The sequence below is a fragment of the Nipponia nippon genome, unplaced genomic scaffold, assembly GCF_047370975.1.
Source record: "Nipponia nippon isolate SJK-2023a ecotype South Korea unplaced genomic scaffold, ASM4737097v1 scaffold_7, whole genome shotgun sequence".
Taxonomy (NCBI): domain Eukaryota; kingdom Metazoa; phylum Chordata; class Aves; order Pelecaniformes; family Threskiornithidae; genus Nipponia; species Nipponia nippon.
The window spans coordinates 51,209,604-51,331,499 of record NW_028262391.1 but is presented as its reverse complement, the minus strand read 5'-3'; the positions used below and the strand labels follow the sequence as shown (position 1 = coordinate 51,331,499).

General features: G+C 52.0%; 4 protein-coding genes and 2 long non-coding RNA genes across 8 annotated transcripts; 3 read left to right on the top strand and 3 right to left on the bottom strand.

Moving 5' to 3' along the window:
* Window positions 1-526: 526 nt before the first annotated feature.
* On the bottom strand, window positions 527-10,747 carry LOC148051072 (uncharacterized). 2 transcript variants are annotated; one of them, XR_015700529.1, is made up of 3 exons: window positions 10,366-10,747; window positions 2,920-3,008; window positions 527-1,488 (listed from the first exon to the last, which is right to left on the bottom strand). It is a non-coding gene; the product is annotated as an uncharacterized LOC148051072 (long non-coding RNA). The 2 variants fall into 2 exon arrangements; XR_015700528.1 differs by lacking the exon at window positions 10,366-10,747 and adding an exon at window positions 3,090-6,115.
* A 1,882-nt stretch (window positions 10,748-12,629) lies between these two features.
* On the bottom strand, window positions 12,630-20,441 carry EMC8 (ER membrane protein complex subunit 8). Its single transcript, XM_009477425.2, has 5 exons — window positions 20,079-20,441; window positions 15,353-15,429; window positions 13,880-13,949; window positions 13,255-13,349; window positions 12,630-12,960 (listed from the first exon to the last, which is right to left on the bottom strand). Exons 1-5 carry the CDS (start codon window positions 20,286-20,288, stop codon window positions 12,801-12,803), a joined length of 612 nt encoding a protein of 203 aa, XP_009475700.2. The 5' UTR covers window positions 20,289-20,441; the 3' UTR covers window positions 12,630-12,800.
* A 57-nt stretch (window positions 20,442-20,498) lies between these two features.
* On the top strand, window positions 20,499-24,585 carry COX4I1 (cytochrome c oxidase subunit 4I1). 2 transcript variants are annotated; one of them, XM_087740104.1, is made up of 5 exons: window positions 20,499-20,558; window positions 21,437-21,516; window positions 22,121-22,288; window positions 23,416-23,547; window positions 24,319-24,585. In XM_087740104.1, exons 2-5 carry the CDS (start codon window positions 21,438-21,440, stop codon window positions 24,453-24,455), a joined length of 516 nt encoding a protein of 171 aa, XP_087596230.1. In that variant the 5' UTR covers window positions 20,499-20,558; window position 21,437; the 3' UTR covers window positions 24,456-24,585. The 2 variants fall into 2 exon arrangements, with proteins under 2 accessions (XP_087596230.1, XP_087596231.1); XM_087740105.1 differs by lacking the exon at window positions 20,499-20,558 and adding an exon at window positions 20,728-20,866.
* A 1,524-nt stretch (window positions 24,586-26,109) lies between these two features.
* On the top strand, window positions 26,110-41,246 carry LOC104023583 (dual specificity protein phosphatase 22-A). Its single transcript, XM_009477427.2, has 8 exons — window positions 26,110-26,238; window positions 26,369-26,444; window positions 28,076-28,109; window positions 28,736-28,818; window positions 31,444-31,493; window positions 34,675-34,749; window positions 35,204-35,375; window positions 39,994-41,246. The coding sequence occupies exons 2-8, from the start codon at window positions 26,424-26,426 to the stop codon at window positions 40,198-40,200; spliced, it is 642 nt and encodes a 213-aa protein (XP_009475702.1). The 5' UTR covers window positions 26,110-26,238; window positions 26,369-26,423; the 3' UTR covers window positions 40,201-41,246.
* A 4,521-nt stretch (window positions 41,247-45,767) lies between these two features.
* On the top strand, window positions 45,768-53,626 carry IRF8 (interferon regulatory factor 8). Its single transcript, XM_009477428.2, has 8 exons — window positions 45,768-46,447; window positions 47,626-47,809; window positions 48,871-48,959; window positions 49,451-49,562; window positions 49,909-49,956; window positions 50,477-50,863; window positions 51,186-51,301; window positions 52,421-53,626. The coding sequence occupies exons 1-8, from the start codon at window positions 46,079-46,081 to the stop codon at window positions 52,595-52,597; spliced, it is 1,482 nt and encodes a 493-aa protein (XP_009475703.2). The 5' UTR covers window positions 45,768-46,078; the 3' UTR covers window positions 52,598-53,626.
* A 29,008-nt stretch (window positions 53,627-82,634) lies between these two features.
* On the bottom strand, window positions 82,635-84,000 carry LOC148051071 (uncharacterized). Its single transcript, XR_015700790.1, has 2 exons — window positions 83,957-84,000; window positions 82,635-83,346 (listed from the first exon to the last, which is right to left on the bottom strand). It is a non-coding gene; the product is annotated as an uncharacterized LOC148051071 (long non-coding RNA).
* Between the last annotated feature and the right edge of the window lie 37,896 nt (window positions 84,001-121,896).

The following is a 121,896-nucleotide window of genomic DNA, read 5'->3' as shown; positions in this document are numbered from 1 at the left end:
CCATGACTCCATCCATCCATTTATCCACCCACCCACCCACCCATCCATGACTCCATCCATCCATTTATCCACCCACCCACCCACCCATCCATTCACCCGTCCATGCCTTCAGCCACCCATCTATCCACTCACCCACCCACCTATCCATCCATTGCTCCGTCTATCCACCCACCCATCCATCCATCCGTCCATCCATCCAGGCGTCCATCCATCCTCTATCCACTCGTCCATGCCTCAGAGCAGCAGTCTGCCCTCCTCTTGCTGTCTGTCCATGCACCACATCATCCCTCCCTCCCTCCCTCCCTCCTTCCCCTCACGCCCAGCCCTGCCGAGCGGCCAAAGCCGCCGCTCTGGGTGATTTGGGGGGCTGCAGCCTGGTTTGTGGGTCACCGTGGACCCAGAAAGCCCCCAAACGATGCCAGTTCTCCCCAATCCCCCTCCCCAACTGCCCCGTGGCACCCATGGGAGCGACCCCGACCCTTGGGGTGAGGATTGCCCCAGGGGCACCCCTGGGCCAGGGTGGGGGGCCAAGCCCTGGGAACGTCCGCCTCCACCCGGCACCGGGGGCTGCAGGAGGGGGGTCCCACCGCCCCCCTCCATCCCTTAACCGAGCAGCCCCCGCGGTGCCGCCGGCACACGCCGCGGTTCCACCGGTCGCTCTATAAACAGCTCCGCCACGCTGCGACTCCACTTGCGTGTCTTTTGCCATCTGCTGCTGTCATTAAAAAATTAAATTTCCATCTGCTTTCACACTCCCGCCTCTCCCACCGGCTCCTGGTGCTGCCGCTCCCCGGGAAGCATCGCCCCCAGCTCCCTCCCCGGGATGCGGCCGAGCCGGCAGGGCCGCGAGGGTGGGTTGCGGGCGATGCCGAGTTCATTTTGCCGGTGCTATTTGCAAACGGCATCTTCAATCCTGGCGGAGAGGTGGGAGCTGGTGGGGTGTACCCCGCTTTTGGCCCCCCCATTGGGCACAGGGTCAGCTTTGGGGTGTTTTTGGGGGGACAGCCCACCCACTGCTCCGCCGACACAGCCCGAGGGAGGCGGTGGGTGCCAAACCGGGGGGTGCGGAGCGCCGGGGGCTTTATTCACCGGGAAGCAGCTGTGCTGTGCCCCCCCTTCCCCGGCATTTTTAGGAAAAGAGAGAAAAACCAGTCACTGGTGTCCAAACCCACCCATGTGGTGGGTGCCCCGCGTGTCCCTGGGGAGCTCCTGGGATGCTGGATCCGGCCAATTCGCATCCCGGCGGCTGTAGCTCCATCGTGGCGGAACGGGGACAGATCCTGCCGGGCCGGCGTCCCCCCCGTCCCCGTGCTCAGCACTGGCTGCAGGGCGGCGGCCCCCCCACCCGCCGGGCCTCGCGGGACAGCGTGGTCCCCGTGGGCGTGGGCGGCGTGACGATGATGGAGGGCACGTGCAGGTGCTTCTCGCCCGGGGATGCCGCCGGGGTCCTGTCGCTGCCGTTCCCGCTGCTCACGCACGTCTTCAAGCCTGCAGAAATGGGAGAGAGAAGATCAGGCGTGGGGCTGCAGCATCCCCCACCTCCCTGCCTTCCTCCATGCCCAGCTCAACCCCTTACGAACCACTAGAGAATCCACAGCCGCCCCCAGCAGCCAGGCGCAGCCTCGCACCTCCTCCCCACCTTGGATTTTGGGGTGTTCGATAGAGGCGGAGACCGCAGCCTGTCTCCCGGGGAGCAGATTGCTTTAATCTGCTTTTTTAATCAGGAGAAAAGCCCTGCGCGGTGCAGGCAGCAGCCAGGGAGGTTTCAGCTCTTCCCAAGCAGGAAAATGCCCGGAGGGGACAGACACTGATATTTTTAATCTCTTTTTAATTAAGGATAAAGCCCTGCCTTACATAAGGGAGCTGGAAAAGGAAGGAGGGTCTTTTATTTTATTGCAGACTCCAAGCTCGTCGGAGGGGCCTGGAGGCGCAGGGGGATATTTTGGGGCTCTGCCCTGGATTTGGGGATTTGGGGAAGGACGGAGACTCCCTGGCTGCCTCAGTTTCCCCTCTTCAGTCACCACATGGGATGGGGGAGTCTGTGGGACCCCCAGAGCCTGCAGACCCCACATCACCAGCCCCACCCGAAGCATCCCCGGACACGGGGAGGGGGCACATGGGCGCAGAGCTCATTTTTGGGTGACGCATTCAAAGCCATGCTCATCACAGCCAGCATCTTGCGTAGGATTTGTGCTTGGGAAAAGCCAGGGAAGAAGCAGCTCTGCATCTTAGAGAGGGATGCTCGTTAGCTCCCATCCCTAACGACCCCAAGGATGATTAATACGAGCTGCTCCGGGGTCAGTGCTGGGATGCAGAGCTAATGGGAGATGCGATATCCAGTCTTTGCCCTGCTCACCCAATGCAGCGAGGCCAGAAGCATTAAAGGCTCCTGCTTTCCTCTCTCTGCAGACATCACTGCCGCCATCCCCACCCTAACTCCATTAAGAAAATTAAAGTTTGGGAGAAAGCAGCAGGATAGAAAGCTCCTGGGTTGGAATATCCCTAGGGGGGGAGCAGAGCAATGAAGGATGAAGGATGCTCGGGGTCAGCCCGGAGGCCGGGACCCGGGTACCCGGGTCCCGGCCTCCGGGCTGACCCCGAGGATCCCATCTGTACCCAGAGCATCCCATCCATGCTGGCTCTTTCCCACCCGATTTCTTGAGGGATACCATCAGCCCCAGGGTGCTCAGAGCAAAGGATGCAGGAGTGAGTGCAGGATCAGACCCTTATATTTTTACAGGGGTGGGGAAAGCAACTCTGGGGTGATGCATGAGCACCGGGTCACCCGTGGGACTCGCTTAAATGCCACCAGGATGCCAAACCACACCACGGCAGAAATACCTAAAGTTCCTCCACATACAACCATCCCCCAGATGCCTTCACGGAGCAGGAGAAACCCCAACACCCACCCAAACTTACCTTTCAGGCAGGATAACTTGAGCCCCATGTTTTCATCCTCTTAGCGGCACCCAGCTCTCCAGCCCCGCCGCCGGTCCTCGCCGCTGGCGCTGCAAAAGAGAGACGAGGGTTGCGGGAAGCGATGCTGGGAGAAAGGAGAGTGAACTTGATTGCTCGCTAAAAGCGCGCACCTATGCGTGCGTGTAGATGTATATATCTCTATAGGCGCCCAGGCATAACAGGAAGCACAGCTGCTCGGTAGCAAAAACCGCTAGTGATGTCACGGCGTTTCAGTGACTCAATCTCAGCCGCCGAGTTTCAGGAGGAACTTTTTGGGAGGGCGGAGAAGGAGCCCGTGGCTGGGTGGGGGGTCCCATCCCAGCTTCTCCACTCCTGGGGCCAGTGCTGCAAATGTTTCTGGGTGACGATGTTGTGAGCAGGAGGGATCAGGTTGTTATTTATGAAGGCAACCGGTGCTTTCAGAGCAAACCCCGAGCCCACGCGCAGGAAATAGAGGGATGCTCGGCTGCAGCATCGCACCCTGGGCTGAGCCGGAGCAGCCGGTAGCAGCTGGGGATGTGCTGCCGGGGAGCGCGCAGGCCTGCTCCGTTTTTGGGCACCCCTGAAGCCCCGAGAGCTTTCAGGTGGATGATTCCCATTGTGGGATGTGACTTTTTTTAAGATGCTGAAAATTATTCAGGGCCAAAATCCCTTTACTGGGAAATCTGCATCCCTCCTGCCCACAGCTGCCGGGAAAATTTATTGGGATGAGGGTCAGTGACTCATTACGGCTCTTCCAAGCTCCGAGGCCCGCAGAGAGCCAAGCAAACCCTCCGCTCCCCCTGCCTGGCCTCCGCCACAGCTTTACTTCGCCTTTCCAAGCAGCCCTGAGGTGGGCCGGCAGCAGCCAGCAAGGCGAAGTGGGAACTTGCCATCGCTGGTTTTAATTCTGCATTTTTTAGCAGCTCCCCACAGCCACCTTGAGCCATGACACCCCCGCAGCCGGGGAGCTGTGGAGGGGACCCCCCCTCCCCGGGACTCCCACTTTGCAGCTATCGTGGCAGCCGCCCAAATATCAAGAAACCTGTTTTGAGGCGAGTTCTCTGTTTTTTGGCACCTGCTGGTGGCTCACACCACCGGCCGGTGGCTCACAGCACCAGCCACCCCAGCCGCTCGGGGATGGAGCAGGGTTGTGTGGGGGAGACCCAGCCCCACGGCGCAGGGGGTCTCCTCTGGGACCAGACCCCCGTGGCCAAGCCCTTGCAGGACACGGCAGCCCCCTCCCTACCACCGCTGGCTCTTAGCCCCGTGTCCCCGCCGCGGCCAAACACGAGCACCGCTTGCTCGCGGTGCCGGGAGAGATCCTTGGGCAGAGAAATCCCCCCGCCACCAGCGTTTCAACAGGATTTCTGCTGGTTGGTGCTGGGGCTTCAACTTTGCTCCCGTGCCGGCACCAGGCCAAGAAGCATTTGCATTCCCGACGAGTTCACGCTCCAAAAACCCCCAGATGCTCATCGCAAGCGTCACTAGAGCGGCGGCCGTGCCGCCCAGGCGGCAGAGCTGCGGCGGAGGGGGGATGCTCAGCCGGCGTGCGGGGCTGGGGATGCGGCGGGGAGGGGGAGAGGGGCCGAAGCCGGCTGCGGTGCTCCGAGAGGGTGACACTTACCCGATCCCAGGAGCCGGAGGCACGATGCCCGCCGTCGCATCCCACCTCCCCGCCGCGCCCGGCTGCTCTCGGATGCAGGAGGGGAGTAGGGGTGCGAGGCTGGGTGGGGGGGTTCCCACTCAGGACCAGCCGTGCCCTGGGTGGGCGGGAGGAGGTTGCAGCGAGACGGCTGGATTTTTGCAAGGTTGGTTTCTAACCTGGTTAATCAGGTTAGCGGAGTCCCAGCTCCTCCCATCCATCCCCCCCTCCAGCCCCATCCAAGCCCAGCAAAGCCCTTGGGTGATGAGGAAATGCTGCTTTACTCTCACCCCGCTGCACAATCCAGACCGGTGCCGAGAGAGAGACGAGCAGGAGTGCCCCTCGCCTGCAGCCGAAGCCGCTGGACCACGGAGCATCCCTACGAGCAGTCGGATGGGCTACCAAGTGCCTAGAAAGGCAAGTACTGGTTTGGTATGTAGGTACCACACCCAGCTCTGGCAGGACCTATCAGCATCCCTGAGGTCCTAATGTCTAGACAGCAGCGATGCTCCCAGCCTCTGGGAGCATCTTCACCTCCAGCTTCCAGAAAGGGTCTTTCCCCACTCCCGTCTGACCTGCCAGCCCGAAAACCAGCCCAGCAGCAGGAACAGCACCAGGCAGAGGGTTTCTCACCACCCCCAGGATGAGAGCTCCGGGTTGGGTACCACCCTGCTGCGAGGATGCTTGGGCGAAGGCTCTGCCTCCAGAGCAGCCGCCTTTGCCTGCATTAAAAGCAGCCAGAGGCTTTTTCATGTTCACCTCCTCCACAATTAGGAGGCGAGGCCCCGAGACGGCTCCTTTTCAGACAGAGCTGAAAAGCAGCGGTTCACATCCAGGGCGCCAGCGTGCGGGGAATGCCAGCCGCACATTAAACACCCCGCGGCTGCAGGCAGCAACGAAGGGAAAGCTTTGAACTTCACCTGGAGATGGGAGCAAGCTGATCCCAGGAGCCTGGGAGGTCTCCAGCAAGATCAGAGCCCCTCGCACAAGACCAAGCCCTGCTGGGGTGGGCATAAAGGGGAGCAGGGAGAGGAAACGGGTGGTTTTGCTCCAGTTTCTGCTGGCCTGGTCCTGCCGTGCTTGGTGAAAATCACAAATACGGAAAGGGCTGATCTCCTCCCCCATCTGGCTCCTCCAATTTCTTGAATAAGCGAGTTATTGCAAAGTTTCAAACTCGAGAGCCTGGCAGGCAGCACGGGGGAAAGGCTACTGCCCCGGCTGCAGGCACCGGTCCTGGACGCAGGGGCCAGGGCAGAGGTGTTTCCAACCCGTGGCTCCAGTTCTGCCCCAGAAAAACAGACGAATAAACTGGTGCATGTAGGGTTTTTTTGCCTGTCCAGCTGCAGACTTTAAGAGCTGGAGGACAAGCTCTGAACCAGAGCCTGGCAAGCCTGGTCTTCCCAGATCCCATCCCAACCTCAGTGCACGCAGCATTCCCCGGGGCCAGGGACCCCTCGCCGGCAGCCCTGACACTGCAGCACAAATCCAGCCTAGGCTGCAGAAATCTCCCCTCCACATCTGATGCCTCTCTCCAAAACTACCTGTTTGCTGCTGTTGGGTGAGAACAAACAGCCCCAAACCCAAGAGGGCTGGAATTAGCCTGGCCTGGACCAGCAGTTGTTGCTAAAAGCGTGAGCGACCGAGAGCAATGGCTTGCTGCTGCAGGGAGGTAAACATAAACATCAGCCTGCTAAAATAACTGTGGTTAGCTCTGCGGGCTGCAGCACGGCTCCAGCTGGCGTGGTGACACCCGAGAGGCACAAACACAGCATCGCACACCCCTTCCTCTCCTCCCCACGGGCTGGGAAGCAAAGACACCCTTGGGCACGTCCATAGGGTGGGGGTTGGCCACCTCCAGGTGGCTGGGTACGGCCCGGAGACCCTCCGGTGCGGAGCTCTGTTCCCTACCGGAGCCAGCCCCTGGATGACCAGTGTTAGGCAGATCTGAGTCCCGAGCACAGGAGCAGCCCCATGGGCCAGACATCCCCTTTCCATGAGCCCCCCATGCAGCCTGCCTCTGCTCCAGGTCCCTGCCAGGAGCTGCCCATGGCAGGGCCGGGGCTGCGGCATGCTGAGCATCACATCAGGGCAACTGGCCAAACCCCACCAAGAGCCAGCAGGGCAGGGGGAAGGAGAGGGTGGGCTCACAAAGCTTCCTTGGTGGGTCGGTATGGAGCTGGCTGACGTCTCTGGGTGAAGACTTGTCTCTCCAGCCCAGGCAACCGCCCTGGGTGGTCCTCTGATGTGGCTGATGACTGGTTTCCAGTTCTGACCGTGGCCCTTCAGCAGCTGGGCTGCTCCTCATCCCATCGGCCCCATCCTGCCTGGGTGCAGAGGAGGGTGGAGGGGGCTGAAGCACAGACGAGGGAAGTGAGGATGGAGGGCAACCTCATAAATTCGCTGGAAGAGGAAGGGCTGGGTGAGCTCACAGCTTCCCGGACGCCAGAAGAACCGCAGGGAGAGGGATGTGTTTTGCAAACACCGGCCACAAGAAAAGCTTCAGCTGGAGAGCCCAGTGGAGCAGAGCCCGGAGAGCCCACCGCGGAGCTGCTCTGCTGGCTCCCTTGGAAGGAGCTGCTCCTGCAAACACCAGCTGGGCTTGTTTTCAAAAAGAGGGATGAGAAGCAGCTTTCTGGGTCACGGAGTCCCAGGGTCTGCTAACACAGGCGAAACGTCACCCTGGCTCCACGCTAATGGAGCAATGAGACCGCCTGCTCCCCCCTTCTGCCCCAGGTCTCTTCTGGCCCAAGCAGGGGAAAGGGCTGGTGCCAGCCTGGCTCAGAAATTGCCCTGGCAGGGGGCTGCAGGGCCATTGCATGGGACTTGCTGAAGCTGGAGGTGGCAACAAGGCAGGAGGTGCTGGGAGAGGAAAAGAAACCCCCTCCCGGAGCTCCACGCCAGGGGAGGCTCGCAGCCATCCAGGGCAGGCAAGCGGTGCCCGGGGGGGATGCCAGGTGCGGGAAGGGAGGAGGGTGTCACGAGGAAGCAGCTGAAGATGCAGGCTCTGGGGAAGCTGGAGCAGCTCCAGCATTCCCCGAGCACAGGCTCTTGGCAGGACCGGCAGACCGAACAACCAGCAGGAACCGTGCAGGCAGAAAACACCCCCAAAGAAAATCCATCGGGTCGTGGCAGCAGTCCTCACGAGCAAGCCAGGAGCTGCTGCGGCAGGGGGTAGGAAGCAAAGCGGAAAGCGAGCACGTACCTGAAGCACAAAACCAGAGCGTGCCGGGCTCTCCTGCTAAACCTGCATCCAGAGCAAACCGCCTCCCTGCCGGGCATGGATTCAGCGGGTGGCTGGGAGGCCACGGCTGGGAATTGGCTTAGGGACCTGGTCACGGCTGCCGCGCTTCTCGGCTCGCTGAGCTCCAGGTTAATCTCGGCCCAGCTTTCCCTTTTATCCCCTGGTACAACCTCGATATATTTTTTCAATTACGTTCATCTTTTAAGCTCCGGAGCGCATTTCTAGGAAGGGCTGCGTTGTTTCTCGTGGCCCTCGTGGGCTGATGCTGCGCAGACCGGGACATCCCTGGCTCCGGTCCTGCCCGCATCCAGCTAAAGTGCTGCCTCGCTGCAGCCGGTGCGGCGCTGCCTGGAAGCACTCAAGGAGTTACCCGTTACCCCCAGCCCACCTACCGGGTATTTTTAAGAGCAGCGTTCCCTGTCTGCCTCATCACAGCTCCGGCAGATTGCAAAGTGCCGAGCTCACCGCACAGCCACGCGGGAGCAGGGACCGCTTTCACCTTTTGCACGGTCCCGTTACCAGAAAACCCAGCCAGCAACCTGCCTCCGTCCCCTCCGAATCCACCTCTGCCGCCTTTCACAGGGCGATGGCTGAAAACCAAAGGAAAATATGCAGCTAGGGCGTACTTTTGGATGAGAAGGCTGGGTGAAAATGTGGTCTAAAAGCGACAATAAAAAGAAAATAAATCGATAGAAGTCCTCAGCGGATACTTCGGCACAGTGAAATTGCTGCCTGCTGTGGGAGGGCTGGTTGCAGGGCGATGGGTAAAGCAAGCGAGGAGTTTGCAGCGCAGGAGTACGATGCCTTGAGATGTTTAACTCCGGTTGGGAGTAACGGAGCCCAGGTGGGACGGGAAGGAAGCAGCTTGCCCAGCGTGGTCTGCCGGCTCCCAACCAGCTCACTACAGCTCCCACAGGCAAGGGTGGGCGACCCAGCTCCACTCCAGGAGCGGAATTAAAACACAAACTAGAAGCGCAGCTCACAAATGCACGCTGAGCGCATTTCCCCTCGAGGCCATTTTCCAAGCTGCAGTCAACCACAAGTCCACCCCGCTAACAGCCTCCTCCATTAGCATCCGTGTGCTCTTTCCGTATCGGTAATGCCCTCCGCCCGAGCATCTCGAGACGTTTTACAAATAGCAGCAGAGTGCAGCGATTAGGCCTCCGGCCAGGGAGCAGAGAGACCCGGCTTTGCTTCCTGCGTCTGTCACCATCACCTCTCCTTGGCGTGCATTTCTGCCACTTGGATGAGAAATTCTTGGGGGCAGGGGGCCATCTCTCGGGGTGCCTCTCCGCAGCGGCGTGCAGAGCGGGGCTGGGCTCTGCACATCTGTCTGGCCCCAGCTCCAGTTGTGCCAGTGAAGAGGTTGTGGCTCCTCCGTCCCGCCAACTGAACTGCTCGGCTGCTTCCCGCGCCCGCGGCAGCTCTAATGAGCCGAAACGGGTAACGCGGTAGGTCTGTGCTCGTTTTCACGCTGACATAGGCTAGGGAGCATCCCGTGAGCAGCTCAGCCAGCAGATGGGAAGCGGGAAGGGGGAAAAACTCCAGCCGCAGACTGCTTCACTTGCTGAATGAAATAAAAACAACCCCAAAGCCCTCATATACACACAGAGCGATGAGCTCGGGGAGAATATGGCATCAGCACGTTCCCCAGGAACAGGTATCACACTTGTGTGCATGAGCAGCTGATCAAAGGCACCCCATGGCTCTGGCCACCCATCTGCTCTTCCCACCCGTGACACTGCACAAGCCAGGAGGAGCAGGGACCACTCCTGACGTGCACCTAGCCCCAACCAGCCACCGATTCTCCGAGCAATTTTAAGGCGGTCTCATTTCTCGGTGAAAATCGCGCCTACGGGCCCCCCAAGCGCTCTGCTCCCCTCTGGGTTTCTCATGCTGGATCTGTACGTGGAGTTTTTGGGCACAGCTGGAAGCGCCCTGGGCCATCAGCTGGTGGCACACGGGGAGGGGGGACACGCCTTGAGGCCGGCTGGGTCTCAGGCCACTCCGATCTTTAATTTCAAACCAAACGGGCGCTTGAAGCAACGCATGCTCAAGGCTCTTCCTTCTCCCCCTTGTGACTAAAGGATTCAAGGCGAGCACTCGCGTGGATCCAGCAAAGAGCGGTGTGCGTCCTCCCATTCAGAAACCCAAGCACTTTGTACTGGCATTTTCAGATACTGGGGGGGTCTGTTTATTGCTGTTTTGAAATATCAGGGTTGAGAGTGGAAAAAAGAATCCCACGTGGGAATAATTTTGCGTTTCCAAGTGCCTGAGGTCCTATGGATGAGGTAAAGAGCTGGGAGTTAAACGTCTGGGCAGGCAAATGCCAAATCTCCAAATCCTGCTGAATACGGGGGGGGGGGGGGGGGGGTGTCGGGGAGAATAAATAACGCTGCAGGTAATTAATTGCTAACAAAGCAAAGAAAGAGTAAGACGCCCATGCCCAGTGCCGTCTTCCCAGCTATCAAGAGGGCTCCAGCACCAGGGATGCAGACACCTTCCCCAAGATTTCCTCCCCAGAAGTTTTAAAAGGAGTTACCTTGAATTCCTCTGATGAATCCAGCTGATCCACCCGCCAGGAAAGCAGCATTTGCTCCTGCAGGCAGGTTTGGGACATCAGCAGGGAAGGGGAACGCAGCCTTCCCGGAGCCTGGCAGCTTCCTCATTCTTTCCGAAGAGCCAGGGTGGCTGCGGGCTGCCTTGCCTTTATGAAATTGCTGCCTTTTGTCCAGCCTTCAATGCAAATAGGACAGGTGAGATAAGATCTGAGCACCGCAGTGCTTGTCCTTTTTGCTTAAAGCCAGCCTGGGCTTCTACTGATGGCAAAACACTCAAAGGACCTCATTTAAAAGCAAAACAGAAGATTAAAAAAAAAGGGAAACACAAAGCATTAAAAGCTGCTTCCCTCAAGGGTTAGTCACAGGGAGGTTTCCATCAGGTTACAGACTGATGATATACATTTTGCTTTGTCTTAGAGGGCGAGGGGGGAGTACGTGCAAGGAGAGATTAGACTGTATTAGCATACATACGATCAAAGCTTGATTATGACATCTAGTTACAAAGAATAAGAAATACATTTCCTGTGGCTCAGGAGACGTACCAGCTCCTACAGCAGCCTCGGCTGACAATCTCACATAGCTAAGGTAACATGCCTTGCTAAGATAACATCTGCCTCTGGAAGGATAGGTTAGATTTCATGAGGTGTTTGTACAAAGTAAGACAACAGCCCTCTTCCTGCAGCCTGGGCGATTTGCGGAGTCTACTCCCAGCATACGCTGCCAGGGCATTGCCGTTTCCAGGATATCTTTTCATACAGCCGTGGATGTGTAGTAAAACAGCCACTGGAACGTGTTTATCTTGCTGCTTGTGAGCTGGATGGATGTTTTCATTGAACAAGTGAAAACATTTTCCTTTCCTGCAAGTTATCTGACTCACACTTAGGAAAGGCTATATTGGCTGCGTGCCAGTCCCTTTTGTAATGCCCATCACACCTTTCCACTGCATAGCAGGGGGACAGACCGAAGCCTTCAAATCTTCGTCTCCTCCTGGGACAGGGAGCTGAACCTCAGACCTGGCCTCCTGGCTTTGCGGAACCTGAACTGCAGGGAACGCCACGGCAGGACCCGACTGCAGGCATCCTGCTTCTATTCACCTCTTCAGAACGGGATTTTAGCCTTATCCCATCACTCACCGAGACCAAGAGGAAAACTTGCGCTTATTTAAATAGAAGCAGAGGTAGACCAAAAGGTTTTGACTATCCCACCCCTCATGTTTTCAAATAAGAGCGCTAAGGAAAAAGCAGGAACTTGGAGAGAGGCCGATCACTTGGTGGACATTTGGATCCTCCCTGTAAAAGGGTTTTTTGGGTAGGAAGAGAAGGAAATCTAGAGAAACCATTTCAGGTTGAGGCTATGTTTAACTACAGTTTGACAAACAACCATGAAGAGTAAGGCAACAAGACTTAGGGAGAACTGTACTAGTCTGAGATAAAGCTTCATTGTCCAGTAAACTTATTGCTAGAAACAAACATTAATTAGAAAGACAGAGAGAAGCTGAACTAGACCGTATCTAGGCTCCTTGAGTCAATGTATTCAGATCGCTTGCTTTCAACTTGGAGTGATAACATTTTAGACCGACTTAAACGGACACCACATGAGCCAGTTGAAAACGAGGTCTGTTTATAAAACCCAAAAAGACTGCATAAAATTAATAAGGTATTTCACTCTCCTCTTCTTCTGTAGACTCAAACTGTTTTAGAACTGTCACTCAAACTCATTAGCGCGCTTCCAGTCCCTTTTACAAATCATTACACGAATATTTGTACCTCGGCTTTAACATTTTCAAGCACTAACTGTGGTTGTACGCCCACGGAGAGCAGGAATCACCGCAGCACTTGGGAACGCTGCTTTAACACGTTCTCTGTGCCTGCGTCATGCTAAACCACTGCAAAACCAGTGACACACGAGCATGGTACATCGTCCTCAGCAGTTCGCATTTTACTGTGCCGACGGAATAACATTTCCAAACCAGGCCAAAAGAAACCGTTAACCTTACATTTTATGTACTCGACCTTAAAATTTCCCATCTGAGGACAAGACTGATTTTTTTGAAAGGTATTTCCATAAATCATTAAAAAGTAATCTCTCTAAAGATTAGAAAAGCTTAGTCAAAACTCTGTAATATGAACAGTAGGGAGAAGCAGAAGCAGTCCTGGTTTCGAAGGAATAGCAACATTCACTACAACAGGGAAGGCGTGCTGTAACTGACAGCTTGCAGTTCTTCCACGGAATCTCACAAAAATGATTCAGCGGCTTACGGACACATCACTCTTTGCAACGTGACATGCCACTCCTTTTTAATCAGTGGGGTTTCCACACAAGGTACTGAATATTATTCTATTTACATTCAAAAATAGCATTTTTCTCTCTTCAGTACATAGTGGGAATGTCTGTAAATTAGTCAGTAGAAACCCCTCTAACACAGGTGGAGGACAGCTTTGTTGATCTCTGGGTTTGTCCAGTCGTTCCGGATATCATCCAGGTGATTATCAAAATCTACAAGCGTCTCGTAGGACTTGCTGTCCAAGAGAGATGCAGCGATTCTCTGGGCTTCGGTCCAATCTTCACAAAAATCACTAGGACGTAAAATAACCAGGAATTAAAAGTAATCACAAAGAAAATCTCCATCACCTCCTCTGCTCTGGAGATTTAGCCACCTTCTCTGCAACGTGGTCACGGTGGTGAGACCACTGCCTGGCTGCAGAAGCCGGCTGTTCTCTCTCACTACAGCAAAAAACAACTTTAAAAGCACTGTCAGCTACACCCACCGCCCTTACAGTATCACTCATCACAATCAAAGTTTTGCCCTTAGCCAGGCAATCCCGTTTTCCTTGCTACCCGAACACAAATAAACTCTGAAGTTTACTCACACGTGTGGGTCCTTGCACCTCCACTTGTTCTCATGAAGCTCATACACGTGAATGGCAGGCTCTACGCACTCCATCGTAAACTTGGTGTTATCAACCTGTTGTGCAACAGAAAAACACCACCTTAGTCTGCTCCTCAAGATCCCAAGGAAAGAGATGAAATAGTAAAAAAAAAAAGTCAGTTTTTACAAACAGGGCACCTTACGCTAACTTGTCCACTGTTCTACCTTCAAATGAGCCAAATTTTACATGTTTAAACTGCCAACGTCCTTTGTCACTGTGGCAAGGAGGCAAAGCATCGTTTGCTTCATGTAAGACATGCTTTTAAGTCACGGAAGGGGGTCTGAAGTCATGAATACACTGCCTTCACTCCAGCCTTGCAAGCAGAGAAGGCCTCTGCTTCCTTTGAGACGGCAGAGAGCTAACTGCAGTCTCTCTGTAGACTTACTAAGAACTTCACTGGCTACAGGTCACTGCATCTCTTCCCCAGAGCATTTGGAGGTTAAAGAGAAAATTAGTTACTTCACTATTAAAGGACCCAGAGAATGGCATTTAAATGGCTAGTCCAACACCACCATCATAGCATTAACAATACAGAAAGGGGGGCGGGAAAAACGGAGTAATTTACCATGATGAGTGCTGTATCGTTAAAGCCCTCTGCAATTCGGGAGGCCACCTTTTCCGCAACCTGGTTTGGACTGCAGCAGAAGGTAAAAGTAACTGTGTTATTTGAACCGTGACGTTTCAGCTGAAACCAGCAGGAAACATGCTTAAAGAGATGTGAAAATTACATTGCGTGCTTACAAACAGGAACAAGATACCAAGCCGATGCTACACTTGACTGAAGTCAGAAGGCCAAGAAAACCCCGGCTCTTCTCTGCAGCACATGATCTGGATCTTAGCTATGCTTAGGCAATGGGTTTTTGCAGGGCAAAATGCTCACTGCAGACTTTAAGTGGAATCAACATTTTGCGGCCTCCTACCTTCTTCCACCAGACCAAAGACCGCAGCCTCCTTTGCCCGGGAAGGCATTTAAAAAAGAAACCGAGTTTGCTCCCCAGTCTGCATTTGAACCCACTCACTGCCCAGCTTCTCTACCAACATCAGATAATCTTTTAGAGGAAAGCCTTTACCATGTTTCAAAGATGACAATCTCTACATGGTGCCAGTTATCTTCAGAAAAGAAACCGGAGTTTAAAAAAAAAAAAAAAGCCTGTAATATTCTTTCAAACCTCAAACAGAACAGACAAACTGTATCTTCTCCTTAAAAACGTCTCCAGCAGATTATCTCCCTTGTAAGGAAAGGACAAATAATGCCCTTGTTCCTGCTAGACACCTTAGCAGTCACAAGTATTACTTAAAAAACATACTTAAGGATATACGTTAACAAAATAACTGGGACATAGTGTAGTACTTTAAACAAGCTGTTCGTGTTTATTTTAAATGCAAGTATGATGCACTCTCATTAGTCCTGATACTGGATTTGTCTAATAGATACGGGGAAAATATTTGATACGCGTATCAAAAAATATGTTGTGGCTTCACAAGAAGGTGCCCTTATGGCTTATTGAGTAATTGGAGTTAGCTAGCAGGGGAAAAAAATGACTAATTCTGGGGAAAATGAGTGAAAAAAGATATCTCTGCTTGACTGACATCTTCCATTTCAAGACCGTCCCTTTACCACGTAAGAAAATGCTTCAATAAAACTCAGAGACAATTAAGTCGTTTAGCGAGAATTAGGTCGCTTCTGAAAGATTTTCCAAAAGATACTCGGAGTCATTTGAGTTTACAAGATATGTACTGCACAAGCAAACGCGCCTGCAAATTTTGGCTATTTCCCTGACAACTGTAATTAAACTGGTTGGCAGGCTTTCAAATACTGGCCTTTTATAGTATCCACGAAGGAGGAGTGATTCTGGAAAGACTGGGGTTTCTGCACCTGAACAAAGGCCATATCCACCAGCACCACGAAGACAATGTGAAACCAGATGACAGTTGTCAAAGTTAATCAACACGCACGATTTATGTCGATGATTTTTGTTGGCAGAGGACAAAGTACAACAGAAAAGAGCAAACAGAAGGAAATATTGCACCAACACACCTGGCATCTTTCACGCGTTCATTTGCCTGGTAATATCCAGCTATCACGTAGCTATTCTCTTTGCACCAAGAGTCAATCTGAAAAAGTAATTGGAACAATTAAGCCCAGGGAAAAAAAAGAAAAAACCCTACAGAACTAAGGAAATTTCATGTCTGTCCTGCAAATAAAACGGCAATTGAATCATTACAATATCTTTGCCAATTCCTTCTTTAAATATATACATATTTATATATATTTATGTGCGCACTCACACACAGAGTGTGGCTAATTTAACTAGAACAGAGAAACCAAACTGAATGTTTGGAGAACGATGGAAAATGTTGACCAAATGGAGCAAAAGAGCAAGTTATCTCGGTCAAAGCCTGGCCTAAATTCGAATGACAGGACTTGTAATGTAAAGAGCTTCAGCAACGCTGCCTGGGAGAGGAGTCTGGGTCTTACCTATTGCCATTTGTGGGTATTTTCTGTTAGTGTTGTTTTGCCAGAGAGATGTTAGAAAACGCTTGCCACGTGGATGTGTGACTGTGCTGCCATTTCAAAAAGAGCTTGTTGATTTTATTCCTAATGTAACATTTCTAGGCTAAGTGGAAGCATTTTTTACCTTAGGTAGCAAATAAAACTTGATGTGAAAGGTAAATGGGAGGCAGAAAGTTTGTCCCATTTACAATGTTTTCAACCAACTCCGTTAGAAAAAGGCTTTTGCAATAAAATTGTTTTTCTTCGAGAGTTCACCTGCAAGGGTAACTAACCAGTGGAGCCACCTATCAAACAACCTGGGTGGATTCTCCACTCTTTAAAATCTTTCCATCAGAACTGAACACTTTACTAAAAATACTCTCCAGCTCAGCCACAAGGTAAGGGCTCGATGGAAGAACTGTTGGCATAAATTCTCTCATCTGTTATAGACACGGTCAGACCCGGCAGCTCCTCCTTATTTAACACCTGTATGTAAATACTTAAACATATGCATTTATTTGCATACAATTTACACAACTTTTGAGTTACACGAGTACAAAAGTTTATGTAGTTTTGGTTTTTTTTATAAGTGCAGTTGCAGCATGCGCACACTGCTGTTCTTTCTGTTTTACGCTGGAGCTGAATTCCTCCTGCTGAGCCTGCCTTGCTTTGAAAACACATATATATGATGTTTCTCCTTATAATTGAGGATATCAAGTCAGCATAATACAGAGCCCTGAAAGACAGAAGTGGAGTAAGCAGCTAGAATTTTCCTTTGCAGTCCCTAGAGAGCATGCATCAAAAAAACCTCAACAGCTATATTAAAATGGAGTCCAAAAATATATCTGATGCTGACCTGTTGCATCCTGTAAGTCAAATCAATCTTATTTTTAGCAATAATTATAGCATTAGACTGCATAAACAAACAAACAAAAAGAGCCATGTGAATAATCCCTCCTCTACAACGGATGACATGGATTTACGTGATTAAAAAAAAAAAAACCAAGCTGTGTAGCCCTGCTATAGCTGAGGGCCAACTGCTGTTTCAATTACAAACCCATTTTGAGGGCTTAGGACTCAGGTTTTAATTGTTAGTGGCTTGAAAGCTTGGCATTAAAGCCAGAAGCTCAGATACTGAAATTAATAATAATAATTTAAAAAGTCCATCAATTTAAAAATTAAAAACCTTTGTTCTAAAGCAATTTTTGTTGCATACTGAAAAGGTCTTAAAGAAAAAAAAAAAAGTATGATTTTTAAGTTCTCAGTTCCCTAAGTAGTAATTAAAAACTGCTTCCATAAAAAAAAAAAAAAAAGGAAAAAAAATCTTTTTGGAATTAAAGCTGTTTCCACCTGCAATTTCCAAACACTCTCTAGCCGCGGCACTGCCACCACAGGCAGCCTTAGCATCAATTAGCCCCTGATATTTTTAGTCACGTCCAGCCCTGATGAGGGCAAGCCAACGGGGGACAAACTGTGCCTTGCTTCCACAGGGCGCGTGTCACCCCTGAAAAATCAAAAGCGGCCTGCCCTCCGATCTGCTCCCACAAGAGGAGCTGCAGCCACCAAAGGCGGGGGGCAGAGGGGTTTAGAAGAGCCCTGGGAGGAGAAAGGCTGTAACCTGCCGCCAGCTGACCGCTGTTCCCGGCGGTGGGGAGCCGGCCGTGCGAACGGAGGGGGAAGCGCTGCTTGGGTTTTGTTTTTTTTTGAGAAGATGCGGTTGCAAAACCACATCAATTAGCTGAGAAATTCAAAGGCACCAAAAAAAAAAAAAAACCAAACCATGTGAAACTTAATTCACTTTTTCTTTAATGACTCCCTTTTTGAAAGGGATTTCAAACCGACAAGCCAAAGTGCAAATTAAATGCATGCGCTTCTGCTCCCTCCTCCAGAGCTACAAACCTCCAAGCACTGCTGTGTGTTTAATAAAAATCTAATTTTGTTGATTCCTTGTACCTAGGCTGCTGCTAAAGCACCGCTCGCAGTTTTTACAAGTTGCCACATGGACAAGTCCGTTCGAAAGCGTTCCCTCTATTTTCAGATTAAATCTGGAGACTACAGCTCCCATGTGAGGTTCCGGGATAACTCCGGTCAGAGAAGAGGAGGTGAAACTCGCAGGGCTGGTTCTAGAAAACCCTGACATGTCTGACGGGGTCACAGGCGTGACGAAGAATCAGCAATAATTGAACTGGAAGAGAAACAGATCCCATCAAAACCTGACAAAGCTTCAAAATCCTTTAGAAACAGAGGCGCTTTGCCACAAACATCGAGTTTCAACCACGCTAATCTTGCTGATTTATTCAGTAACCACGCGTTATACTGCACAGAACAGGCGAGAGCGCCCTCCTTTTAAACATTACAACAATAAAATCCGATTTTCATAGCTGCCGCGCCGGTGTTTATTGACACCTTTGCCTTTGTTCAAACAAAAAAAAAACGAGAGCAAAAGGCCTTGGGCTCGTCTCAAACGCTGTGTTTTAGAGCTGCCAAGTATCACAGGAGTCATCAAATGTGACTGCAAACCTCAATACGCCTTAGCAAGTCCTAATTAATGTGGGAAATGCCAGGGGTTTCCATTCTTTAACTTTTTGTATCAAAACCCAAGAGCAAATATGTAAGCCAGTGCCATTTCTTTGGTTCCGTAATGATTTGCTTACTGTAGATGTGGTAAGATACTTCAGATGTCGCAAGAAACAGGATTTATTTCCTAATAATCTGATCCTGGAGCAAGATCTACACCAGAAAACTACACTGAAGGCCTAAAGTCCATGAAAATTCACTGCCACCGACCCTGCAGAAAGACATCTAATCCTGATTTAAAGACAAACCCTACACATACTTTAAATATATTATATGCGTTATTCTACACTTCACTAGCAACTCCCACTTACTCACTCCCAGAGGAAAAACAAATTAGCATCATTCAAACAGGTAAAGTCAAGCCCTGCCTACACTAAAGCAATTATAAACAGTATTATGCCATTTTCCCAAGCAGTAACATGAGGAAAACCGTAAGCAGAAAACGATTATGCGAGCAGCATACATTTCTGTGTTACTCCTACCCTGTTACACTGGTGTAAATATATTTAAGACTGACAAATTTTGCGTGCTCCACAGCAATATGGCAAACCTAGATGGCCAGGGCTTAGGCTCAGCCCCCATTCCTGTCCCTCTGGCTGCATTTAATCATCTCCAGGCTTCAGAAAGATCTCAGCATTCCCATGGCATCAACTCAGCTGGAGAAAACTGGAATTTATTTACAAATAATTATTTTTTGATGAAGCAATCTATTAAACTGAAGGAAACATTCAGGGCAAGAAGTCTACAAGAATCAGAAACGAATTGTTTTTTACAGGTATCAAAAAGGGATGGATTTTCTCCTGTAAATAATGACAAGTCTTTAAATGGACAGAAAAGTCCTCAAATCACACCCAGATCTCACTTTAGCGGCAGCTGCGTCTACCGTGAAGGTGCCAAAGCACTTCTTTGCCTCCAGATTTGCGCCAGCCCGCCCCGACTCCCCATTACGATAAAATCCAAGCATGCTTCGCTCCCTCCGTCCGCTGGTTTTGACAAAGGGACTCTCCCCAGATGCCAGGCAGAACGCAGCCGCGGCCCAGTGCGGGACGGCTCCCGGTTTTCATGAGCGGGGGTGGGGGGGGTGGGGGTTGAAAGCGCCGGCCCTACGGCCCTGACGCCCTTCTCATCCTGCCTATGTGACGACAGGGGGGAAAAGGGATTATCCCACCATGCCTTACTGCTCTTCCACAGCGGGGGGTGAGGGAGGGGATGTCGGAACAGGGAATGCTTGGCTGCCCCCGTCCATCCCAGGGTTCACCAACCGACACCGAGGGAGATTTCAAACCCAAGCCAGGCCTGCAGGATGAAGAAAGAAACTTCTTTTTTTTTTTCTTTTTTTTTTCTCCTATTTAAGCTAATGGCTTCCATAAACGGGGAAAGTACACCAAAATGAATCACGAAATATATACTTATGCACATCTACACGCTCTTACTTGGAGACAAGCGTGCCCTTTCCCAGTTAGCTGACACTGCTCTGAAGTGCCTTAAAGGTAAGCTGGGCAAAGCTCTTTCTGCTGTGGAATAAGGACGTTCCCTCTGGGAGTTACTCGGGGAAAATGACACCTACATAAACAGCATTTTCTCTGCACCGAAAAAGAAATTAGACAAAACTACGAGGCTCTGTAGTCTCCTGCCGCTCCCCCCGCACGCCAGCCCCTCGCTCCCAGGCCTAGGGAAAGGCCTAGCGCCTTACCAGGGTGAGGGCCACCTCCAGCATGGGCGCCAGGGCCAGGGTGCCGTGGAAGAGCGGGATGCAGTCGACGAAGAGCGAGGGGGGCCCGGCCTGGTCGCGACGCGGGGCACCGGACGGCCGTTCGGCCACCAGCAGCCCGTTGACGGCGCAGTGCGGGTACTTGGCGCCGTGCAGCACCATCTTACAGTAGGCCTGCGTGGTCAGCTTCATCCCGCCACGGCAGACGGCCCCGCCGGTGACAGCTCCCGCTACCGGTACCGGCCCCGCCGCCTCCCCTCAGGCCACCCGCCGCCAAGTGTCGCCAAACGCCGCCAAGCGCTGTCGTAAAAAGCGGCCGACGGTCCGCCCGCATCCCATCGTGCACCCGGGGCGGGGGGCGCTCCTTTGCGGCTTCTCGCTCGCCCGCGGCTCCCGGCGTGCACCGCGCTTCCGCTCGGCGGCTCCTTCCGGTGGCAGCCCGGCGTAGAGGACGGTCGCCAGGTCGTCGGGCCGCGGCGGGCGGCGGGGCTGGGAGGGGGGTACGGGGCCGCCCGCATCCCGCCGCTGGCAGGGCGGACCCTCCCCGCCTCATCCACCCCCCGGGGGGCGGCGGCGGGGGCAGCCCGTGTTGGGGTGGGAGGGGATGGGGGGGGGGGGGGGCGCTGCGGCCTCCCCCTCCCGTTGAAGGGGCCTCAGCGCTGCCCCGTGTCGTTGCGGCGTCATATCGGCGCTGTCACGTCACGTCGGGCGGGTGTGAGGCGTCACCGCCGCGGGTGACACCTCCCTGCGCCGTGAAACCCCGCGCCAAGGTCAGGCGTGGGCCGCGGGCTCCGCGCTCACCTGGCGGGGGGGGGGGATCGCGGGGTTTTTAGGTGAGATCGGGGGGCTTCAGGTGAGATCAGGGGCCCCTGAGAAGCCTTGTGCAGGCAGACGGGTCCATGGGAGAAACCGTTAGCTGGGTGTCTGCCCTTCCCCCGGGCGGGCCGGCGTGGCTCGCTGCTGGAGCGTTTCTTCCTTGGATGCGAGATGCGTTTAGACTCGGCTCGCTTGGAGCTCCTGGCTCACGCCCAGTAACGATTTGTTACCAAGTGAAAAGCAGCACGGAAAGGCTGACTTGAACAAGGGAACGCCTTTGAGTTCAAATACAGGAGGCTGCGGGGATGAAAGGGGAAGAGGAGGACTCATCCAAGGGGAGGGGGAATGTCCCTGAAAAGCCTGGAGCGGTTCGGTGCGATGTGCTGCTCTTCGGAGAAGGGGCAGGAAACCTCTCGACCGGCTTTTCTTTTTTATAGACCGATAGAAAATGGGGTTATTTCGCCTTTGTACATTCGATGTCTTCACCCGACGCTGACTTCCCTGCTGTTGTTTTGTCCCAGCAGGATGTTGGCTTCAAGGGCATTCAGCCTCATTGGGAAGAGAGCCATTTCCACCTCCATCTGCCTGAGAGCCCACGGACACGGTAGGCAGCAACTGCTTTGGTTTTTTAGTACAAGCGATAAAACAAGCACTTCAGAGGAAGAACACAAAAAGCTGATGCTGGGGTTTGGGTGAGAAAAGAATTAGGGTAGAGGGGGTTTGGCGAGGCTGGTGCCTTGCCTGCTGGCAGGAGAGCTGTCTGAGCAGCCTGCGCCAGCCGATGGCATTGCGGAGGTGCGGCAGGGCTGGCTGCCGCTGGGGAGGCGGCAGGAGCCGAGGGCCAGGCAGAAACCGGGATGGAAAAAGCGTAGAGGGCTTCTGGGTATCTGGTAGGGGAGGCGATCAGTGCGACAGCTGGAGACAGAGGTGGCTGAGACGTTAAGAAAGTAATTCTGGATATTACCTTTTATGTGGATTCCCCTTCTGCTTTGTTCTTACACTCTTAAAATAGCACCCACTTTAAGTACTCTCTCTTCTCCCTCTTTCTCCCTGATGAATGCCTCATCTGGAAGTCTTTTCCCTCCAGGATTTCTTAACTGCCATCACCTTTTCGACTGAGCTGTTGGTTTTTTGTGTTGTAACCAGTAAGAGATGTTTGTGCAGGAGTCGGAAGCTTGAACGGGTCTCCCTTCTGTTCCCGTGTGCAGCTGGTGTTGTCAAAGCAGAGGATTTCAGCCTCCCGGCCTATGTCGACCGTCGTGACGTTCCCCTGCCTGAAGTGGCCTTCGTAAGGGATCTCTCTGCTCAGCAGAAGGCGCTGAAAGAGAAGGAAAAGGCGTCTTGGACTGCCCTGTCCGTTGATGAGAAAGTTGAATGTAGGTAGCGGGGGCTTCGGGTAACCTTCCAGCTCGATCCGATGCGGTCTGACCTGTTGCACGTTCATTATTGACAGCTTCTAGGAAGACAGCCGCAGGCGGTGCCTGTTCAGGCGGCTGTTAAACCCTGCTCTTTCCAAATTCTGCTCCGCAAAGGAGCTTTTTTAATTATGCTGGAGCTCCTTGTGTGTACGCGAGTGGAGATCAGTGCTTCGTGTTCCTGGGTGCTGTTTCAAAATGTCAGAAGCGCGTGCCATGGTGTCTGTTATGTACCTGAGGTCAAGTTCAGCAATTTCTTCCTCTTCCAGAAAACGAATAATAATTATATTTGTTTCTTGATTCCCATCTGCTTTCGACAAGGCAGAAAAAAATCTCTTCGTTGCAACAATATGCAATTGTTAGGCCAGCTGAGTCAAATGAACCCTGTGCATTTGAATGTCAATGACCGCTGACCTCGGCGTCACCAAGTTTCAGCTAATTAAAGCGCTGGGCGGGTGTTTTGACTTGCAAATAAAACTGCATCGTCTTTTCTAACCGCTGTCACGGTATGCAAGGGAGAACCTGATCATCAACAGTGCTGCGTCCACTCGTGTCTAAGCGAGAAGGTTTAAAACCCTTTTGGGAGCTGCTCAAATGTTCGTAAGCGCTCTCCAAATCTAACGCGGTTTTGAACTTCAAAGTCCCGTGAGCCTTGGTGGCAAAGCTGCGAGAAGCCTTTTGGGATACAGGCGTTCCCACTGGAATTATTTGTGCTAGGACGCGTTACGGTCAGTAACCGTAGTGGGAGTTGGAGAGAAGGAAGGAGAGCTCCGTTTCGCCTTCTGTCAGCCCTATAATGTAACTTTTGCACAAGTTTACAATAATCTATAAAATGGAGATGAACGGTGACCTGATGGGGGTGCAACGCATGCGGGGATGGAGAAACAACTCGTTTACTTTGGCACAAGTGCCTCGCTCTTGGCACGGGAGAGGCCAGCTGATTCAGAACCTCTTTTAACATCCTTTCCCTCTCGGTCAGCTTTAGGCTTGGGTCACCTCCCTCTGCGGAGCGGCATGTCACCTGCAAGTCGCAGGAAAAGTAGAAATAATGATTTGATGCTTTTGACTTTTTTTTTTTCCCCCCCCAGTGTATCGTATCAAATTTAACGAGACCTACGCAGAAATGAACAGAGGATCAAACGAATGGAAGACCGTCCTCGGTGGAGTACTGTTCTTTCTTGGTGTAACCGGTCTCATCCTCATTTGGCAGAAACATTATAGTAAGTAAACGCCGTACAGTGTTTAACTCTTAAAGGAGGAGCAAGATCAATTGATACCTGATGGGAAATTAGAGAATTCTCCGTAAAGCGCTCCGGGGGGTCGGAATGGTGTAGCCAGCAGCCGTTGCGGTGGCCTGCTGGCAGCTGCTGTTTGTTAGTCTCTGAAAACTCACTTCTGGAGTTGTAACTTCATGGAGATCAGCGGGGAGGTAGCGTAAATATTGAGGAAGCTCGTAGGAAGGTGAGGGTGGTGGAGGGAGCTTTGGTGGGAGGAGAGGAAAGGGAGAGGAAAGGGATACAGGAATGATCCCAGAGCTTCCCCTCCCCGTGAACCCTGCTGTCGCAAAAGCTTATTGCCGCCTCGGTAGTCAACGTTTGGGTTTCTGCCACGTTTGGCTTCCTTCCCAGCTAACGATCCTACCTCGAGGGAGCCCTCCAGCTGCCGTGAGGCAGAGCGCGCAGTTAAATGAGCTGCGCTCCATCTTGAGGCTTCATCCACTCGCGGGGAAAGCAGGAGAGGGCTGTTGTCTCGGTACGAGCCTTTCCCGATGAACGAAACGGTTAGGGAATCGATGCGGGGATGCGGTCTGAGCTGAATGCTTCAGAAACCGGGTGTAGGGAACGTGGGTTTGAAGAGATGGTGGCGTGCGTGAGATCAGCCCTCATGGCTTCGGGGGGGGAAAAAAGCTTTTCGTTACTGAAACTCGTACCTCGGTTCCCAACTCGCTCATTTTGTATCGCGATGTAATTGCGCCTGCTGTTGAATTGCAGTGTACGGCCCTATTCCGCACACCTTCTCTGACGAGTGGCTGTCGATGCAGACGAAGAGAATGTTGGACATGCGGATGAATCCCGTGGAGGGCATCTCTTCCCAGTGGGATTTTGAGAAGAACGAATGGAAGAAATGAAGCAACTCAGTGGAACCTGCTCTGCTTGAATATGAAATGATTCCATCACCTGTGTGTGACCTCGTTGCTTATGTACTGGAACAACCTCTCCACCTACATAGATGCTAATAAATGTCTGGTTAACTTGAAAGTTTCCTTTTATTCGTCTTCAAACGCGTTTGTTGTGGTGGTAATCTGTAGCGCAGGTTGAGGGGCAAAGCTTTCCCAGATGGGCTTGTCGGGGGTGGCGTATCGACAGCGTTAAACGGTTAAAGGGAATGTTTTTGGGGCGCAGCCAGCAGTCCCGCTGCGCGGAGGTCTGAGCTACGTGTGAGGTAAGCAGATCCCGGCTCCCGCAGAGGCTCAGCGTCCCGTAACCGCTCCAAAACCAGCTCCGAAAGGTGGCGGCGCAGTCAAGCGGCGCAGGTTGCGTGGCGGGGATCGGCGCTGCTCCGTCTCTTCGTCCTCCTCCTGTCGGGAACCTGTTCTCAGCAGCACGGACGGGCTGCAGAGCTCGCGCCAGTACCCCGTGCAGACTCGAGCGAGGAAGCGGGAGAACTTAGATGGAGTTCAGCCAAGAACAGGTTCGGGTGAAACCCTGGAGCGTGTTTCACGCCTTGCTTCTTGCCTGAGGGGACCGCAGAGGGGATCGCTGCAGCTGGAGGAGGGACAGAAATGCTGCCTTTAGTGGCAGCATCTCGGAGCTTTTATTAAATGCAGCGGCCTGAACAAGTTCTGGTTCACGGCTTAACGTTTTCAGGGTCTGAGCTAAAAAAGCTGGCGCCTTTGCTTTGCTCTACCGCTAGCTGCTGAATTTCTCCCTCCGGTGTGTCCCCTAGGCTTTCTGCAAACTTCTTCTGCCTTCGGTTTAAAAACACCCCCTGAAGACCAAAACTACTAAACCAAGTTTCAACCTTGGTTTGCTCTTTTCCTGACGACAGGACTGTCGTGGTTTTAAATCTGTGTCTGTATTTAGCGGCCGTGGTGGAAAGCCTGGGGAGTCGGGACTGCTTGTGTTGGCCCGGTGCTGGGGCCGGCCAGCCTTTCCCTTCCTTCAGAGAAATTCGGGGGAAGGTTTTTGAGGTGAGGTGATCTGGTGGGAGTTAAGCGGTGAACTCCCCTTCCTGCATCTGAAAGATCCTTTAGGTGAAATGTTGGTCTCCGAGGTGCTGAGAAGGATGTTCCAAGGATGACAGAATCGCAGACTGGCGATGGCTGCGGGGTTTTCGCTACGCTCGCCGTTTGCTTTTCTCTGCTCTTCGTATAGCTTGTGCCTCTGGCAGGCTGATAGCGCTGATCTGGGAGGGGGCTGGTGAGCTGTGAGGTGTATCTCCTTTGAAAATCGGTGTTTCGAAGCATGTGCTGGAATTGCAGCGCTGCTTTACAGCTCCTCTCACCTCCCTTCCTGGAGGGAGGGGGAGACAGGCTTATCCTTGTGCTCTGTTCGCTGCACATCGCTCGTGCCACGCTCTGGTTCTCGAGGCAAGCGCCTTATTCTGAATTCTCCTCTCATTCCTGTGACTGGGAGGAACTAATGTGACCGGGAGAAAAATCCTGCTGAGCGCAGGGCTTGGACCAGCCCGTAACATCCCAGAACGAAGCTCGGCGAGCACCGCTGGGACGAGGGAGTCGTTCCTCCCAAGGGCCCTCCTCTCCACCCTCCCCAAAAGGCTGTGAAAACCCCAGGGAGCCTGGGAGAGAAACCTGAGCCTCACCACGGCCCCGGATCCTTATTTCATCCTCTCCTGCCCAGCACCAGCCACTCTCCTCGGTCCCCTTCACCTGCTGGAGCAGCCCGCCGCTGGTAAGCGAGCTGAATTTGCTGGGGCTCTGCACGCTCCCCGCCTGCCGCGTGTTCCCCTTCCTCCTGCTCGCATGCACTGTTGGAGGGGGGCAGATCTCTCCATCTGGGATTTTCGGGTGCTTATTTGCAGGTAGCCTTGGAGAACAAGAAGCCACCTGAATCCTGACCCTGGGAAGAGAAAAAACATGGGGAGTGGAATGAGCAAGGTACTGGGGGGCCAGCGGGATGGCGGCCAGCGTGTCCTCCTTGGGCAGGACCTTTCTCCTGCAGCCCAGGGGGATGCTTCTTCCCAGACCGCCACGATGCCCTAAATACAACCGTTTGCATCTTCCTTTTTTCATTCCCCTTCGAAACTTCAAGCACTTAAGAAGGGGAATTAAGAAAGCAAACAGTGATCCCCGGGTTTATATCCGAGGTGATGAGCTAAGTGCCTGCGGGTGGCAGAGAAATGACAGCTGGCTTTAGATGCTCGTCCCTTGGGCGCTAAGGCCATGGCATTAAAATCCTCAGGGCCAAGAGGGGTCCCTGCAGGGAAATTTCCCCCCCTTGCCACCCCCGGGATGTGTCCGTGCCTGGGAGCCATGCGCTGCGAAGGGGGAAGTGGGGTTTTATTGCTGCTTGTTGCTCAGCTGAACTCCAGGGCTAGCAGAGGGGATTGATTTCTGTTGGTATCCTTAAATAACCGCTTGGTATGTGCATTATCCAGTTTAAAATTAGACTCTGGGACAACAACGGAGAGACCAGATCAGGGCAAACTCTCTCTGCACGGCTCTGGTGTGATTTAACAGCGGGGTTTCACCCCCTGCAGATGCAGCCCGACCTGAAAAGTGGCTTTCACAGCCTCTCTGGTGCCACCAAACCCTCTTGGGGAGCCCGGGCTGCCTTTGCCGAGGGCTGGGTTGGTGCAGAGACGTTTGTGTTACAGGATCCAGCTTTGACTTGATGAGATGCAGGGATCAGCATCCCCCTTCTAGTGGGAACAGCTTGTGCTGTGCTGGGCGCAGACGTTTGCTGAATCCAGGTGTTTGCACCCCAGAAGCGGGCTGGGGTTCTGCTGAACAGTAGAGGTGGGCTGGATGTGACCCAGAGCTGTTGAAAACCCTTCCTACAGCCTCTCAAACCAGCTGTCTTCTGCCAGATGGGTCCAACTGGAAACCAGCTCTTCCTTTCTGTGCCCCTGGAAACTGCTCTGGCAGGCTCTTACACCCCGTAAATACCCTGAGCTGCCCCTTTTTCTCCTTCGTAACTCTGCAGCAGTGAGTTAGAGACCAAATTTGCATACTTGACAGCACTTACTGCAACATCCTGGCCAGAAAAGTATTATAAATAGCCTGTGCCTTTGCCCGTCTATCCCCAGCTGGCAGAGGCAACCTTTAAAACTATTTGCAAGAGGTGGTTGCTATAGAATAGCAAAACAAAGCCCAGCCTCAGCAAGCTGGCCTGCCTGCGGGAGCCAGGGCGATGGGGGTTCCCCGCTGGAGCCCCACCTTGAAGGAGGAGGCTGGGGTGGGCTGAGCTGGCTGGGGACTCCAGCCCCCAGCCCTGCCCTTCCAACAGCAACAGGACCAAACGCAAGCCCCCCTTCATTTATGTGCTGAGTTTTCCTGAGCTCTGCAGTCCTGGAGGGGTTTGCGCTGGTGGTTTGAGCGGGACCAACCTTTGATGTTCATTAATGACGATGGTTCACTGATGAGGTGCTTGGTTTATCATTGCCTGGGCAGTTTGCTGCCAGATGCCCTGGTCCTGCTGGTACCACGCGTGCAGCTTCTTGTTCCCGCCGCGTTGGATGCACGTTGTGCCCGGCGCCATCTGAAATCTCCTTTTTGTCACCTCCCAGGTTGTCAAAGGCCTTTACCTCGGGAACATCCGTGGTGAGTGCCTTTCCCTGCTCCACCTCTGCCTTGCTGTGGGATCCCTGGGCAGCTGGCAGGGCTGGAGGAGCCCCTCTCCCTGGGGACCTCAGCATCTTCCAGAGATCCAAAGCCCCAAAAAAGCCCCATCCCAACTGCAAGCGGCCCCGGGCAGCTCTAGTCCAGGAAAGGGACATCCGCAGGGAGCTGTGGCCACCAGCCACGCTGGAGCACCGGGGAACCCCTGGCATGGCTGGAAACCTTCCCATATTTGCTGAGACAGTATTTATAGCGGGCCAACGCCTGGCTTTCTTGCTGGGACCTCTGGCCCCATGGGGAGCAGGGCAAAGCTTGGGTTTCACCCAACAGTGAAGAGACAACAACATTTTCCAAATTAGCAGTAGAATTTCTGATTCTGGGGGTGGTTTTAGGAACCTGCTGGATACCCAGTGCATCCAAGGGGGATTTTGCTTTGAACGAGGTGCATCGTGATGCCCGGTCTCCTTTCCTGCATCGTGCGGGGTGGGAGGCAGCGGGAAGGGGCTGGCCCGGGGGGTCGAGGGTGATGGATAAGGGTTGCTGGTGGGTGCTTGATCCAGCAGATCTCCCAGGAGGGCAGGCAACTCACGTGCCGCTCCTGCTTCCAGACTCTGAAGATCGGGAAAACCTGCTGAGGAACGGGGTGACGCACATCCTCTCCGTCCACAATCGTGCCGAACCGGTGCTGGGGGTGAGTGCCCGGGTGGGGGACTTGGGGGACCACCCCGGGGGAGCAGGGGCTGGGGAGGTGCAGATGGGACGCAGGCTCTTCTCCTGGCGTAGGGCAGAGAGGGGAGAAGCAAGGCTGAATTTGCACCCATTTTACAGCAATTTGCACCGCGCAAGGCTGAATCGCACCCGAAGGGGCTCAGCGCTGGCTTTCGCGGGGTGGGGGGGAGCGGGGTGTTTTGGGGGGCACGGCCAGACGGTGGGGTTTAGGGGGAAAGCGTGCGGCGGCAGCGCTGGCGGGGCCGGGACCCGGCGGGGAGCCCGGTGCTGCCGCGGGGAGAACCGCGAGAGGGCGGCGGCGGCCCGCGGATGGCAGCGCCGGGGCCGCATCCAGCCCGGCCGGGACGGGGGCACAGCGGGACCCGCAGCATCCCCCCGCCAAAACCTCCAGGAGAGGGGTCCCGGGCCTCCCTGGCTTTGCCTGCCTGCTCCCGTCCCCTCCCCGCCGTGGACCCTGGAGCGCTACGGACCCCTCGGGCTGTGGGTGGGGGAAACTGAGGCAGGAGGGAGCTGGCCGGTGGGTTGATGCCAGAGGTGCTGGTCAGGTCTTTTGTGCACCAATCCTGCCTGCACGGACGAATGGAGCCTGCAGCAGGAGGAGCAGCCCCCCGCGGGGTCCGCGTGCGGGGATGCTTGGGCCCATGCCACTCATAGAATAGTTTAGGTTGGAAAAGACCTTTAATATCATCAAGTCCAACCGTTAACCCAGCGCTGCCATGTCGCGACGGATGGATGCATGCAACTTGCGCTTCATCCCGGTGTCAGACCCGCTGCCAGCTCCCAAATCCCAGGATGCTGCAGAAGGCAAAGGGGACTGCCGGGGCCCCTCGTCCTTTGGGGCCACGCTGGGCAGGGAGCCCCAGCAAAACACCAGCTTGAGCCTTTTCCCTGCTAAGGCATTGAGTAACGTGGAGGGGGGAGAGAGAGAAGGAAGGAGGCTGAATAAAATCGGTGCAGAGAAACGGCTCGTGGCTGGAGAAGGGGCAGCAGCTGGGGCTGGCAGAGCTCAGGCCACTGCCAGACGGGTAGCAAACCGCACGGCAAGCTTACAACACGGAGCAAGCCGCCGGGCTGGCGAAAAGGGGAACCGGAAAGGCATGGTGGGTTGAGCAATGTGTCAATCACGGCCCCGGGTCGGGAACCGCAAACCCCAGCACCGTTCCCATGCGTGGCCCAGCTCCCTGAGGCGGGATGGGGGCACCCGGCCCCGCAGGGAAGGGGAAGCCGCTGGGAGCCCGGCAGTTAATCTGGGATTGGGGTGCAGGTTGGGGTTTGGGGAGGAGCTGGGTCATTTCGGCTGCTCTGCTGGTTGGCATGGTGGTTTTGCTGGCACGGTGGCTCTCCTTGCCGCGGGGAGGTCGGGCTGGTGCCAGGCATGGCAGGGCACAGCCAGGTTTTGGGAAGCCACAGCCCATCATGGCTCATCCTGCAAAACCTGCCGGCGTTTGCTTGCTGGTCCCCGTGCCCCTGCCTGATGCAGGTCCCCTTCCACCCGCTGAGCTCCTGCCTGCAGCCGCCATCCCCTGCATCCCGGGGAGCTGTGGTTTGGCCGGGGGTGCGGATGAGGAACCCCACGGCTCTGTTTTTCCCCCCGCTGCCCTGGCCTCTCCGGCAGCTTCTCTGGGTGGGGAGCAGCCGGCTGGCACGCCACGGGGAGCCGGCAAGCGGCACATCGCTGCGGCACCGCATCCCCGTCCTGCGAGAGGCTGCGGGATGGCGGGGGCGAGCGTGGGACGGGGCTGGGGAGGATGGATGGGACGGAGAGGAGATGCATGGGAAAGCCCGCCCGCGCTCGTCCTCGCAACGTGGGTCTTTCCAGCACAGAAATATCCCCGTGCCTGTCCCACTCTGCCCCTTCCCTCCTTAAATGATCAGCTTTGTCCAGCCTCCCGATTTGCCCTGGGCTGGAGGGAAGCAAGGGCGGCCCGTGGGTTTGGGCTGCATCAGCCCAGGGGGGACCTTTCGGCAGTGATGCCACAGGGAGCTGATGGAGATGGGGCAATCCCTGGTGCTCGGCCGTTTTAGCTCTGGCTGGCAGGATTTCCACCCATTTCACTAAGAAAGTTTAGAAAAAAAAAAAAACCAACAAACCTCAGATGAAAAGGATCTAATTTTAGCTCAGAACAGGGAGGATCGAGGAAGCGATGTTTTAAAGAAAGGAAAGTAATCTGACCTACGCCAACATGCGGCAGGATGATTTATTGTGTATTAAAAGGACCGGGAGGAAATAACTCATTGATGAGAGTGACTTCATCAGTGCGTGTTCGCACACGTCTTCCTGACGGGGCTCGCCGGTCAGGGCCCCGGTGAAGGGGTGGCTCAGTTTTGGGGGGCTCCTGAGCATCGTAGCAGTTCCCCACAGCCTGGCCTCTCCTCTGGGCTGAAATGGGGTGGAAATAGCCTGGGGTGGGCTGGATGCGACCCTTCACGGTTCTCCCTACCCGTGGGGAGCAGGGTGATGGCACCCGAAAGCAGATTTCAGCTTTCCTGTCACCAAAGGTTCAGCTGGGGAGAGGGAAAAGAGAGCAACGGGAGATTTCGTGTTTCTTGAAAGTATCTTACTACCACAACCATCTTTGTATTGCAGGACATGACCTACCTCTGTATCTCAGCCTCAGATTCATCCAGTCAAAACCTGTAAGTCGTTTGCCATCCTTTTGCCTCCCAGGGCTGCGTTTTGGTAGTTATCAGTCAATAAGTGATCGAATTCTGCAGGGCGAAGGTTCAGTTCATTCATGCCGCAAAAACTTGGTATCATTGCTGAGCTTGACAAAAGCTGCGGTTAATTTTCAGGCAGTAAATGGCATTTGTAGGGCTTAAAATCTGTTTCTGTGTTTGTTTGCAGTCGGCACATGTAATTTTCCATCAGATTTCAGGATTATTCTACTGGGCAGGGTTGAAAATTGGAGCAGTTTTTATTGCTTTAGAAAGACAATGATTTGTGTCAGTCTTCCAGACATTCTCCTTGGAAAGAGAAATAAAATATTTATTAAAATGAGTATTCCCCCCCCCCCCCCCCCAAAGCATAGATACTCCTAAGTCCTTTAATGATGCTCTCGAGATGAAGCTGGTGAGAGGTGCTTTCATGGGACGCGGTGCTGGGGTGCGATGGGCGCAGGCGCTGCTGGCACCGGGGGCATCCATAAACCATCCTTTGCAACCAGAAAATGGATGACTCCGAGGGATTTTTCTCACCAGTCAAACCCTAAAAAGGATCAAAACTTCATGCAGAGTGACCAGAGCGAAGGCCGTTGGTGGAGGTGCTGGTTTTCCAGCATCCTTGGGAGCAGCCGTGCCTGGGGGTGTGATTCTGCTTGCTCATGCTCCCGCTGAGCGGAAAGAGAAGCTTTACAAGAAAGCCCTGCCTCAGCAAGAACAGGGTTTTTTGGTTGTTATTTTTTGTCTTCTCTCATTTCTTTGCATTTGTGGCATGTCTACCAAAAGGGGGAAAAAAAAAAGATAAGACTGGCTGCCGGAAGGAAGACTTATTCAAGGAACTATTTTCTGCTTGTCAGTTTATGCCTTGGATTTCATAATCCTCGTGAACTTCATGTCCTGCAGAGGAGATGCTTGTGACTCAGGACCTCAGTATCTCTCAGCATTACCAGGCTCCACGCCCCAATCCCACGATTCGAGGCTGGAAAAGCATGGGGAGAGCTTTCCTCTGCCTGGCCATGGGGAAAAAAAACCCCCGTGGAATGGGTGAGGATGGATGGGGTGGCTGAAGAGCTCACCTGCCTCCCTCCGGGATGGTTTGGGAGAGCGATGCTGTGTGCGTGGAGCGGGCTGGAGGCTGGTAGCAAGCGTGCCGAGGGAGCTGGAAGCAAAAGCATCGTGTCCTTGCAAGCAAGGTGCATCCTTGCTGGTCCCAGTCAAGGGGCTGAAGGGGAGGACTGGGATCTGGAGAGCTTGGACCTGCGTAGGCAACACGTGCAGGCCCTGGGGGATGCTGTCTGCTCTGCCAAGATAAGTAGGATGAGGAGAAATCCCCCCAGACAAGCTTTAGGCAGGGAAAGGCCCCCCCAGAGGGTGATGCTCTGTTTGCTACAGTGGCCAAGGAGGCGGCACATCTGTAGCCCACGAGGAGCAATGGACTTACATTTCCTTCCAGGGCCAAAAGGCTCAATATTTTTCGTATGACCACACCTTCAGAGACTCCCCCATTTCTCCTTCTCTTCTTGGGCAGCAGAACCCCCTTGAGATTTTTGAATATGTCCTTGGCTGTTTTTTTAGAAGGCGCCTGAGCCCAGCCCTTCCAGGAAAGGGTAAAGAGCAGCCTCCCCTTCAATCCCCCTTCCAGGGCAGGGAGAAGAGCATCCCCTTCAATGGGCCAACAGGGATGGGGGAGGTTTTGGAGGGTTCTGCTTTGTCCCTGCAGGGAAGCCAGCTCTGAGCCCTGGAGGGCTCCCAGGGGAGGCTGTGCGTGGAGCGAGCCCTCGGCGAGGGGCAGGGGGGGAAAAACTCTGCGGTAGCTCGTGCCTTGGCTTCTGAGAAATCAGGGAGGCTGTGCAGGCGTACGCCCACCCCATCACGCGGAGGCAGAGGAAGTCCAGCACCGGCGCTGGGGCAGAGGCGCTGCCGGCTCCCGCGCTCGCTGCCGGACAGCTCTGGCTTGGCTGTGCCAAAGGGACCCTCATCTTCTCCCGGAAAAGCCAGGGTTGTGTGGTCACCAGCAGCTTAAGTTACCCAGAATGAGGTTTTTCTGCCTCAAAACTCCCCCAGGGCTTGGTGGGACCATGAGGGTGAGCAGGGATGGGCAGCATTTATTGCAAACACATGCCGAGGAGACGAATACCTGGCTCGGCGTGGGCTCTCGGAGATGCCCACTGTCTTCGAGAGGGATCAGCAGTGGCTTCCAGCATCCCATGCCATGATGAGCAGGAGAGATGTGTCTCACCAGAGCCTGCATAACCCTCCCACAAACACCCACCTGTATCTCATCGGTACATATGGAGTTATTTATCCCATTTTCTAGGTCTCCATGCCTTCAAAAAGACAGGTGCTGCTCATATTGCTGAGTATCCAGGTCAGAAGGAGAGAAGCACCATAGCACATTGCAGCGGAGCTGCCAGAAAGCCCTGGCTCCCTGACCTGCCCCGTTTTGCTGTGAAACTCGCTGGTTAGGGTTAATGTGCTCCCTCTTTCTTGCTGGCAGTTACTGGTTATGCTTTCAGGAATTCAGGCAGTTATCCGGGAACAAGCCCGTGTTGTTGCTGGCAGCCCTGCCTCCTGGCACGGGCACCTCTCCGTGCCCTCCCTTGGGTTGGAAGGGGCTGAAGGGGCTGCTTGGGGTGAGGAGGGGAAGGGAGTGGCACCATTTTGGGACCTGCAGGCAAAACATCTTGGGAGCCACCTTCTCCCTGCCTTCTTCCCTGCTGACATCTTTTCCTTGGAGGGAACTGGGTGGTTTTGGCATCGTTTGGGAACTAGGGGCGAGCCGATGGCTCAGGACAACCTCTGGCATGGGGATGTGCATGTCCCTTGGGCACAAGATAACACCTTGCCCTTGGAGGCTGTCTCCCTGGGGTCCTCCCTGAGCTGGTTTGGCTGATGGCATCACCCTGCTCCCATCCCGATGCCTTGGGAAGCAGGAAATCCCCCGGAAAATATCCTAGGTCATTTCCTTCCTAGCAGATGAAGATCAGCCCCTCTGCCTTCGCTTGGCAAGGGAAGGATCTCCGCTCCCACCCCACGCCGGTGGCCCCAGGGTGGTGGGAAGTCCTGGGTGGGGGACACAACTGCTGTTGCTGGCGTGGCCAGGCACCTTGCAGGGGTGGGCAGCCCTCCCACCCTCACCTCCCTGCCTCTCTCTTTGCAGGCTGCAACATTTTAAGGAGTGCATCAAGTTCATCCATGAATGCCGGCTCGGTGGGGGAGGCTGCCTCGTCCATTGGTGAGAGCTGCTGTCACCGCCTCGTGTCCCTGCTTCACATCGGTCCTGTGGGAGGTGGGGATGGGCTCCCAAAAAGTGTCCTTGACGTTGAACGTCACTTGTGGTGGGGAGGAAGAAGAGAAGAATAGCGGGAGGGTGACAGGGGAAGGCCTCCGCTCCTGAGATCCATGGGGATGGGTGGTCTGTGCACCGAAAACCTGAGCATCCAAAGAGCTGGGACAGGCTAAAGGAGGGGACAGGGGGAAGCCACCTGCCCAGAGCCACCAGCAGTGGCTCCCTGTCCACACGGCTCCTTACCCCCACCCAACCCGTGGCTGGGGAACCCTGCTAGCACCCCAGCAAGAGGGATTGCTCATGGGAAGATGCATCCCATGGGCATCCCTTGCTGCGGGGCCGCACCAGCCTCCGTGGTGGGAATACCTCTCCCTGACACTGCTCCCTCGCGCCATGCCAGCCTGGCTGGGGTCTCCCGCAGCACCACCATCCTGGTGGCTTACCTCATGACGGTGACCGAGCTCGGCTGGGAGGGCTGCCTGGCTGCCACCAAGGCCGTGCGGTCCTACGTCAGCCCCAACTTTGGCTTCCAGCAGCAGCTGCAGGAGTACGAGGAGACCTTGCTGCAGGAGGTACCTCCCGCGCCGACGTCACCTTATATATGTGTCTGCGGCGTTTGCAAGCAGGCACGGCTCTTTTGCATGCAGCTCACTGCAGGGGCCAGCTGTTTGCCTGAGCTGGCCTTTGTGCATGCTATTTATTACCTGGGGAATTTGGGTTTTGCATGCAAAAAAAAAAAAAAAAAAAAAAAAAGAAAAGATAAAATTAAAAAAAAAAGAAGTGCCTAGACATTATGCGAGTGCACTTAAAAAAGCTCTTTAAAACCCCAGTGCTTTTCTCGAGAGTTCAGTTAGGACACAGCGGGAGGGACAGGCGAGCATCAGGTCCCTGGGGAGTGCCGGGAAGGGTGCTGGACCAGTTCCCAGGAATGCAGTGCAGCGGGAGCCGGAGGCGGAAGAGGGCAGAGGAGAGGGAGGAAGGCTTTTGCGAGCGGCTTCGGGATGCCTGGGCGTGCTTGGATCTGGCAGGGCTTCCTCTGACAGCAAGCCCTTTGCTTTTAGAGGCAGGCGACGGAGAGAAGCAAGTGCTGATGGAGAAATTCTCCTCTCCCCTCCCCAAAATGATGCAGAGCAGCAGGTTTTAGGGGGGCAGAAGCCCTAGCTGGGTGGGTTCCCGTCCCGTGCAAGGGAGGGATGTTGTCGTAGCTGAACCAAGCTGGATGCTGGCAGATGGGAGCGACAGTGGCATGTTTACTCAGGAGAGCACTAGTTGCAGAGATCAGAGCTGCACTTTTGACCTGGAAAGCCTTCAAAAGCAAAGGGAAAGGCCTTTAAAAGTACAGCTCCTGCCTGGCTTACTGGCTGCCCTCCAGCCTCCCACATTGGTTCCTGCTCCTCCGCCCAGTCCCGAGCTCCACAGAGATTGACTGTGGTGCAAAACTGCCCCGGGAGGGCCCAGGGGCCACAGCTGGACCTCTGCAAGGAAAGAGTAACCCACAACTTGGCGTATACAAGGCACCTCGCAGCCCCCATCACCCCTGAACTTGGTCCCATCCCTGGAGGTGAAGCCCTCCCACCCGTTGTAGCCACGAACATCATGCAATGGCCCCATGGCAAACGGCGGTGGAGACCCATCGGTCCCTCCGGCCACACCGAGTGGTTCAAGGGGATTTCTCTCCTCCCAGGAGAGAGGCAGGGACAGCATGTGACATTGGCCCAAATGTCAGCCCCTTCCCCGCTGCCAAGTTCCCTTCCTCGGGTGCCAGAGGGAGCGGGCAGGCGCTGTCACAAGGGACGCAGCCCTGCCCCGTTATCACTGGCTTGCAAAAACACCCGCGGAGGAGGGTGGAAAATGGTCCAAGGGATTACAAAACACCCACAGTGCTGGAGATTCCCTTCAGGGCTTTCCCCAGCCGGGCCAGCTCTCCCTAACCCTTCTCATGCTCTGGCCACGTCCCAGCACAGACAGTGATGTGGGGCTTGCTGTGCCCCCCGCTCTATCTGAACTATTCCTCCTGCCTCCCAAAATCCAGGCTGGGCTCAGCAGACACTGGACTTTCTTCCCTTTCCCTTAGATGCTGCTTTTTCATCACTTCAAAGTTTTGCCGGGGGCTTTGCAAGCATTTCCCAAAGGCAAAGCTGGCGTGGCAGCACTTGGATGTGTTTTTCTGAGCTGTGGGGTTTAGCAAGAGCTGCCTTTTACTTGAAACACCCCACATTCCCCACAATCACAGCATCGGGGAGGGAAGCTGTGGACGGCCCTCGTGGGCGGACTGCTGCTAGCACGGCCCCGGAGGCAAAGGCTGGGTGCTGGAGCGGGGAGTGCTCTGGTGTTACTCACCCGCAGCTGCATTTGAAGAAGGGGCAGAGCCAGGATGGATGCTCCAACCCTTGCCCCTGCACCCTCCACCTTTGCAAGAGGAAGGGACTTGCGGGCAGCGCGGGCAGGTCAGCCGAGGTGGATGGCTGGGTGTCTCGTGGGGTGGTGGGTGCCGTAGGCATTCACCTGCGTGGCCAGGAGCCCGTGGGACCCAATGCCGCATGGGTCCTGTGCCTTGCTTCATGCCAAGCAGCAGTTGGCTCGCTTACCTTGGCTGTGGGAGGTCACACCTTGCTCCCGTTTGTGGCTTTGGGGTGGTTTTCCATGTGTGTAGGTAGGATGCAGGAGCAAGGGTACTGTGACCTGAGCTTCAGCTCTTGCTGAGGACAGAAAAGAGGTCAAATTTCCCCATTTAGCCCAGCTGTCATCATGGCAGGCAGCAATTTGGAAATGCAGTGCTTGGCAGCAGACATAGATAAGGGCTGGGCAGGCTGCTCAGGAGGAAAAGCCTCATTTCTTGTTGGTTAAAACCTGCGAGGAACAGGTCAGTCCTCTTGGGGACCTCCTGGGGACTGTGGGCAGGCATCCCTCAGTGCCTCGGTTTCCTCGATCTGCAGCAGGGACCTCAGATGGGACCCCGGGAGGGAGAAATGAGGAAGATGCTCTCTGGGACTGGCCAGCTGGCCCCTCGCCGCAAGAAGTGCGCCTTGAGCGTGCAGCCGTGTTTTTGAGCTGGCAAATGGTGTTTATCGGGGCTAGATGGATAAAGAAGGAAGGAAGGGACCAAGAGCAGCAGCAGAATGATGGGTGAGGTTAGAAAAGGAAGTATGCGAGTGCAGAGAAGACAGTGTGGATGTGAGAGAGGGCACAGATGGGCATTTGGGTGATGGACCCGTCTCCCCCTGCCCCAAGGTCCCCCCATGGTGCTGGCACACTGTGGTCAGGCTGCCTTTCCCCACCCAGTGCCATCCCAGATGGGACGGGTGCTCTGGGCCCTGGGAGAGAGGAGGAGCGCAACGGGTTAGTGGTCAGCGCTGGAGGAAACGGGCTGTAACCACTTCTTGCTCTGGCTTTACAAGGAAATGCCTGGCAGCAGCAGCAGGGTGCTTCCCCCAGCCTCCCGCCGGCTCCTTCCCTCCTTCACTAGATGGTGGGAACCAGCTCCAAGGCTGGCCAGTGGGTGCCGAGCCTCGGTGGGTGCCAAGCCTTGGTGGGTGCCGAGCCTTGGTGGCCAGGCTGGTCTCCCCATGGAGCTTCATCCCTCTGAGCGGTTTGCACAGGAGGGATGTTTCCCCCCATGAGTAGGTGGCGTGGACGCTTGACCCAAATCCTGTCCCAAATCCTTGGGGACTCACTTCCCAGGGGTTGTTTTCTAGCAAGGAAATCAGGCCTGGCTCTCGGGGGTCGACCCCAAACAATGGGTCTTCCTGCTTGCAGGAGGCGAGCGCGCCACAGCCGTGGTGAGTCCTGCTGTCTGAGGGAGTGGATTTGGGAAATCCAGACATTCCCAGTGGAAATCCCCTCTGCCCAAGCTGACTTTCCCCAGCTGCAGGAGGAGGGAATGCTGCCAGGGTCAGTCTCAGACTTTATCCTCTTGTGGCTCGTGGTCCCTGTGCCTGCAGCAGCCCTGGCAGGACAGGGCTGAGCCACCCATCCCGCTGTCCTGCATCCCGCACCTTTGCTGTGATCTCAGTGGCTCCTGGCCGTGGGGTGCTGCCGTGGCGCCCCGGGAAGCTGGAGCTGTTGTGGAGGCATCTTGCCCTGGGGGTGCCGAGGCTGGGCAGCTCCTGGGGGCTGCCTGCCCTCTCCCTCTGTTTCCCCCAGCTGCACCCCATGCCTGTCCCAGTGCTGCCCCGTGTCAGGGCTCCGATGTTCAGTCCCTCTCTGGACCCTTTGCACCTGCAGGCTTCGCATTCCCGACTCTCTGCCCTCCATCCTTTTGGTAAGGTGTTTAGTGTTGCTGGGCATGCTCTTACCACCCGTCCCAGTAAGTCCTGCTTGCTGGACCAGCTGGTTCCCAGTTGCTTAGGAAGGCGGCAGAGCCCTGCCCGCTCCCCGTGAGCACCGTGCAGCTGGCACAGCAGGTCCTGGCAGGGCTGCCCATTCCTGCCCACACTCTCAGGTGCTGCAGTCAGGCCTCGTCTGGCCATTTCTCATCCCAGCAGTAGCGGGAAACATTTCTACAGACCGTCTTTCGCTTCCCAGCCACCTCCGGACCTCAGCCTGCTGCCAGCTGGCGCCCAGCCACCGGCATGCTCCTGCCGCCGGAGCAGACTTTGCAGCTGGCTGCAGCGATGGGGGGGACGAGAGGCACCCTCCAACAGCCCGGCGGTGAGCAAGACGCTCTGCAAACAAACCTGCCTCAGCATGCAAGAGCCGACTTGGCCGTGCAGCTTGTGGCAGCGAGCGCAGCTTGTCCCCACACTGCCACAGCAGGGAGAAAGCGTGGGGAAGCTTTTCTTACAGGAATTTGGGCACACAAGGAACAGCAGCAGCTTCTTGGCAATGAAAAGTAAATAAAGCTGCTGTCCCGGCTGCAGCCTGCATGAGAAGCTGAGGATGCTGCCAGCTCTCCGTCTGTGCTGGGCTGGGGATGCAGGGAACGCTCGGTCGGGGGGAACCATCGCATCTCTCGTACGACACGGTTGTGTCGCATGGCATGTGAGCTCCTGCAAAACTGGGACCTTTCTGCTTGCTGGCTGTGGCTGGGGATCCCCTGGCCTCGTCCAAGGCTGCGGCTGGGATGCAGCAGGCATTGCCCCGGCTTGGCTTGCTGCTTTCCACCGGGGCTGTTGCAAGCCCCGGCTCTCGAGCTGGGGGTGTCTCAGCCCCCAGTGACCCTGACAACCTCTTTTGGCTTTGTCCTGGCAGTACCGCGCCTGGATCCGCCGCGACTATGGCAGGAATCCGTTCAAGGACCAGGAGGAGCTGCAGCATTTGCTGGCCCAGCAGGAGCAGAGGCAGAAGGAACAGCAGCTGGGGAGCAGGGAGAGCTCCTGGCTTTACTCTCCAGCTCCCACCAACCCGCTCCCCTACCACGCAGGTGGCACCGGCAGAAGCAGATGGATGAACAGATAAGCAGCCGGCTGCTTAAAGGCAGACGTTGGCCCTGGGGCTTGGAAAACTCCGTATTCCCTTTGCCAAGTGCCCACGGGGGGTTCATGTCTCGGGCAGCAAACAGCCAGTGCTGGCCTCGGCCGCGGGCTCAAGGATCGGGGCGGGGCGTCAGGACTCACAGACCCTCTCCGCGGCTGCCGGCTCCGTGTATACCTCTGGGCAAGTCAGTTAATTGATGACAGTGTCTTGCTCTGTCCCGTTCCCCCATTCCCCAGTGGATTGCGGCCACTTTTCCATTACCCATAGCAGCAGCAAGCCCCGTCTCTCCCTCCAGTGGCGTGGTACCCAGGTGCTTCTCCAGCAGGGCACGAGGGTGCCAACGCAGACCTTGGGAAGCCAAAGCAGGATGAGATGGAGAGAGGACACCTTGTCTCCTCTTTGCAGTGAAGCTGGGGGCCAATGCAGCCTGCGAGGTTGCCCTGAGGAGGGAGGGACGTGTCCTGGGGTGTGGGGTCCTGACAAGCCCGGCTGTCACCCCAAGGGATGGGGAAAGAGGCCGCAGGCTGAGCTGCTGCTGGGGCTACAGATGCTCCTTGCCGTGTTTGGACTTTCCTGGTCAGCCTGGTCCTGGCCGATGTCTGTCTGGCATTTTTCTTAACCCACCCCGCCAGGGAGGGGGGAAATCCAGTGGTGCTGGAGGCTGCCCGTCCCCACCGCCTCCATCCCCGGAGCCGGAGCAGGTTTGGGTTTCCCCTGCCGCCCGACCTGAATGTCCCCGCTTGCAAAAGAAACCAATTGCTCGATTGGACTCAGTCGACCCACAGACCAATTTAACGTTGTCCCTCTCCAACAGCCTTTTTAATGTTGAAAGACCATGACCGTGTCCCTTTTTTCATCCCAGACTCATACACCATGTTTCCAAAGCACAGCCTCGCTGCCTTCCTTTGCCAGGACTCCCCACATCTGTCTACAAGGGAGGTCCCAACCCATCAACACAGCCCTTCGACACTGAACCCTTCAAATCTTCCATGCCAGCTTGGCATTTTCCTATAAATACCTTGCCTGGCTTCTCAAAAATATCTGTTCTGCAATCCATTCTGAGAAAAAAAAAAAAAAAAGGTCCTTAAAATATTTCTAGGAATTCCCTTAATGAAAATTTCTGGGTACTTCGAGTGTGACAGTGCCAGGGGTGACTTGCCCAACCCCTAATAAAAAGGAGAGTGATTAAAACCATGAGAATGGCTGGTCTTGATTTGTGGTGTTCCTGGTGGGAATGGAGGGATGGACTGATATGACCGCTCTGCCGCCGTGTCCTGTTTCCTATTTTCTTGATGAGAACCATCAGCCAAATTAAAAGTTTTAAAGACTCGATGTTTAGCTGTAGCGTATAGGATTCTGGGAGAAAAATTACGGGGGCTTTTTCCTGTCTTTTTACATTGAAAAAAGAATGTGTCTGCTGTCTGTTATTCTCCATGGAGGTACACCATGGTTCGTACCTGCAGCCCACGCTGTGTGGGAAAAAGCCCTGAGCAATTAATGAGATCAAGGACCATAAATGCTGTTGATGGAGCGGACTGAAGGGAAGGTGAGCAAACCAGGTCAATATTGTGTTTAATGCCTCCATTATCATTTTAGGAAGCAGAAAAATGGAACTTGTGCACAGGAAAAAAAAGAGAAGAAAGTTGGTTTCTGGTGTTAATAGGAAGTCATTGGAGATATGTGATAAGCAGAGATTAGGTTTGCAGAAGGTGTGATAACCTCCGCGGAGTGCTGCCATTCCGTCACCTGCACCAGCCTGGATGGCCGTGCTTCTTCCCGTCCCACGACCGAGCATCCCGGGACTCAAACATTCCCCAGCGGCACCAAAGCAGCTGTTACCCCTGGAAAAATCCCCCTGATTTTGGGAATCACAAGGGGTGCTTCCCATAAGCTGCAGCATCACCCATGCCTGGGGTCATGGCAACAACCGTTGCCCAAACAGCATCTCCTAAGCCCAATTTCCCTCAAATTTGAGGGGTGTCCCAGGAGAATATATATATATTTTTCCACTCTGGCCTACATCAGTGGGACCTGTGGTGGCTTTAGGACTTCTGGGCACTGGAAGGCAAGCCCTGAAGCAGGTAAAACCGGGCTGATTTCCACTTCTTTCTACATTTCTAAGAGCTCTGCACGCTTTACTGCTCAGCTCTCCCGCACCGCATCAGCCCTCCCGAAAGCCTGGTGCCTCTGCTGCGGGGAAAATCGCCCTGCTGAAGCGTGAATGAGCTTCCCAGGGTGTTGTTCGCACACAGGGAAACAGTTTGCAAAAAATTCCCGGCTCTGCTGCCTGCCCCAGGGTGTGTTTCGCATTTTCCCTTGCCAGCTGCTGGCAGGGCTGCGGGGCATCTCGCTCCCTTCCAGCCCGCTGCTGCCAGCACCGCGAGCGGCTGAAAACCCCATTTTAAGTTTTTTTTTTTTTATTTGATCCTCCTCCTGCTGGGATCCCCCTTGCCCCAGGGAATTTAGATTTTTGCCTTGCCAGGCTGCCCATGAAGTTGCGGAGCCAAAACGAAGCCAGAGGTGATGGAATCACCCCCCTGGCAGCAGGGTCACAATTAGTCTCCAGCTCGTTGGGTTCCAGAGGGGACGAGGGGATGGAGAGGCTTGATTATACAAAGCCCCTTTAAAATCTCCCGAATTTGCCAGAAATTTTACAAAAGAAACAATTTTTTCTTGGGGGGGCGTCTCTGGCCGGTGCGAGGAGGCAGGACCGGTGCCGTGGGGGTCGGCGATGCAAGCCCTCCCTCCAAAGCTTAACTTGTTTCTCGGTAAAAAAAAAAGAAATAACCCTCCTAACCGCATCTGATTGCAAAAGATGTTTTTGGCTCTCCCCAAATCTCACAGGGGGGATCTGATTAGGATCAGTCGGGTGTTTAAAAACAAGGGCTATTACAGCCGTTATTTATTATAAATGACAGTACAGGTTGTGTACCTTAGATCATTATTTTTATTATACCATCTGTGCAGCTCCATACATTTCCTATTTCTCTGTATTACCCACATGGGAGTAATTGTGGTTTTCTTCCAAGAAATGTGTGTGTAATCTGGTAATCCCAAAAAAACCCCTCTGAAGTCAGGCTGCAGATGGTCCTTTACGCTCTGCTACGGCCAGCGGCCCCAGCTGGGTACGTTGGGGCCAGGCTGGGGCTGCTGGGCGCTGCCGGGGCACCGATCCTGGCTGGGGGCAGCGAGGGAGGGATGGATCCAGCACCAGGGGTTGAGCCAGGAGGGAACTGGAAACTGCCCAGGGATGGACTGGTCTGGGATCGAGGATGGACCAGTCCAGGGCTGGGGATGGACCGATCTGGGACTGGGAACATTGGTCTGGGGCTGGGAAGACTGGTCTGGGAGTGGAGAGGGACTAATCTGGGACTGGAAAGACTGGTCTGGGACTGGGAGTGGACTGGTCTGGGGTTGGGGACACTGGTCTAGGATTGGGAAGACTGGTCTGGGACTAGGAGTGGACTGGTCTGGGACTGGGGATAGACTGGTCTGGGACTGGTGGCAGGCCAATCTTGGACTGGGGATGGACTAATCTGAGACTGGAAAGACTGGTCTGGGATTGGAGAGAGTGGTCTGGGACTGGGCATGGACTGATCTGGGACTGGGGTGGGCCGATCTGGGACTGGGGGCACTGGTCTGGAACTGAGGAGAGACTGATCTGGGGCTGGGGATGGACTGATCTAGGACTGAGAATGGACTGGTCTGGGACTGGGGGCACTGGTCTGGAACTTGGGACACTGGTCAGGACTGAGGATGGACAGGTCTGGGACTGGGAAGAGTGGTCTGGGACTGGGGACACTGGTGTGGGACCGGGGAGATTGGTCTGGGACTGGGGATGGACCGATCTTGGAGGCTGAGCTCAGCCCGGGGCTGGACGGAGCCGGCACCAGGGCCGGGCCCTCCGGGGGCTGCAGACGGGTGGGAGACGGGGCAAGAGCGCCCGGGACCCTCCGGCTGGGGAGGGACCCCCCTGGGCGGTTCCCGCCGGCCCCGCCCATGCCCCGCCCACTGACCCGCCCGTGCCCCGCCCACTGCTCCGGCCCCGCCCCGCCGGCTGATTTCTCGGAAAGGCGCGCGAGCTTCACAGAAAGCAGCGCCGGCCGCGCGCGCCCCACTGGGCGGCTCCCCATTGGGCGGCCCGGAGACGGAGACTCCTCCCCCTTGGGCGGGGCGGGCACGGAGCTCGCTTGCCTATTGGCGGGGCGTCTCGGGGGCGTGGCCGCTAGCACGCCCGCCCCTCCCGTGCCGCTATAAAAGCCGGGCGCGGTGGGCGGTGCGGGCAGCGGCGAGGAGCGAAGGTACCGGTAACTGCAGCCTCACCGCGCTCCTTGCGGGGTCCTGGGGCGCGGGGGAAGGGGTTGCGGGGCGCTGGGGATGCGGGACCCTCGGGATGAACCCAGCCCGGTACCCACGGCCCCGTGCGTGCGCGGGGCACAAGGGCTGAGCGGCGCTGGGGCTGCCCGCGTTGCTTGAAGGCAAAAGCCGGCCGGGATGGATGGATGGAGCGGGGAGAGCTGGGAGGTGGGCGGCGGGTTGCAGGGCGATGGTGCGAGGCTGCTGCCGCCAGTCACGTTTTTTGGGTGCTCGTCCCTCCTGGCGCGGGGCTGGTGCAGGGCTCCTCGGCCGCGTCCTGTGTGTGCTGGCCCGTGTTGCTGAAGAGCTTGCTCAGCCTTTTGTGGAGGGGAAACGGAGCCCTGGGCTCTGCCAGCGATGGGAACAAGCTTTCTAGAAAACGGGCTGATTTAGAGAAGAGTCCTGTTTCAGCATGCAGCTCTGAGGCTCCTCGTTTTGGCTTAACTCAGGCGCGAGGTGTTTGGTGTGGGAGCAGCAGAGAGGCTGTGTGTGCCCCCATCCCTCCGGGGGTGAGCTGTGGGGCATCCAGCTGCCATCCAGAGCTGTGCCCTCGGCGTTGTGTTGGCTGGTGGTGTTAGCTGTCGCCGTCCCTAAAAGCAGAGGCTGTGCTGCAGGTGGCCAGGGAGGTCCGTGTGTCCTGCTGTGAAGCAGTGGAGAAGGGACAGAAGTTGGTGTGAGCTCAGGGCAAAGCAGGGACCACCAGGTCTGGGAGCTGTGAGCATCCTTGTCTTCTCCCCAAAACTTTCCCATGGGGCAGTAAATAAAAATAATAAAGGAGAGGCAGTTCTGTAAAATTTAGAGGAGGGCTGTGAGCCCAAAAGGCCTGGAGGGCTGATGCTGGAGCTGCTGGTCACATCTGCCAGGCCACCAACTCCTGAGGTCCCTGAAGGCCTCGCCATGGAGGTGACGGGATGCCAGGAAGGTTGAGCCTCGCACTTTGCTTCCAGCTGGATTGGAGAAGCTTTTTGCTGGGTTCTTCATGAAATCACCCAGTGGTTTTGGCTAAAAATGACTCGAGATCCCCCAGCAATGGTGGTGTGACTTCAACCCGCTCCTTCCAGGCGTTGGTCCTCGGTTCGAGAGGACTGGTTGTGCAGCCCTGATCCCTGCGGTGGCTCTGGGTGCTGCCTGGAACCAGTGCCTGCTCCCCAAATAGGCGGTGCCGGGTGAGAGGGGCTGCTGTCTCCTCTGGGGCAGACCCCTCTGCCGAGACCAGCCGGGGACAGCACTTGGCTCCCGTCTCCTGCAGCCGCTAAAGGGTGGCTGCCCTGGGATGGCCTGTCCCAGTGTCACTGGCTGAGGTGACAGCACAACTGGGTGCTTTAAACCCCGTATTTCTGCTTCCTATGTGACTTATCCCACAGCAAAAAAAGGAGTAAGCAGAGCACCAAGTCAGCCTGTTTCTGTGAGCAGAGCTTTGACAGAGCTGGAGGAAGAATTTGTAGTGATTCAGAGGAAATTGCCTTGATTTTTTTCATTCTAAAAGAAGCAGAGGGGCATTTTAATGTACAGATGTTGGCATGTGGGACTTGCAGAGCCGCCGAAAGCTGCTTGTCTCTGCGGGCAGTGCTGCTGCCAGCCGTGCATATGGCAAAGCACATCAGTACTTTGTGCCGATACGGCACAATCCCTTGTACCCCGATTGTGGTGGGATGGTGCTGGGGAGCTAACGGGGCTTGGACCTCTCGCTCCATCCAGGATGTGCGACCGCAACGGAGGACGGCGGCTCCGGCAGTGGCTGATCGAGCAGATCGACAGCGAGCTGTACCCTGGGCTCATTTGGGAGAATGAGGAGAAAACCATGTTCCGCATCCCGTGGAAACACGCCGGGAAGCAGGACTACAACCAGGAGGTGGACGCCTCTATTTTCAAGGTAGGGACAGATGGTTAATGCCTTTTCTCCACAGTTTCTGGGCTTGGCAATGCTGTTTTTTCCCTTGGTGACAGTCCCACTGGTGGGAGATGTCCACGCTGTCTGTGGGTTTTGCATCTCTAACCCCTGCAGGAGATGATTCACCCCACAATTGGTCTCCCAGGCTCTTTTGGGGGTATTTGTTCCTCTTTGCTAAATGCTGTTGCCAGGTTTAGGCTTGTTTTCAGCATGTTTGAATCCTGGTCTGATGCAAGAAGGAGCCTGATGTGCTGCTTTTGACTGGCTCTAAACTTCTTTTCAGGCTAGTCTTGGTAAAGGCCTGGATTTACAAAAAAAAGACTCTGCAGGAAGGAAGTTTTGGATTTCACTGAAAGGGAGGATTTCCAGTTTTGGGGAAAAACTGGAAAATTCCACCCTGAACCAAAAAGGTCAGGCTCTTCCCCAGGAATTCCCTTCTCTCTGCCCCTACTTCCAAATATCTGTACTGGTGAGCGAGTTCGCTTTCGGGGCAGTGACAGCTGGTTAGTGGCTGGTTCAGGAGCACAGAGTTATGAGGATGGCATTGAATTCAGCCATCTGAAAATATTTAAATATCTAAAATGAGTATTTAAAAAATAATACATATTTTGTAGTCTTCATTATACATATTTTGCAATCTTCCTTCAGCGGTAAAATGTATTCTCCCACCAAAAGCACAAATGATGTTCTGATCTTGAAAAGAAACCAGCTTTCACTTATTAGTCAGGAGCTGGAAAGTGAGGCTTAATTTGATTTTTTTTTAATGGAGGTGTTACCAGGTCATTAGGAACACCACTGCTTCAGCAGTGATTCCTCGCATCCCCAGCAGCTCCTGACCTGTCAGTGCAGAAATGAAGCCACATCTTATCGTCTTGATCTCTGCTTTTTAAAACCCGGGTGCTGCAGCCCTTCCTGCGCCCGGGTGTGTTGCTGGGGCAGGTGGTGCTGCTCTGCACCCAGATACCCGTGTCCCCATGTGTGGCAGCTGTGCACGTGGCTGCAGTCTAGGAGCGAAACGGTGAATACACATGGGATGGTTGAGAGGGTGCAAGGGGAGAGCAAAATGCAAAATGCTCTCTGCAGCCCCAGCTCCTTTGCTCTGGGGGTTGAGGGGATTTGCAGAGGTCACGTGGAAGATTTTTTTTGTTGCTTTGTTTTAGGCCTGGGCTGTTTTCAAAGGCAAGTTCAAAGAAGGTGACAAAGCGGAGCCAGCCACGTGGAAGACACGACTGCGCTGTGCCTTGAACAAGAGCCCCGACTTTGAGGAGGTGACAGACAGGTCCCAGCTGGACATCTCGGAGCCCTACAAGGTCTACAGGATCGTGCCGGAGGAGGAACAGAAATGTGAGTGCCCTGATAAAGGACTGACCCCCAGGCGCAGGTCAGCCCTGTGGGTAACCACGAGCTTGCGCTGCTGACCTACATCTGAGCGGAGCTTCCTGGCCAGACGCTGCTCTTGTGCCGTGATGCTTTGCTTGTCCTGTTTTGCAGAAGATGTCCCCTGTGTCACTGTGGTGGCAGGGAGGGAAGGAGGAAGGACAGGCTTTTTTCTTTTCTACCCCCCAAAACAGCTGCATAGGAAACGGGGGATAAGTGCAGCTGCTTAGGAAATGGGGGATAACTGCAGCATTGCGTGACCTTCCATCCCATAAGAATGTTGTAGGGGCCAATCCAAAATCCTTTCCCCCCTTGAGCCCTCAACCCCTTGTCCTCCCAATGCCCGCCCTGGGTGGATGGCAGGGAGCTGCAATAAATCCCTTCTCTTGCCAGCAGTGATTAGAGTAGCAGTAATTTCACAGAGAGCAGTTGCTGCTGCAATGTCTGGTGCAGTGCAGGTCGTGCTAAGTATATCTCTGTTTGTGGTTAGGTGTGTGTGTGCTCTTTCTTTTTTTCTTTTTTAAGTAAAAACTTGCAAAAAGAAAAATCTCACTGTCAGGAAATCTGCCTTTAGCATCTTGGTCTCCTCCAGCCCTGTTCACACGGGGGGCATGCCACTGCTATGCAAATGGCACTGCAGGTTCCCACCAGCAGCGTGACTGCGCTTGGGGTGGCTGGTGGAAAAAGGAGAAGCAGCGGCAGCAGCAGCCCCGGTCTCTGGGGTGCTCAGGAAAAAAAAAACCCAACCCTCTGCTCTAGCTCTGTCTCAGCTACCAGCTGGATTTTTGATTTGCCTTGTTGCTGGTCACCGTACACTGGGGCAATGGGTTGCAAACTGGTTTTTTGGTCCTGAAAAGCAGCTCTGGAGGGGGCTGCGAGCCGCCCCGAGGTGCCGTTACATGGCTCCGCTGTGCTGTGGTTCTCAGTTTCATAACTTTCACAGGGTGAAGGGTTTCTAAAACCCAGCGGTGAGATGAGCCACGGCAGGGGGGTGGGTGTGCTCACTGCATCCCGGCCTCTCCTTCCAGGCAAAGCGGGCATTGCCAACGGGAGCAGCCTGAATGACGTCACGGAGATGGACTGCAGTTCCTCTGCAATCGATGACCTCATTAAAGAGGTAAGCCTTCACTGTGGCTGCAGGTTGCCTTGGCCAGAGGTGGATGGATGGCAGGGAGTTGCCTGATGAAGTGCTGCCTTCCTAAAATTCAGTCTGCAAAGCTTTGGGAATTGGCCTGGCAAGCGATGCTGGGTTTTGCAGCTCATTCATGCGAGCCAGTGCTGGGACACGGTTGCTGATGAATGGCTTATGCTTTCGATTTGCATCTGGGCAGGCGAGACCTTTGCTGGGGCACTGAGGCTGTTTCACAGCTCTGTTCCCCTTCTCGGCCATGTCACCTTGGGCTGCTTCTGCTCAGTGGCTCTTGAGGGTGTTATTTGAGTGTACAGCCTGGGGAATGCCAAACTTGCTCTTTCTAAACGAAAAAATTTCACTGGCATCCTGTTGGCTTTGCCATTTGGACCCTCTCTGAGCACTGCGAGTGTCTCGGTGCCTTGGGCAGCCCCTGCCCTGCACAAAACCTGCTCTGATCTCTGTCTGGTCTTGCACAGCCCCCCTGTGTTGATGAATACCTGGGGATCATCAAGAGAAGCCCCTCACCCCCCCAGGAGACCTGCAGAAACCCCCTGATACCCGACTGGTGGGTGCAGCAGCCCAGCCCCGGTAAGTAGCCGACAGCGTGTGCAGTGTTTAATGGGACCGAGCTTTTTGTCTGGAGCAGAAAAAACTTACTGTACAGCAATGGATAATGGACAGCAGTTGTATTATCTGTCTTATTAAGAATGCTTAAAATACTAATTATGAACACTGTGGTTGGTAGCAGGCACCCAAGAGTGTGCATTGCACAAGATTAAATCCACCTGGGAGTATTTGCTGGCATCTCCTGTGTGGGAGCTGGGAAGCCTGATGTGCCTGGCAGAGAAAACCAGGGGACTGGTGGAGGGGAGAGGCAGGGACTGGGGTTTGGGAGCTGGGTACACAGGCACAACTCTGGTTTCTTTGCCCACAGCATTGCCCCTGATGAACGGATACTCCGGCTACGAGCAGCATCATTCAGGTAAGGCAGTTTCCCTGCTTGGTTGTGGACTGTGGCCATCAAAAGCCTCTCTGGGGCTTGGCCTCATGTGTGTGGTGGCAGAAGGTGGCTCTGACTCTGCTGCCTGCCTTGGAGGAGGCTTTGCTCTGGGTTTGGGCGGTTCTCTGCCCTCCTGGGCATCCACGGGGTTTGAACGCATCCTGCCTGTTGTCCTGTGGCCACAGCCCTGGCACAGCGGGCTGCCCTGGGATGTTGGGATCAGCCATGCCTTTAGCATGGGGAGATCTGCCCACAGCAAGGGAAGTGTGGAGCAAAGGCAGGGGGAAGGGGTTCAGTACTGGGAGCTCTAGCTTGCTGATCAGCACTGTTACCAGGCTGAGTGCTGCAGGAGATGTCCTCTAGCAAGTAGAAGGTCTCCTCCATCCAGTGAGACTTGTTCCCAGGAAATTTTGCTGCTTTCATGGAGTTTAGGTATTGCAGTAAAGAGCAGGCAGGGTTTGTCTTCTCCTGATGGGTTGTGTATGTGCCCATCCCCTCCCAGGTTACTCCCAGATGGTGATCAGCTTCTTCTACGGCGGGAGGCTGGTGGGCCACATCACCACCTCGTGCACCGAGGGCTGCCGGATCTCGCTCAGCCAGCCCTCCAGCCACGGCGAGAAGCTATACGCCCCAGATGCCCTGGAGCACGTGCAGTTCCCCTCGGCCGATGCCATCCAGAATGACCGCCAGAAGCAGATCACCAGGAAGCTCTTTGGGCACTTGGAGAGGGGTGTCCTGCTGCACAGCAACAAGCAGGGCATCTTCATCAAGAGGCTGTGCCAGGGCAGGGTCTTCTGGAGCGGGAACACCATGGTCTACAAGGACAGGCCCAACAAACTGGACCGGGATGAGGTGGTGAAGATATTTGACACCAACTTGTTCTTCAGAGGTTTGTAGGAGCATTCCCCTCTTTCTTTTCATGCACTTGGTGGGGTTGAAAGGGTGGAGCCCTTGGCCTTGGAGCACTTTGGAGTCATCACTCTCCATCACCAATGGGTTACCCAAGTGCTCTGGGTGAGTAGCTGATGCTAGCAGATCTAGGAAAGAACCATCTGGTGCTTTGTGTCACTAGCAGACTCCTCCTGGTTGGAGGCTTTGCACAGGAGAGCTGGCTTTTCTTGAGCCCACAGCTTTCCTCCACGGCAGGGTGCTTGGTCCTGAAGCTGGCAGCTTGTGGCAGGCAGCTTCCAACTGTTCCCCTCTCCTTGCAGAGCTGCAGCATTTTTACAACAACCAGGGCCGCTTCCCGGACAGCAGAGTCATACTGTGCTTTGGAGAGGAGTTCCCGGATGCCGTGCCTCTGCGGTGTAAGCTCATCCTTGTCCAGGTACGGAGGGCTGCCCTTTGGAGCTCTGCTGCTGAATTTCCCCCCCTTGTCTGGACCATATTGTCGTCTTCCCCCCCACAAGCAGGGGTCTAGCATCAACCCCTGGAGCCACAGACCATTGGGGTGCCTGAATTGGTTGGGTGGCTGATGTGGCATGAATATCAGCTTATCCACAGCCTCCTGAGAGGTGCTTGGGCTGTTGCTTGTCAGAGACTCCTTGATCTGGTTAGATCGTGTTTGCAAACAAAGCTCCCAAATGGTAAAAGCTTTTCTAAACCACTAGGAAATCTGTTCTCTTCCTCCTGTTCCTGCCTCTTGGCACTGGGACCTCTGCCCGCTCCTGTGGGGAAATGGGGGAATAAATCCCTGGAATGCTTGAGTTAAGGGACAGCCTCAAGCTGAGCAGTCAACAGATGCAGTGAACAACCACGGTGGACAGCAGCGGGGCTGGGAAACCTGTGGGAGGGTGAAGGAGGGGATGGGATGAGAGGGGAGGTCCTCATGGCTCTGGCCAGAACCTTCTCCCTGGAGAAGCTGAAGAAATTCTGGCATCTCAAAGCCTTGGGGCAATGTATAGGGTGTTTCTGGAGCCTGTACCCAGTGTGGGACCCCCTTGGGCCAACAAGGCTGTGGCAGCAGGGACGTGGCATGGAGGGCACAGGGAGGGTGTTGCATCCACCCTTGAGCAAGCAGAGACCCACCACGTCTGTGAGGTCCTGGAGGGGATTTTACAAGTTCAGAGACTGGTCCTTTGCCTCCCTGCACAACTTTCTGACCTGGTCACCTCTTCTTGCTTTGGGTGTCTGCACCAGAGGATCACTCTGCATGCGCTGGGACATCCCCCAGCCTGTCCTCACCTCCCTATAGCTCTGCTGGGAGAGGAGTTTTTGTGACTGCTCCTTTTTCCCTAGAGGTGCTTTGCCAAGGTGGCTTGTGGAGTTGGACCTGCTGGCCTGGCTGGCACTGGCCACCTGGGTCTGTTGGGCACAGCAGCTCTGCTGGGTCTCTCCCACCCCATACCCTCCTGCCTGGGCTGGTGGGGGGTGGATGGCAGTGGTGGGAGATGCCCAAAGAGGTTCCTCTTTGTTTAGTGTCTTCATGACTTCTCTTTTTGTGTAGGTGGAGCAGCTGTGTGTCAGGCAGGTGGTGGAAGAGGCTGGGAAGACCTGCAGCAGCAGCCCCATGCTCCCCATAGCTGATGAGACGCAGCACGACCAGGTGTACAGGATCTTCCAGGACATCTGTGCAACGCACCAGCGGCCACTCTTCAGAGAAAACCAACAGATTGCTGTCTGAGCCTCCTTCTCTGCAGACATAAAGCATGGTGGTTTGGGTTCATCTAGACCCAGTTTGGTCCCATAAGTGCTTAAATTCTTATTCTAGAAAGTTGGGTTTTGTTCTTTGCTGTTTCCAGTCCAGAGTCTGTATAAATACAGCAGTGAAAATTGCCATGAGAAGGTAGGTCAGATGCTTAGCATCTGTCCCACAGACACTTTACTGATTAAAAGTGACTTTTGTACCAAGCAGGGTAGTCCCAGTACCGTTGTCTATAGCTAATGGCAGGGGGAGGAGGTAGCATCTGAGCTGTGTGGGAAGGTCAGGGCTGGGAGTGCTTTGTGTTGTTGCCTTTGTTAATGGCCAGTCAAGCAGAACCAAAAATCAACAGCTATAACGACCTGCCCCAGCGGTCTGCAACTTGGACCTTGCTGAGAACAGCGGTTTGGTAGGAGGTGACTCTTGGAAAAGCCTTAAAATGCTCAAATGTAGGAAATTCTTTCCAGAAATCAGGGTGGCTTTCTTTTTCGCCCCAAAGAGTCCTGCTGATGGAGGATAGGGTATGCCTTCCAAAGAGAACCTTCTCAAATTCCTCTTTATTTTTGCTATAAGGTTTATATGTCTGTCTACCAAAGTATTTTGAAACTTGGAAACCAATGCAGAGATTATATATGTAAATGTTGAATATAAGAATTTAGGAATCTTAATTTTTCCTAACTAGAGACAGAGTTTATATAAATATAGAATATCTTTAATTTTAAAGATTGCAGCATAGTGTGAATAGGTTGGCTTCACCCTCCCAAATGCATGTGTTGGTCTCTCCCAAGCGTGACCAGGCAGCTGCATCCATGTGTAAATCCTCATTAACACGCTTTGTGTGTGCACCCAGCACCGGGGAGCTGCTTGGGCACGAGGCTTGTGCCTTGCAGCTGACACGAACCAGGACTGCACGTGTGTGCGTGCTACTAAGCTGCCTATTTATTTTATGCCTGAGGTTTATTAATTTTTTAATTTTTTTATCTTCCTCCAATTAAAGTGCTATATTTTGTATTTCTCTTGCAATGTGGTTTTTGGTTGGAATGGGTGGGGTGTCATATCTCTGGTGGGGAGAGCCTGGTATCTCTGTCTTGCTCCTGGTCTTGCCTGCGGTGGGGTGTGTTATGCCTCTGCTGTTGCCTCCCTCCTGCCCTGTAACTGCCTGGTTTCATCTTGGGGTGGGTGAGGAATGAGCTGAAATGCTGTAATGCGACGGGGGGAGAAGGATATCGCTCACAGGGCCTTCATGCCAGGGAGCGTGGAGATGGCTCCCTGCCCATCTGCCACTGCACTGCCCTGGGTGCCCTTAGCTCTCTGACCTGGGCTGTGATGCTCTGAGGTCATGGGCTGGGGGACAGTTATTTATGGTCCTGGTCAAAGGCATGCTCTTGTCCTTCCCCTGTTATTGCCTGGTAGGAGCCTTTCCCTGCTGCTGTCTCCATCCACCTTTCTCACAGGGCCTGGACCAGTGGAGGTGGGTGGTGTTTGGGGAGAGCCAAGGGGAAAAAGGGAGCATCTGCCTTGGTCAAATGAAGTCAGTGTTGCAGCAGGGGAGGCTGAGCATCTGCACCCTTACCTGCCTTCAGTTCAAGCCTGTGTTTGGGGCAGCACCTCAAGAGGTTCTGGGAGGGTGTGAAGACCATGTTTGATCTGTCACCTTGCCCCCTGTGAAGGACAAACACCACTAGCTCCTTCCCCATAGCAGGCTTTGCCGTGTGCTCTGGGTTCCCCCCTGCCAAGGGGTGCAGGCAGGGAAGCACCAGTGTTCATGGGGCGACCCTGGTACCCAAGGTACTGGGGGATGTAGGCCCTTGTGAAGGGGATGCCTGGAGATCCCGGCAGCTGGAGCCTGAGTCTCCTCATGAGATGCTGCGGAGATGGGTGCAAAGCTGTCCTCCCTGTTTGGGTACCAAAGCAGATCAGCCCTTTTTTGCTGCTCTGCCTTTTTCTATTAGTGATAGAGACTTTCCCAAGCACAAGTGTGTGGTCAGGGCACAGTTAAGCTGTGAAGACCCTGACCTGGGGTGAGATGACCACAGCTCACCTCTGCCAGGAGGTTGTTCTGTCTGCAGAATTGCTAGCTGTTTTGGGGTGAGCAGCTCAGCCTTCCCAGTGAAGCCTCCCTAAAATAATTAAAGTGTTCAGCTCTCATGGGACTTGAAGCTGATCCCCCTGCATCCCTCCAGGGTAAGCAGTTACAGCCTCTGTCCCAAAGAGCAGTGGGTGCACAGTGGACAACATGCAACTTATAGCACCCAAAAAGTGCTCTGAGATGGGAGACCCAGCTGAAACCTTGTGGTTATACATTAGGATTAAGGGAGGCCCTGCATCCCGAGCTATTTATGCTAAAAGCACACCACTCTATGGCTAAGTTGTTCTCCATGCCCCGGCCGTGTTGGTGGGACACTTGTAGTCCTGCCAGCACCCCTGTGTATGTCCCTTGCATGAGTTACAGCCTGTGGCTTTGGTGCTTGTGAGAAGAGATGGCTGCAGACCAAGATTTTTGAGGATGCACCAGGATCCTAAGTGCAATGAAGTCCCCAATTCCTGTAAGCTCTTACGGGATGCTTGGTCACAGAGGTGGGGATTGGGTCTTGTGGGTGCACCATCAGCATTCATCCCCAGCTTTTCCCTGCTCCTCCTGAGGGCCATCACAGTGTCCCCCATGGGGTTTAATCCTGTCTTTTGTGCTCCCTCAAAGCGTGAGGAAGACTCACCTCCCCATGGGTGAGGTGCCTGGGTGGGGAAGCAAGGCACCCGCTGCGGTCTGCGCTGGAACAACACATGCCCACTTGTGAAACACATGATGGGCTGCAGGCTGGGATGCCATAAACACCACTTGCGGTTTCCCCAGATGTCCTGGTGCAAGTCCTTCCTCAGAAACCACCATCTTGTGCTCGCCTGGAGCCACCTGCTACGTATTCAGGGCTCTTTCAATTTCCACCCCAAGACCGCGGAAGAGCGGTGGGGAGCAGAGGTACCTTTCGTTGGACCTGGCTGCACTATTTATTTTTAGTTTTACCATCATGCCTCAGAGCCAGAGCTTGGTTTGGGACTGTGCTGCGCCTAGCTCTGTAAAACCACAGCTCCTGTCCTGAACGGCTTCCAAGCCATGTCCCAGAGGGGACAACTGCTGGGTGTGGAGGGACTGGGAAGGAAACCATGGGACAGGGTCTTGCGGCAGAGGTGGGATGCAAGAAGGATAATGCAGTGGGGTGCATAACTGAGGGCAGGGGTCCCCTTTTTGCTCAGGGCTCAGGTAGGACTCGCAGTTGGGTTTGTGCCTAATGCCTGGCCCAAGCTGAACTTCCCCAGCTCTGTCCCACCTCCAAATCCAACGTGAGAGCAGCCTCCAAGGCTGACGCTCACACACAGACAAAAGACCAGATGCTCTGGCAGACGGGAGCAGCTTTCGAGATGACTGTGCCACAATGCAGTAAGGGATGCTCTGGCCCAAACTCATGGTGGCCTTTCTAAAAGCCAGGAGGAATTTCTGCACATCTTATATTTTTCCCGCAAACCTCTTGGCCAGGCAGGCAGGGCGCTGCCGTCTCCACTGCCCCGGCTGGGGACCTGATGCTGATGGTGTCCAGGAGTGCCCCGACCCAGAGGCAGTGCCTGCATCCTGGCCACCCGTCCCTGCACCTCGCCTGGCCCCCGGCAGCTCCGGTGAGCTGCTTGGTGCAGCTGTGCCGAATCTTAGTGGTTTTGGGCAACCGGCGACTCAGATACTTTCGTTGGTTTCTGTTCACTTGGGCTCTTCTCTATGGCCTCACTGAAGTGAAACCTCGGCGCCTGGTGTTGGCTCTTCTTTGTCAATGGCTCATCTGTTGGCAAATCCCAACAGCGGCCCATGTCTTCAGCTGAGGGTCTCGTCCCCAAATCCTGGGGATGCAGTACCTACTGCATATAGCATCCGTGGCACAGGCTGCATCCACTCCAATGAATGATCCTCACCGGTGTAACAGGATTGTGGGTAGCATGAATGAGAAGCTCAAAGGCTGTCCTCCCCAGAATGCTTGCTGCATGTCCAAATGTGGTTTCCTACACCCTGAGCATGTGTTTGAGTTGGAGCAGTAATGCCATCAAACTCCCACCTGATGTGGAAATATTTCCTTGCTTCCCAGGAAGGCCAACTCAGGTACCGGGTCCTGCTGCTCCTCCAGAGAGGGCTGCAATCCCTGTGGACATGGGAAGGTACCTTCTGGGAGATCCTGATGCTAAACTCCTGCCTTCAGGAGCAGAAGGGCAGAGCGAAAGCTTCACATCGGAAAGGGAGAGTAGCTTCGTTTCCATGGAAGAAGATGAACCTTTCCTTGCAGGAGATACATGGTTCTCCTCAAGCGTGTTTAGGAAGCAGCAGTGTGCTTGCCCAATCCTCATATCGGCCATGGCAGACAATGAGGGGGAATTTTCTAGCGACCCCTTCTCTAAGGTTTTCCAACATAAAGACATCTACTCTGTGGCGTACACTGGAGCACTTTGATTTCTGGGTGCTGCAAAGGACCTGATAAACACTGCAGCCCCCACCTGATGCTTTTGCTCACTGACTTGGGGTGTTATTTCAGTTGAAAGCCAACCTTACTCCTAAGATTTGTCATGGCTGGAAGGCAGGTGTGCCACTGGGAAGCATTTTGCTTGGGAGAAAATGAGCCTGGTTATATCCTGGGGAGTTATCAGTCTTGTTCCTTAATGTGCTTTGGCAGTTTCCCATGCCATGCCCTTCAACAAATGCAAAAAAGACCACTGCATGTGGCTTCAAGAGCAGAATTCAGTGTCTATGAGGACAACCTGCTTCTACCCATCCCTCCTGCAGGCTTGAAATACAGTGTGAGGAGTTATCTGGTGACGATTCTCCTGAATGGAGAACAGGCTTGCTGGACCGGGGAGAAGGCAGGTGACGTTTGGATCCAGAGCTCCAGTCCAGCTAAAGCTCCTGAGATTTTGCCCATCTCAGCCTCGAGAAACAGGAAAAGCTCTGCAGCCATCTCCATCCAGCTCTGGAGGCCAAGAGCTCTGTGCAGAGACGAGCACAATTCAATCGCAGGTCCCAGCTCACAGTTGAACTGCTCAGGAATACAACATAAACCAGCTACAGCTGCTTCCTCCAACCTGCTGCTGCTTGCCGTGGGCCCCCACCGGCCCCTATAGGCGTTAGAAAACAAACAGTCACTTTTTATTTCTAGACACCAGGGTTTCCAACTGGTTTGATTGCTCAATGCCCCATTTCAGCACAGCAGCCTGTCCATGGTGAGCATCTCTGGGCTCTTCCTGCGAGCGTGTTGTAATATGGGAAGCGCCCTCCTTCGCATGGTCACCAGCGGCAGGACATCTCCTCCCTGCCCTTGGGAAGGCAGGAGAGCTGCATGGGGGCTCACACCTCCCTCTCCAAGGCGTTTGTACCCCCTTGGCTGGTCTTAACACCAAGGACACCTCAGTGATGCCTTGTGAAGGAAGCCTGGCAGAACAACTCCCCTAGAGTTGTCTTTGGTGGAGCTCAAAGGACTTTCTTACACCATTGAGGTGTGACTGCTCAGCACTCAAACTGGCGTTATATGGCACGTCCAACTCACGCTTGCTTTGGATGGTCACCCTACGCAGCTGGTGGGACTTGGTTCATGCATCAAACCATGCTTCTCGTAAAGTCAGACCTGAGCAGGCAATGGGAGGGGAGGGACGGTCCGAAGGCATCTTAGCAGCTCTGGGCATCTCAGCTCCATCAGGGCTGGCCGAGAAGAAGGGAGAGGAGGCAGTGGGAAGAACCGAGGGTGAGGAGGCTGAGGGTGCAGGATCTGCGCCTGGGGAGGCAGCCAGCCTGCCAATTTCCTCAAGCTGGACTTGGCTGCAGAAAGGTTTCGTGCAGACGAAAGTAGATCCCAAACTCCAGCAAGGATGACAGCCACTTATTTTTCTGAATCCATTTTTGACAGATGACCTCTTCCTCCTGCGTGTCTTTGCCGTAACATCAGATACAAGGTCATGAAAACAGGCTCCACCCAAGCCACAGCTGCAAAAATACACAGGGACGAGAAGAAATACGGCGATACTTGTTTTGTTTTGGGTTTATTATGAGACCAAGCCTGTGAAACCAAGGTCCAGGCTGAAATCCCCTCCCTTCCCCGCCAAGTTTGCATGTGCCTAAATGTTGTGTCCTGCTCTGAGCCTATTTTTGGTGTATGCAATTTGCTTGCAATAACACGAACACCCTGATGCGTCAAAGTGACTGGAACCATAAAACCAGTCAGATAGCTTTTTGTGTGTGTCACAAGCCATCCAGATACCAGGTAACCTGGGCCTCTGTTGCTCTTCGGAAGAGTAACATGGAAGAACTTCAACGCAGCCCTAAAACGCTCATGAAAATGGGAAGAAGCAAAGGGGCATTTCAGGCTGTTGCACAAAGAGATCTTCGTAATGTGGCAATTAAAAAAAAGACTCCAAGTTGGAGAAACATTCCTTTTCCTTCTTTTTTCCCCCCAGTGTGTGAGAGCAGCTGGGTGTTCAGAAGAGTTGCTCCAGTTCTTGCTGAGAGTATAATTCACGTGGCTTATGTAAAGCTTCCTTATTCGCGCTGGATGTTTTACAGGGAACCGCAAATAATAACAAGATTTCAAATTTTGGAGCAAGTAGGCTGTGGATTTCAATAATATCGATCACCAGCATGCTACGGTTCCTGGTTCTTCTTCTGATGGGTTGCCCCAATTCATCTCCTGCATCTCCGCTGCAATGTGCCAAGAAGAGGTGCTGGAGGATGGTGCATGGGTGTGGGAGCTGCTGCCATGAATCCTGCACTGTTCTTATCTATCTGCTGTTTTCTGCTGCAAGACTGGGTGTTGCTGAGCCAAACTGTGAGCTCAGCTGCCTTAACAAAAAAAAATACAGCCTGCATCTTGTAACTCAAGGCTGAGGGCGAGCAGATGGCAGTGACAGTCTCCATTGCATCGGAGAGCAAAGCGTGTGGACGGGAATTCTCCTGTTTGCCCTCACCCGCAAGCCAAGTGCCATGCAGATGCTTGCAGGGCTGTTGTATCTGGATAGGGAGAGGTGTGCAGAGCAATTTCTATCACCCAGATGAAGGGTGAGGTCAGTGATGTCTCTTAAACATCAGTCATGGGGCAGCCTCCAGCTGATCTGAACGTGGTGCTTGGATCTGGCTGTGATCAGGGATTGCGTCTACCTCTTACCTTGGTGCTGAGCTCCAGCTCAGAAACTGGAGTTGTAATTCAGTAATAACCTGTTTGCTCACCGAGGCCATAAAGGAAACACACATTTCCATGCCATCAGATGCCTCAGTGCACCGCAGCCAGGTCTCCATCCATGCCACGCTGCAGCGGCCGTGTCCAGAGGCCACCAAATGTCACCTTGGTCTCTCCACGCCACCAAAGTCACCTCCACTGGTTAATCCAAGGATTCCCTTCTCCTTGTTCAACCCTGGTCTCCTCCCACACCAAACAGCCCCATTCCCCGCCTAACCTTGCATCTTAGGACAACGCTGTGCAAATTCACCCTGGGACCGAAACTTCTTGAGGCTCCCGGCGAGGTTCCTACCAAAATCAGCGTTTCCCCATTTTTTGCACAGCGATGGCAGAGCGGGTCCCCATCGGCTGGGTGCTGCAGCCCCCGGGGGAGGCGTGGGGTGGGGGGACCGAGGTATGTGGAAGCAGCACAGTGGTTCGAAACAAGTGATTGCCTCGCCTGGATCTTTCTGTTCTGTATTTCTCTTGAGAAGTAACCACTTCTCTCCGAGATAAATCTGGCTCATGGACATGTCCGCAGGGCACAAAAGGCAGCACATCTGCAGGTTGATCTTCCCAGCGAGCACGGCTAGAAAATATAGAGAGGGATCAGTCTAGGGAATGTTTTTACACCTCTGCCCCAGAAAAAATAGTCTGTTTTTATTTTGGAGGAGAGTCTGAACACCTCTTTTGTAAAAATCCCAAATATTTAGAATTTGCTGGTTTTCTTTGCTGCTTCTACCCAGATTCCTGCTCTGGGTTTTTCTCTTTTTGCTCCTAAATGCTCACCACTGCTGCGACCTCCCATCCTTCCCTGGGGTGCCGCTGAGGTCTGGAGGAGACCCGCTCCATGAAGGGATGGGCAAAGCTTCGCAGCTCTGTCTCCTGGGGCAGTGAGTTTTCAGGTGGAGAAGGGAAGGGATGACTTGATTGCATTTCATGCAAGGAAGAAAAAGGCAATGGAAAATGTTTCCTCGTGGTATCACCAGCAAGGGCAAGGAGAGCCTGGAGAAAGGAGTCTCATGGAGGGGAAGCTGGGGAAGGTGGGCTGTGGTGTTCAACCACCAAGCAGGAGGTCAAAAAGGTGGGAGAAAGTGAGGGATGGGGATGGATGGAGGGAAAGATCCATTACTGATGCAGCAGAGGAGGAACTGGTGGAAGAAAGTCAACAGAGAAGGGTGGACGTCTGCCGTACCAAGGCCCACCAAATGTCCACCCAGCCCAGGTCCTACACCCAACCTCAGTCAATTGATCTCTGGGAGAGGAAGGAGCAAGCCTGGCAGACGAATCTTGCTGTGCTGAACCCAAAAAACAGTGGCTGAGGGACAGCCTGGACCACAGGTTGTGCCTGCAACGTGGTGGGTCATAGCCCGCAGCACAGCTCTTCTCCATGGATGTCTTTAATGCCCTTATCCCGCTCATGGCTGTGGTGGCCAGCCCCTACAAAGTGATGGCCAAGAGGTGGACTTCATGGAGAGAGGAGGGAGAGGAGAGAGGGATTTATCCCCATGGGGCAGGATACGGCACCAGTTGCTCCTGGAAAAGGGGGAATGTCTTGGGTTCCTCCTGATGAGCCCCAGAGCATCTCTGGCACACGGTGCTGCCTCGGTTCCTCTTTCCTGGCCGCAGCAAGCGACAGTGCCGAGTCTCCTTTCATGGGGCTGAGGCGAGGCAAGAGGCCAGCGTCAGGCAAGAATGGGGGGGAAAATGAACCTGGTGTGCCCAGCCTGTATGGCTCTGCCCTCGGGGTGGATGTGGGAAACTCTCGGTCTTTACAAGAGACTGGAAATTCTGGTATAATTATAGCCTCGCCGTGGGTTGTGAGAAACCAAGGGGCTTTACAGGTTGCCGTGCCGGGCAGTCAAAGTCACGGTATGCAACTCCCCCAGGAGAAACATCGGGCCCCAGCTGAGCCGTGGCGTGGAGCGGGGCAGGATCGGTGCGAGCCCTCCGGGACAGCTTGCAGCCACCCCCTAGAAACCCCTTTCTCTGGCTGTGCAGCCTTTCTGCCTGGGGACTGTCCCCTCTGATGAAATACATAGTAGTGATGGCTCAGGGGAAACTGGTTTTCAAGGAGGGCAATGGTTTGGGGTGTTTAGAAAAAGGACTGGAAGATGTGCTCCAGGGTGGTTTTGAATGGAGGAGCCCATCTTCTCCATTTTCCCCCTTTCAGCCTTTCTGGGTGAAGCTGCTTCTCACTCCGAGGATGAGCCACAAAGCCAAGAGATGTCATTGCAGGAGGGTTTTGAGTAGCAGGCAGGCAGGCGTCCATCTGGGCTGCTTTGCTAGTGCCCATCCTAGCCTGGAGCTCTTTCTGCCGTGAGCCTGAAACTGCATTTCAATGCAGGGGTCTAAGGCTGCAGGTTTGCAGCCCTCGGTGTGAAAGCAGGAGCGTGAAAGCAAAACCTGGCCTCGGTTTTGCCTTGTTCAGAAATTATTTCATATTTCTAGTAGAGTGACAACATCAGTTAGAGCTGCTGGAGGCAAAAGGGTTGCTGTGTTTGTCGCTGCATGGGCTGCCGTGTCTTTTCTGGTCCTCCCTCCTAACTTTGGCTCTCGAGTGGTTTAAACACTTAAGCACGATAGTGGAAAACTGAGGATTTCACCTTAATTTTTATGAAACTGATATAGTTTATAGCAGCCTATTTCTAAGGTGAGAAGTGATAGAAATGATAGCAACGATGACTGCAGCCTAGGGAGCATTTTTTGCACAGCAGCATCAGCCCCAAGTGCAGGACCAACGAAAACCTTGCCTGCGCGTGAAGGTTTATTTGCCGAAGGCTAAATCATCTGGGGCCGTTCGGCCGGTTCTCGCCTTGCACCACCGTGACTTCATTCCTCTCCAAACAACCAGGAGTCATTCAGCACAAGTAGATGCATCAGGACCCAGTCCTCGAGATATTGTGTGCCTTATCATCCCCGGAGGACGATCGGTGGAGGTAAGTCTGGAAATGAGCCCGGTGAATTTAATAATTCACTCTCGATTTGTGTGACTGTCCCTGATGGATGCCGAGGTCTTGCCAGAGAGATGATCTGATGTTCGGGGCAGGTCCAAATCTTAAAAAAGAAGGACGGGAATGAATCGTTATGTTTGTTTTCTCTTTTATTGGTATGCTGTAAATGTTCACATCCAGCCTGAGCCATCAGCTGAGCACGACGTGATAATCCTGCCTTTCCGGGAATCGTGCCCGTGGTGGCCCGTGGACCCATCGCTTTGCCCGTGACCCCAGTCTGAGCTGACTTTAGCACACTTTTATAGTTTTTCTTAAGATAAGAAATATTTGTGAGTTGATCATATCTCTCCTATTCCTTACTTTTCTGCAATTTTAGCCATTTTTTAATTTTTTTTGGCCAGAAGAGGAGGCTGGCGAGGTCAGAGCTGCTTTCGGCCAGACCCGCTGCCCTGTATATTCAAGCGGCTTTTCTCAGGGTGGATTTGGGACAGACCCAATTCTCCCCAAAAGAAGCATCTTTCCATTACAGGCAGGGGAGCCTGATTCATCTTCCGAGGCTGCAGGTGCAGCTATTTCAGCTGGCTCCGAAATAGCCCTGTTGCCTACGAAAAATGAGTGCTTAGGCTTTGAAAATCCACAAAGCTGCAAAAAAAAATCCCCAGTCCCTTCCCCCCCAACGCCGAGAGCTGCTCTCAGTTTTATACACTGGCAAAACCTGGAGTTTCACTGAAACAAGCTGCAAAAATGCCTCGTAGTCCTGTAACCCCTGCCCTTTTTGCAGCTATTTATTGTGTGCTTTTGTTACAGCCTCCTCCTGTATCTTGACTTAAAGAGGAATTCTCGCTTAAGACCAAATTTTGAAAAGCAAATAGATAAAAATTAAACAAGCGAGCTCTGGTGCACAAAAACCGTGTGCACAGAAAAGCAAATAAATTACTTATTTTACTCAACTGAGGCTCCCTAAAGAGGCAGGGAGGACTTTTCCTGCTGGGATGAGCTGCATCCCTGGGATGAGATCCATTGCCTCTGACGACAAACCGATCCTTGGGTCTGAATTTGGACTGTGGCCTCTGCCAGGAATTAATTAATCTCCATCGCGTTGCTCTTATCAAGATTTCAGCTCTTTGGTTTCCTGCCATGGGACGCTGAGCCTGGGGGTGCCCCTGCTTTAAAAATCAGAATTTCCTCCTGAAAATTCTGGCAGAAAAAGTGACTCGATGAGACCTGGTGACTGATGGTGACGGGGTCGGTCCCGGGCTGGCAGCCTTGGGGCTCATTTACATCTTGCTGAGCGAGAAGTCGGGTGTGAGCTGCTTTCCTGTCAGCGCCCGGCTCGACCCAAAACCTCCCCGTTTGCTTTGTCTTTCTCAGGGCTGGCAACGAGACCTCGGAGGGCAAAAAGCCTTGTGAGCTGTCGAGCCTCTTTCCCTCGTGGGTGGATTCTCTGGTGTCTAGTAATGGGGTTAAGCATGTGCTTCAGCCTCCTCTTCATCACCTCTATTGTTATATTTGCTATTTCCAGAGGTTTGCAGAAATTGAGTGGTTTTGAGGCTGCTGAAATCAGGTCTTCGGCCTGTCCTTCATCACCTCTATTGTTATATTTGCTATTGCCAGGAGGTCTGCAGGAATTGAGCATTTTTGAGGCTGCTGAAATCAGGTAGAGCTGTGGCATTGAGGTAGATGCACAGACGTGATTGCATGTGTCCCCTGCCTTAGGAAATGGAGCTGCAAACCCCCAGGGCTCACTGTGCAGAGACCGCTCCTCCTTCTTTCCCCAGGCTGTCACCCAGCCCGACACCGATGCTCACAGCTCGTACCTGTCCCGCTGTTATTTCTGGCCTCTGAGCCGCCGCAGGCTTCGAGGGCTCCCGGTGTCGCGGGCAGTGTGACGGCGAGGAAGCACCTGCAAGCTCTCAGGCTCAGGAAGCCGGCCGCGTCCCGTGGCCCCGGTGCGTGCCGGGCTGCCGCACGTGCTGTCCCCGCCCAGGGCTCCGTGCGTGGGACCCCAAAGGGACCCTCATCTTGCTTGCTCAGCCCTGCATGCCACCTGGAGATCTCCCTCCTCCTGAGAGGCTGCCTGGATTTGGGGCACTGCCGGCAGCAGCTCCTCCTCTCCCCGGTGGTAACCTCAAAAGTATTTAACAGTGATTAAGTGTCTGATAGCCTTTACCAAGTGATAAGGGCACCCCGGGGGACCCCCAGGGACTCTGGGGACCTCTCCAGGACTGGCTGAATAAATTGTCCCTGCTCAGTTGGGTAGGTGCAATGCATCGGCTGTGCCAAGCTGCACCCATTGCGCTGCCTGGCTGCGGGTCCCTCTGCTCCCAGGGGAGTTAGAGAAGCTCTCAGAAGAGAGGTCAGGGAAGGATACCCCAGGCATCGGGGTGGCAATGCACTGGCTTGCTGCAAAGGTCCTTAGCAGGTGGCTCCGTGGGACCCCAGTTTTGAGGAAGCGTTGTAGCTCGCTCCGTGCCATGGCACGTGGTGGGGACGCTAGCAAAATGATTGCATTGCACCCCAAGCAGGCTGGTTGCTTAACGCTGCTGGGATTAGGGCTGCTTTTTTGTCATCGTCTCTCCCCCACCAAGGGCTGAATTGCTCAGAAGAAGTGACAAAAATGTAGCTGGAGAGGAAATCGAGTGTTTGCAGCCTCATCCGCCCGCCTGCGTGCATAGCACCCCTGTTTGCACGGGTGAGATGGGAGGCGGAGGAGATATTAAAAAGGGAAACTGGGTATCATCTGCAGGACGTACCCTCCTGTCGGATGCACGCTAAGAGTGATCCAAGAGGTCCTGTATCTTTGTCCATTTGAAATTCAGAATGAAAAGTGAAGATAACTTTCTTCTCTGATTTCTCTTCAATTCTGCAGTTTTCGAACTCTGCCCATCCCCAACAAAACTCAAAAAGGCAGTTTGCCCAAATGTCGATCTTTGGGCCTGAGGGAAATAACAGCCCTCTGATGGAGAGGAGCTAGTATTCCAGCTGCGATGCTGCTTGCTGGGAGCGTGGATTCCCTTGGCCTGACCCCGGGACGCTGCAGGTGGCTCTCCCCCATCTTCCTGCAACCCCAACTTGCCAGGCACGGGTGCGGGAGATGGGCTTGGGGACAGCAGGACCCATCTATGTGCTTAAGAGAGTTAGCAGTCAATGAAGGAGCTTCCCTTGCATCCCACACTTTGCTTATTCAATAAATACCGTGCCAGACGGGTTGCAGGGCTGGGGAGGAGGGTTTTTCCTGCCATATTGAGTATGCCAGTGAATGAAAGATTTATTTCCTTATTGCTGCTGTTATTAATGCCATTGGACTCCTCGTCCTTTTTTCTCACCATTTTTTGGTGCAGGAGGTTACAGGGTGGGATGACAAATTAAGTCTTTGCTCCTGCCCCATCTTTGTACCTGCACCGCGGTGGTGAGTCAGAGCTGGGTGTCCAGGCGGGCATTGCCTTAGGGCAAAAGGAGGAGTTTGACAAGGATAAGCAATAAAAAGAGGGAGAAAACCAGGTCAGAGAGAAATCCAGGCCTCGAGGGGTTTGCAAAATAGCTGGAAATCTCACAAGGCCAGGCTGTGTCTCATGAGATTTCTGATACTTCCCACTTCTGGCTAGGCCAGAAATACCGCAAGAACAACGCTGCGTCATCATTCTCAGCGCTGGCTTTGCTCTTCCCACACTCCCGGCAGGGATTATCCTCCCAAACATCCTCTGGGCTACGGATCCGCCGGTGCTGGCTGCAGCTCCCAAGGCAGCATCGCTGAACGGCGCCCGGCACAGACGGCGTCCGGCTCTTCCTATTAAGACCCATGCGTCAAGAAGGAAGATATTTTTGGTCAAGAAATCAAATGACTCATTTGTGGATCCAAAGAACTATTTCGGGACAGAGCGTGCGCCTCCCCAGCGCAGTCCCATGCCGATGCTTGCAGCCGATGTCTTGCTGGGGATCTCAAACTACCCCGGGTAGGTGGGTGCAGAAGGGACATTGCACCCCTAGCCTCCCAGATCTCCCTGGATTACAAACCCCGGAGACCGCCGGTGGCCAGGGATGTTGTGCAATCCCACTGTACACGTTTCAGTTCGGTCCTTACCCTTTCCGCCCTCCGGCCGGGTTTGTTATACAGAGGAAGCTTGTAAGGAGCCTCGACAAACAGACAGGAAACCGAGTCTCTCACTCCGCGTACACATTGTCTGCCTGGGGCTAATTTTGAACAGAAAAAGACTTTATTTATTTCTTTTATTTATAAATCCTGAGCCTTGCACTTTGAAGACAAACACACACACTTTTGTTGGGCTAGGAAGCGTGTGGGAGAGGGCAAGGGGAAGAGCAGCCGTCGCAGCCGTACGAAAGCCTGGCTCCGGCGCATGCGGCGAGGTCACAGCAGGCTTGGACTCCCCGTGATATGGCATGGGGTGATGTCCACGGGGTAATGGCCAGCAGAAACGGTGCGAATGCCGGGGCTTGGGCTGGGCAGCTCTGGGTGACCAGTCTTGGGGTGGAGACTCCACCAAAGACCTCATGGCCATCCCCTGTGTTGATGGTGAAGGTGATGCCGGGCTGCAACCCACATCGCCCGGTGGGGGCTGAAGTCCTGGGAGGCTCCACATCCCCATGGAGGTTTGGGTGATGGGGAAGCAGCATTGGCGAGGTCAGGTGGCCAATGCTTAGGTCCACGCCTGGAGGCATCACCGCTGGCCTTGGCCACTGCCTCGGGAGAAGCCGCTCAGGTCCCCGCCAGCATCAGAGGTAGGGCAAGGGCTGCCTCGCACCCACCCCACGGGCTCCCGGCCCCCGCCAGCCCCCAGGGACTCTGGTAAGACCTTCAGGGAAATCAGAGCCTCCTTTGGAGATTTTTTTTTTTTTAATTTTCCGTGTACTGGTGGGTATTTCCAGGGCTAGGTAGTGTGATACGGGCAGACAGATATTAGTCACCGCAGCAGACTTTAAAAAGTGAAAACACGAAGTTGAAAGCTACCAAACCTGCAGCAACTTCCCAAATCCCACCCGAAAAGTAGCAAAACTCACCTAAAAAGGCACTAAAAAAGTAAAAGTTCCAGCATTGCTTTTTTTGGGTTTATTTTTTTTGTTGTTGTTGTTGTTGCTGTTGTTTTTGGAGAAACATCATGGTTTATTCCAAGAAAGGGGAAGCGTTGGAGCCATCGGTTCTGCGGGGTTGTGCATCTCCCATGGGTGCCTTCTGGGAGAGCAAAGATGGGGGGTGAGCCCCAGCACCCCGGGTTGCATCAGGGCTTGGGCAATGCAACAGCAATGCTGAAGTTTCTGTGGCAGAGCCGGCAGGTTCAGGATAAGACATATGGGTGATACCAAAGAGGAGAAGCCTTCCCTTATCCTCATCCTCTGCCCCGTTAGGGCTTTGTGTGGATGGGTTTGGGCATAGGGCTGCTGCGTCGCTCCCCCTCCTACATAGCCACATCCTACCGGTGAGCTCAGTCTCAGCTGCACCCAAAAAGACACACCGGCCATAGCGGCTCTTTTCTTTATTTAACCCTCCCCGACCCCAGGATCAAGGAGCCACTTCCACATTTCCCCCCCACCGGCCACGGCCAAAAAGCCCTGGAGCCGTTTCTCCTCCTCCTGCTGGTCTCGCTTGCAGATGCTCAAACCACATGCACCTTCGCCCAGCCCGGCCCACCGCAGATGGACACGGCTAAAAATACCTAAAAATACTGCCTGGCTGCAGGCGTCCTGAGAGGGTCTCACAGCCAGAGCAGCTGGGACTGAGAGGACGGGTTAAAAATAGGGGTGCGGTGCACGTTTCAGAAAATCCCGAAACATAAGGTGAAACTCAGTCCGGGTTAACGGAAGAGCTGAGTGTGTTGAAGGGCTTATTTCTGCTCGAAGAGGCTCAGCAGGAGAAATGTGGGAGCCTGGTAGCTCTTGTATGTGGATTTAGTGGGGCATCACCATCACCTCCATGCATTGCCTGTGTTTGCTCTTTGGGGTCACCACCCGGGCAAGGGGCCGCCTTCTTGGGGACCAGAGGTTCTAAACCCATGCGGTACCCACAAATCTCCTGTTGGGAATGAAAACCTGGGGGGTTGACCCCCTTGCCTCATGGAGCAGGTCCGGGATTGCATCCAGCCCAGCATCCCCCTGTAATGGCACACATGCCTAACAGCATCCATGCAAATCAGCTGAGCCCCATCCTGCCCTGAGAAGATGCTCAGGCCCTCCAGCCTTTTATAAGGACGGCAGCTGGGGCAGGGCGAAATCTCTTTCTGATGTTTCTAGACACGAACCATGAGCTAGTGCCATGCCTGAAGGTGTGCGATCCTGTCCGGGTCCCCCCCACCTGCCACCAAGCCCGGGGGAGCCCATCACAGCCCCGTCCCCCACACCTTGCACAACCCGCCGGTCCTTCTCCTTCCTTACGCTGGGTGAAATCAGAGCTGTTATTTCAAAGAGGAGCTTGTGATTTATCGCTGTAATCTCAACCACAAGTTGAGCTGGCAGTAGTTAGGGGAGCCACGAGGAATAAGAGAAGGGTTAGCTATTAATTTCTGCATCCTCTATGCTCTTGAGGTTTTTATTTCTTCAATACAGGAGCAAGGAAATATGGGTTTCTGCTGAGTAAAGAGGAGAAAATGAAAAAGAAAAAAATTGCCCGGGATTTGTGCTGAAGTAGCTCATGTTGGGCCATTTCTTTGCCTACTGTCAAAAAAAAAAAGCAGCTTTCTGAACTTTGAAAGCCAAGGTCATTGCAGAAACTGGAGGCACCAGCCCTTTCGCAGCAAGGGCAACACACTGGGAAGGAGAGCGGGGTTGTGCTGGCAGGTCCACGAGCAGAATTGAGTGGGGTTTCTCCTCTCTTTCCCCCTTTCTGCTTCTCCATAAGTCACTTTTACGGCTCTCAGCAGCCGTTCTGGAAAGCGTAGCTTTGCACCGATGTTAATGAGTCTTTAAATCAAAGGGGCAGCTGAAGGGTTGTGTTGGCCAAATCAAACGTTGCGGCTCCTTCCAGAAGGGGCTGGGCTGGGCTGGGGATGCACAGCCCGGGGTGTCAGAGATGCAGAAAACTCCTAAACACTGGCTGTCTGTGAAATAACAGCATTTTTACCTTTATTATTTCACTTTTTCTCATTTTGATCTTTATTTATATATGATTCTACAGTTTATCTAAGGCTTTAAATTCTATTTTCCCCAGCTTTGATTTGCTTTGAAGGCACCTGGAAGCATATTTTTTGCTAAATATCAGTGAGATGCGTATTATCTTATGTAATTTCAGACTCTGGACATCTAATAAACCCCTTAAACTTCCCAGCACTGGAGCCTGGTAGAGCCCTTTGCACTGAGTACTCTGAGCTCCCGATGTGCTCAGAAGAAACCCATCAGTTTACTTCTTTTCCTTGTCTTACAGAAGAAAAGACTATTTTCCAGGCTTGCTACAGACCATGGAGGAGTCAGACAGCATTTTAACCCAGTCTGAGGAAATGACAAAGCATTAACTCCCCTGCAACGTACTGGAATAGTTTTCATTAAATACAATCTTTGCAAGAACCCCGCAGTTATTTTCCAAGCCAAAAAAAAAAAAAAAGCTGCTCTTTCTTAGCCTTTCTGGTTTGCTAATCTACTTTGACATTTATTAGCAATTATTTATTTCCTTCCTCGTTGGCTGTTTATGGTGCATTTTTTCAACAAAATAGGCATTACTCAATAATAACCTCTGCAAAAAGGCAATTAGGAAATGTGAAGAAGTGTGTTGCAGGGATGGCTTACAGAGATTGTGGGCCTTTTTCCATGTACAAAATCTCATTTTCTGGCTCAGATGGAGCCAAAGATGCTGCTCTGGGCAGCAGAACCTGGCCGGGCTCCGGGACTGGAGCACCGCAGCCTTCACCCCATCCTTTCTGCAAAGGACCCAGGGGCTTGTCCCTGCTATTTGCAGCCTTTGCAAGGAGCAACAAGCTGAGAAACACATATTTAGGAAGACCTGCTTTCACTGTCTCCTGGGTAATAATTTTCTTTCTTCCCTTTGGGTTTTGGTGATGAGGAAGATCTGTAAGAAAATAGGATTCTTGTTCCTTAATGAAAATGCTCCGTGCTGAAAGACTCCCATGAGTTCCCATAAAGCCACAAGGTAGTGCAAAACCAAAAAAACAAAAAAATTAAAAAATAGCTCAACCGTTCAGTGCAGCATCTCGGGACTGTTTCCCCATTGCCCAGCTCCGCGGGGAGAGCTCTGCGCCCGCTGCCCACCCTGCAAAATTCCCCCCAGAGCAGCAGCTTTCCCAAGAAAGGGCTTTACCGCAGCTTCTTGCATGTGAGAAGCCACTGTGGGGGGAAAGAAAAAGCTTTGCATTGAAATAACGGAGACTGTAAGAAAATAAAGCCCTTTTCTAGCTATGCTTGCATGCAGTGCCTTGTACCGATTGCCCTGCATCCTTCCTGCTGGGTGCTGATGGGGCGTTGGGGCACGATGTTGGGTGCTGCTGGGGGGGTTTTGGGCATGATATTGGCCCCTTTCTCATCCCACCCAGCCGGGGATTAATTGCAAAACCCATTCCAGAAGTCGCCGGGGCCGGGTGACAGCAGGAAACACGCTAGAGAGGGGTGAGAGAACAGCGGGTGCTGCTCGAAGGCGGGGGACAGCCCAGTCCTGGTTCTGCTTGGCTGGAGCTATCACCTAAAATAATCAGCCTTGCTGCAGTATTTTTGCTGGTTAGGGCAACTTAATTTTCATTTTCCGACCGGTTTCCCGGCCGGGACACAGGTCTGGTTCAGGGGGCAGGCAGTGGCGAGGGTGTGGGGCTATTTGGCACCGAGTGCTACTGAGTTGCGATTCGGGTTGGCTTTGTTGGGTCTTTTCACCTCACCCATGGCACCGGGGAGGGCGGCATGAGAGCGTGGTGAAGGGGCAGATGCAGCCAGAGGAGCATCGGGAGCTATGCTGCTCCCTGATGCGGGACGCGGGGTCGTGGGAGGGTGCAAATCCCACGGATGGTGTGGGGTCCCTGCCAGGGTGTCCATCTGTCTGTCCCCGATGCTCCATCCTGACGCTGGTCCTAGCAGAGCCAGCCCGGGGCCAAAGCTGGGTGCTGTTATATATTCTCTGCCCCCGGCTCTGGCAGACCCATAAAGATCTGGCATACCCATAAAGACCCATAAAGACCCATCGCGATCTGTCTGTTGGTCTTTGCCGTGGGATGTGGACTGCTGCACAGCGGGGTCATATATCCAGCAATAACACAGTATCAATTATAAAATAAACCCCCCTCAAGGCTATGATAAGCTTGTTAAATCATCTGTGCTCTAATAGGCAATATACATAAACCTTCTGTAGACACCAAACGCTCCTTGAGACAAGATTAAGCTCACCAATAACAAATCCAGCGGAGTTTCATCTATTTATACGAGCCATTAAGGCATATGGACAATCTACCGTGCATTTCTTTACGCCTGCCATGAATCGCATATTCCCCGGTGCTGTGCATTTGCCGAGCCAAACCGCTCCCTCCGCTTATATTCAATATTTCCTCTGCACTTCAACGGGCTGAAAACATTTCTCTTTATGGATTCTTTTAAATTCCACCCCCAAACCAACCCTCTGGATCATTAAAGTGTGAATGTTTGTATCGAGGATCCCATAGGGAGCCTGGGAATTATTTTACTGCTATGAACTTTTCTCATGTCTTATCAAAACTCAAATACCCTAATCCCAATGTTACTAAAATACAGAGCTAAGATAAGAGTGGCTTGCTCAGCGTATGGATTTCTTTTTAGCCACTTATTCTTAGTAGCTGCCATTGAAAAACATTCTTTTCTGTTTGTAATAAATACAACAGCACGGCTCGCAAAAAGAAAAGATGACTTTTAAGAAAGCAAAGGCAATCCCTCAAAGTAGGAGTTTCAAATCCGTCTGGAAAACGTGTATGAGGATCATGGGGGAAAATATCTCGCTAGAAATAACAACCGCAGCCTGGAAAGTGAACAGTGGAAATATTCTTGCATATGAACAGGAAGAATCCACGGCCATTAAAAACCATTACAGTCAGTGTTAATTAGGGCTGATTGACTAAAAACAGAGTTCGACGTGAGCTCAGCTCTGCTCGCAGGGCTGCTGAGAGCCTGTACTGAGTCACTGTGAAAACCACATGCTACATTGTTAGATTTAAAAAAAAAAATGTGTATATATATATATATATATATATGAGCAGGTGGGATTTTCCATGGCCCTGAGTGATGGAGGAGCCAGGCATCGGGCGTCAGCTGCAATTAACGGAGACGGTGCCGCCTGCTCCCCAGCACCAGCCCCGTTTTGCAGCCTGGGAGAGAGCTGGTGGATGCTCTTCAGGGTGGGAGCGAGTGAGACGTCACGTCCCTGACAGGGATGTGCATCCCAGGAAATCTGAAGGCAGGAACATGGATGGAAAAGCTGCACTCCCTGTGGAGCCCATGTCCTCAAAAGGTGGCAAATAAGGAAGATGGAAGCCCTCTCCTCCACCCTCCTGGAGGCAGAGGTCCCATGGTGGGATCCAGCCTCACTGGCGGTGCATGGAGGACAGCGATGAGCCCTGCCTCGGGGTGCTCCGCTCTCCAGAGAAAGTTTTAGGGCTGTGAAAAACCACTTCCCCAAAATCCTCGCTGCTCTTTCACCATTGGAAGGGCTAAAGGCCCTGCAAAAAAGAGACAGGCGCACTGCGTGTTACTGGGGGGGAACGTGGAGAAAGCAGAGCCGAAGCCTGGCGAAGGAGGGCTCTCTCCAGCCTGGGATGCAGCTCTGCTTGGCTTTCGGAGCACGCTTTCTGTGCACTCAGAGGATGGAGAGCCTCGAGGGCTCAGCGCAACCCCTGCTCTGCAAGGAGGGGCCGGACCCCGGGACCCATCTCTCTGTCCCTTGCTCTGAACCCTGGAACTTAGGATTTAATGACTTTTTCATGGTTGTTTTTTTTTTTTTGCTGTCATAAACTCGTATGGCTTTGACAATCTTACTAGCAAGATAAGTGCATGATCCTGGCTGGGGCTCGCAGTGTCTGCTGCCTTTTGCAGTGACAGAAGCAAAACTGGAGCACGTGCTGTGCGAGAACATCTCCCTCACCAGCTCCTATGGCTCAATTTGGGGTTGGGAGATGGAGAAAACAAACCCTCCCCACCTCTCGTTGCAGGCTTTTGCATGGTTTGGGGCTGGTTTGGCTCGTTCCCTCCACCCTGCACACCTCAATCCCCTTCCCACATCTCCAGCCATAGATGTAACAGCATGGTCAGAGTCTCGCTATTATTCACCATCCTCTTTCTTATATAACTGAGCAAGCTCTTTGCTCTTTTGACTCACCGGCTGCTCCCTCCATGGAGGGTTTGCAGCAGGAACTGTGCTGTGAATCAATACAGTTAATTCAGAAACTAGTCACTGGCATGAATAATTTAAAATATTCTCTGGAGTGGGCTGGTTTGCACCTATGTCCATAGGGCACAGACTGGGGTGTGTTCTCTGCAGAGGGCTTTCATTGCATCGCCAAGTGGATGCTTCCCACTTTGGGATTTTTCCCTTAGAAAAACAGCAGAACAAAAATCCACCCCTTGCTCCTGGGAGCTGGCAGGAGAGGCGAGGGGAACAGGACCCGTCGCTGCCCACCGGCACCGGCAGCCTCGGAGAGAGCATCTGAGCGCAGATCTGAGCTCAGCAGCTCCGACCAGAGCACCGTGGGGAATTGCTGCCGCAGACCCTTCCCAATGAGCTGCTTAATTGACTGTTTAACGACTTGTTTTACAGCGGTGCCTCTAACTGTCCTGGCACTGGGTTTTAAAGCTCTCTATGCCAGCCTGGCTCTGGGTATTTTCCTGGGAACAAGGAAGAGGGGACATGGGTGCCATCCCTTTTGCCCCCAATATGGTGTCCCCTGCAGCAGCTACGTGGCCACCCTGCAATCCCTGGGGTCACGAGTGGACAACTTTGGCCAGGCGACCATGACCAGGTCCAGGCGTGCGCTAAAGCAGGGCTACAGCTCGCTTTCCTGGCTGAGCCCTTGAGCAAACCTAGTCCCACATATAAATGACGGTTTATTACACCCAAATGACAGAGAGTTTGGATTCAGGCTATGATGCAGCAGATAAAAGCTAAAGGAGATCCAGCAGCTGGGTGGGAAAGCTTCACCATTATACGTGACCCTGCCCTTCATGACAAGTGTGTTCAAGGGATCAAGGGATGCCCGCTAGAAAGGAGATCCCTTTTCTCTGCCTGTGCACAACTTTTTGGGGTCCTGGAGCCGGAGTCACTCCCTGGCACGGCTGCCAAGGTAGCTGGTAGAGGAACAGAGAGCGCTTCATATTTAGGAAGTCAAAGGGGGAACGAGTTCCATAAAAGGGATGGACCGAGAGTGAGAAGGATGGCAAATAGGCAAAAGCACCCAGCTGCTGGAGCCAGGGGGACCTCTGTCCCTGCTGTCCCTGCTGTCCCCGCTGTCCCCCCACGCTGGGGGTGGCAACTGGAGCTCCCAGCGCCTGGCTTTGCTGTGTCCAGGTCACACCGAGCCACATGATCTGCGGGGTCGGAGCAGCAACAACAACAGGAACAATCTGTGGGAGAGGAACTTAGGATGAGCCCAACTTCTCTAAAAGTATAAAAAGACCCCGGGGGCCACAAAAGGCATCAACTTGCACGTCCTCTCCTCCCGCCGCTGCTGCCGCCTCACAGCCCTGACGGTTGGAAGCCGGCGTTGTCCTGGTGTTGTGCAATACCATTTCTGTGCACTTGGCATCGGCTCGCCCCGCTGCTCTTGCCTGCCCTCCCAGAAAAGGAAACGCAACCCCACCGATGCGTGAAGGTCCTTCGCAAGAGAGCAAACGGCTCCGCTCAGCCTCTGTCCTGCTCGGGGGCTTCACCCGGGTGATGCTTCCACGGGAGGAGTGAGCGAGCCTGCAAAAAAACCTGCCCTGAATCCCATTAAAGAGCATCAGGGAAGGGAATTGTAAGGAGTATCTCTGCTTCCTATCAAAGGATGCTCATGCAGCTCAAAACAGGAGCAGGGTCAATTAATTCAAAGTCAAACAGATTTTCAGATCTCACTGGATAGTCACTTACTAAGCACAGCTACACCGAGGTGCATGTCAGTTTTTGGGGTCCTGTTCCCATCAGTTTATTCTCTTTCCCTGGATTTATTGATGTTTCCACTTGCTGACCTGAGCCATCCGGGCGGAGGTCGTGTCCCTGCTGCACCATGGCTTTCGCGGCAGCTCTCTGCATGCACCCTGAAGTAAGGCATTTAGACAAGGACATTTTAAAGCCTATTTTTGGCTTGAGGAAACACTAGCTCTGTCTGAAACCTTCTAAATGGCAGAAAAAGACCCACTGAAAATGAAGGCAAAGCTTGTTGGGTGGCCCCACTCCGGACCGGCTGATAGAAAGGCACATCTTGCACACAAGCCTATCTCCAAGCCAGACCTGGTGGCACCCTCCAGGAGATGGCTCAGATGCTGTGACTATCGGGCACATCTAAAGACGCTTGTGGTTTTTTCATGGGTTATGAGCTAAGAAAAAATATCATCCCATGTAGAAAACCTTGCTTCAATCATATCCTTTGGCCACCACGCCTGCAAGGCTGTAATAGAAACCGTGCAGCAGTGTGACATTTTCTCCTAGCCTGGAGGAAAACGTTTTGCTGATTGGAGAGAGGGGAATAACAGGGGAAAACCTGATCTTAAATTCTAGGTACTTCTGGCTGCTAGAAAATTGATCTTTACTATTAAGGTAAACTGATGAGACCAGTGAGGAGGAAAGCTCAAAACATGAATAGATTTAAAATTGTAGCCCATGGCCACTTGCAAGGGAGCTGTGGCTTATGTGTATCACCACTTTTTCTAGCGAGTCACTTAAATGAACAAGGAGCTGAGATTCCAGGAATTTTGGTTTTTTTTTTTTAACTTGTAGGAAAGGAGGAAGAAACAGACAGAGATGCTGCTTCTGAACTAAAAATACAGTTTAGAGAAGGACATCTGCAGTGCAGCTTTGAGAATGAAGGTCCTCAGTGTTTGGGCTGTTCTCCTTCAAATGTCACCTCCTGACGTTGGGAGAGGTACAAAGACTGGAAAGGAAAGTGAAAGATTGCAGCCATCCCCTTCTTCCTCTAGAAATACTTGTTCACCTGGAGGGTTTGCAGTGAAATGGAAAGGAAATCTCATTTTCACCCTGCTGAGCAGGGATGGGGACACCCCCGATCTGGTCCTCCCAGTTTGGGATCCCCATGCAGTGGATCTGGACCGGTCCCAGCTGCTGGAGGCCTTTTGGGGACGTGGGTGTTGCCGAGAAGTCTGACAAGCCATTCATAAACTTCTGGGAGAGTATTTGTGAAAGCCAAGCACATTCCGCCCCCCCCAGCACTGAATAAGTGACCTTTGTCTTGTCTTTTATTTTCACTTTCGAGCTCTTGCCTTGCAGAGGTCAAGCAGCTTAAAAAGTTCAGCAGAATTAAAGAGGCAGGATTAGAATCATAGAATCATAGAATTGTTAAGGTTGGAAAGGACCTCTGAGATCATCGAGTCCAACCTGTAATTAACTAATCCACCCAGTCTTTTATCCTTCTGGCTACCACATCATCTTGCTTTTGCCAGGGTCAGACATTTTGCAAAAAATCAAAATGTACCAAAATGCCACAAGTTAGATGCCAGAGAAGCCAGGAAACTTGTGTTAAAAAGCACAATCTTTGTAAAAATACCCTTTTGCGTCTTTGTCTCTCCACTCGGAGAGTCTTTGCAGTTCTTGTTTTTCAAAAAAAAGGAAGAATGATTCTGATGTAACGACAGGACTCCGGGAGTTGGAGATTTATGGGGGAAAAAAAATAACAAGAATTGTACAACTCATCCTAAAGTGGTGAAAAAACCACCTGCGCTTCCCTCTGGTCTTGTTAAAACATCTCTGCAATAGGGTACTGTCACTTTGCTTCTTGAATACGGTTTGTTTTACAAGATTATATCCATCTGGGGCAAGGAGTGCGCAAGTCAGGACATAAACCTCCATCAGCTGTAGTGTGTCGCTGTTATTTAACCCCTGATTATTTAAGCCCTAGACTAGAATCATAGAATTAGAAACACATAGAAATGTTTCCAAGGATGGGGCATCTGGAATGCGGTATCTCTTATCAGGGCTCAGTGGCAACATCACCTCACCTGTGCACTGATAGTAGCAAACCCCCAATCTGGAGTTAAACATTAATGACCTGTCACGATGCTGGATTACCAGAAATCTGTTGAGCTAAGGTCATCCTTAAGGATGAATGATGAGGTTTATTTTAAATATGCCCAGGATATGGTGGGTCAAGGCTCGGAGGGAAGACTCGCGTGGGCGTCCGCAGTCCCTAGCGTGGTTGAGGTCTCTCTCGGCTAATGTCAAGACTTCATCAGACTTCTTGCTTTGGTCTTGTGGTGCAGCGGCTGCTTCCCTCCAGATGTTTAAAGGAAAAAAGCAAGAAAGGCGGGGGAAGGCTCGGTTTCTGAAAGCCCTTTCAGCGCTGCTTTTATTACTGTTAATGGGATAGCACCTGGTATTCGTGTCATTCATGTGAACCTCTTCAGATGGTGGCTTCAGCTGAAGGGGTATGTGGCAGTGAGCTCCCCGGTCTAATTACCTCTGCCAACCGAAAGCGCTGCCCTTTGAGGGGGGTTTAATTTCCCATCTATTCCTTTCCTCTAATGGCCCCTTGCGCTTGGAGTACAAACCATGAAAACAGCTCTTAATCTACCTCCTGCCTCCCACCAATTATTTAATACCTGTATTTTATTCCTTCTCATTTGTCTTTCTAACTGCCCTAATTTTTCCAGTCTCTCTCATCAGCGTTTTCCCAAGCTCTTTATTGTTTTCTGATTGCTGTAATTCTGCAATATCTTTTGGCACTAAAGCACGGCTCCCCAGAGGAAGAGGCTCATGAATTTATACAGCGACATTACGCAGGCTTTTCAGACAAGTCTCGGGGCTAATTCGGATACCCAGAAATGCTCCTTCTGTTCCTACCTCTCCTGTCGCTGCATCCCTTTAATGAGCAGATACACAGAAATTAGAAAGTAGAAATTGCACAAATGGTTTACTCCGGACTCTCAATATAAAGAGGCATGAAAGTCTGGGTCAGGGTTTTTGGGGACTAAATGCTTGGTCTCCTCCGTCCTTCCCCACTCTCTACACCTCTGACTCGGCAGGGCATTTCTCTCTTCATTTGTCAAGACAAGAGTTTCAGCCTGGGAGGAAATTTTCCCCATGGTACTAATTTCTTCTTCTTCTTGCAACTGAAGCACATTTGAGAATTTGTTCCTGAAACTTCCCATGTTCTAATTTTACATGATGGGGCTGTCAGAAGCAGCGCACGAGAGAAACGAGATCTCCTCCGCAGCTTTGGGGTGACTGTGCTGCCTTAGAAGCAGGGATGAAACTCAGAGGCTGTTCCCCTGCTCATTAATACCAAATTTCCTACCTCGGCTGCAGGGGTTTTACATGACAAAGACTCAACCTGGGCCCAACATGAAGTTCGTTAAATCCTCTTTAAGCGACGCCACCTCTTTTCTTCTTGCTTGGCAGAGGAATCTGCCTTCTAACGAAATACTTGAATGCGTTCATGTCAGGAGAGGAGTCTTAAATACGATCAGTATGAGGAAATACATTGGGATGCTGGGAATAAACATGTCCTCTAGGAGCTTATTTATCTTACAGGGCTGCTCCAGACTAAGGATTGGGTGAGACGGGAGCCAAATGTTGCTCTAAGGTTCCTTCAAGCAACCGTTTTTTTCCCTCTTCCAGTAATTTGTTTCTCCTTCTGTCTGAGAGTGGAATTAAGAGAGTCACAAATTACAACAAGAGATTCTGCTTGTGAAATATTCTGCATTTTTTGAAGGGCAAGAGAACGCAGCTGCACGGTAAGTACTGGTGAGCGGATTGAGATGTATGCATCCACGTCGGGATTGGGGTGCGGGTCGGGGCTCGATGTGGGCTTGAGGTGTTGCAGACCCAAGGGCTTTGAGGATGAGGTCTGTAAATGTCATCTGCTACCCACAAACAGAAATCAGTGTCTATCTGCTCCCATGATTATGGGTGGGAGGAGGAAGACCTTTCCTCAATTGGACTGAGGTCCCTCTGTTAGCATTTTTCTCCCATGAGAACATTTCTTGAACAACAAGAGGAACACGGGTCCAACTCAAGGCCAAGCCTTGGAAGTCTTCCCAGAACCACAACCAGTACCACTCATGGTGCCCAATACTGTTTTCCTGAGCCCCAATCAGTTGGTTATCATTAGCACAGGTGGTGAGGGTGTCTGACAGCACATCTGCCGATGCTCTCCATGTCTCGTCGTCTCAGATGCCTGCTGGGACTCCATTTTTTTGAGCCTGCAAGCATCATCACCTTCTGCTCAATGAGTTTTTTCCCCTTTTCTGGCCCTGCGGTGTGTTGACAGGAGCAGGTCATGGGACAACCTGCCACGTGGAAACAACTGACCGCATCTTGGTGCGGTCTGTTCTCACCTTTTTTTTTCCTCGGAGAGGCCAGATTATGACCATAAAAGGGAAGAACGGAATATTGGGTGAGGAGCCCTGCCCTGATTGGCTGAGCACCGATTCGTGATGGTTTCGGGGGAAATAACCAGATCAGAGTAATTTTTGGGCCGAGAATAAAAACAATGCAACAAACCCATGTGGTTCACCATTGAAACCAAGGCAGGACTTTCGGTGTCGGTGCCTCCCGTTGTTCTTGGTTCCACCTGCGTGAAACTGCAGCAGGGCCCTCACTTCCGCATGGGCACGGCGGCTCAGCCGCACAGAGCTCCTGGTTCCCATAAAATATCTCTGCAGCCACCACCAGCTGATGCCACCTAGGGTAACATCTCTTGGAGGTGAACTGGAAGGATCTGGTGGCCAGGTTGGCCAGAAACCACAACGGCAACCAGCTCCTGTCAACGTAGTGGCCTTCTGAGTTGGGAGAGCCCAAGCACCAGCTTCTTGTGGTTGAGTCTCTGCGTATCCATGTCCGAAAACCAGCAGAACGAAGTCCCTTCGTGCCTGAACATCTCTTCCACCAAACCCTCATTAAACCATTTGCATGGTTAAAAACAGGACTTTAATCTCCTGAGATACTCGCCTAAAATGTGTCACCAACTGTGAGTTACAACATAAATATGATAAAAAAGGCTGAGAGGGTTTCCTGGAAACTGGCAGCCTTATATTGGGAGCAGATGTTGACAGAAAGCAAAGTTCTTGTAAGCTGTAAAGGCGTTTTCCTGTTTAATGATTAGCCTGAGAAATCCGATGGCCGAATTAGGATATTTGTGCTCAGGAGAATGGAGAGCAGAGGTACCAGCTTCAACCCTTCTGGGAAGGCCATGCCCATGTGAATTCTTCACTCATTGCCTTCATCCAGTAAGAACAAGATGGTTTTACAGTCAATGCTGTTCTTGGAGTCAGACACGGGCTCTCGTCACCGAGCCGATGGCAGTCTTCTGCCTTGCCTTCTGTGCTCAGGGTGGCAATGGAGCCATCTGCAATGGGGAGCATCTCTTCTGGAGGATGAACCCAACCGCCTGCAGAATGAGATAGCAGCCTGGCCGCTGCGCTGGGGGTTGTTTGCATTAATCACCTCCCAGAAGAAGTGGCTCTGGCAGACTTTGGTTCCTTCCCTAAACTGAAACGGCGTGTAGGTCCCCACCTCAATGGCCACTCCTGGCAGCGTCAGGTTGATCATCTGCTCCTTTGGCTAGTCTGTCCAAGTCCAGGGGAGATGCGCCTTGCAGGTGGCTGTGCAGACGCCACAGCCTGCTCTCTTCTCCCTTTCTTCAACTTTCCTCCCCATTCCTCCTTGCATCCAACCTTCCCTCCCAGTTTTCCCCCTTTCTCCTGGGCAACTTGTTTCAGATAAGCACTGGCAATGTTGGAGACGCTCCTGCACCATCACCCAACCTCTCCCTCTCCATCAGGCCCCTTCCTCTGCTCTTGTCCCAAACCCAGGTACCTTTTGCTCTCCCGTGGTAGCAGTGCCCTGGTTCTCCTCGCTCCACTGCCCGCTACAATTCCTCTCCCCGTTACCACTGCAGCTATTTCTTCAGTGGCGACCGCAGCAGCGAGCCCCAGGACCTATCGCAGCATCGCAAGCCATGGTGCTTGGTCCCACAAAACCAGAGGGGAACCACAGCATCTTACTCATTGGCACTGGAGTGATGCTACCCCATCACCTCCTTCCTGGTGGGCAGTGGTTTGGGGAGAGGGGGGAGAGGTGGCTGTGCTCGTTTTGGGGCAGAGTGACTGCTCCAGGGGGTTGGTCTCCTCCATGGCCATCAACCCAGTATCTTGAGGCTCTCCAAAACCAGCCTGAGCTGCAAGAGCCAAGGTGTGGGCAGAGCATCTTTTGTGAGGCAGGGATGAAGGTGGTGTTTGAAGGTTTGTTATCAGTGTGGTTCAGGGTAATGACGGTGGTAAAGTGGCTCTGAAAACTGCAGTGGGGACCTGGGTAGAGCCAACCCAACCAAAGGTCTGTGTGGTGGTTTGCTGCTTGCTGCATTTTAGTACGCAGACTTGAATCATCAGGTCTTTGAGTCTAAACTATGCTGTTCTGCAGTATACATGAAAAAATTTGCTGGAAGTACAGCTCAGGCACTCTGGGTATTTCAGATAGACCCTTGTCCTCATAATACCTCCCTGGGACAGAGTCATGCTGATGTCCCTGTTGCGCAGACAGGGAACAGAGGCTGGGGACGCGCAGGGATTTACCCAAGGCTGCGAAGGAAGCCTGCAGCAGAAGCACATTGAATCCACCTCCAGCTCCCACCCTAAGCGGGCTCTAGTCTCCCAGACCACAGGTTTCCTTTCCAGCCCTTCGGTCCTAACCCCAAACCAGCCTGTAGAGAGCAAGAGGGAATTGCACAAACGCTTTGGCCGCATTGCAGAGAAACCCCTCCAGTATTGCCTGGATGCCCCCAGGATGCTGGCAAGCCCGAGCACCGGGCACAGCCTGGATCCTGTACAGGGGACACCTGGCCCTGCTCAAAGCAGCCAGGGAGGGGAAAACAGAAGCTTTTAAGGATAATTCAGACCCTTCAAATGACAGTATCGCTTATCAAAGGGCCACTTTTCCCCAGCAGGATGAGGACACTGCCACCGTGCTGGGCCACACACTGCACAGCACCTGCGGACAGGCAATAAAGCCGAGCAAGATGCAGCAGGGCGAACTACAACAGGCAAATGAGCTTTGAAAAAAAAATAATTAAAAAAAAGCTTTAACTACATGACAGCTTGGTTGAGACCCTGTTCCTGTATTTGCTTAGCTGAGGGCTATCTTTGTAAGTCCTTACTACCAGATGTTCCTGCATTTGCATGTGGGGTGAAGGGAAGGGATGCTCAGTGGGTCCCAGGGGTGCTGGCTCGGTGCTGCAGCTGGATAGCGATTGCCACCCAGTGGTTGTGCATGCCGCGCTGCCTCTCTGCCTTGCAAACTCCCTAAAAATAAAGCTTCGCTTCTGCAAGCGCAGATCTTTCGGCAGCTGAAGCAGTTGCTTTTCTCTTCGTTAGCGATGGCGAAGCCTGCGGCAGAGTCCTTCTGTGCTTGGAGCACTCCTCTTTCACGGCCAGGGTGGTTTGACTGTGTATGGGAGATACAAAATGGCTTTTTCTTAGTGCAACTCACTGCTGCTGAGCAGCTGGGTTAGCTGAGCCCAGCATTCGAGCAAACTCTGCAGCTCTGCCAGAGCTGAGAAAACTTTTCTGATACACCTTGGTCCGTACCCTGACCAAGGCACTACCCCAGGCTGGCAGACCTCATCCTCAAACCCCTCACCATCAGCACAGCAGGGACCTGGGAGAAACATGCTCACATCCCCACAGACCTTTTCTTCCCCTGAGCTTGTTCCTCAGCTCAGCTCAGGTCATGGCAGACAGTAAATCTGTAGGTAATGTCTAAATCTGTGGTTGCTGCAAGTTTTAATCACAGACAACATGGCCAGAGACACCCCAGCCATCGGGGTCCTGCAGGGACCTGGGCTTAGATGGCTTTCCAGCTAATCCCTCCCAGGCTAGGACTCATTTTCTGCTCTCACTAACTTTCTGCCTAGAGTGTAAACAGCAAAATGCCCCACAGCAATCACATTCCTCTGCTTAAGCTCTCCTAGTTATCTTTTCCAGCTATAGTTCATACTTTTGCACTAACATTACCTATAGAAGACATAATCAATAAAGAGAATTACCCCTATTACCTAGAGCAGAGCTAGATATATCCCCAAAGCAAGCCTTCTCATCCTTATTTCCATTACTTACATAGTAAACAAGCCTCACCTTTATATAGACACCTCCTCAACATGCTTATTTGACCACAGTCCCTTTAAATTCAGCAGGGTGCCTCTGCTATGGCTAATGAGGCTAACGGGGAGCAGGGGGAAAGGAAGTGCTTTTGCTGTAGCATTTTTTTTTTCTGATGCTTCAGTGGTCAGAGCAGGTCATGTACCTTGTAGGCTGTGTAACCTATGTGCTCGGGTTGTATGTGTTTGCTGAAGGGAGGGGAAAGGGTTGAGCTACTTGGTTGTTCCTTTTTTTTCTCATAGCTGTTGCTGGAGCTGTTAGGCCAGCATATTCCCTGAATTTGCTTTTAAATGCACGCTACATCCCTTGGAAATGCTTTGAGTAGGCTGTTCCTAAGCTATAGCTGTCTGAGCCTGGGGAGAGCCTGCTAGCAGGCTTTCTTTCAGGCTTGCTATTGAGCATAAATTACCTGATCTCAAAGCTGTAGGGAGATGACTGTTTCTTCAGAAACCCTTCTGGTGAGCTTAGGTGATGGCTGGCAGGGATGCCACAAGTGCTGAGGGCTACTGGCAGCTCTTGCTCTGCCTTTGCAGCTGGAGAGGCAGCATTGCTGCTCCCCTTGCCTTGCTGGTTCCTCCCCATCATGGGGGGCATGAGTATTCTTCTCCTTTGCTCTGTTGCCTTCCTTGGGGGGTTTCTGCTTAGAAAATCCCATCAGGCTGCTATACAAGGAGAGAAGTGCCTGTGTTCGCTGATAAATAGCGCTGCAGTGTGTTTGTGTCCTGGCAGCTGGGTATTGCACTGAGCTCCCTTCCCTGCTCCATCACGCAGGTAATGAGAACAGCCCCGCGGGGCTGCTCAGTCACTGCCTCGAGGTGCTGTTTCTCAGTGACCTCCTCCTTTACCCAAGCAAACTTTGGAAAAATGAACAGGACTATTTACTTCTTAGGGGGAATTTGGGAGGACCCAGGTGCTCTGTGTGGGTTTGTATTGGGTATCCAGAGCCAGAAGACCCAGTTCTGCTCTAAGCCCCCAGACCAAACGCAGCTGTCAGCTGTGCAATACCAGTTCTGGGGGGGCTCTGAGCAAACCTCTGGTTAAGAAGGAATTATTTTCTTAATCATGCTCCCAAGACACAAGGTTTATCCTAAAAACTTTTCTCAGCTGCCTGCTTACAGGAATCGTCTGGTGCTTTTGCAAGGAAAATCCCAGTGCTGGTTGTTCCAGCAGTGACTGCAGTCTAATCCCAGTGCTAGTTGTTCCAACACTAGTTGCAGACTGGCTCTGAAGCTGCTTTGGCTCCTGAAAGCACCACTGCAGAAGTATTTCATACATAAAACCCTGTCCCCTGCAGCAGAGCCGCTCCCCTCCTGCAGGAGGGCATTCGTGGGAACTGCTTGGCCACTGCTAAACTTTTTCTTGGTGCAAAACTTCTTCCCTGTTGCTCCTTCATGTCAGCATTTAGCTTGCATTTGGTTCATCTGAAAACAAACAAACAAAAAGGCAGCAGCCTCCAAACCATTTCCTCTTTCTGCAAGACGCGCTGCTGAGCCAGGAGGCAAACATAGCTTGTGGGGTTTGACGAACTCTGACTCTGCATCTCCTTCGTGTTGGGTTTAGTAGGGGAGAAAGCAGCCTTTTCGTTATACAATAGCCTGGGGCTGCTATAAATACCGCTGTGCCAAAAACCAGAGCATCGGTGTGGAAGATAAGAGCCCGTGGGTGCTTGGTTGTGCTGGGGGGAGATCTGCCCCGGGGTCTCTCAGGGGGCTGGTGGGGTCAGGGACCTTCCTACGAGCATCTCTTCTGGGCTTGGTTGTCCCAGGGATGTGAATGCGCTTTGGTGGCTCCTGAGGGAGCCCAGGGTAACTTGCATGGGCTGCGGGGCAGGTAGGACAAATCTCAGCTGCTGTGTCCATTGCTTGGAGAGATGAAGGTGAGGTTGTAGCAGAGGGAGACTTAGACAAGCTGATAGATGTCTGCTGGTGTGCCTGGCTAAATTGGGACCAAAGCAGGCAAAGACTGGTCTGTGCACATGGACATAGCCACAGATAAACCTTGGTGTGAGCCCTTCATCTGGAGAAGGGTTAGATCTCACTAGGACCCAACCACGGGATGCAACCCATGTTTGTTAGGAGAGATCCTTCATGAAGCCTCTGTGCCAAAGCAAACACACAGCAGTGCTTAAAGCAGAGAGTGAGTGAGTTGTGGCCGAAGCTGAGTGAAAAGAGGCAGAAAAGTGGAAGGAGAAGGTTTTGAAGGCATCAAACTCAGATTGGGTATGTATCTTGGGACATATCTTCCAAAAAAGGCTGCCAAAAGCTTTTGGGGAATGGTGCTGGCTGAAAACAGGATGGACCAGGCACCTCAGATGGTCATTTCTGATGCCCGTGGGCAGGAAGGCAGCCTTGCCCGTCGTGTGCAAGAGGGTAAGGACGTGGCATCCCAGCCCCATCAGATTTTCCCCCTTGCAGGGACAACATCCCACTCCCAATCAACTGCTAGGACCAGTGCATGCTTGATGTCAACCCCTATGGTTGCTCCTTTCTCCAGGAGCCATCCGAGCCTGGGAAGCAATCCCTGCTGCTCTGCTGGGAGCTGTGGGCAAGGTACAAGCTCAGTGCAAGCTACAGGTAAGCTTGCTAGGTTAGATACATGCATGATCACTGCTAATGCAGTGCAGGCCTTGCAACGTGGGCATCCTCAGCCTGATGGCATACGAGAAGAGGAGAGGAAGGGGTTGAGGTGGGGAAAGCCCTGAAGGCCAACCAGGCTCTCCAAGGGGAGGGTTTGGGGCAGGGTTGGAGCTGGGGAGCTCCTCTCTGCCCATGGCAGGGAGATAGCTTTGTGAAGCTAAAGCTAGCTTCCCGAAAACCCTAAGGTCACATGGGAAAGCTGCAGTGGGAGGAAGTGACCGTGGCTGCGGGTTCGCATCCGAAGTCCTGGCCCATCTTCTCTCCCTGGGGATATGACTTCTACAGACGCTGGTGCTCCAGGGGCCGGGATGCCAACCAGTTCAAGGAGCCGATACTGCCAAAAATAACCTTTCTGAAAAGACCAATGACTATTTTTTTGGCTGGATCAGCTCCCCAGGGTGGCTCAGAGCCGGCACAGGGTGGGAATGTGCTGCAGAAGGGCTCTGTTGCAGCGCAAACTCAACTGAAAAACCTTAAACTGCCAAGAAACTGCATCCGAAGAAGCCACCTTTCCTCTTTTGCTGAGTTTTACTCCAAAAACCCCTTCTAGGTCTGTACCTAGAGCTGGGTAGAGACCAGCCGTCTTTAGGTGGGAAAGCAAGAGGCTACACATAAGCACAGAGCAAGCCCTGCTTTGGGTCACCTGCTCGAGTTCCTCCTGGAACAAATCTCCTGCTTTTAGACCCCGAAATAATCTGGGCTTTCATTCAGAGAGATAAATCCCTTCACAGCTGGGAGACTTTGAATCTGAATCCCCCTTTGAATTTTCTGAGCCATTTATATTAAACAGTGCTTGTAACAGATGGATGCTTAAGCACAGTGATTTAGGTGAATATTGTATTAGAATGCCTTGGGAGCCAGAAAACACAGTTTCTATGGGAGTTCCTTGTCGAGATTAAATCATATTTTCCCATTTATTGTTGCTGATTAACAGCACGATATGTAGGATGCTAAATATGCACCAAGTGATACCTTTTGGCAATCACCAAATTTGCGGGAAGGAGCAGCAAGGCGAGAGGAGCTCTGCTCTGCCATTTGCCTGGAGTTAGGCTTTGGGCGATCTCCTGTCTCGTTAGATAAATAGCTGTCACGAAATAAGGTCAGCTCGTAATGACCTCTCCCAGGGCTGCGCTAATTCAGCTATTTCTGCACTCTTTTGGGAGAGCGCCGAGCCTATTTTAGCATCTCTGATTTTTAGGAAAACGCAGCCACCGGAGCACGTGGAGCAGGTCGTGAGCTGTTTGAAGGCCTTGCACGTGGCAAATGGGCCACCCGAATCAGGAGCCCCTACTAGGCAGCTGTGCTGGGAGGGATTTTGCACAGATCTCGGCTGGAGGAGACGCTGCCCTGGCAGCTGAGCAGCAAAAATGTCACCCCGAGTGCTAATGAGAAAGCAGAAACTCGGCTTTTTCCTCTAAATCAGCCTAAAGAAGGCACTCCGGGGTTTCAAAATCTAACCTTTTCTCAAACTTCCTTAAAAATTTAACTTATTCCTTCACTGGGCTCTTTCTTTCCTTAAGGCGAGAGGGGAAGTGGAACCATCTACCCATAATGATTTTTAAAGTATCTGGTTTTATTCCAGACTATTTTACAAAGCTTCAGAAAAACACAGTATTTAGATGCAAAGCTGAATATTTTAAGAAAGGGCTTTTGGATCGGGTCTTTGTAACTCTTTATACTCTGTCCCTCTGGCTGTGGTCTATTTGTTTATCGTATAATCATTAAATGACTATATAACAAGTTGCCCAGCCTAGCAGGTATTTTTCTAAATAACCTAGTATAGAGGTTATACTGTCTTTTCAAAATCAAGGGAACAATTTAAAAAACTTGTTAAGAATGGTGGCATTTATACTTCATTTCTAGATATAACTATACTGGGTTTTTTATACGCATGCCTCTTTACATAAAAGCTGCACATCTATGTAGTAGGTATGAATAACACTCTTCATAAATATATGAAGCTTTTAAAACACTAATGTCCCAGCTAAAACCCATCCCAAATCAAATTTGATTTGGAGAAGGAATGAAGGTAAGAGCCGGAATTCTCCGCTTTTGTGCCTGCGCTGCCCTCTGTAAGCGGCCAGTTACACGTTTTTCAGCTGCTCCACAGTTATCTTTTCCTACAGAAAGTCCTGATGCAGTGAGAAGATGCATTTAGCAATGCTATTCCTCCATTCCTGCCTGTGCTGGCTTGCTATTAGCAAAGGGACCTGCAGTTTTACTGTCCGGTTGTAGTGGGTGCCTTGCTTTGTAATAAGTTTAGGAGAGCCGCTATTTTCTGTGCTGGTATAAACCACATCTGAGCAATGCTTAGTGTGACCTGGCTCTCAAAGCCCTTTCTATTCCTGCTTTAATTCACACAGGACTGATTCCCAGTGACTTTTCTCTGAGCAATAAGGAATGGAAGGAAACGGTGGTATGAGATTGGACTGAGATGGGACTCAGCTAAACCTGGATTTCTCTGGCCTTTGGGGATGGGTGTTAACCTGGGAGGGAGACTAGGACAACCGAGCATCACTAAGCAAAATAATGCTGGACTAAGTCCAGCTCTCCTTTAGGCTCTACACGGCTCATGCCAAAGCCTCTCTCTATCCTGGTGAGCACCGGGGAGATTCAGATCTGGCAGCTCCAAGGGAAAAGTGCAGGGATGGTGGAACAGGCTCTCCCAGGGCTGCTTCATGTCCCCTCTCCAGGCGGCTTGGAAAGCTCTGGCTGCCCAGAGAGATCCTCATCCATCTTCTCTTGGAGACTGCCTCCCTCTAGTGAGAGCGAGAGCGACCCACATGCCGGGCCCTGGCCTTCCTCCCGGGTGCTGTGCTGCACCCAACGAGGGTGCTGCATGCATTGAGGGTGCTGGCATGTCTCAGATGCTGTGCTGCAAGCATCGAGGGTGCTGGCATGCCTCGGATGCAGTGTTGTGCTGCGCTGCACCCATCGAGGGTGCTGCAAGCATCGAGGGCACTGGTGTGTCTCGGATGCGGTGCTGCAAGTATTGAGGGTGCTGGCATGCCTCGGATGTGGTGCTGTGCTGCACCCATCGAGGGTGCCGCATGCATCAAGGGTGCTGGCGTGTCTCGGATGCGGTGCTGTGCCGCATGCCCTGAGGGTGCCGCATGCCTTGAGGGTGCTGCATGCCTCGGATGCGGTGCTGCAAGCATCGAGGGTACTGTGTGCATCTTGGGTGCTGTGCGTCTGTGTCTCGGCTGTTGTGCTGCACGCATTGAGGGTGCTGTATTCATGTTGGATGCTGTGTGTGTCTTGGATACTGTACTGCACACATTGAGGATGCTGCATCTTGGTTGCTGTACATCTGTGTCTCAGATGCTGTGCTGCATGCATCGAGGGTGCTGGATGTATCTTGGGTGCTGTGAATGTCTCAGATGCTGTGCTGCATGCATCTCAGGTGCTGTGCATGTGTCTCAGGTGCATGTCTTCGATATTGCGCAGGCCTTGAGTGCTGTGCGTGTCATGGGTGCTAGATTAACCGGAGCCCCTGACTGGAGTGTGTGGCAGCTTCATGCTGTGTGATGCTGTCTGGGGAGCAGTGGCGATGCCCGAGAGAGGAGGGTGGAGCGGTGCAGACGATTCCTGATCTGGCACGAGATCTGCAAGTACACGGACGAATGGGCAGCTGTGAACCAGCAGCCTGAATTTATACTGAATTGGTGCTTTGCCTCAAGTGGCTGCTGTGTTTTTAATCTAATCCTAGAGCCCCCAGGCAGGATTTGTTTTGCTGCTGGATTTTTCATTTGCCAGCAAGGGTATGATTTCATCAAACGAGCTGTATAATTTCACCACATCCTCAAGGGCTTGCCTGCAGCTTAGCTCCTCCAGGCTGCCCTTAGCAACCAGCGCAGGCAAAACGGAGCTACACCACTAAAAGGTGCTTCTTAACCGCAGGAGCATCTCCCCGCAGCGACAGGCAGGCCAAGGGCAGCGCGTGAGCGTGCCGCACTCCTGGTCCTTGCCTTCTCCCTTGTTACAGCAGAGCCTCTGCTCCTGGCGCAGCCGTAGCCATTGGCTCCAAAGGATTTGGATGCCATCCTAAATCGGTCGCAGGCAGCAGCTCTCGCTGGGGGATGTGCAGGAAAAATGCTGTGAGCTGCGTGGCTGGAGGCAAACAGGGCAGCGAGCTACGAGCATCCTCAGCTTGTCTGGGCTGACCTGCAGGCTCTTGACCCTGCTGTGCGGGTGGGTGGAGGGGGGAATATTTATTGCCCCAGCAACAGGGATCATGGTTTATGCTTTTTCCAGCCAGAGGAGTTAACGCTGCTGCAGAGCTCTTGGGGGAGGCACATTGCATGCAGAGCCGGAGGGAGAGGGGGAAAACAAGATCAACAATTCCCTCGCTCATCCTTGCAAATAGGTTAATTCCCTTCCCACAGAACCAGCGACCCTGGGGCAGCCGGCGTGCCGCAAATCACGGTGGCGGCGGGGCCTCGCTCGGGAGCTGCAGTGGGGTCACTGCTGCTGACATGCAAGCTGCAAATCTTCCAGGTGGGGAACATATGCAAGCGCAGCAAGCAAGAGCAGCGAGAGGGGTTATTTCCAAGCCCTTCTGCCTTGGCAGCTGACGGGGTTTCAAAAGGGAAATGTTGTTTTCAATGCCTGAAGTGAAAGGTGGCAGGTTTATGTCGGGGATGAGCATGGCAGCGGCTGGCAGCTGCAAAGGGTCCCCGAGCGATAGAGGAGCGAGAGATCACCCACAGGCAAGAAATCTGGGCAACAGCAGCAGACTGCAGTGTCTGTTTTGATCACACTTACAGAATGAGCAGAATTTATTGCACGGAAGGCAAAAAATAAATGAGCTGAATGTGCTAGAAAAATGGAGTCTGGAGAGAAGTACATGCCAAGCAGTAACGTTGCAGGGTGTATGTGTGTAATTTGGCCAGTTAGTGAGAAAATCAATATTGTGGGCCACAACCAGAATGCAGCTTTGCTCTTTTCTGGATTTTGAGGCATGAGATGCTCTCCCCCTCCCTCCCATTTGGGCCTATGTCTGTTTTGCTTCTGCCCTATGTTGATAAAGGCTGAATATCGATGCTTTTGGGGCTACCAGTTAAGCAGAAGAACTCACAGGCACTGGGACCAGATTGATTTTCCTTAAGGAGACCTGCTTGGAAGTCACCAGCGCAGGCAATTCTGGCTCCACCGGGGCACAGGAGCCGGCCTGCATTGATTTCTGGGTGTACCCCACCAAAAAGATGTATTAATAGTAATCTCATCCACATCCCAGGGGCAAGTTTCCCCTCCCAGCCCACCTCTCCCTGCTCATCTTCTCCCCAGGCCACCTCCCAGCCCCGAGATGGGATCAACCAGGGCTTTGATTTCAAAGCCTGCTTTTTTTTTTTTTCCTTTTCTCTTTTTCTTCTTGTTTTACTTCGCCCTCCTGCTAAATTTCTTCCCTCCTTGAAGATACATATCTCCCCCTCCCTGCTCTTGGGCTTTTATATAGCACCTATTAGCCTGCTACCTATGTGTCGATGAGGGGGAGCGCAGATGTGCCACAGCTCCCAGCCCCTCTCTGACCCCCCCACTAAATCCCCCAGGACTCGAGAGGTCTGGAAAGCCGATAGCTACAATTCCCCTGGGTGCCATATAACAGCAAGGGGGCTGTTTCCACCAAAGGGTCCCTGACACACAGCCCAGCCCATACATCAGCTGGGGGACTTTGATTCAGACAGTGATCTGCACAGGGCTCGCCTTCAATTAAGGGCGAGGGATGGGGTTTATGACTCCGGTTTCCCCCAGACGATTGCCCGTCGGCATCAGAGGGAATGGTATAGGCTGTTATCGGAACCCACGGCAGCGGTACGGAGTAATGGGGTCTTCTTCTGGGGGGTGGGAATGGGGGGTGTGGGGAAATAGGGGCAGGTTTCTCCTTCTTCTTCTCTCCAAGAAAATGACTGGTGTTAATTAAGCCTGACCCACTCCTAGACCAAGAGCGGAGATTTCGCGTGACCCATTTTGTTTAAAATTAGAGATATTTGGGGAAATAGGAGTGGAGGAAAATGTGTGAAGGCTGTATTTGAGCAGACAGTACTCCTCCTATCCCCCCATCCCTGCCCTTGGACCGGACAGACTCCAGCAGCCGTGCCCAGTGCCTGTGCTTCTGTCTGCAGGGCAAAATTGGGGTAGGGGATAAATAGGGAGAAATTGGCCATTTTCTGAGGAAAGGCAGCGTTATGCCATGCAGCGGTGCAAATATCTGCAGTGCTGTTCTGTACGCTGGATATTAATTGCACCTTCTGAAGGATTAACGGGGATGGAGGCAGCGAGCCTCTGTTTGTGGTGTTTTACAGCGCCCACTGCCTTGCCCCAAGGTGCTCCCCTAGCACCAAGGCCAGCTTCAGCCCTGGAGCTGCTTTTGGGGTGCGCGGCCAAAAATGCACCCCCGGCACAGGGGCTGTTTGCATCTATTCCCCTGCTGCACACCCAGACCCCCCTGGGGACATTAGAGACGGGCTTGGTTGCATTTTGGGTTGCTTGCTTTCTTCCCACTGGAAATAAATCTTCAGCCAAATCCGTGATCAGCTTTATAGGGAGGTGTTACCCCAACTTTCTGGGATCAGAGATGTGCTGGTGCAGCTCAGGGAGCATCTCCAGGTATGAGCAGCCGCAAAGCCGTGTTGCAGGAGCTGCTGCTCATCCCTACGAACAGCACCGAGCCCTCCTCCACCGAGTGGTAGCCAGCCGCGTTCCCAAACAGTATCTGCTGTTATTGCATTAATTACAGTAATCTAATGGGAAATGTAAACAGGAAAGCTCTGGGGGGGAGATAAGGGGCGCGGGGAGGCGAAGCAGGGGCTGACAAGCTCCCTCTGGTGCGAGGAATGGAGTTCAGAGGAAAGTTCACTTTTCAGCTAGCGGCTGGCTGCCGCTCAAAGGCGTTAATTAGGGCGGCCAGATAGCAACTGGGACAGTGTCCCCAGCCGTTTCCCCTTTTGGTGACAATTGCATTCCTGGGGCTTGAAGTTCAGCTGCAGAGACCTAATGCCTCCGGTGCATGAAGGGGCTGGGGCACTGCGTTGCTGTGCAAGAGATTATTATTTTTTTTAATTAGCCGGTTTTAATCGCACCTGAGCTGAGCAGCATTGCTGTGCTGCCAGCCGAACGAGGAAAGGCAGAGGTGGATGGAAATGGCTCTTCCCTGGGACTTTCTCAGTGCAAGGCATCAGAGATGGATGCATCGGATGGGCAGGTCCAGCGAACTCTCTTTTGGGCTTTAAACCTCTCACCTGGCTTCAACCAGAGCAGAAACCAGCCTGCAGAGCTGCGCTTTTCCTTGCTTGATGGATGTGCTGGAAGCACCTGGGTGCAGCAGGGTTTCAGGGCCCTGTGGGTGCCCGAGTCCTGGCCCAGGGCTGTCTGCTCTTCAGCCCTTGCCCCGCTCCTGTCAGCATCTTCTGGTTCTGCCTCTGGAGTTTGGATTCAGGGAAAGAGGATACAGGCTTGGGTGGGGAAGGAAACAGGACTCCTCCTCCTTTTATTCCACCTTCCCCTTTTATTTTATTCTCCTTTAATTCTCATTTTCACATCCACAGATGGGTTTCTTTGGCACTTCCCCCCTTCGAGACTCCAGCTTCCCCCTCTCCCCCTCTGCCCTTGCAAATGCTGTGCCCAGGGGAGAGCTGTGCTATAGGGGCCTTATTTTTACATTTGGAACAACAGCATCCACGACCACTGAGCATCTGAAAAAGCCCTTTCTTAGAAGTTATTTCCCCAGTGCGCCAGGGATTTCCAAGCTCTGATCCTGCCTGGAAAGCAGGAGCTGCATGCAGCGAAGCTGGAGGACCCCAGGAGCATCTTCTCCAGGGGAAAGTGTGAAGGCAGGCACCCAGCTCGTGGTCAGGAGGTCCTGACACTGCAGAAACCCCTATGCATTGCTGGGGATGCTTTGCCCCTATAGCCATAGGATGCATCAGGGCAGGGTCCCCAGGACCGGCACTCACATGTTAGCTCACCTCTCAGCGTAGACCTTTCTTGGTCATTTCAAAATTGGGAGGGGGCAGATACCAGTTTCCACCCCTGAGACATTTCTGGTCTCCTGGATTTTTTTCCCCTTGGCCAAATCAGAAGGAAACCTATTTTTTTGATCTGAACTCATTTCTCAACGCTGGGATTTTTTTCTTCCCTGGCTGCATTTAGTCTGGGTAGGTGTGTGTGGGGGGAGAGGAGGCAGATGAAATTACTGTTTATGTCACCTCCTTTGGCATTAAAGCAGCAAGTGGGGAATGTTCAAGCTGCCAAAGCCATTTATTTTTATTAAATCCAGTTTCCACAATAAGAACACATGCTCTATCGTGCTCCTCGCTCCTGCTGCTGGATGATCCCAGCTCATTGCATGGAGCACCCAGGAGGATCTGGCCTTTAAAAAGCAGGAATGTGGGACAAAAGTCTTTCCAAAATACCTGTGGCTGGAAGCTGATGACCAGAAATGCAGCAAAACCTGGTGCAGATGCGGAGAAAGCTTTTGCTTATCTTTGCATTCAGCTTGCACGAAATCCGTATTCAGCGGATTTGGATCGCGAGCTTGTGATGGGAACAAGGAACTGCTGGGGACGGTGGCCTGGGATGCCATGTCGGTCCCCATGTGCTTGCCCCAGGGCTCCTGCTTGGGTCTGCGTGAGTGGGTCTGGCTGCCCTGTGGTTTTGCTTCCCTGTTTTTGCTCTGGGAACAATGACCTGAAAATGAAACAGGGCAAATCATGGTGTCGCTCGGGGCTTCAGCCAGAAACCAGCCCCAGTTTGTCGGCGCTTACTGGGCATGCTGTGATGCCAGCTGTAGCTGAACAAAGAGAAACCTGGTGAGCAGGTGACCACCCAGAAGATGGTATCAGCCTCATTTGGTCCTTAATTTTATGTGATGAGCTCAAGGGGAGACATTTTCAACATGGACTGATGGGTGAGAGAAGGAAGATGTGGGACAGTGATGGTGGTGGGTATTCTTCTACTTACCGCAGAGTCGTCGTTGCTGAGCTGCTGGCTAAACCCCAAAACTGATGTGTGAAGACAGAAAAGATGCCGCAACAGCAAGAAAAAGTGCAGTACCACCACCTAATTTCCTTAACTTGGGTAAAAATCCCCTCTCCTCGCAAACCTTGGTGTATTTTTTTTCCACCCCCTCCACCAGAAGCATCCAGGAACCGGGCGGCGACAGGCGCAGGCGCGTAGGTGGAGCTGGAAACCCTCCACGGGTGAAACGGCCCCACTACCTGTGTGCGTGGGTGACTTGAGCGAGGCGTTGTTTTGCAGAGGTTGCGTGCCAGGCCGGTGATGGAGACCCTGCCAAGATAAATGGCCACGCTTCCTACAAAGAAAAAAATGTCTTCTGAGTGGCCAAGCAGAAGGTAGACTTGCTCCAGGGCAGGTCTCGCTTTCGCAGAAGTGTTTTGGGGAGGGGAAAGTAAAAATGACAGAGTGGGCTTTGTGAGATGCTGCAGGCACCCCCTCCAAAGGTGTGGGGGCCGGGGACGGCATGCTGGAGCTGCTCCAAAATGCAGCTTTGCTATTGAAAGGAAATATATATACATGCATGCATATGGGCATATATGTTACGTGGCTATGTGTATAACGAAGAGGTGTGGTTATGTTTCATTTCTCCAGAATTTGGCAAAATAGACCAGAATTGAGAACGAGACTCCAAGAATGCATATTTACAAATGAGCTTTTATTTTACCTCAGGGAGCGGAGGTTTGCTGGGGCTCAGTGAAGATGCGTGAGCCGAGGCCGAAGGGCTGGGGGCTTGTGCAGCGTTGTGCACGGGGTCCTGGCTGGCCGGAGCAACCTCCTGCCTCCTTCCCAGGCTTCGCCTGATGGGGCAGCCCCCCGTGTTATGTTACACGTGGTGGTGGTCCCACTGGCTTAGCATCACCACCCCATCCCACCCTGGTAATCGTATCATCAGAGCAAATAAATGAAAGCAGAGCCCGTGGCATAGGTGTAATCAAACCAGCTCAGCAGGGCTCTGCTCGAGGGTGAAGAGCAACCCTTGCTGATTGAAATTAGTGGGAGCATAACCAAAACATCTGTAGTCCCGGCTCTGGCTTTCCTACCTGCCCAGAATACAGATTATTTGTTTGAATAGGAGCTCTTGCAACTGGAGATTTCTTGTAACTGATACTTAGGATTTTGTGGCGGGGGAGAGTTAAATACGGGGAAGAAATAGTTGGAAACGGGTTGTGCAGGCTCTGGGGGAAATGAGTCACGCTCGGAGGCAAAAGCCCCTTCCCTGGGATCTGAAAATGTCCCCGGCATCTCTCAGAGATCCTTGTTACATCCTCCTTTGGTTTGAGAACCAAGCAAGTGTCATGATTGGAGTGGATTATAATTTAGTGCCTTTGTCGGAGGAAATTATTTTGCTCAAACCAAGATAAATTTAGATTTTTATTCTCAGCCTTTTTTCTTTGCAGGCAGGTTTTGTTTCTCTTTCTGAGGATGTCTTTGTCTTTCCATTTGGAAAGGGAGAAAAAAATCCCACTGGTACTCTCAGCAAACAATTTTCCTCTTGCTGCCCCCCACCCCGAGCCTTATGGCATTGCAGAAACCCTGCGCATCTCTTGTCAAAGTCTATATTAAATTAATTTTACAGGTTTTAAAGATGTTGGAGGTGGTGAGAATCTGCAGATCTCCCTGCCTTTTGTGGACGTCCACAGTGCCTCTGCTGCTAAGCCTGTTGCTTTGACTTCATCTGGATTTATATCAGTGTCATTGAGAGCATAACGCGGCTTTGAACCTCTTTGAACTCTGTTGTCTAGAGGACAAGGAAAGCGTGTAAACCCAGCTATTAAAAAGCCTCTCTTCTAGTGCTGGTCAATTTAAAATACATCTGGAACAATAAAAGGAGTGACCGTGCCAGTGCCGCGCTCGCTGAGCCATCACCCCATCGTCGCGCCAGCCGCAGAGCTTGCTGCTGCCTCTGCCCTGTTTTCCTTGCTTTCAAGTTGTCTTCTTTATAACGAGAGAAAAGCGACGCGTCTGCCAGTCTGCTCTGAAATGCAAGGTTCCCAGAAGGTGAATTTGTGAATGGTTGGCTGGTCATTATGTGCCTCAGGGCCATCATTTTTTTTTTCCACGCCAGCTGAGGGAGGAAGTTTGCAGGATGTTATCAGCATCCTGTTGCTGTGACCTGCTGAGCAATAGCATGTAAATATGTCTCCCCTTCACCACACCCCAGTGTCAACCTTTTGGCTCCTGTCTGCTGGCCATGTTCTGCAAGATTAATGTGTTTTTCAACTGTGGAGAAGACCATATAGTTAAAAGGGATGGATTTTTATTTTTTCTTGGATGTCTTTTACCAATTTCCCAATATTCAGTGCTATAAAGCATTTCTAGCAGCGTTTCTGGAGTGTGTTAATGAGACCACTTCTGGCACGGTGCAGGCATCTCGCTGTGGGACACCCAGCAAACGTGATCAAGGTGTCTGATCTGTCTGTGCTTTCCAAGAAAGGTGGGGAGGGATTTTGGCTTTCTGGATAGTCACTGATTGGAGAGCACCAACAAAAAAAACCAGCAAAAAACCTCCACAAAACAACAAGAGAGAATAAACCGAGGGATTATTCTCTTTGTCTTGAATGAGGACAACCATTTGCTTCTTAGCTATTTGAGGGGTTTCCTCCAGAGCAGTCACTAATGCACAGCTTGGTCAGTCCATGTGCCGTGTTTTCACCAGCAGTCATGATGTTGGCCGTTAGCCACCTAATTCTGTGTTCCCCGTCGCTGGAGCCAGGCAGAGCAGCTTTCCATTGGAAATAGCTTTGCCACAATCGAATCCTTTGCAGGAAATGCCTTCGTTTCACTGAAAAATGTCGAGAGGAGAATATGAAAGAGAGACCCATTTGAGCCTTCTTATTTCATATTGATGTTCATGTAATTCTATAATCACACAGTACCTCTAATATTAGCATAATATTTCAATCACCCTGGAACAAAACATTCCAATGGTTCCAAATATATATATTTAGGCATTCTTGTTCCAAGAAGAAAAAGAGAAGAGAGTGCAGTGCCAACTGTTCAGACTGCCTCAGGGTGAAAACAAAACTCAGAAACTCCTCTCAGAAGATCTTTTTTGCTCGTTCTGCATCCCATACCCCAGCCCATCCCTCCACATTGCTGGCCTCAGAGCATCATCATCAAAGGGTTGGACCCACAAGCTTGGTTCTCCTCCAGGAGCGTCCCATGGGGATGTGCAGCACCCAGGTTCAGGCAGCCTGGGCTTGGAAAGGTGAGAGAAGTTCATTGTCCTGGTGCAGCACTGGTGTCCAGGCTTGACTCAACCCTCCCACCCTCCCTCACCGCTTCCAGATCTGGTACCCAGTTTGAGTGGGGTTTAAGGGAAGGATGGAGATTTTGGAGACCAGAGGTTCTTGTGCATTTTTGAAAGTGGGTGAGTGGGTAGAGAAGAACATCACCTTTATCTCCTGGGCAGGGAGCCAGGCTGAGCACAACCCCCGTGAGATACCAGAGACCCTGCAGGGGAAGGAGGAGTGCAAACAGCCCAGCGTGGAAAAGGCTTTGCCCAAAATATGGATCGTGCTAGCCACCAGAGAAGCCAGCCGTGAGACTGAAAGCCACGGGGAGCCATGTTTCATTGGCTTCCCAGCTCACAGAGCTACTTATGCCTTTGCCATGTGGTTTCTGAACCTCTGGGATGCACCATCTAAAGTGGGCTGAGATAGTTGAAGGCTAGGACAGTATTAGGGGCAGGTATCATATGATTGTCCTATTCCCTGCTTTGTTGGAGATAATATTGGTGTATATGGTCTCATCCAGACCAGCTTCTCCCCTGTTTTTGAGGGTTTCTACTTGCTGGACCCTGCTCCCCCATAAAAGCCAGGTGGCCCTGGCAGAGAGGCAGAGTTTCGAGCAATTGGGTGGATGCCACCACTGAAAATTTGGCTGCTCACTAGTGCCTTGTCTCATGATGCTCCTGGGGCTCCTGCCCGTGCCTTTTCTGTGTCCGTGGGTCCTGCTGCAGCCATCCTGCCCAGGCTGCCCCACGTCGTCTCCCTGATCTCAGGCTCCCGGCTCTGCTCCTCTCCCCCAGCAGCTGTCCACTCATTGAGAAATTACTCCCCAAGGCTGCTTGGGAATACAAACGAGTATACAACAGAAACAATAAATTACACCGACTGTCGCGGGTCCTGCCAGGAGCTGTAATATCTGAGGCCGGTTCAAACGGTATTAATTCAACATGCTGACAGAGGAGCCACTGGAGTCATTGTTGTCACGGTGCCTTGACGGGGCTGTCACCTCCATGCCAGCTGTTGGGGTGACATGGTGCATTTAAGGATACTTCCTCAGGAGGGATTTGCTCTTGTCCCTCCTCACCCTCAGGTTTGCTTTGCAAATACAAAACTGCTGGGGATGTGGGTGAGGCTTGCAGAGCAGCCCTTCAGATCAGGTCCTGCTTTCCCGGCTCCCACTAATGGTATCCTCATGGGACCAGCCAAGACCTCCAAGGCGTGATGGTCATCAAGCAAGGCGTATCAGCCATCCTTCTGTGTGCTGGCTTGGGATTTAGGCTTTTTACCCTCTATATGTGCTCAGCGTGAGGTCTGGGTGGCGGGTGCATCAAGGGCTGGAGGCTCTGCTGTGGTTGAGGCCAAGGAGAACAACCGGAGCCGCTCTTGGCCCCTGGAGAAGGCAGCGGCAGCTTTTGTCATCCCAAGGATGCTCGGTGATGCGCCAGCTGGATGCCTCGAGGTTGTGACATTGTCCAGGGCCCTTCCTATTCCCAGCAGAAAAAGCTGGTGGTTGTTGTAGGGAGAAAAAGCAGCCTCCAGCAGGAATAATTCCGATTTAAGGTCCTGTGTGAGCTGATCCCCTCTTAGAGCTTTTCAAGGAAAGGACACTTCTAACCCTGTTTCTATTCAGTGGCCTATTTTTCATCAGCTCGATGGTAAAGCTGCCTTGGCTGGTCCTTGCTGCCGGTAAGCGGGACGGTGACGGCTACGCAGCCCTTCACGGGAGCTGCCAAGTAACGTCAACTGTCCCTTTGCACCCTGCGCCTGGGGGATAGTAAATCTGTAGGCAAACATTAGGCCTTCCTGAAAAGCCTGACATTGCGGGGAGAAAATAATAACCTGGAGGGTTTTATTATCTTTCTCCTTATTGTCTTTTTTATTGCCTTTTGGAGTCACCCTGGAGAGCAATCTCCATCCCACATCATGGCCCTGCCAGACTTCCTCTGCTGTCGCTGTGACCTAAGAAATACAGGCCAAAGCCTTCCTCTGCTCAGAGCATTAATGAACCTGGCCCCTCGTTAGAGCCCTAAACTCAGTGGAGCCCTTTTCCTGCGTGGTCTGAGGCTACAGCGGGTCTCCTGGGTCTTTTCCCCCCAAAGCATCATCCCTTCTCCTTGCAAATAGGGGCGAGAAGCGGCACTTGCATTTGGGAGGTGGAGAGGTTGCAAGGTTCCTTGTCTGCAGGGCTGGTGCCGCCATGGGAAGTCTCTGAAATCCCCTGATAATTCAGGGCTGGCTCCGAGGGCGGTCTGCGTGGGGGAGAGGCTCGGCATCTGGCAGGAACCCGGAGAGATGCTTCTTGCAGAGAAACTATGTGCTCTGCTAATTCATTAAGCACTTATCTCCTGCTCCTGCTCTTAAGAAAGACAGAGTTGGAGTGGAGGAGGTACGGGGCAGACCAGGCAGCCAGTTGCAACATGCATATATCCTTTAAAGAGAAGGTATAAGCGAGACACCGTTGCTGAGGTCAGCGTGAGGTTATAGGGACTCCTTTTTGCCCTTATCTCTCCGAAGTATGCAGCCCGGCTTCTGCTTTCCTGGGAAATCAGGAGTCAAATAAAAAACGTGTATTGACAAACTGGGGTAAATGCGCTGACGCTAATGTTTTCTTGCAGCAACCTGCCCGGCTGCATCCTCAGCTGGAGATTGGCCTCATCCATTAACGCCAAGCCCTGGCGGTACTCGATGCCTTATTCCAACGTTGCTGTAGTCCGTGGGGTTTTCCAGCACGAAGTCATGCTCCATTGCGTGGTTAGGGAACTGCTGAACATCAGATGCGATGGTGATAACTTCTAGGGTACATCCATAATGTAATTTCTCAGTGTTGACCGAGGTTTGGCTTGGATGTATTTGGATTTTCCCTATAGCAGCCAAAGAAATGTTTTAAGGAAAAAAAGTCATTGCAATTTCCTCCTGATTTTTGCTTGCTCCTGGCTGCCCATTCTTGCTCCCCCTTCTGAGAAAGCAGGGGATTTTTCAGTTGAAAAGGAAGGAAGGGTAACCTGCCATCGACAGGTCATCGCCCGGCGAAGGCTTGCAAACCTGGAGGATACGTGTACCCAAGCAGCCCGTATTTCAACGACTGGGCTCTGTGGGGGTAGCCAACTTAGGATGCGTGTTTGCAGGGTCTGACCTTTCTCCCCCAACGGCAACTAAGGTGCAGCTTCCTTTCCTACGCATCTTCTCCCTTTGGCAACAACTCTGATATGAATTCATTAATAACATGCTTACGCACCTGCTTCTGTGGGTGGAGTTGGTCCAAAAATGAGCTCTGTTTTGCCAGGACATTTTTCTCAGAAACCTTTTCTGGCCAAAAAGAATTATCGACTAGATTTGCTTTCTCTGTTTGCTTCAAAGCATGAGATGTAGGGTTAGCTTCCTCAAAACCTTGAAAAATTCTGCTTAAAATGGGAATACTCCCCCAAAGCATTCAGTCAGCCTGCTGCTTCTCCATCCCTATGGATGTTGGGTTTGATGGGCTGCTTTCATGCAGGTTGCAGCCACCAAGGAACTATTTTCCTGGAGGAGCCTTGGCTGCACCTTTCTGCTGGAAATCAGCAGTCCCCTCGTACCAGAGCATTTGCAGCACGGTCGGAGCTTTGTGCTCATCAGCTCCTGGCTCGCCATGCTGCTCCGTGCTGCAGCTGGGCTGTTCTGTGCTCCTTTTACGTCCGACGACATTCCCATCGTACTTCCAAGGTCACCATTTTGGCTGACTCACTCAGGACCAAACCAGGGATTTTCAGAAGCGAAAGCTGTAACTTAAATAATTCTTTTTGCTTTGTTTTTTTTTCTTTCTTTCTTTTTTTTTTTTTTTTTTTTCAGTATGTGTCTCTGAAAACCTGATTCTGCACAGCCTGGCAGCGCTCAGCTGAGATATTTCAGCTTCCTTCTGATCCTTCTGGGAAAGGTTAGAGAAGGTCCAGATTCCTCATGGATGCATATGGTGTCTTCTTGCACCTTGGGGAAGGGAAATGGGGGAGACTTAATAGGTGTGCAGTTAAATGGAGCTTAAAAAACACAACAACGTATATTTTTTGATCTTTTCAGATGACTCTTGAAGTTGGGGCTTCAAGAGAAATGGCAAGTGAAATATCTACAGAAATATCTACATGCTATGAGCAGACCCTGGTCTGAGATCAGCAGAGCAGGACCCTGGTGTAAATACGAAGGGATTCTCTGTTAAACCTCATCTATACCGACCTTGGCTGTCCCCTTGGCAAGCATCTCAGACAGGGTCTCATGAGCGTATCGCACGGTCAGGAGTGGTTATGGTCATATCCCAATTTCGCTTGCCTTTGCGCATCTCCCCCCAAAACCTAGGGAATTTCTTTGAGTTTGGAAAAAAACATATAAAAAATCCGGGTTTTCTCCCCAAAATTGAACGTGAGCATTGCAATACCTGCCTTGAGATTTCCAAAGTGCAATATCACTCTCTGGCTGCAAAGAGCCTTTTCTATCACCCAGATGCCCTCCAAAGGGTCTGAAGCAGAGTCAGCACTTGGAAAAATCTCCAGGAGGGGGGTTATTCCCTGGGCTATTCCTGGGACTGACCGATGTCCCTTCGTTACTGGAGGGAGCTGACGGAGCATTAAAAAGCGACAGGAAAAAAACATTCAGCTGTGGCATTTGCTGGTTGCGTGCAGCCGCAGGCAGGAACTGCTTCCTCTGTTTGCAGGCTTTTAGGGAAAGGAGAGCTCAACGGAGTTGCTAAATTGGAATGAAGTGAAAAAATATTGCTGTGAACAACAGAATGTTTAGCTTTTTTTTTTTTTTTAAAACAAAAACACAAAACCTTGGAGTGATTTACATGGGAAAGGGGAGCCGGAAACAATTTTAGAGGCTGTTTTCCAAAATTGATGAATAACAGAAGATACAATGGTTAAAGCAAATGGCCCAAATTTCCTGCTCTTTTAAGCAGCTGAATAGATACTAAAAACAAGGGTACCCTGTTTTTCTCCTTATGGAGCTGGCAAAGTGGTTTTTTTTTTTTTTTTCTGGGTTATTTTGGTTTTGGAGGGGTCGGTGCTGTAGAGGAGGCAGAAGCAAGGCGGGTGCCCGGGGTCCACGCTGCCACGGCCGCTCCGTCGGGCAGGATGCACGGGAATTCCAGAGGTGGGGAAGAGCAGCGCAGGCCAGGAGAGACGTTTTAAATCATTTCTGGTGAATAATGCTGCAGGCATGAGTCATGAGGAGGGATCTGAAACTTCCTTTTGGATTTTTTTTATTATTTCTGTGGGTAGCCATTTGATTTCTCCTCTGCCTGAGACTTGCTCTCCTCCAGAGCCAAGCGCGTTTCCCTTGTAACCCTTGCCCCTCACCAGCCCCACTGGACGAGGACGCAGGTCTGGCTCCAACCAAACGCAAGTTGGAAACTTTAATTTCTCTTTGCAAAAGTCTTTGATGCTTCCAGAAAATATTCTTGTTTTGCTTTGAGAAAAAAACTTTGGACAAGATCCCTGCAAAGCTGTTGTCTTCCTCAGCTTAGCCAAGGTCCAGCAGCTACAGCACTTGTCTGAGACACCACAAAATGTCCGTGTGTCTAATCTACCACTGACAGAGCAGCCCAGGGAAGCCTCCAAGCAAGCCTCTTTGCTATGTCCTCTTGCAGCCATTCTTCTCCATGTGCACAAAATCATGAAGCAGTGAAATGATTTTGGATGGTTAAATGGAGAAACTACAACTTTTTTTTTTTTTTTTTGGTAGCTTTGCAAGCAAGCTGTTTGTGCTTAGCTGGGGTGTAAAAGACTGAGGTTCAAGGGCATGGTGAAAAGTAGGAATTACTTGGTGAGCTCCCACTCTTCTGGGTGGGAGAAGGTTTCTCCAGCCTCTCCAAACTGGTGCATGGACAACACTGGAAAATGTCCCCTGGTTTTGGGACCTGGCTAAAATGTTTCCACCAACTCTTGTCATGAATTGTTTCCTCTGAGTGACTATTTTCTGCTTTCAAAGCAATTTTATGCAGGGAAACCTGAGGAGCATCTTGGACACTGCTGAGCTGATCATTTCCATCCTCTGTTAGGTGCACCTTCTCATGAGTACGTCTGCTGGCCTCCTGCACCGTCCAGAGAAACAGGGCTTCTCTGGGTTACTTTAGGCTTTGAACACACTTGAGATAGTGAATCGCTTTCCCTGTTCCCTTCTCCCATCTCTCCAACATCTCTTCCTCCCAAAAATCTGGGAACTCCACCAGGTGGTTGCACCCACTTAATCAAATAAAAGTAACCGCAGATGGCAAGTTAAGTTGCTAATTGCACTCAAAAAGTTATCTTGCTTTTCACTGCTGGGACAAACGATCACCCCTCCCCAAACACCTCCTCTTCCTCAGGCTTACGACTTGGACAGAACATATATTAAATGCGTAATGCAAAGCCACAATTACAAAATCCCTTTCTTGGGTTGTTTCCCATGTTAACCAAAGCCTGATAAATCATGTCATGTATTTATGGACTCCGCGAGCAAATTGTCATTCAAAACGCCACTTGTAGCTTTCAAGCCTAAATGAATTACTGCGTATGTGATACACACCTCTTCCTTAACAACACATTCAGATGTCAGGACGCTGAGAAGCACTTTCCTCTCGAAGGCTCATTCAGGCCTCAGAGGAAAAAGGATTCAAACCACTTTGGTATTTTTAACCTATTCTTTCCCAATGGTGGGGGCAGGCTCAGATGTTCTGCTGAGACATCATCCCTGTAGGTCTTCTGGTGTGCAACTCCACAGGAAATGAAGGAAGGTCTTGGATGCTGAGCCCCTGCAAAGACACACAGAAGTTACTTGATTGTATAAAGTCAATGAGAACTTCTGGGAACTGTGTGGTCTCATCTGTGCTTGCATTCCCCACCTCAAACAGGGATCAAGCCTCGATCATCTCATGGGCTTCCCACAGGACATCCATATGGCCATCAGCAGCAGTGGTGATGCTGAGATGAAGGTGAGGCGAGGAGTGAACAAGAGACGGGTGTTTGGGGGGAAGAAGGATGGATGAGTCCTGAGGTGGAAATAAATCCTCCCCAGGAAATGCGTCCTGGGTGAGTGTGGAGAAGAGCAGTGAAGGCGTGAAGAAAGTCTGTGGTGAGGCAGTCACTGCATTTTTGTGGTCTCTTTATGACGGACTCGGTCTCGATCCTTGCAGCTAAGCGCTATGAGATTTTGCAATTCATATTACTACACACCGGCACTACTCACTGCTGCAAGTGGGCTGTGTCCTGGCCACGAAGATGCTTTTGGCCTTTGGAGAGGCTGACATGACTTGCATTGACAGCTAGTTCTTGAAGAGGTCTTTAGCTCTGAAACAAAATTGACTGTCCCAAGAAAACATGGACTGCATTTTATCCGGAGCTGCTCAGGGTGCAAGATTTGCTCTGCTTAGTAGAAACCCAGTGTCTGGGATTGACATAGGGTTGTGACAGCAGAAGCCCGCCATGAAATGTAGGCTGGACTTTGGGATCATGGCTGCAGGTACCTGATTTACCACAAGCCATTTTAGGATGTGAACTCAAGCCCAACGGATGCAAAAAGCTGCGTCAGATCTGGGTTTACAAGGAACAGTGATGTCTGGGAGGAGGGTGAGGGTGAGTGCCTTGCATTGTACAAGCCCCTAGGGAGGATGTCTATGACATGAGCCTGATGCTGCGCTCAGTGGCTGTACACACTGTTCTGAACCATGCGGTACTAATAACTAATTATATATGTCCACTTAATGTCATTTGCAGAGCTCGGCATGGGCGTGGGGTTGCACATGCGGAGAACCCTTTGTTCCAGGGGCTGCTGAGCAGATGGAGACCAGTTCTGGCCCCAAGCTCAGGATGCCCAGGAGTTTCATGCGTACCCAAGGACAAAGGCTGGCAAGCGATGAAAGGACTCCTGCACTCATTTACTGCACCGGTGTCTACATGCATTACGTCAGCGAGGATGAAGGCTGCTGTCATCATAAGAGATGGGCATGGCACTCTTGATGCGATGGGGTTACTCTTTGTCGTGGTTTAACCCCAGCCAGTAACTAAACACCACACAGCCGCTCGCTCACTCCCCCCCGGTGGGATGGGGGAGAGAATCAGAAGAGTAAAAGTGAGAAAACTCATGGGTTGAGATAAAGACAGTTTAATGGGTAAAGCAAAAGCCGCGCACGCAAGCAAAGCAAAGCAAGGAATCCATTCACTACTTCCCATCGGCAGGCAGGTGTTCAGCCATCCTCAGGAAAGCAGGGCTCCATCACGTGTAACGGTTACTTGGGAAGACAACCGCCATCACTCCAAACGTCCCCCCCTTCCTTCTTCGTCCCCCAGCTTATATACTGAGCATGATGTCATATGGTATGGAATAGCCCTTTGGCCAGTCTGGGTCAGCTGTCCTGGCTGTGCCCCCTCCCAGCTTCTTATGCACCTGGCAGAGCACAAGAAGCTGAAAAGTCCTTGACCAGTGTAAACTCTGCTCAGCAAGAACCATAACATCAGTGCGTTATCAACATTATTCTCATCCTAAATCCAAAACACAGCGCTCTACCAGCTACTAAGAAGAAAACTAACTCTATCCCAGCTGAAACCAGGACACTCTTCCAGCGCCAGGTGGGATGTAGGTCTTGGGAGAGAGGTGCATTTAACTAAGGAGAGTGATAGAGCTCGGTGGGTGTTGAACATTCATGGGATCTCGCATGAAGCTGTGCATGATGCACAACTTTTTGGTTGCCTACAGTGAGTCCCTACCAAGGGTGGCTGGTAATCAGACAACCAGGGTCGATGTGAGAGTCTGCGGGAAGGGGGAGGGAAAGTGAGGAGCCGAAGGCAGCTTGCTGAGGAAGCCCCACCATAAGCATTTTCCTGCCCTGGGATGACCAACGTACATCCTGAGAAAAGGGTACTTGCATTGTGCGGCCTGCTGCTCTGCCCATCCTGCCAGGAACAATGAGGGAGCTCTTAAAAAAGAAAAAAAAGCCATTTTCAGGGTTGTGGGAGAGAAAAGCAGGGGGCATTGGGGAGGATGGGTGAGCAAGGGGGGAGATGACGCAGAAGGAGCAGCGGTGTGCTTTCGCTGCACAAGTAGCTGGAGATGCAGCCCATGCTCTGAACATCCCAGCTTTGTCGACAGACTTGGTCCGAGCTGGCTGGGTGGCAGCTGCTGAAGGGAAAGTGGGGAGGCATGAAAGCAGGGCCATGGGTTGAAACTAGCCTCCAAACCACCTCCCAGGGGTGGTTTAAATTTTTTCATCCAGGCCTCTAGGATTCTGCTTTGAAGCATGGGTGTGTGCATTGGGGATGCTGAAGGTGTCTGCTCATTGCTGTAGTCCCAGAGCTTGCGGCACATGGTGGGGCAGGTAAAGAGGTGGGTGCCACCAAGGTGATACCAACCTCAATGTTGAAAACAAAGGTGGCAGTTGTGTCAAGCATCCCTTCCTAGCTGAATCCTCCCTCTTGCATCCCCCTTTCTCCTCTTAAAAGTGCCTGTTCTTCCCATCACCTTGGCTAGATTCAAATGCTTTTGGGCTGTTTCTCTGACAGCGGCTGAATTTTCAATCAGTGGAAGCTCCTTGGAGCAGAGAGCACCTTTGTGTTCTTTGGGGAGCCCAGGAAGGTCCTGCGAGGTTCACAGGCCATGCAGGTGAGGTCTGTGGCTGCTCGTGGACTCTCTGGGAGTCTGCAAGGGATTTTTTCCACCGGAGTGGTTGGGACTGCAAGCTTTCCAGCAGCTGGGTCTGCATTTACTCGAGTTACAAAACCCACATCTGCCTCTGCACGCTGCAGAGACACAATCCAGGGGAAGATGGACCCAAATGCAAAAGCCTCAGTACACACAAATTAATCTTACGACCCATTTTTTCTGTTCCAGCTCAGCCTTGCCATATGAAAGATGCCCGTGGAAGGATGGAGTCAGAGATGCTGGCAGGGAAGAAACTGCGTCCCCTTTGCTGAGGAGCACCCTGCCCTCCGCATCCCATCGGCCACGGCCTCGGCAGAGGGAGCTCGTCCTCGGCGCTTTGGGGATCTCTAAATCACGCCAGGGCTGACAGGGAGAATTTGAAAGGATATCGTCAAATTTTGCTGTCGTTGTCAATTAGTCTTTATAGCTGGTGCCGGCATTCCCGGCTTCCGGCAATTCCCTGGCAGCCTGACTTAATGTCTTCCTTGGCTGATTGTGGTAGGGATTGATTAGCCCGGGTTGGGGCTTTCCACGGGGGTCTGGCTGTGGGATTTCTGTCTTGGTGACAGAAATGGTCATTTTGTGCTCTGTGTGTGCTATTTCCATCCTGCTGGCTGGAAATCCTCCGCGTACCTGCAAGCTGTTGGAGAGGAGTTCTAATTTTGGGCTTGCTTTTTCTTTTAAAAATCAGAGCTGCTGCAGGCAGCAGAAGGCATTAAAGATTAATTTTCACAAGCACACACAAAATTCAAACCAGCTGGTATCTGAAGTGCAAGACGTTTGTGCTATATCTTCCATTAACCGTTCTGTGAACTGCTGTGCATATAATACTTCTTGGTTAGTAACGAAGAAACGTTTGGCACCATCTTGCTTTGGGCTGACAGCAGCATCCATGGGCACAGCCGAGGATGCAGGGGACCGAGGCGATGGGCAGCCGTGCCCCTGGTTTGCAACACGGTGCTAAAGCAGCAAGGCAGCGTTTTTCCTCAGCGGAACTTCAAGCACTTTACAGAAGGTTAAATGTCAGCTCTGCCTTTTATACCCAGGGAAACCAGGTCACAGAGCAGGAGGGGGATGTTGCCCCAGGGTCATCTAGCATCCAAGGGACACCGTTCAGGGCCAGGTCAGTGCTCCGGCCATTAGCTGCCTCTGATACAGAAACGGCATCCTCCAAGGCATGGAGGATGCCTTGGGAGTTATTTGGGCAGAGGTACTCCTTTCCTGGCTGTCTCAAAGATATCTGCTCTAACAGCTCCTGGGAGCTGCTGGTGGATACTGGTGGCCCCTGGGGACACGGCGGAGGGGAGGGTTTCCAGGGCTCTGCCATGCACTGCGCCCAGCAGTCCGTGCTGCTAACGTCATGCTGGCTGCCTAGCAGAGACAAATAATCCTCCAAATTTGGCAAGGCTGTGAGCAAGGCAGGTCCTGCTCGGAGGATACTGCCACAGAGGTTATTTGAACTACCTGAGGATTATTTTATTTTATTTTTGCATTTTTTCTGAGCCCTGAACTATGTGGAACTCAGACTAAACAGAAAATACAGCTAAGAAAACATCTTGGTATAATGCTGGGAGTCAGACTGTTGCAGCATGCTTCTGAAATCCAATTGTGGTTGTAAGGTGATCCCAGAAACCGAAAGATTACAACTGTAAGGCAGTTCACAAATACCAGACCGTTAAGGAAGGCATCTTGGTTACTGAGGCCCAAATGATTTTCAGGGTCCGTTTGGGGACGAGGTGGCACCAGGCATTTAGCATCTCTGCATGCATCGAAGCATGAGCGATGCGCACTGGATGCTGACCCAGTGTATTGGGAATGTAGGTACTGGGTGCTGAATGGGGAATTTCTCTCCTGTAGCCCGTCGTGGTCTGTGCAGACTGGTGTCCCCCCTTGACATGAAGGCAATCTCTTCCACTCTAATGCTCTAATTTCATTTATATATATATATATATGTATATAAAAAAAATTATAGATTATTATAGATTATATATCTCTATATAGAGATTAGATATCTCTAATATTATATATCTAGATCTAGATATCTCACATAATCTCTAAATGCTATGTATCTATATTAAATCACATCAAACACACTGGCGACTTAGTGGTTTGCCTCCTTTGGGCTGTATCTGTTATTCTGCTCTCCCCTGCCAGCTAAATCTCATTCCTTTACTCCCCCGATAACTTTTCTGTTTCAATGACTGTCTCTTTACATGTTCAATAGGTTTAACTGATAATTGCCTCTTAATGCTAGTAATCCACTAGCCAAGTCTTCAAATTAAGAGGGAAGAAAATAGCGGCATAACCTGTGGTGTGGCCAGCAGAAGACCTCCACTTCTGTTCAGAGAGAAGCTGATGGTAGCACATCTGCCACTGCAGTGGCTTTAACTTGAATGACTTCTCCAGACTGAATGCAAAAGGGATTAATCAATTCTTTATTATCATTTGTAAAAGACAAGTGTCACCCTTAAGTCTGGGGTTTGTATACTTCTGCTTCTGGCAGTTCTGCCTTTGGAGTTTTCTCCATTTCTGGGATGTTCTGGGGATTCCAGCTGAAATCAGATGCATAGAAGTAAGCAAATATAAAATGTCAGTGAAATCCTTTTCACTGCCTAGGACTGAGCGTATCCCAAAGTGCACGGAAGACTGGACGTGGAAAAAATGGAGTCATAAGCATAGGGCAAGGAATGTAATCTCCTTGAGGATATCCACCAGCCAAAATGTCCCATTGCTGGATTTACTTTACAGCTCCAATTTCAGCTGCTACGTCCATCCCATACCTCCGAGGAAGACTAGCTGATTGAGTATAGGCTTACATTATAATATTTTTGCCCTGCAACTCTATTGGTATTGAGTACTAAAATTTCCTAGTTTTGAAGAGCTGAGTTTTAGGACAAAAGTCCTGGTTACATTGAAAATAATGGCAAAACTTCCACAAACCCTGAAAGATGCCTCCCCAGAGCGTCATCTTTCTCGAAAGTGATGAGCAGTCACAACTCAGCAAAAAATTAACAGGAGCTGGGCGACCTTGACATCTTCAAAAATGAAGTTCAAGGTGTCATGAACAAGAAACCTGATAAAACAGCACCTAAAAGCAGAGGGTGCTTTTCACTCTTCAGATTTTTTAAATCTGTGGTTCTGGCCTGATGGACGCAAGCCTGGGAAATCATGGGATCCTGCCTCTGCCTAGCCAAAAGGCAATTTCTATTTATATTTTGTAACAGGAGAATGAATCAGAGAGATGCTGTCTGTTTGGTTTCTTAAGCCAGTCTTCAGTGTTTCAGAGGTCATGAAACATTGCAGGGTTACAGGGCTAGAAATTGTTTGATGCAGCTAAATTCATCACACTAGCTTAGCCCAGGGATGTAGCTTGGACAGCTGATCCATTTGTTCCACGTCGTTGTGGGTGAGTAAATCGGAGGCGTCTTTTTGCTTTGCAAAGCCTATGTCATCCCTTTCGGTCCCCCCACCACGATGAGTAGCTGCAAACTCAACTTCTTCACGCAGATCTCCTGAACTTGGAGAGGACGATGCTGCAGAGTCAAACTGCAAATGTGGTTCAAGTTACTATTCGAGATGGCAGGACTGCTCTCAACCTGCCCAGAATAAGCAAAAAGCTTGTATAAGCTGAGACTCTGCTAGGAGACAGGTCCTGGTTTGCAAGATATTTTCCAGACTCGGTTAAACTGCTTTCCAAATGCACGGTGTGTTTCCGCAAGACAACCGGCCTTCGCTGTAATAGCCTGGACCAAATAGCTGATGATTTGAAATCAATTTGCCACGGATGATTTTAAAGCTGGCGTTCAGTTCATTTCCAGGCAGCTGCACATTGTTGTAATTTGCTAACGGTGTCGCAAATGCTACTTTTTCCTTTCCTTGTAACAGCTCCTCTGAATTACAATAACTCCTTTAATTTCTGAACAAGTCCTCTCTCTTGCAGCCCTTGCCACCTCAAAGAGCAGCGAGAGCACCTCCCCTTCGCAATTTCCCTTTCCCTCTTAACCTTGACCTGTAATATGCTGAAAGTTGTTACTGAAAACTACCTTGATCAGAAATGACACTATAAAAACTTGCTCAACCAGATGCAGCAAAAATCCAGCCATGATAAAGATTCCCAGAGCCAACAATTTTGAGTCACGGATCTACCCTGTCTTGGAATATGAAGTTGACTGCTGCAAGGTAGTAGTGATTAAGTTTTGTTTGCTTTCTTTCAGAGTGACTGTGCTTTGTAAAAAAGAGGCTTGGCTGAGTATTGCTGTGCATAAAAATACTGAGCAGAGAGATGCTTCCTGAGCTGGACTGTGCAAGCAGCAGCGGGGGCTGGACTCTGCCAAAGGCACGTTTGCAGGGACAGTTGAGATTTGGTGGCTTACATTCTGCTTTGCAGCCGTGCACCTGAGAGGTGAAGCCTAGCCCGGAGCCCTCAGGTCCTTCAGAGAGCGGGGTTTGTGGTTTGAACTCCGTTCACATCTAAAACCACACCGCTTATGTGAAAGCGGCTCCTAACAACACGGCTTTGTGGATTGAGCCTGCAAAGGGGACCTGGATGCAAGGCTGAGCATCGGTTCCTTATGTTTCCATTGTGTAAAAATTGAGCAGGATCTGGACACCACAATTTGGCAAAGTTCTTGATTTTTTTTTTTTTTCCCTTAAAATCTTTATTGCCTCTGGGAATGCTTTGCTTAAGACTTTTCCAGACCGGGTGGCAAATTCACAGACCCCATTAGTGGGAGATCCTTGACCCAGGAGGTTACAAGGAGCATCTGATGATTTGAATCCTTCTCCCACCCAGCCAAAGAGCATTTGTGTATATTGAATTTTATAAGAGTTAGCTTTTGAAAGGACTGGAGCCTGGAAATTGAAACAGCTTTAATAGGTTCTGCTTGAAGCTTTTATTTACTGCAAACTCTAGAGAAATCAAGGTTCAAAGTTGTTCCTACTGCAGCCAGTGGAAACAATCTATTTATTGCAGTGGATAGAGACTCCAACCCTTAGTTTGTGTTCAACCTGAACTCCTCTGGTCTGCACGCGTTGGCAGTGAATGAGCTGCTCTCGGTTTCTGGTCTTCGAGCTCTGGAATTTTTTTCGATCCTGGAGATAAGAAAAAAGTCTTCTAAACAGATGCGTCATGCCTGCTTAATTTTCCATTAAAAACAGGGAAGATATTTAACTCTCTCCTATCGGGGGGCGTGTGTGAAAAAGCCATGCTTTCTTGGCGCCAAAATCCATCCTATTAGTGGAGATACTGTGGAGACCTTGGAGTATCCACCTCTGTAAACATCATTAGCTGTGGAAAAGCCATTCATTAGTAACAGGCAATATGTTCTTCTATCCTCTCCTCTGAAGAACAGGCAGCGCTATCTAAATAAGCTGTTTCCTGAGAAGTTACTCAAAGTTACTGCTGTAGCTGTAGGCCAACTCTCCTCCCCCAGGGGCTGGACAGAAACAAAGCTCTTGGAGAGGAAAGAGCTGCCCTTTAGTCCAGCAGACTGTGCCGTTCCTTTGAAGTTCTTCCTTTCTCCTCAGCCTCCTGGTTAATGCGCTCTCTGCTTGTTTTTTCACCTCCTATCATCTGCAAAACCAGCCATTTCCATGCCTACATCCAAGCTGAAGGCACCAGTGCCCTGACACCCCTCTGTGCTCCTGGTTTGTCCAAATGCAGCTGCAAAAATCCTCCCTGACATCCCATCCGACCCTCTTCAGATTGCCCTCGCTGGCTTCCCATGACCTCCTGCGATCATCCTGCATTCTGTGTCCTCCTCCTTCAGCATCCTTCGTAGTACCCCTGCCTTCTCCAGCCAAGAAACCTTGACCAGGCATCTTCTCACAGGCTTTGTCCTGGACCACCCTGACAGCAACGACCTGGCACGGGAGGGGCAAAATTGGGAACAGCCGCTCCAAATGCCTGAGTGACAGCAGCGCTGTGGAAAAATCCTTCCTGTTCACTTCTTGGCAAGGAGGGACATATTTGTGGAATGCTGTCTCCAGTGGGCTGGTGGAAACCTGCTCTGATGGTGCTGGAGGGTGCACTTGGAGGAATGAGTCTATGTTTCTTTGTGCTGTGCCCCCTGCTATGTGTTAGCAGCACTTAATTACACCTTATACATTAGAAACGCTCCCTTGCCCTCAACTGTTCACTTCAGGAGGTGTTTCGGACAACACGTCAAAGCAGGAAAGACTCTCAGAGGAGAGGGCAGACGTAAGGACGCGGATGGGTGTTCCCATCTTTCAGGCCAGACCCATAGCCAGGATTTTAATTTCTTAGAGTTGTTAATTATCTCTATTTTAAAAAACAAGCATGCTGGCCCCTGCATGGTCATATTCCAATGGGAATGAGTTGTTTTGGCTTTCTCTAAATGCCACCTATGATCTCAGCTGGCTATCGCAGCCTCTCCTTCCTTCCCCTCCAGTTGCTGTCAGATCTCCAGCAGCTTTCTACTGAGAGCTTTGGGCTGTCAGAGTGGCATTCCCCACTTCTGCTAGTTAATATTTCTAACACGGTCAGGTTTTTTAGAAATGCAGAAAAATTAGAGTGCTAACTGGATTCTCACTGGATAGGAGATGATAGGAAACAATTACACTTGGTGCAATGCATGTTTTGTAGCACCAATTCAGCATTTGCTCTAAGGTATCAAACAGATCCAAGATACAAATCCAAGCAGGAGAGGAGTAAAATGTATTAGGTATACCCTTGGACCACCAAGTGAAGAGGATTTAGTGTGTATAATAAACTGCCTGTGTACCATTTATCACGGCTCCACAGTGATTGCCTGGGGGTGATGATGGACACCATAAGTTGCAAAAATATAATGACGTGTCATGTAACAGACTGCAGGTGTCCGTGCGGGGAGCCAGGAGGAAATCAACCTGACAGCCTTAAGAAAGTGGCTTGTGCTGGCATCTGCACGGATTCCCGGGCGCCCGGACTCGTCCTCCGCCTGCCACATCACTCTCCCGGTTTCCTGGCGGGAGGGCTCCGCTGAAAGGCTTCTTTCTTCCTTCCCTGTGTGGATGATCCCACCTCTTTGGGCAGCCTCTGTTTTCCTTTGGAAAGGGGAACAGCTGGGGCAGATCTCTGCTGCTCCAAGGGGAGCGGGCTGTGGCTGGGCCCCTCTGCCCTTCGTTGCACCTTGCTCCCAGGTGGGAGAGAGTGAGAAAGCTTGTAAGAAACCTTGCATTTCCCCCAAAAGCTCCATCACCTTGGAAATCAGCTCAAACTGGGGGACACACGCCATCTCCATGGGGGTAGCCCTGTCCGAGGGGCTCGAGGGATGATCATTTCGGCAGAGCCTCCATTTCGTGGCTCCTTGGTCCAACCACGAGCATCTCCATTATTGGAGAGCCCCTGACCTCCCCTGACAGGTTTCTCCATTGTCTGCCTGACCTCACCATTATAAAGCATTTCCTACTATTTAGCCCAATGTTTTTCTTTCTTAATTTTAGGCCATTAGTGCTTGTTCTTCCCAAAATTTACTACTGAAAATTGGTCTGCCTCCTCCCTTCCTCTCACTTGACAGATGGCTATGGAGTGACCCTCCAGGATTTATATCTCCAGTGGTGAGGCAGGACTCCTCTCCTATCTTAATCCCCTCAAGGCCATAGTAAAATAAAGCCGTTGTCTTTAAATTTGAATCTGTTACAACCTCTGTCTCAAAGCAGCGATGTTCTCCACCTTGCTGGAGTTCAGCTGTATTTGCTTTCACAGCTCTATTCCAGAAAGTCCAGGAATGAACTTTCAAAGATGCTTAATTTTTCACCAGGGATTTAGAAACTCGTTGTATTGCCTCATGGTACACTAGCTAGAGATATATTTATCTTCTTTATTTTTCTTTTAACTTCTTTATTTTTCTTCTATGTTTTATTTTTTTCCTATGCATATAATACAAAGGCCATTCACTTCCCAACCAGATAGACAGAAGGGAAAATTTTCTCTTTCTCCTCCTTTAATGTAGACCTATATGGATAATTCCTTTTGGGGTTTGCTGCTTGAGCAAAAAAAAAAAAAGTAAAAAAAAAAAAAAAGGGAAATAGTTTGGTGAGCAAAACACTTATTTTGTTGGTTAGCTTTTTGGATTATTAAACATTTTAACTCTCTTTGGCTGTTAAATTTTAGAAAAACTCCCAAATAATAAAAAAATTATCATTCAATGAGAGTTAACGGAGTAAATGTTCTCTTCTTCCACTAGTATGAAAAATAAAATCCATGTGAATGAAAAGTTCCTAGACATGAATTTCAAAATATTGTTCTTTGGTGGATGAAATACCCTGACAAATAGTTTCTCCTGGCTGCACCTGAGAGTTCCCACTTGAAGGGGTGGCAGTTAGTAGCGCCTTCCATTTGTCATATGCAACTGAGGAAGACTGTAGTCCAGCGATGAAGAGGCGGTGGGATGGAGGAACCCTCCTAGAAGGTATCGTTGCCACCACCACTCTCCCCAGCCAACACCTGGCACCCTGGTCTTGTCCTGCCCCACAGGACCCACAGAGATCCCATCTCACCTGCTCGAATGGAAGATGTTGGAGATGTTTGTAAATGTTGTGGCTGCGCCCATCTGAGCAGACATCATCCTAGGTCCTACTTGGGCACCAGGCTTGGAGAAGTTATCTCCTGTCCTCCTCCCAGGCTTTCAAATCCGGGATAGGGAGGGTGCGACGTGAGTTTGGGGTGTTTTCTTTGGAGCGGTGCCCTCAGCGCTGCTCCTGCGTGGTGTGGAGCTTGCAGGGCTGCTGGACACGAAGGCTTGAGTGGCTGTTCCCTAGCATGGGCTCCATCCTGCTTGGAGAGTTTATTTCTGGGTTGTTTCAGCTGTTCAACTCCAAGAGGTCTTTCCTCCCCTCTTTCCCTTGTGAGGAGGAAGAGGAGAGCAAGGAGAGGCATAGGCTCCAGAGATGGGCTTCAAAAAGAGCCAGGACCCTGCTTGGGAGGTTGGAAATCAGGGCGCTGACTCTGGTCACCAAATGTAGAGTCGCTGCCGATTTACAACATTTTCCCTTAAACGTAGATGCTGAAGATTTAATGGAAAGAGAGGTCAGGCTCTGACCTGACCACTGAGCAGGGTGACAGAGATGGCTCCTTCATGTCCTCTTGAGGGGTTTGTTAGTCTAAAGTTTAGTTCCAACGTCAGATGATGTATTTTCCAGGGAAGCTAATGGATTCGCTTGCACCGTGATGGAGTGGTTGGCGGGGGTGGGAGGGTGACTCTTTCGTGAGAGACAAATGACTTCCTCTCGACAAGCAGCTCTGTTTTAATTACAAAATGATGGATGAGACCCAAGTAAAGACTTGCACAGGCAAACTAACATGCAAACTTCACGTTGTCAGAGATCCAAAAACACAACAAAAATCCCAACCACCAATAAAAAACCGAAACCCCACGATGGTGGTCAGGGATGTGAATTGGTCCATAGAGGGAGACTTTCGGTCAAGTCTCCTACGTCACCCACCATGCAAGGGGACATGGACCAATGCCAAAGGGAGATGCTTGAGCTTTGGAGGCCTTCACAGAACCGGGTTTATGGGTTCATCTCCAAAAGATCCCAGCTCAAGTTAAACCAAAGCCTTCCTGTGGCATGGGGAACCACAGCCTTATCCTTCCGTCCCTGCTGTTGTCCCTCCCAGACTATTGTTTTGATTTTCCTTGGCATCCTCCAGTGTAGCAACAAAACTTGGCCACCATGTTTCACCAAATGTTTCCCTCGCATTTTTCTTCTGTGCTTACCTTTACAAAAGAAAAAGGCTTTTTTTTTTTTTCTTAATATGTATATATAAATACTTGGCAAGTGCTGGGCACAGTGGCTGCATCCAAGTTCCTGTTGTTAGCTCGGGGCACTTGTGTATCTCAATGTTGCATCTGGAAGCCCAAATCCAGACTCTGGACTCCACTGCGCTGGGTGTGGTACAGCTGTGGACAGAAAAGATGGACTGAAGAGCTGCAATTAAAGCCTGAACGTCCCCCAAGGGGGGACGCGAAGACAAAAGGTGATTGTAGCCTCATGTCTTCCCTGTCGATGTAAGATGCTAACTGGGAATGGCCTTGAGAGCTGCTGGAGCAGGACCTTGGGCGAAACCATCCCAGGGAGGGGAAGCCTTAGGGATATTGAGCTGGAGGAAAGGCAGGTCCTTGCCACCAGGACTGTCTGGAGAAACAGCACTGAAGCAAGGGGTTTGCTTGATCCTGGACAATTTTGTTGCTTGTATAAAGCTCCAGCTGGAAAGAGCACCTGTGTCAAAAGGCAAAATCTTAACTTGGGACTGTGTGCAATGCCATGGAGAGTGGCAAGAGCAGGAGGAGGCTGTGCCCAAAGGGAACAAGCACACTCCCTTGCCGTGGGCACCGAGCATCCTGCCAAGGGCAATCGCTGCGTGTGGTTCCCTCAGTCCCTTCCTCTGCCTTCCCCTCCGCAGCCCCAGATAAAGCCTGGGATGTTTATAGACCTTAATACAATAGTTCCCACAATGGCCAGGCGATACGTGAAGACGTAAGCCGCCAGGCTGGCTCTTCTTGGATATTGGAAAGCTTCCATAGCTCAGGTCCCGTTGTCAGCTGCAGATCTCCTTATCGTTTCACTACTGAGGATCCAGGGATCTGACCTATTTTTACTAATGGTTTTATTTATACCTGCAGTGGGTGGGGATAAATAAGTACGCTGCCTTCTGTGACTGAGTTTAGGCTCATTTTGTTGTTTAAACCTGGAATGCCTCTTGCCTACCTTCTTCAAGGGTAGCTATGCCCATTCATTTCCAGAATTAATTGCTGATCTTATTGATTGCAAGCAAGATAGCTGAGGCTGGAAGTTATTTTCTTACGTGACTGTTGTCATCTTTGCAAGGGAAAGGCAAATGGCAGTGCTGAAGCTGCAGGCTTGATTTATAGATATTAAACATTTTATAGCAATTTTTTATCACTTTCATTCCTCTCTGTTCCTCCTTCAGATGCTGGCTGACCCGGAATAAGAGGGGTGGGGAGGGATGAAGAGACAGTGGACTTCAAACCATCATAGCTCTTGGATAAAGACGGCTCTCTGCGGGCTTGGGCAAGCCCAATTTTTGGAAAGCTTTGCGTGTGCTCCCTTTTAAAAGGGTGTCAGCAGCTTATCTCCCTCCTGCCAATCTGCTCCCAAGCGTGCATCCGCGCTCGGAGCGGGGAAGAACTGACAGCTCTTGGGCGTTATCTGCAGGCCAGGTATGGCGGAGCCGCCCATATCCCCGTGGCTGCCCTCCTGGCGACCTGCAAGGACCACCCTGCGACCGGGCTCCGGCAATGCCGCCCTCCGCGCCGAGCCCACCTCCGCCGGCTCCCGCCAGCAGCAGGCAGCCCCCTCCTCCCCGAAAAATGCCAAGCATCCCTCCGCCGAACAGCCCCCTCCCCACAGCCACCTGCGTGCTTAGCCAGACTTCTCCCAAACACATTTCTCTTTAAAAGCCCAGATTAGTCTAAAATTCTGTTTGAGATAAAATCCGGCCCTTTATCAGCAAACGCATCCAGCCCCCACGCACTCCCGGCGCTTCGCAGGCTCCGGCCGTTGCCAGTTACCGCGGGGAGTGTTGCTGCTTTCCCATCAGTGCACCGAATCCATCATTGCTGGAGTTCGTGGAGGGGAGCGATAAATCCTGCAGAGGCGAGGGGTAGGTGAGACCCAAATTCTTCTCCACCACGCACTTGCTGGGGAGTGCATGTCCGCCGACATGCATGCCTCCTCTTCCAGGCAGTATTTCTCTTTCTCGAGGAACTCCTGGTCTTTCTGACCATCATTTAATCTTTTTTTTTTTTTTTCCCCCCTTTTTGCTTCACAAATTGACGTGCCTATTATGCATTCGAGTGCTTCTCTCCCTTCTCCTGCTAAGCTGGGCAAGGCTCCTTGCAACGCTGCAGTTTAGCAACCAAGCTGGATCTCGAATGGATGAAGATTTTACAGGGCAGAAATCAGACTAGCAGGGCTGTAGTGTTCTTTAGCAATACTTACAAGAAGCCATTATTTCAAGAAGCTTTGGCTAACGGGATAAGCTGGCACAGCAAACCCTCCCAGTGCAGGAGGCAGCGATGGCTCTGGCTTGTAAAAGCCAAATTGGCTTCGAGCTGGTAGAAAAAGAAACGTATTTAAAACAGAGGCTGTTTTCTTAAATCCCAGCCTGACAAAATCCAGTCTACACCAGCACTGGGACTGAGTCAAATAAGATATATGCATGCTGTGGTTCGGGAAGAGGGTTTGTGGCGTAGGAATACTTTCAGAGACAACCCTGTGCTGTTTTAAAAGCCTCGGGTAATACGATAGTATAGGAGGAACAGGGGTAGCCCTCCTCCTGGGACAACCTTTAAATCCGCTGCAGGGAGCATGGCTGGGATTTGTGGGTCTCCCTGAACTGAATGCTTTCAAGGCCAAAAAGGCAGTGAAAAATCTTGCACGGGGTTGCAGTACAATATATTGCACGGGTGCTCATTTCTAGCTGCTAATGCGACCTGCTGATTCCGTGTCTTTATCAATAAACACCAGCAGGAGATATTAAACCCAGCTGAGTTATGTCAGGGGGGTTATCAGAGGACAGACAGTAGTTCCTTTAGCCAGAACAGCGAAGGTCTTGGGGTTAAAAGCCAAGGGTCAGCACCGCCACTGCCTCATGTGGCATGGATTAAATCAAAAATTATCTTTGAGTGGCATTACTGCAAACTAGCCAAGAACCCATCTGAAAGCTCAGCCTCTCCGAGCATAAATCACCTCGCCTGGAGGTTGGGTTGTGTTTTAGGGGCTGACTTGCCTCTTCCAGCACTGCTCCTTGGTTATTGGTGTTGTAAATCCATTGTAGAAAATCCAAGTGAGATTCACTGAGTTAGGGGAAAACTTGTTTTTTTTGCTGGATCGGGTTTTTCAGGAGCATTGCGGGCTGCAGCTAGAAGCAAGACTTTAAAACCCAGAAACCTCTTGCTCAGCTCCATGAAAAGCAGTTTCAGTCTCTGTCATCCCCAGCTATATTGCTGATCGTTCTCAAATTCACAGCTCTTCCCTTTCAATCAATACATTAATCATGGAAGAGACAACCTTGCATTTTATTTAACCTATTCCTCCAGGTTTGAGATTTTTTTAAAATTATGGATAGGAGCAAATTCCTCAGGCCACTTTTGACTCTCTAAACTTCCCCTTGCTCACAGCTCCTGTTTTAACTGAAATTATGGCTGAGAATGGATTTGATTTAACATCTGGCTAAGTTACTGGCACTGAAGGACCCAGCTCAAGCAAAAACAATCAGATCTCATATAATTTTGTTCTGTGCCTCCAAGAAGCAAGCTGTTTAAATTTGCCTTCGGCTAACTACAATGAGCAGGA

What these genes read in the sequence shown, in the direction of transcription:
- EMC8 (XM_009477425.2), bottom strand. Translation starts at nt 20,288, where the DNA reads ATGAAGCTGACCACGCAGGCCTACTGTAAGATGGTGCTGCACGGCGCC. An exon ending in GAACGCGTGAAAGATGCCAG is followed by an intron (nt 13,950 to 15,352) that starts GTGTGTTGGTGC and finishes CTTCTGCTGCAG; the next exon opens with TCCAAACCAGGTTGCGGAAA. An exon ending in ACGATACAGCACTCATCATG is followed by an intron (nt 13,350 to 13,879) that starts GTAAATTACTCC and finishes GTTGCACAACAG; the next exon opens with GTTGATAACACCAAGTTTAC.
- COX4I1 (XM_087740104.1), top strand. Translation starts at nt 21,438, where the DNA reads ATGTTGGCTTCAAGGGCATTCAGCCTCATTGGGAAGAGAGCCATTTCC. An exon ending in CCTGAGAGCCCACGGACACG is followed by an intron (nt 21,517 to 22,120) that starts GTAGGCAGCAAC and finishes TCCCGTGTGCAG; the next exon opens with CTGGTGTTGTCAAAGCAGAG. An exon ending in CATTTGGCAGAAACATTATA is followed by an intron (nt 23,548 to 24,318) that starts GTAAGTAAACGC and finishes GTTGAATTGCAG; the next exon opens with TGTACGGCCCTATTCCGCAC.
- LOC104023583 (XM_009477427.2), top strand. Translation starts at nt 26,424, where the DNA reads ATGGGGAGTGGAATGAGCAAG. An exon ending in GTGCCGAACCGGTGCTGGGG is followed by an intron (nt 28,819 to 31,443) that starts GTGAGTGCCCGG and finishes TTTGTATTGCAG; the next exon opens with GACATGACCTACCTCTGTAT. An exon ending in GGAGGCTGCCTCGTCCATTG is followed by an intron (nt 34,750 to 35,203) that starts GTGAGAGCTGCT and finishes GCGCCATGCCAG; the next exon opens with CCTGGCTGGGGTCTCCCGCA.
- IRF8 (XM_009477428.2), top strand. Translation starts at nt 46,079, where the DNA reads ATGTACAGATGTTGGCATGTGGGACTTGCAGAGCCGCCGAAAGCTGCT. An exon ending in TCGATGACCTCATTAAAGAG is followed by an intron (nt 48,960 to 49,450) that starts GTAAGCCTTCAC and finishes GGTCTTGCACAG; the next exon opens with CCCCCCTGTGTTGATGAATA. An exon ending in CTACGAGCAGCATCATTCAG is followed by an intron (nt 49,957 to 50,476) that starts GTAAGGCAGTTT and finishes ATCCCCTCCCAG; the next exon opens with GTTACTCCCAGATGGTGATC.